This window comes from Pipra filicauda, unplaced genomic scaffold (genome assembly GCF_003945595.2).
Source record: "Pipra filicauda isolate LSUMZ 115617 unplaced genomic scaffold, ASM394559v2 scaffold388_size762695_pilon, whole genome shotgun sequence".
In the NCBI taxonomy this organism is placed as follows: domain Eukaryota; kingdom Metazoa; phylum Chordata; class Aves; order Passeriformes; family Pipridae; genus Pipra; species Pipra filicauda.
In genome coordinates, this window is record NW_024104518.1 from 574,818 (window position 1) to 717,032 (window position 142,215).

At 43.5% G+C, this 142,215-nt stretch overlaps 9 protein-coding genes, 2 long non-coding RNA genes and 1 pseudogene across 33 annotated transcripts; 8 read left to right on the forward strand and 4 right to left on the reverse strand.

Annotated features, from left to right (window-relative positions):
• The first annotated feature begins 20,985 nt into the window (after positions 1–20,985).
• On the forward strand, positions 20,986–22,491 carry LOC120323960. The gene has a single exon (XM_039384956.1). It carries the CDS (start codon positions 21,541–21,543, stop codon positions 22,489–22,491), a length of 951 nt encoding a protein of 316 aa, XP_039240890.1. The 5' UTR covers positions 20,986–21,540.
• A 10,265-nt stretch (positions 22,492–32,756) lies between these two features.
• On the forward strand, positions 32,757–33,707 carry LOC113995015 (olfactory receptor 6B1-like). Its single transcript, XM_027734673.1, has one exon. It carries the CDS (start codon positions 32,757–32,759, stop codon positions 33,705–33,707), a length of 951 nt encoding a protein of 316 aa, XP_027590474.1.
• A 3,917-nt stretch (positions 33,708–37,624) lies between these two features.
• LOC113995014 lies at positions 37,625–38,402 on the forward strand (annotated as a pseudogene).
• Positions 38,403–42,188: 3,786 nt separating this feature from the next.
• Positions 42,189–75,417, forward strand: SDR39U1 (short chain dehydrogenase/reductase family 39U member 1). Of its 6 annotated transcripts, XM_027724672.2 has the most exons (6): positions 69,725–69,755; positions 70,284–70,390; positions 70,725–70,807; positions 71,393–71,514; positions 72,586–72,729; positions 72,952–75,417. In XM_027724672.2, the coding sequence occupies exons 1-6, from the start codon at positions 69,725–69,727 to the stop codon at positions 73,365–73,367; spliced, it is 903 nt and encodes a 300-aa protein (XP_027580473.1). In that variant the 3' UTR covers positions 73,368–75,417. The 6 variants fall into 6 exon arrangements, with proteins under 6 accessions (XP_039240896.1, XP_027580475.1, XP_027580473.1 ...); XM_039384962.1 differs by lacking the exons at positions 69,725–69,755; positions 70,284–70,390; positions 71,393–71,514 and adding an exon at positions 42,189–42,214; XM_027724674.2 differs by lacking the exons at positions 70,284–70,390; positions 71,393–71,514 and having other exon boundaries at positions 69,716–69,755.
• On the forward strand, positions 55,576–56,511 carry LOC113989777 (olfactory receptor 6Y1-like). Its single transcript, XM_027724669.2, has one exon. The coding sequence runs from the start codon at positions 55,576–55,578 to the stop codon at positions 56,509–56,511; it is 936 nt and encodes a 311-aa protein (XP_027580470.2).
• On the forward strand, positions 62,116–63,063 carry LOC113989778 (olfactory receptor 1052-like). Its single transcript, XM_027724670.2, has one exon. The coding sequence runs from the start codon at positions 62,122–62,124 to the stop codon at positions 63,061–63,063; it is 942 nt and encodes a 313-aa protein (XP_027580471.1). The 5' UTR covers positions 62,116–62,121.
• LOC113989784 lies at positions 68,775–69,768 on the reverse strand. The gene is made up of 2 exons (XR_003541392.2): positions 69,511–69,768; positions 68,775–69,111 (listed from the first exon to the last, which is right to left on the reverse strand). It is a non-coding gene; the product is annotated as an uncharacterized LOC113989784 (long non-coding RNA).
• Positions 75,418–75,516: 99 nt separating the features above from the next.
• LOC113989783 (olfactory receptor 4D1-like) lies at positions 75,517–88,346 on the forward strand. Of its 2 annotated transcripts, none has more exons than XM_039384963.1 (3): positions 75,517–78,355; positions 81,195–81,411; positions 87,777–88,346. In XM_039384963.1, the coding sequence occupies exon 1, from the start codon at positions 75,930–75,932 to the stop codon at positions 76,677–76,679; it is 750 nt and encodes a 249-aa protein (XP_039240897.1). In that variant the 5' UTR covers positions 75,517–75,929; the 3' UTR covers positions 76,680–78,355; positions 81,195–81,411; positions 87,777–88,346. The 2 variants fall into 2 exon arrangements, with proteins under 2 accessions (XP_039240897.1, XP_027580476.1); XM_027724675.2 differs by lacking the exon at positions 87,777–88,346 and adding an exon at positions 82,759–87,770.
• LOC113989791 (olfactory receptor 4Q2-like) lies at positions 84,247–93,018 on the reverse strand. Its single transcript, XM_039384957.1, is given in 6 exon segments — positions 84,247–84,810; positions 84,812–85,031; positions 85,034–85,446; positions 90,455–90,544; positions 91,100–91,800; positions 92,983–93,018. Coding segments are annotated over 5 exon segments (1,335 nt in total). The 5' UTR covers positions 91,429–91,800; positions 92,983–93,018; the 3' UTR covers positions 84,247–84,527.
• A 1,579-nt stretch (positions 93,019–94,597) lies between these two features.
• Positions 94,598–95,664, forward strand: LOC113989790. Its single transcript, XR_003541395.2, has 2 exons — positions 94,598–94,778; positions 95,441–95,664. It is a non-coding gene; the product is annotated as an uncharacterized LOC113989790 (long non-coding RNA).
• Positions 95,665–97,349: 1,685 nt separating this feature from the next.
• Positions 97,350–107,126, reverse strand: LOC113989788 (von Willebrand factor A domain-containing protein 5A-like). Of its 17 annotated transcripts, XM_039384983.1 has the most exons (19): positions 106,963–107,019; positions 106,025–106,093; positions 105,315–105,373; positions 104,696–104,943; positions 104,368–104,590; positions 103,868–104,010; positions 103,597–103,711; positions 103,041–103,168; positions 102,693–102,781; positions 102,122–102,266; positions 101,753–101,832; positions 101,136–101,247; positions 100,652–100,816; positions 100,404–100,507; positions 99,878–100,059; positions 99,493–99,699; positions 98,773–98,996; positions 98,457–98,583; positions 97,350–98,270 (listed from the first exon to the last, which is right to left on the reverse strand). In XM_039384983.1, exons 3-19 carry the CDS (start codon positions 105,361–105,363, stop codon positions 98,191–98,193), a joined length of 2,421 nt encoding a protein of 806 aa, XP_039240917.1. In that variant the 5' UTR covers positions 105,364–105,373; positions 106,025–106,093; positions 106,963–107,019; the 3' UTR covers positions 97,350–98,190. The 17 variants fall into 17 exon arrangements, with proteins under 17 accessions (XP_039240917.1, XP_039240903.1, XP_039240902.1 ...); XM_039384969.1 differs by having other exon boundaries at positions 103,597–104,010; positions 104,368–104,943; positions 106,963–107,122; XM_039384968.1 differs by having other exon boundaries at positions 103,597–104,010; positions 104,368–104,943; positions 106,025–106,243; positions 106,963–107,122.
• A 32,063-nt stretch (positions 107,127–139,189) lies between these two features.
• Positions 139,190–140,140, reverse strand: LOC113989779 (olfactory receptor 1019-like). Its single transcript, XM_027724671.1, has one exon. It carries the CDS (start codon positions 140,138–140,140, stop codon positions 139,190–139,192), a length of 951 nt encoding a protein of 316 aa, XP_027580472.1.
• Positions 140,141–142,215: the final 2,075 nt, after the last annotated feature.

Consider the following 142,215-nt stretch of genomic DNA (forward strand, 5'->3'; position numbering starts at 1 on the left):
TGAGAGATATTAAAACCGCAATGATGCTAGAAAATACCAATATTTCCACTGACATGTTTGGTAGACTGACAATATTATTACGGTTGGTTGAGGGCTGTCTCCCATGGGAGGGACCCCACGCTGGAGCAGGGGAAGGACGACTCTCCCTGAGCAGTGGCAGGAACAACCCATGATGAACTGACTGTAACCCCCATTCCCTATCTCCCTGTGCCACTGTGGGAGAGGAGGTAGAGCCTGGGAAGGATGGGGTGTGGTGGGGGGAAAGTGTTTTTAAGATTTATTTTACTTCTCATTATCCTGTTCTGATTTTGTTATTAATATATTCAATTAATTTCCTCAAGTTGAGTCTGTTTTGCATGTGATGATATTTGGTGAGTGATCTCTCCCAGTCTTTATCTCAGCTCATGAACCTTTCATTATATTTTCTCTCCCATATCCAGTTGTGGAGGGGAGAGGTAGAGCAGCTTTGGTGGGTGCCAGCCAGGGTCAACCCACTATACCTAATATATATTTTATTTTAAAATAAACTTTCCTATGAGTTCAAATGACTAAGAAGTGTTTCAAAAGAAAGAAACAGAATATATAATCTGAAAGGTTGCCAGGTATGTTAAACAGAAACTAAAAGGTTAATATTATTCCTTTATTACCAAGAAAGATGAAGGTTATACAACTGAAAGCTAAAATATTTTTTGTCTCTCTATCAGCATTACTTTGCAAATCTATCTGAATTCAGAAATGTGCAGACCTTTGGCCTAAGTGACGTATCTCATACTTCTTTGAAATAATGGTGAGGTTATGATAAAAAAGTAAAACCTAGAAGGCAAAAAAACTAATTTATTGTCTGATCATTGCCTACTCCCTTTATACTTTGTCAAGAACAATCCTGTGTGTATATGATCCCCAAACAGAACTGTTTGCTTTCTTTGGACCTGCAATACTGTGCTTTGGTAGAGTAGTCTCTTTGGTGTCAGAAATGCATCTTTGAAAATCGTGCCTCCGCAGCATGTGCTTTCCCAGGCAGTTTGTCATTTCCCACAGTTAATCGATCTCTGGAAAAGGTGCAGCTATGAACACTCCCCGGGAACTTTATGTGTGTGATTCTCACATGTTGAACTTGTTTTTCATTGTCCCTCCTGCCCACTGTGCCTGCTGTGCTGAAGTTCTTTCAGTTGTGTCCCTGGGAGTCAACAGTTGATAGGAAGCAACAAAGTAAACTGAACAGTTCAAAAAATTTTGTTATTTCTTGAAGTTCCAGGATAGTAGTTTGAAAAAGTACCAAGAGAAAACAATGTTTGCATTTGACTTTACTGCAACTTCAACAATTGAAATCAATTCCTTATTTCCAGCCAATACTCTAATTTTTTATTTTTTTTTAACTTATAAAAAATGATTCTTGGCGTTTTACATAAAATAACTTCCTTATTATATTTGTTTTTCTAGTTATCTTGGAGGCATGTCCTTCCACATGGTAATTTGTAGTTTAAAAAATACCCTTTTATCAGGTTTGTTAGGGCCATTAATGTATAACGCCCCCTGCCTAGTTGTTTCCTTTGTTCTTTAGTGAAAATGAACTTAAAATGAACAGTTAACTATTGCACACAAAAATATCTCAGAGTTTAAGAAATTACTCTTTCTATCTCTCTTACTGCACCACTAGGTTTCACCTCATCCAGAATCAAAGCTGTCAGTTATTTCATGGGGTAAGAGTTAAAAACAAGTGTGCTAATAAAAATGGGAGCAAGACCTGCCAGAATCTTATTTCTGAGTGGCATGATCTTTCTTTTGAAGTTTGAATATCAGTTGACCCTGTGAAATATAAACTTTTTCCTTGGATATAGTAAGTTAAACTCATTATTTATGCTAATAAATTGAAGTAGTAAGGAGGAAAACCTTGTCTGATTGAAATCTCTATGCCATGGTCCATCTGGACCCAGGAGAAGCCTAACCAATTTCACTGCAATTTCATTGAAACAGATTTGAAACTGTTTGCATTTTATTTTAGACACATAAGGAAGCATAAAGTGAATTTAAATGTGGGTCCATTTAAAGAGAGAAAGCAAGGCATAGGGACATTAATGCAAAACGTAAAGATTTTTCAATTGTGTATAGCTGCCACTGCAAAAGACGGACCAATCTGTTCCCCAAAAATTAAGACATAATGTGACAAGATAGCTTATGGAGGTATTGCAGTCAATGATCCAGTAGAGTTTAGCTATGTTCATGGATCTGCAAGACACCCTTCCACGGGAGATATAATTGACAGATTCAGAAAATTGTTTGAAAAATAGATTAAAGCACACTCTCTTGCAAGTTCTGTTGAGGGGATAAATAAATTAATGTACTTGAATACAATAGAACAAAGTTCCAATAAACAGTATGAAAATTCATAAATTCACCTGCATTTCTCTTTCCACTTCAAAATGAACTCTCAGGTCTGCCACGAGAGCAAAAAATGTTTTACAACCTATTCAAATCAAGCAGTAATGTCTTGGTTTGAATTAAAATAACTCTTTGTCAAAAAGAGTTAGTAGTAGTGAAACTTGCTTCATATGTTAACTGGTATATCAAAAATGAGGAATATTGTTCAAAAGTAATTTGCTGTTGAGTGCAGGCAGCCCAAATGATCTTCAATATAAGCTTTGAAAATTAAACTTGAAGATTAACTGTGAACATTTCTTGCAGTATTTTTCACTCTGGCCTCATACAATAAATAGACATTTGATCACTTCCCTTTCTTTTAATAAATGTTATCTAAATAAATATTTCTAAGGGCTTTAAGTTCAACTTCAGATGCTTCTTGCAGGAGTATCCCTACTAATTCCATTATCCTTATTATCGTGTCATACCTAAACAAGAAGACTTTATAAAACAAGATTTTAATTTTTTTTTTTTTTTACATTGCTGCTTTTTTTTCAAGCTATTATTTTTCTCTGGACTTCAACACTCTTTTATTAGTTTATTAAAATTAGGATTTTAACTATGTGATTTCAGTTTCAAGGAGATAGGGCATATAGTAAATTCTTACATCAGCAGATGGAATACTTTTACTGTATTATAAGTATTTTATATTTTAATCTGTAGTAATCTCAGCCTCTGTTGTTTTTATGGGGTTTTGTCTTCTTTTTGGTTTTGTTTCCTTGCTTATTTCTGTGTGGATTTTTTTGTTTTTTATTTACTTTCTGTGTTTGATTCTAATGACACTTACATAAAAATTGTCAGATATATTAGTAAACATTATGGAAGGGGATTTGTCAATTTTGTCAAACCACTTTGTAATCCCATGACTAATTTGAAATCTCTGATAACTAACTCTACAAATCTCTACCTAACTAGTATGTTAAACAGAAATATATAAAATAGCGTATTTTTTCTGTTTATTTTCCTCAAGATCTTCCAGCATAGTTCTTTTTTCATATAATTTGCTGTTCTTGTCTGTAAGTATTTATCATTCTTTTATATTGTGGAGATATTTACAAAATACCTCACTTTAAAGTAGTATTTTAGTTTAGTTAATATTTAGTCTATTGTTCATCTCCATATTACTATTGAAAATATAAATATATCTAGCACTCGTCACTGCAACATTCATAGGGAAAATACATTCAAATCAATCCAATGATTGAAGAACTGTAAACGTTAATTTGTGAAATTTTTCAATTTGTAAAGCAAGTTAGTCTATTCTTACTATTATTGCAAATGCCTTAGTAATATATATCACAATGATTACTCAGGTCCTCTGGCCATGTTTCTTTCGTTCAGCTGCTAGTTTGTAATTGTATTTAAAATGTTCACTTGCCTCATCCTGTTCTCTTTGGGCCATAGTGATTATACCTCAAATATTGTTTTCTATGGACTTTTATACTTCATAAGGAAAATTTGAATACAAAAATACAACTATTATTCATTTTTATTAGAATTTTAATTTATTATTACTTTGTTTGCCAGATACTCAGGATTTTATAGAGGAACTTAGAAATAATTGTCACGTACAGTAAATGCAGCTGCTACATCCATTATCACTCAGGAATATGATGAGCCTGAGTGGTTTGAATTCAGATTATGAAAATATCCATATTCACTACATTTAAGAAGAGTGTCAGCAGGACTTACACAAGGCAGAGAGGAAGAGGCAATGCTTAGAAAAAGACAAATCATGTTAGATTCTTCCCAGATAACCAGACAACAGGTGAATATGCTAGTGAGACTTTGGGTAAAATGTGACATTTAACTGAGATATTTCATGTGACTTTTGTAAAGCCCATCTTATTAAAAGAGAGTGAATTCACTTGGTTACTGTCACATCTGCTATAAAAGTCAGTCATGCCTTTGGCTCTTACCATACTGGTAACTAAAGGAACTAAAAGGAAAAGATCATCAAAGAACAGCAGACCTCATTGTTCTGGTTTGGAAGTCTTTTTTGTTTGGGTTTTTGGTTTTGCTTCTTTTTTGTGTCTGTTTGTTTGTTTTTGTTTTCTGCAACTCAAGTCTTTCTTCAAAGGGGGATTCAGAAAGTGTATGTCTGCAAATTGTCCTAGAATATAATCTTTCTATGACCAAATTTATTTTGATCTGTTTGTTACATAGAGCAATCTGCTTCATGTATCTGCCACTGAGCTGCTTTCTGATGATCAGTGTAGTGTTTCAAGGTTTTGTTGGTTTTGGGTTGTTTTTGTGTGAAAAGCAAATGTTGATTTACTGGTATAAGGATCAGACATAGAAGTAATGGAGCCAATTTAGACTTTAATTCCTTGGGCTGAGTTACATAATCTTAATTAAGCTGAAAAAGCATAATAACTCTCAAACATAATGCAGAAGTAGCAGCATCTGGATCCAGACATGTTTGCTCCAACCAGTTCAGAATTGCTCGGTACATGAAGGGTATCTCCCTTTGGTAAGAAATAGCACATCTGTTTCCCTGTTTTTTCCTCTGAACTGTTTATAAGATGTGCTGAGTTACTTCTGTCAAGACTGGGTAAGAGGACTCAAGTGAGGCAACAATAGAATCCTATTATTTTGGTATAGTAACTCTTCTTTCCCTCTAGCAAATCTTATCAGTCTCTCCCAGTCACCAGTGTCAGTTAGTGTTAGCAACAAGGGAGTCACATTTTCCACATGGTATGCAGAGCTCTTCAGCAGACTCCTACAGCACATATCTGTGTTGCATGAGTTATTCTCTAAATCAATAGCCAGAAGAGATGAGAGCTTTAAATATTAAGGCAGTTATGTCAGCACACTCCATCTCAGCAGGAAAGAGGAAAGCCTGACAGGTTTGGTTCTCTGTGGTTTTCAGCTACTTTCTGACATATATACAAACTTTAGAGCATTGGGGGATTTTTGGAGTTTTTTTGCAAACTTTCTTCTTCCACAAGAACTTTGTTTTCTCTTTCCTGTAGCCTTCTTCATAGTAATTCATTATTAAATGATTAAATTATTAAATGTAATACTGGACCATTACATTTAATGGCCCAGTATTTCCCCTGGAGAAATATTTATGACTAGATAATCATAGATCATAAAGTGGTTTGGGTTGGAAGGGACCTTAAAGATCATCTAGTTCCAAACCCCTACCATGACAGGGACACTTCCACAAGACCAGGTTGTTCAGAGCTCCATCCAACCTGGCCTTAAACACTTAAGGGAGTGCCTCTAAGTTGATAAGAGCGATGGAGCATCTCTCCTATGTGCAAAGGCTAAAAGAATTGAGTTTGGTCAGCCTGGAAAAGAGAAGGCTTCAAGGTTACCTAATTGCAGCCTTCCAGTACCTGGGGGGAGCCTACAAGAAAGCTGGAGAGGGACTTTTTCCATGAGTATGTAGTGACAGGACAAAGGAGAAAGGTTTCAAACTGACAGAGAGTAGGTTTAGATTAGATATTAGGAAAAAAAATCTTTACTGTGAGGGTAGTGAGGCACTGGTAGACATTGCACAAAGAAGTTTTGGATAATGAGAGAATTGGAAACAAAACACAAAGAAAGTTCAAGGCTGTAGCCTGAGTACAGTTAATCATAGAATCATAGAATCATAGAATCGATTGGGTTGGAAAAGACCTCCGAGATCATCGAGTCCAACCCTTGGTCCAAATCCAGTCCATTTACTAGATCATGGCATTCAGTGCCACGTCCAATCTGCGTTTAAAAATCTCCAGGGATGGTGAATCCACCACCTCTCTGGGCAGCCCATTCCAATGCCTGATTACTCTCTCTGTAAAGAATTTTCTCCTGAAATCCAACTTAAATTTCCCCTGGCGGAGCTTAAGCCCGTGCCCCCTTGTCCTATTGCTGAGTGCCTGAGAGAAGAGACCAACCCCCACCTGGCTAGAACTTCCCTTCAGGTAGTTATAGACGGTGATGAGGTCCCCTCTGAGCCTCCTCTTCTCCAGGCTAAACAACCCCAGCTCCCTCAGCCTCTCCCCATAGGACTTATGCTCCAGTCCCTTCACCAGCCTTGTTGCTCTTCTCTGGACCCGCTCCAGCACCTCAATATCCTTTCTGGACTGAGGGGCCCAGAACTGAACACAATACTCAAGGTGTGGCCTCACCAACGCAGAGTACAGGGGAAGGATCACTTCCCTGCTCCTGCTGGCCACGCTCTTTTTGATACAGGACAAGATCCCATTGGCCTTCTTGGCCACCTGGGCACACTGTTGGCTCATGTTGAGCTTCCTGTCAATTAGTACCCCCAGGTCCCTTTCTGCTTGGCTGCTTTCCAGCCACTCTGTCCCCAGCCTGTAGCGCTGCAGGGGGTTGTTGTGGCCAAAGTGCAGGACCCGGCACTTGGCTTTATTGAACTTCATCCCATTGGAATCAGCCCATCTCTCCAGTCTATCCAGATCCCTCTGCAGAGCCCTCCTGCCTTCCAGCAGGTCGACACTCCCTCCCAGTTTGGTGTCATCAGCAAATTTGCTGATGATGGACTCAATCCCCTCATCTAAATCATCAATAAAGATATTAAACAGGACTGGACCCAACACAGACCCCTGGGGAACACCACTGGTGACCGGCCGCCAGCTGGATGCAGCTCCATTCACCAGCACTCTCTGGGTCCGACCCTCCAGCCAGCTCCTAATCCAGGAGAGGGTACACTTGTCCAAGCCATGGGCTACCAGCTTTTCCAGGAGTAATGTTGTCTTGTTCTCACATATTCTTTCATATTTCCAGGTACAGGTAGCTTTTAGGCATGAATCACACAGGCTTCTCTATTTGAGGCTCTTTTTCCTGTTGTGTGTGTGAAATCTATCACTTATTAAAAGAGTTTGCCTGTATTGTTTTTCTTCTGAATTGTAAATTATTTTGTACTAAGGTTTGCTTTTATGGACTAAATTATATGACATGTTCAATCAGTTCTAATTTGCAGGTAGGACAATAATTTATTCTAAAACATGGGTTACTTGCAACTAGAAAAAAATCTCCTCTTTACACTTTTCACTACTTCCAATCTTCAGCAGTAGGCTGACTGTTCCCAAACTCCTTCCTCAGGTACATAAGGGAGTAATCAAATAAAATTAAGCAGAAATACAAATATATTTTTTACTGTCTCTCAATTTTTTCTTTCACCATATTTTAAAAAGCTTAGATTTTCTGCTTTTGGGTAAGAGTTTAGTTGTTTGGTCTTTTTTTCTTGTTGTTTTGTTTTGTTTTCAAAACAAAGGAGATTTTATTGTCTTTCAGTTGCGTGTAAACGCCCCTTTTCTAGATTTTATTAAGATGAATAAATTTCAAAGATGCCCTTAATAACATTGATAACACAAGTAACAAAAATTTGGAAAATTTGTTTCCAAAAATGTTTCCATTAAAGGAAATATATAAGGACTCTGAGACATTAAGCAAGTAAAGTACCTAAGTTTTCACTATCGTAACAGTAAAAAAGAAATATAGAATATAAAACCTGAAGACTTTCCCAGGGTGTTTTTTAACTCTTCTTAAAATGGTCATTACTTACTCGCAGGTCTGCTTTAGTTGATACACAGTTGATTTCATTGTGAAATCCAGTTTTTCTTTCCTTTGCATTATGCTCTTTAATGCTTGGGTAAATTTTAGCTAATTGCTAAGTGCTTGTCATTTAATAGGTAGTTAATTGACACCGCTTTAAGTAGTTAAAAGCCATTAGTAATGCACACTAGAACTTAATAAAAGTATTTTGTTAAACTTCTAAATTTAAGTATGTGAAGGATTGAGTGTCCAGTTCCTTTAGGAAAAGAAAACATTAGATAGTCCTGATAATACAATTTTAAAGCAGGTGGCTATAAAAAACTATGTGAATTCCAATCCAGAAAGTTTTAATTTTGCTTTTGAATATACATTGCTAGGGACTGGTCTTGCTCAGAGCAATGCAAGGACTGTAGTGCATGGAATAAAACATGATTACATTACTCTGTTGACATTGGTTATGACAAGAAAGAACCAAACATCATTCCTTAATAGGTCCAAGAACTCATGGAAATGATACTTTCTTAAAAGAGACCAAGTGGACAGCATGGCTCTATTGTCTCTGTACTTCTGATAAACGAGCATGGGGTACTTCCACAATGCTACCTGCTTTTCCTTCACGATTTAGTGCTATATCTTTGCTAATTAGGTAATAATCAAAAAGTCTCTATATATTGCGCACTTAATTACTTCCAACTTTTTTTTTTCCAGTGACTTCTGGAAGATACCGACTCCCACTATCTGACTACAAAATATTGTTGACTGTTCAGTTGACTGAACATTTTATGATTAATCATAGTCATTCAGTTCAGTTATAAAAGATAGATTATGTCCTTCAGTCTGAAGAAAATTAGAATTTAACTGGCATTAAATACTCTGCTAATGAAGTAGTCACGTGTTTCATTTTAAGTTATGCCCTCCGATAAAACTAAATGTAAAATTTTTGTTCATTTTTTGCTTTTCTATAATCATAAATCACTTGTCCTATACAAACTGTTTAATCGTTGATCTCAAGGACCAAAAAGAGGAATTTTGAAACACCAAAGGACTTTTTTTTTTCATTGACAGTAAGAGGATTCCCATATTTGATGGACAATCATAAAGATGGTTTTAAGATTTAATTATATATTTTCCAGTAGATGGCAGCCTTTTACAGTAATTGGAAATTCTGAATGATACCTATGAAGGCTCCTGTACTTCACAAGTTGTTACACCTTTCCTCTGCAAACATTGCTAAAAGAAGTTTATAAATTTGCTTTTTTCAACTTAGGAATGGCCAAAACTTGTTGTGAATACTCTGTTTGGCTTTCCTAAATCCACAGGAAATGTCTATGTCTGTGTTTGTCTGTATTAAAAAAAGACTAAAAGTATTACCTAAACCCAGGAACTAAAAATAAAAAATGCTCCAGTTGATGAAACTTGATATTAACTGAATTCAAGATGATTTGAATTTTAAGGCTGGTAATATGATTTGGGGCAAGATATTGGAAAACTTTTGTGATATGTCTGAGACTGGGGTTGCACAATATTGGAATTTAAATTCATATTTTATTTCAGATACACCTACAAGAGAAAGTATGCTTTTTCACAGGTTTCCTCAAGATTTACATCCTTGTATTTATTGTAAAAATTCAGCTTATTAGGACCTGACCATTCTCCACTCTGATGTAATTCATTAGCTGTAGTAATTCACATATTTCATCTACTTGAACATAGTACTGCAGTTCGGAATTCTAAGTGTATCCCCAAACAGAAGACTTTAGTGCTTACATCACATATGCCAATGTGATCTCTTTTCTTAAGCTTTTACTGCATCCTTGCTGCTTCACTCTTTCTTGTTTTCAGTGTCACCTTGGAGACCTTATACTTTGAGAGCAACAAAATTATTTGCTTGTCTACTTCAGTGTCAGTGAGATAGGATTTGATGGAAAGAGGTACTATCTTTTAAGAGAGCTATGTCTAAGGAACCATATAGTTCAAACGTGACCTACCAAATGATGAACCAAAACAAAGTTCAGACAAATAATTTTAGCAGGATGTAATGTTTCCATTTTATGAATGCTTTAGTACAACAACTTATATCTTCTTGACATTTAAGATATTGCAGGGCATTTAGTTCTGTTCTAAAAAGAAAAGAGTATTTCAGTCTCATTTAAATAACCTTAAAAGAAAAAAAACAAAACAGAACAGGAAATGGAGCTAGACATATATCATGTTCCTTGTAAACATTTAAATTTGAGAGTGAATAATTCTACGTAGCATGCAAAGGTGGACTGTGAGGATTTATTTATTTATTTATTTTTAAGCAGCATGATCAAATTACCAAGCCTATTTCAAGGGTACTCTGCCCAGTGCTGGACTCTCCAGTACAGGAAAGAGTACAGTAAAAGGACAAGAATATGATTAAGAGATTGAAACATCTGTCATATGTGGAAAGGATGAGAATGTTGGGGTTGTTCAGCATGAAGAAAAAGCTCACTATGCTCTCATCCTTGTGTTTAAATACCCAAAAGGAGGGTACAAAGAAAGAGCCAGACTCTTTCCAGTGCTACCCAATGACAGGACAGGAGGCAATTGACACAAACAAGAAAAACATGATTTTCAACCTGAAGAAGAATACACTTTTCACTGAGAGGATGACCAAGCACTGGAAAAGGAGGCCCAGGGAGGTTGTGGAGTCTCCATCTGTAGAAATATTGAAAACCCAGCTGGACATGATACTGGGGAGCCTTCTTGAAATTACTGTTTTAGCTGTATGTATTGGACTAGGTGATCTCAAGAGAGCCCTTCCAACCTCAAATATCCTGTGATTATATGGATTATAGGCGGAAACTTTCAGGGGATTTGAAAACTCATCCAACATCACACAAGTATTTCAGATTTTTATTATTTCTCTGTTGTCAGAATAGTCACTGAAAATTACACAGGCTTACAAAACACTAATGGTATTTCAGAAGTTAGGTTTCAAGTAGGAAATAAATAGGTTTTTCGAAGTCCTTGTCAATGACTACTGAAAAAAACCCTATTGCATCTTGCTCACAAGTCTTATTAAGCTGACAAAATCTTGGAACTTCAGAAGTGCTCAAAACACTTCAAAAAGATTGGTGTACGGTGCCTTTTCACTGTACTTCCTTGGATATCCATGAGTTTGTCAAAACTTTAATTATTTTATTGCTCTCCAGAACTGAATAATATGTGGTAGAACACAAAATCGGCAAATCCTTTATTGTTGTAATTATATCCCATATTAAAAGACAATTCTGTGTTCCTTGTTTAGCTGACTAATGGCAAGCTTTTATATTTTTACTGATGAAACCAAGAGTTGGATTTAGGAGATCTAAGACCACTATGATGAGTTAAAATTGTAAAAAATTGGGCAGTCAAGGGTCCAATACTTGCCTTTGTCTATGTAAAACCATTACAACCTAGTGGCATGGAAAACAGGACTGTAAGATTTAAAACTAGATGAGAAAAAGATCAAAATTGTTGGGGCTCATCCGTGGAGTGATCTTCACTGCTCCACTATGGCATCAGTCACTTCTCTACTCTGTTTCCTGTAGAGTGGATCAATATTCTGTCCCGCTCCTTGTTAAAATGTGAACTCCAGTTGATCTTTACCTTATAGAAAACCAGACAATTTGAGGATTTGGTTCTGTTTTTCTTTTTTCTACCAGTGGCTTTTAACTAAATGATGACAGGAAAGTCAAAGTTCCTCAATTCTTGTATGAAAATCCCAAATAACAGAAAATAATGTCAGAGTAACAGATTTTTCATAGATCCCATCCTCTTAAAATCTATTTGAACATGTTGGATATTTTGTCTTGTTTTATCGAACAGATAGAAGAACATATTAAAATAACTCAAAAGAAGGTTTGATATATTTTGCTCAGTCCAAACTAATTAATTTCAATACATACCTACTAATGATGTTGTTCAGCAGGTTTGATATAAATGGTAATTAACCTAGGCCATAATTTGTGTTTTACACAATTCTAGTATTGTTTTCAAGGAAATGTGCAGTAGGCGATTATCAAGCTAAAGTATTAAGGAACAAACTCTGAGAAATATTCATGCTTTATATTCCTCTGAAATAAAGCAGTTCCATATGCACATCTTGAAAATATTTTACATTTATATTTGTCTAATAGGTGCAGTAAGTGGGTTGTATCCTGTTAAGCACCATAATAAAACTGTGCAGTTACCTTAAAATTTTAGATATTTGCTAAAATTCTGAATTTACCCTCTGTAAGTAAATAAGCACAGGACAACAGTCAAATTAACCATTTTCAGAGCCTACTGATGCTTCCATGACATTTCCAAAATTTCTGCATGTGAAAGCAAATTTTTTCTTTTGAAAGTTAGGATACATCTTGGATTTTTCTGACATTTGTATTTATTTCCTGATTTACTGAATAGTTGTCTTCAACCGGAGAATAGAAAAAATTAAAAGAATGTTCCTTTTTAATTTAAAACCTCAAACAAAACACTTCTTAGCCAATCTCTTGCTGCATTGCCAGCAGACAGTGGCTTGGCATATGAGGAATGACTGAGGGAGCTCAACTTCTTCATGATGGAGAAGAGATGAGTGCGAGGGGATCTTATCAATGCAAACAAATACCTTAAGGATGGGTACCAAGAGTTTGGGGCCAGTCTCTTTTCAGTGATGCTCAATGACAGGATATAAGGCAATGAGCAGAAGCTGAAACACAAGTTCCACCTGAATATGAGGAAAAACTTCTTTACTTTGAGGGTGACTGAGCACTGGAACAGTCTGCCCAGAGATATTGTGGTATCTCCTTTTCTGGAGATGCTCAAAACCCTCCTGGACACAATCACGTGCACCCTTCTCTGGGTGAACCCGATTTTAGCATAGATTACCTTTGATGATCTCCAGCGGTCCCTTCCAATTCCAAACATTCTGTGTGATTCTGTGATATTAAGTAAAGTGTGTGTGTCCATTCTGAAGCTGTTCAGGCCAACCTACCGATAACTAGTATTGCTCTTTCATACCCTCAGTCCCAATATCTATTTATCAATCTTTCTTCATCTGTTCTTCTTGTCATACTCCAAAACTGTCTACCATTTGTTACAGATTGCTTTTGTTCTAATAAGTGAAACACACCTAACATGATAATGCATCTGAATGTGGTTCCAGTAAAATGAGTAAAATTATAATACTGAATAGCTCTGGTCTTTATCACGTTGGAAAGCTCCATTGATTTCTTATGTAATGTAATTAAGAATTAATTAGATCCCAAGGCCTCCAAGGCAAACTTGTGGTATTAGTGTTTAAATTGCTGTATTAATTCTGTCCATTTTTTTATCCCTCATTCCTTTCCTCATGAAATACTAAAAATTAATGGAAACTCATTGAAAACCTTTTTTGAAGTTGGTTGTTTTGTTTGTTTTGTTTGTTTTAGGGCTTTTGCTTGATTGCTTTTTGGTGTGGTTTTTTTAATTTAATTTTTCCTTCCAAAGGAGTAATGTCAATGCTTAATGCAGCACACAAACTTTTATTTGTCCTAAATATATCTCCAGTGATGACCCTGTCTTGGTTTGAGCCGCCCTCTCCCAGAGGCTAGAAGTGGCTGGTCCTAGGAGAGTTTCTGCTGAGAGATCAATCGGAGCTGTTTTTTCGCTCCTGTGAAATTAGATATTACAGCAGCCGGAAGTTGTTGGCAGTTGTGTGTGTGAGTGTGAGACCACGAGGTGAGAGGAGGGAGGCCTCCGGCCCCTTGCGGGAGGCCAGGTCCTCTTCTCCCCCCAGCCAGGCTGTGGGGAGCCCGGAACAGTATGTTAACTGGATCGGGTACCTGTGGCCAAGGCTAGGGGGCTTTTTTTTTCTCCCCCACTGCCCAGGAGAGGCGGTGGCGTGGACTTGGAGGCCAGCCAGGGGGGTTGGAGCTAGCTAGCTCCCCTGGCAGGCAGGCTCGTCGTTGGAGCCGAGCCAGGAGACGGGCCCAGGGGTGGTCCGGGTCTGGAGAAGCAGCTGCGATATGCAGAGCTGGAAGAACTCCAGGCGGAAATTGGAGATGGGCCAAAGGGCTCAGAGGAGGCCCTACATGAGGTTTGGATGAGTGCAGCCAAAAACCGAAGGACAAGGAATGTGGGGGATGGACCACCCCTTGCTACGTGGCAAGTCGAGCTGAAGGACAGAGGACAGCCAAACCAGCAGGTTTTTTCTGGGTAAGGACTTTTGGTGAAAATTATTTGGGGTAAAAAAGACTTAGCAAGACCCAGAAAACCTTCAACCTGGAGAGTGACGGTGAACATCTTACTCTCCGTGAGGAAACCTTCACAAACCAGGGGGTTTTTTGAACTCACAAGTTGACTCCCTGGACTTTCATGATGAAGACCTGATGATGTAAGTGTTTCCCTTGCAGCTTAGGAGGAGACCTCAGCAGGAGCTGAGGGCTGATGGGGGTGCAAGAAGACCCCTTTCCCTGATACCCCAATGAGAGAGAGACTTTTAACTATTGCCCTGAAACCTTCTCCTGAACTGATGTGGGAGGATCCAGGGGTGGTAGGGATTATTATTAATACTGTGTATTTATTTGCTTTTTAGTTTCTATAGTATTTAGTGTGGTAGTAATAAATTGTAATATAATTCCCCCATGCTGAGGTGTGCCTGTCTGAAAACTTCTCTTCAGTGTTGAAGCAAATTGTGGGGGGAGCTTGGAGATTGGATTTTTGGGGTCAAACCCCCACAGATCCTAATGTCCAGTCTTCTTGTCTATATGGCAGTGCAGAAGTATTGCTAAGGCAGTCTGGCTGAGGACTATGCAAATGGTTTTCTTCAAGATATGGACAGTCCAGCACATTTCTGATGGGAAAAAAATAAAAATCACATTCTCTTTCCTTTATGCAAAGACATTTGAACTATCAGGATGGTGGTCTAGAAATAAATAGGTTACAGGTTTGTTGGTTTAGGTCTTTTTGTTGGCAGGTATTCCCTTAAATTGATAGAAATAGACCTAATGAGATTTGATAGTGAGATGCTGAAACTGGACAAGAGTAGGCTTTAACATGGAGGTAATAAATCATTGCATAACTGATCTAGGGCTATGAAGCATTCTCATCAGTTTATGCCTTTTAAGTCAAGGTTAGACATTGTTCTAAAAGGTATTCTACTGCAAAAACAAAAGTAATATTTCTTAGCTGAGGTTCTTTCATTTGCACTATGAAGAACATTAAAATTGGAGACCAAAATTGGTCTTCTGGTATTAAAAGCTATCTTATCTAAAAATATACATATGTGGATTAAGTTCTAGGCTATATACAGCTACCAAAATCTGCATGTCATGACACCTGCCTGTGGTCCAGACATTTCTTGAGTTTCTTCATCTCTTATCTGCCAGCTCTGTGAGGATGTTTTGGACGTCATCAGGCAGCATAAATAGTTTGTTGTCACAAATACATATGTTTAGGCAATGTCTCTTTATTGGATTCTGAATTATGATGGCAAGTTATTCAAGTTCATTGGCAGTTCTCATACTATTTCAACATCCCAGACTGCATAAAAGCAATAAGTATGTATAGGTGACATGATGTTGTTTAAGTATCAGCTCAATGCCAGAACAAAAGCAGGAACCCTACTGAAGTCATCTCTCTTTAACTATATTAGGGCACTCCTGCTTATTCAACTTCTAGCTTGATACATTGTTGTATTGCTTACAGCACAAGGACAAAATTTTTACAAAGGATTTGAGGATATTCCCTCCTTTCCCCTACAGAATCCTTCCTTCGTAGTATGCAGGACATTTTCGTGTGTATATGTAGACCCAAAACAACTAGGCTGGCACTCAGCAGGTACTGAGAAAAAGTTTTTGGTGGTCAGGGTAGGCGTTATCACAGCTATAATCTCAGGCAAATGGAAGATATTGTGGAGCACTTTGGTGTCCATGTTATAACTGTGGTGTTACTAAAAAATTCTGTGCACTGGAAAACAGGTGAAAGAAAGATTTCAATGGTTTGTTTTGATAGTTTGTTTGGGGGTTTATTACAAAATTGGTTTGCATGGAACTATTTCTGTGTTTTGTAAGACCTTAGAGATAACTGGGACATATTGTAAGCAGATTTAATAGAAGAGAAAACTTTGCAGTGGTTGCTGTGGTTTACCCACAGCCTGTTGGTTGCCATAGTACACTAGCACTTGGAATGACAGGAAATATTATATAAGACTGCTATAGGCTCAGACAAAAATTTGATTATAAGAACCACAGGGAAAATTGAATAGAAGAATGAGGTAAGGGTTTCTGGGGGTTTGAATGGCAGGCACCAAAACATTATCTATATCTCATGAAGGTGATAGAAATAGAGTAATAAAAATTTGAAGAGATAATGTTTAAAGGATATTGTAGAGAAAAGAAATAGCAGAGCTTGTCAAAGACTTAAAACTGAAAAGCCAGTCCTGTTAATAGGACCTGTTAAAATATCTAATTAAACAGTAAAAATTTCAGTGCATAATAAAAAACATATATAAACACTTAACAAGAGATGGAAGTGAGATTAAACAAGGGAACATATGCATGCTAAGCAGACAAACAATTAGAAAACCAAATACCAGGCTGCAGGTAAAGTAAAATGGGCCAAATTCATTATATTAAAAGACAAAGATGAACAAAGGCAATTAGCCAAAGCCTTGAAAATGCTCATGTTTAAAAAATGTGTGGATGTAAGTAAAAAATAAGTACTTTATGCCAGGGCGTTCAGGGAAAAAACAAAACAAACAAAAATAAAAACACCAATCAAACAAAAAAAAACCCAAACAAAAACGAAGGAGCAAACAAAAACAAAAAGCATGTGTTTAAATTCCAGAAAGGATTTTTTTCTATTAAGAATCAGAATCACTAAGATTGGAAAAGACCTCCAAGATCTTCAAGACCAACTTGCAACCAAATACCAAGAATGTACAGAATTAAGGGATGATAAAATTATAATCCATTCAAAATAAATATCATACCTGTCATATAAGTGAAATACAGTGGAGCAGAGGCAAACACATGAACTGTACATGGGATGTGCAAGTAACATATTCAAATAGAGGAATATTACAAATGTTAGCTGGAGGGGCAGGTCTGATATTTAGAGACTAATCTATATATAACTAAGCACTTAAAGATGTGTTAGAACAGGTCTGGTCTTTTTATCATAGACAAAAGAGAATTAGAATCACTTGGCAGTGTGTTAAATAGCATCATGGAAGGAGACACAGAGAAAGAGAGTAGTTTATATATGTGTGGGGGGTGTATATAATGCCAAGGCACTGTCTGTCTCAGAGCCAGGATGAACAGTATCAGGGCAGTAGAGTCAGCTGCTGGTAGTGAGAAGTCCCAAGGGTATGTCTACACATTTCTTTCCAACGAATAGATAGTTTAGACTGAATATTGATCTGAATTCAACATTTACCTGTCAGTGTACAGTCTGTACACACCAAATGCACTTTGTCTCCTGAGGTCTTCTGTGGAAGGGAGTGAATTGTCAACTCATTTAAGAATTGCAAAGAAATTTTAGGTGCTGGCAGCTCAGTCTGAGACTTCTGCTCCTTAAGGATTCAGCAGATATGAACAGTAGGTGATCTGAATCATCTCCTGAGCTTAGATACCCAAATTCTTACTCCATTGCAATTTGATCTCATTTTTCCCAAATAGTTTATTAACTGCAATAAAAATTCCTTTTTAATCAGTCACAGATATGGGTACTGGGGAAAAGAAACATATATAAGAAAATATCTATTTTGACAAAGTTAAGAAAATTTTACTGATGGGTCTTCTTGATAATCATGTTAAGTCATACTGAAGCCAGGTAACACCTGAGAAGTGAATTTAGTAAAGCAATGTAAGGATTAGAGAGAGTTAAGCACAAATGCAGGCTTTCAGCAAAGCACATAGAGCTCAGTATTAGGAAACAGTGGAGGCAATAAATCCACTAGGATACAGGACACTTTGACATGAGGGAACATGGGCATGAACGGAGAGAACTAGAAATGCTAGCACACACAAAAAAGGACATATGGAAGAAAACAAAGGGAGATAAGAAAAGGGACAAGCCAAGAAATCAGGAACTTCTGCCAGACACTGGAAGTCCCTGCCAAATGCACAAGGAAACTACCCAAATTAGGGAAGGTTCAAAAGTTTATGAGGAGGATGATGGTGAGGACAGCAGGTTCATGATGAAGGAAGAACGGAACTACCACCGAAGTGCTCCCCAAATTAAAGACCACACCTCTAACTCCGCCTCAACTCCGCCTGTTATGAATATTAAAAGTAGATGTTGCAATGTAATGAATATTCATAATATGTGATGTAATTGCTTGGCAAAAAGTGTATAAAAAGCTCAAATTGTAAGTTTCTCGTTGGAGTAGGCTGTCCAGGGCGACCTGGCTGCTCCCCGGCCGCTCCCCGGCCGTAAATAAATACCTCCTGCTTATAGACTGAAAATTCTGTCTCTGAGCAGTTCTTCCGCGCCTTTTTTGGGGGCACAAATTGGCATCATTCTTGGCGAGCCAGGCAGGAGAGGGGGGTCTTCCTGAGCCAGGACCCAAGGGGCCGGGACGCTCTCGGGGCCCCCCGACTGAATTATTGTCGGCAGAGTCTCCTAGACCCCTTGGATCTGCGCAACGGTGGACAAGAACCTCCTGCTCCAAATTAAGAGGTATTTGATCTTTTATATTTTAGGTAAAAGCGCTTTATTGGTGGGGATAGGACGCTATCGCCCAAAAGGGAGCCGGAGGGACGCCTCGGCATTAGCCCTAAAAACTGGGTTCGAGTCCCAGGTATTAAAAGCAGCAGGTTAGAGTCCTGCAAAGAGAGCAGGTTAGAGTCCTGCAAAGAGAGCAGGTTAGAGTCCTGCAAAGAGAGCAGGTTAGAGGCCTGCCAGAAAAGGGTTAAAGTCCCAACACAGCAGAGAAAAAAAAAAAAAAAAAAAAAAAAAAAAAAAAAAAAAAAAAAAAAAAAAAAAGAGAGGTTCTATTACTTGTGGCATTCTGATTGTTATTTGTATTGTTTTGTTTGCCTTTTGTGTATCATAGACTATTTTGTAAAATATTGTGAGTGTCATAGACTATTTTGCTCAACCAGAATAGCTAAATGTTTAGAGTTCTATATGAGAAGTGATGTACCTTTTGTGCTTTTGTGTATTGTCTGGCAATGTGTTTCTTAAAAGTGCTTTTGCTTTGTGTTTTCTCGTCCGCTTTCTGTTTTGTGTGGAATAATGTCCAGTAATGCATTTAAAGTTGCGTCTGACTTAAAGATTTGGGAGACTAATGGTCCTTAACATTCCCTTCTAAGCTGTCTCAAGATTTGAGAGTGTTTCCTTCTGATTTTCTTGAGACAAGGGGCTCTAGGACCCGGAGAAACCTCTAGTCCTACTGAAGAATTCCTGGAATGCGGTAGCTAGAGATAATGTACTGTGATTTCTTCGTAATGTTTCATTTTTATATGCTGCTTTTTACAAGCTGTTCTGGTCTGTGTTAAAATTGTAGTTTGTTTGATTCTGCTCTTAAGTGGCAATTCAATAGAAAACTTTAAAGAACTTAAAAGTGTGCAAATGTGTGTGTGAGTGTCTGAGATGCAGCATCACCGTGAAGCGATTGCAGAGCTAGAAACGGATAAAGCAGCTGGATGTTGTATGTATGAAGTGCTGAGACAAAGTAAAAGGTATTTTAAGACAGTGAAATAAATTAGGAAAAGTGTAAGCTTGCTGTGATAGTGTAAAAGAATTTATCAGGCAATCAATTTAGAGAAGAGACGAACTAGAGTACAACCTCTAGTGATTTAAAATATTTGCAACTGGAAACCAGTTCAGGAACACGACTCCTGGATCAGCTGGTATATTACTGATGCTCAAATAATTGAAAGGTCCAGGGAGAATCTGTCCTTGAAAGATTAACATTTGTCAGCAGCAACTAGTACATTATAGATAGATATTCTGTGTATGACTCGGTGGGACAGATTGAGAAATCCCAGCTAAGTGCATAATTGCCAGCAAAGTAAAGAAAGTAGCCTGCTAGAATCAGGAAGGGAGGAGAAAGAGAGCACCCTGCAAAAAGTCAGAAAGAGATAGGGAAGAAAGTAACCCTCAGAAACCAGGAAAGGATGAAAGAAAAGCAGACAGAAAGCATAAAGATAAAACAGATACCGAAAGCTTAGAGAACGATCAAGAGGAAGGGATTGGCTATTCATATTGTACCAGGACTGCTGAACAGAAAACCAAGGACAAGGAGGGAGAGAAAGCAAAAATAATTAACTGGGCAGCTCTTTATAATGTTAGACAAGGGCGAGATGAGACGCCTTCGGAATTCTTAGACAGACTTAGAGCTGCCATGAGAATATATACACCCTCAGATCCTGCGTCGAAAGCAGGTAAACAACAATTACTAGTATTATTGATGGGACAGAGTAACCCAGATATTAGAAAGAAGCTGCAAAAACTCCAGCATCTTGCAGATGAAAATTTAGAGACAGTAATGAATGAAGCTTGGAAAATTACAACCACAGAGAGAGAGAAAAAAAAAAAAAAAAAAAAAAAAAAAAGGATGAGAAAGTTGCTAAAGTTGTAGTGGTAGCAGTAGCAGCCCAAAGCTCAAGATTCCCGGAGATAAATACTAGAGGCAGAGTCGTGGTTACCCTGCAAAGGGAATAGGAGGTTTCCTTTCCCAACAAACCAGAATAAAGTCAAAACAGTGTTCCTATTGCTTGCAAATAAGTCACTGAAAACAAGACTGTACTAAATTAAATAGGAAGTTTAAGAGTGCTACTGTCCCCTATCAGAGCAGTGACTGAGGAGGACCGGTGAGTCGTTCCCTAGCAGACCCACTAGTTAAAATGGAGCTAGAGGAGGGTGAAAAAGAATTAGAGTTTTTAATCAACACAGGAGTTATATTTTAGTTTTGAATCAGGAACTAATGCCAAAAGTGACAAATTTGTGGGAGCGACAGGCCAACCAGAAAAAAACCTATTTTTTTAAAACCTCTTAAGCATAAAATTGAGAAACAAATAGAAGATTATAGATTTTATAACAATACCCACTGAAGCTAAAAGATAAGAAAGGGAATCGAACTGATAATAGAGAAATTTTTAGAATGAGAGTTACTCAATTAACCTGGACAGTTTTACCTCAAGGTCAAAGGCCACAGAGAGATGGTACTCTTCTAATGTAGATGATCTGCTAATAGCAACTGGGACAGAAGAAGAATGTGTTAAATGGACTATTTCTCTGTTGAATTTCCTGGGTTTAAGCAGATATCGAGTCTCTCAACAGAAAGCGCAGTTGGTGCAAGAAAAAGTAGTGTACCTGGGATATGAAATTTCCAGAGGACAACGATCCCTAGGAACAGCAAGAAAAGAAGCCATCTGCCAAATGCCTAAACCCGAAACGGTGAGAGATCTACGAGCCTTTCTAGGGATGACAGGTTGGTGCCGTTTATGGATTTATCAATATGGGATACTCGTTAAACCACTGTATGATTTGCTGAAAGAGTCTAAGAGTGTCCTAGTCTGGACTCCCGAAGCAGAGGGAGCTTTTAAGAGACTGAAACACGAACTCATAAAAGCTCCAACCTTGGGCCTGCCCGATGTAACAAAACCATTTTAGCTGTTCTCTCATGAATGGCAAGGAATGGCTTTAGGAGTCTTGGCACAACAGTTGGGACCACACAAAAGAGCCGTGGCTTATTTCTCCAAACAGTTGGATGAAGTAAGCAAAGGATGGTCCAGCTGTCTGAAAGCGGTGGCCGCAGTGATCATAAACATAGAAGAGGCCAGAAAACTTACGATGGGCCAGAAAATGACTGTGTTAGTGTCCCACACTGTGTCCGCTGTACTAGAACAAAAAGGTGGTCATTGGCTGTCGCCTTCCAGATTCCTAAAGTACCAAGCAATCCTAGCTGAGTCAGATGATATAACCATTCAAGTCACTAACATTGTGAATCCAGCCTCATTTCTAGAAGGAAGAATGTCAGCAGAATCAATCGAACACGACTGTCTAGAGACCATCGAAGCTGTCTACTCCAGCCACCCAGACCTCAAAGAAGAGCCGCTTGAAGATACAGACAACTTGTTCTCTGACGGCAGCAGCTTCGTGAAACAAAGAGTAAGGATGGCAGGCTATGCAGTGACCACAACGGAAGAGGTAATCGAATCAAATCCTTTACCGGCAGGGACTTCAGCCCAGAAGGCAGAACTGATAGCTCTTACCCGAGCTCTGGAATTGGCAGAAGGCATACGGATTAATATTTGGACAGATTCAAAATATGCCTTCTCCTTCATGCACGCTCATGGAGCAATTTGGAAAGAAAGAGGACTGCTAACTGCTCAAGGGAAAACAGTCAAACATGCAGAGGAAATTCTACAATTGTTAGAAGTAGTCCAACTCCCAACACAAGTGGCCATAATACATTGTAAGGGACACCTGAAAGGTAACACTGTTCCAGAAATAGGAAATAGGAAAACTGATGCAGAAGCTAAATTAGCTCCTGCAAGGACCGAAGAAGTGACTGTAACAGCTTTAGTACCAAGAGAACTAGATCCTAACTTCCAACCAGATTATCAGGAATCAGATCATAGGTAGATTCAAAAGAACAAAAGCAAATTGCTAGACAATGGATGGGGTCAATTGGAAACAGGACAGCTAATAATACCAGGGAAATTAATGTGGTAATTTGTAAAAACAGAACATGAGAAGGCACATTAGAGTTTAGATCCACTTTATCAGTATTTGCAAACTAGAATAGCAGGACCAAAATTATTCACTACCATAAAACAGGTTACATCCCAGTGCAAACGATGCCTGAAGAATAACCCAAACACAGGGACCAAGATACACCAAGGGGCAATAAATTGAGGTAAATTCCCAGGTGAAGTATGGCAAATTGATTTCTCTGAACTCCCAAGAAAAGGGGGGTATCGGTATTTATTGGTGCTAACTGATACGTTTTCTGGGTGGCCTGAAGCATTCCCCTGCAGAACAAAGAGAGAGAGGTAACTAAAGTCTTACTAAATGAAATTATACCACGGTTTGGAGTACCAAGAAGTATATCCTCAGACAGGGGTTCACATTTCTGTGCGAAGGTTGTGAAAGCAATAAGCAAAGCACTGCAAATTAAATGGCAATTGCATACGCCCTACAGGCCACAAGCCAGTGGGCAAGTAGAAAAGATGAATCATCTTATCAAACAACAAATTGCTAAAATATGCCAAGAAACTAACTTCCAATGGTATCAAGCTTTGCCTATTGCTCTGATTAGATTGAGAGTCAAACCTCGATCAAAAGAAAAGCTGAGCTCGTTTGAAATTCTGTATGGTAGACCTTATACTATGCAAATTGTGAATAGTGATGCTATAGACCAAATAGGTAATCAATATATATATGATTATGTAATTGCTGTAGGGAAACATTTTGATAAAAACACCATGGTGGTAATAGAACACCAGCCCAAACAACCTAACTGTAAACTGCATCCGTTTAACCCCGGTGATTGAGTGTATGTTAAGAATCTTTTAGGAAAACCCCTACAAGAGAAGTGGGAGGAACCTTTCCAAGTGCTGCTGACCACCTTCACCACAGTTAGGATCAAGGAGCGACCTACATGGATTCACTATTCTCGAGTCAAGAGAGCTCCAGGAGATAAGCAGGAAGACCCAACATCATGAATCCGACTCCCTTCCAAACCCTTTCAACACTGACCATTGGACTCTTGATAAGTATTGTTTTATCCCAAAACCCTACTCCAGAAGGGTTGTAGTCTAGTGCACGCACACTACCACGCTCTGAGGAAAACCCAGATTTTGAGATTTACGTTTTACATAATAATCAACCTTATACGATAGATTAATGGGATAGCAGAACCCATTTCATAGCGCAAAAGAGAGACCAAATTCAAGTAGGGTGCCGAGAGGTCGAGGCTTTAATGGGAAAAACAGATAAACTAGTATTGACAATTGAATTTTGGCAAGAAGCCTCTAGACAGAATTTAATCACTTATAGCCAAGTAAGAGATGAAGAGCCCATTGTTTAGATTCAATGGAAAGGACCAGTCTCATGTCAATGAGATGGTATTGAAGGAGGTAGAGTACAGTGTGAAATTATATTCAAACTAGATCAATCGATGTCGTTTTCATGTAGCAGGGAAGCCAAGATTCTTGAACCCATTGGTGAACAAGGCATTGTAACTGGTAGAACCTTTAAGCGAGTCATTAGACTAGCAACAGACTCAATTGTGAGCCCGTCTCGTGAAACCACTCCACCTTTAGAATGTAAAAAGATACATAATTTAACCTTTATAGGGCCTCAAGTAATAAGACAATTGAACGAACTAAAGCTGTTGTTAGATCCTACATATTCTCTGAACAAAGTACAGATAAACATTCAGACAGATATTACACATTTACAGAAAGATTGTCAACCGTTTATACAGCAAAGCCTCAAAGGCTGGAATGCCTGGTTAACAACTAGGTCATACCGCAAACAAACACAAAGAGATATAAGTGGATGGGTTGGCACGCGGTTTGGCATATTAAACACTATAGACCAAGAAGTATTAGTGAATAAGTTAAGTACCGTCACTTCTAATTTGGGAAAGCTTTAAGCTCATCTATGCTAACTTTAACAGAGACACAATCATTGGTAGTCAGATTGATGACCTTAGTAGCCAACCACACTGCTGAAGATTTTGTTAAAATTGCTGACTATACTGGAGATATTAGCAAAGAAATTGCACTTGCTATCCAGTGTGTTCAGACACAACAATGGATACAATCAGTAGCAGCAGGAATATTAAGAGAGGGAATGTCAGGCATACTGCCTCAAGAAATAAGAGAAACAATACTAAGAGATAGCTCCACTACATGATTTGAAAAAGACCACCAGGCTTAGTGGCAACTAGTTAACTTTACTTATGATCCACAACAGGAACACATTGAAACCTATGTCCTTACTATTAGTGCCGCAGAAGAAAGAGCTATATTTCCTCTTTTAACATTAGGAGCTATGCATCAGAATGTCATTGTCAAACCTGTGGACCATAACGTTTGGGCAAATTATGATAGTACTAAGAACAAGTGGCAATCAATTAGTACAGAAGCATGTATTCCTAAAGGACAATTAGGTTATATCTGCGAAAATGCCATTGTAGAAGCTGAGGACCTATGCTTAGATGCTGAAGACAGTGTATGCACTTTTGAAATGCTTCCGCACAATGGAGCGCGATCACAAGTATTCTATATAGGGAACGGATGCGCTTGCATTAGAACCGCTTGTAATGATGTTACCATAGATAATTGTCATGAAGTGACTAACGATACTAACTTTTGCATATGCAACTTCACAAAAGTCATAGGTTGTGACTTTAACTACACTGCTCCCATAACTACACAGCAGTTAATCGAAACTAAGTATACTTTATATCATGAGATACCCAAGCTAAAGATAGGTATAGATACTAAACTTCTCAAAGAAATGATCATACATCCTGAAGTGGAGAAGCTAGTTCAAAAAGTGAACCAAACAACTCAACGCATGTTGTGGCAGGTAGAGCATAATTCAAAAGTATAAAAAATATCCTGACAAAAGTCGCACAAGTAGGTCAACATCACTGGTGGGATATCTTCACAGGATACTCCCCAACAGCAACACAAGTCTTTCACTACCTGATACACCCAGTGCTAATTATAACCATGGCTATGTTCCTGTTAACCCTTATGAATATATGCCTGTGGTGTAAGTTAAGGTCCATGGTCAAAAGAACCCAAATAATCTGGGCAATGGTACAAGCATATCAACGCCCTCTAGGATTAGAACTTGACGAAAGAATTCGTAAGTTTTAGAAAAGGGGGGAATTAAGCCAGGTAACACCTGAGAAGTGAATTTAGTAAAGCAATGTAAGGATTAGAGAGAGTTAAGCACAAATGCAGGCTTTCAGCAAAGCACATAGAGCTCAGTATTAGGAAACAGTGGAGGCAATAAATCCACTAGGATACAGGACACTTTGACATGAGGGAACATGGGCATGAACGGAGAGAACTAGAAATGCTAGCACACACAAAAAAGGACATATGGAAGAAAACAAAGGGAGATAAGAAAAGGGACAAGCCAAGAAATCAGGAACTTCTGCCAGACACTGGAAATCCCTGCCAAATGCACAAGGAAACTACCCAAATTAGGGAAGGTTCAAAAGTTTAAGAGGAGGATGATGGTGAGGACAGCAGGTTCATGATGAAGGAAGAACGGAACGACCACCAAAGTTCTCCCCAAATTGAAGACCACGCCTCTAACTCCGCCTCCACTCCGCCTGTTATGAATATTAAAAGTAGATGTTGCAATGTAATGAATATTCATAATATGTGATGTAATTGCTTAGCAAAAAGTGTATAAAAAGCTCAAATTGTAAGTTTCTCGTTGGAGTAGGCTGTCCAGGGCGATCTGGCTGCTCCCCGGCCGCTCCCCGGCCGTAAATAAATACCTCCTGCTTATAGACTGAAAATTCTGTCTCTGAGCAGTTCTTCCGCGCCTTTTTTGGGGGCACAAATTGGCATCAGATGAATGAGAGGAGTGAATGAATAAAAAAGTTGTTTGACTGGTCAATCAATAAAACACAAAACACCTCACAAAATAACATTACCACCACCACCACAAGGTCAATTTATGAGAATTTAGTTTTTCTAAGATTACCCTGTTTCTTAAATAAAGTTAAATCTCCCAGTTATAAAAACCCTCAGATTAATAAAGTTATAAGTTTATACACAGTTAAGATAAGCCCCAAGTTAATAAAGTTATCTCTCCAAGTTACACTACCCTATAGGAATATAAGAAAGTTTTAAAAAGGTTTACAATAGAGTTAAGAAACTAAGCAAGCAATGTACTGAGTCATTGCGAAGCTTGGTAGTTTATAATGTTCTGATTGTTAAAATTGCTGTTTGCATTGTTGTTTGCACTGTTTTTGTGAGTTCTTTATATAATTAAAGGAGGGGATATGTGGGAGGCGTGTCTAAAGGCACAAAGGATGTGTCGAAGTAAGAGAACCCAAGAGAGCATGCCCCAACGTTAGTAAACTGGTTGGTTAAGAAAGTCACATGGTATGTAGGGACAAAAGGAGTGCGAATTTTGAAATAAAGCCTCTTTGTTCATACCACCTACGAGGAGCAGATTTATTCCTTGTTACACAAGGACCCCGCCGTTACACAATCTTCCTTTTTGCTAGCCTTCTGAAAAGACTCTTTGTATCATTCTATATTTGTTCATATTACCATCCTCTTCTCTCAGCTGCTCTTCAGCATCCCTTCCTCCTGTAATCCCCTTTGTCAGCCACTGTGCCCCAGGCCCAATCTGTTACCCCCCAGCCACAGTACTCACCTATGCTGCTTTCAGTCCGTCTACTTCAGCAGCTCCTGTTTTCTTTCTCTTCTGCTTCATCTCTGCTCACGTACCTGCTGAACCAGTATCAGCACAGCAAATCCTTTCTGTATATCAATGGTGTGTCAGCAGCTGGCTCAGGGCCAAAGGATGGGCCTCCACCCAGTTCTTTACCTTCTGTGGGAGTCCTGAGTAATAGGAAAACAAGAAACTTGCAACAAGCAGTTATTCCCTAACACTGAAACACTGAGATTTCCGATGAGCAAGAAGGTGATTGCCTAGACTTCAGATATGGAGGGGTTTTTTTTTCAGAATGTAATTTTTTAAGACTTATTTATCCTAGATGTAAATACTGTAGACATTTCTAACTGCACTGAAAGTACTTTTTTGTAGTCACAGGAGAGAAATAAACATTTTCAGGACATAATTACTTTAATCTTACAGGAGACCTGTGGAGTCAGTAGCCTAGATTCACCAGAACTAAAGGATGTTTAAGACAACTGGCCAACTGAGTGTTTCTCTTGACTTACTTGTGGAAAATACAGTTTTTTGCAAAGAATTATTCAAGTCCTACATAAGATGTTTCTGTTCTGTTGATGCCAGTCTGTTAGGTATATTTTACTATCTGTAGTGAGGTGAAGCTTACCCCTAATTTAAAAACAGAAAGTTTATGAGAAATAATGAAAGATGTAGACTAAAGAAAAGGTAGCAGAATGGTAACAAGAAAATAAGGCATAAAAATGGAGTGGTCACATATGCAAAATCTTTTGCAGAGTTATAGCACTATTACTGTTTAGATCCCTGAAGGAGCAATAATTTACCAGAATGCTGAGAAGCAAGAAGAGAGGATGAGAATTAAAAGGTCATAATTAGACTTAGAAATACCCAACTTTTCTTAGTTTCATCCTCCTACTTCATTCTCCAGGCATTCAAAAATACTGCGCCCAAAATTGATTATTTATGACTTTAATTATGCTTGGTACAATTCTAAATGTCTATCCATAGTTCCAACCATTGACATCTATGCCATCAGTGCACCAATAAATACAACAAACACGAAGTCTTTCTACAAGTAAGCTATTAATAACACCCAAGTCCGAGTGATCTGTGGTCCCCCTGTTCAAATTCATTTGGGATTAAACTGTATAAAGTTGATTACTATATACACGTTACAGCAAGTCTACACACATTTCACCCAGGTCTTCTCTGTGCTCTGTCTGGTGCTTTTGTGACTTTTTAAGATTTCTTTTTGAAGTAAGTACAAGTTATATTACATCCTAAAAAAGTGTGGTTTCAGTGTCATGAAACAGACTGTGTGAGTTCTGAGTTCTGTAACTCTGCATGAAGCATACAGGTATGTTTAATGGCAAGATTTCCTTGGATTATGTTAGAAATTGAATTTATTTGCTAAAATAGACATAAGCCTGCCAAAAAACTTAACTGTGGTCTCTTCTGGAGTGCTTCACTATTCCTTCTTTTATTTACCAATACTTTGAGATAAGGCCTGAACATTCTGACTGTCTGCCTGGGTTACATTTATTTGCACGCTACTTCTTATATGAATGAGATTTCTAGAGACAAAGACTTAACTTTTCAAACCAGTGGATTTTCCAGCAGCACAAAGTTGAAGTGACTACAGCCACACACAGATGTCTAGGATACATCTGCTTTATTTTATCCATTGAAGAAGGGAACAGATGGTTAGTGCTTTGGGTATCCAAGGCATCTACATAGGTCTGGAAGATAGAACTCCGAAAATACAGAGCTGAAGGTTATGAAGATCCCTCAACAGTGTTTGAAGAGACATACATTTAGGAAAAAGGAATCCCAAACAATTTGGCTTCTTTTTAGTGAGATGAAACACTGTCCAGACTCTGTTCTATTGACTCTCTCCCCATTGACTGCAACAGGGGTTTAGGCATGCTTCACATATGGAAACTTGTGGTATTGCCACTTGTATTTAGGTGCTTTAGTCTTCGGGCTGAATCTCACTCTGAGTTGTAGGCACACGAGGGAGCTGGATTTCCCCTCTGAATGGTGTCTTTCATACCTGCAATCTTATTAAAACAATGCTTGGGTACTACTTTCCCTGTGGAACCTCAAGCAATTTTCAAGACCAGTAAAATCACTGTTTTATGTATGGAGAAAGTAAGTCACTGATAAGTGAAGAGTTTTATTGGTCAAATCTACCCATCATGAGCCAACAGCAGAATAGAAATGCTCTGAATTCTAGTGTGATGTCTTATCATACAGACAGCATTGACTTTGGAGAAAGAAAAAAAATATCAGTAGTGCTACAGTAGCTGCCTAGCACATTAAAAAAAAAAAGGCAAACAAAAGATGTTCAATATCTTCAATGAGGTTTAGAAAAAGGAAGGAAATTTATTTCCTCTAATTTTGTTCTTAGTTCTCTTGGGCTTTGAAGGATAATATACTGGGTGATATTATATTATCCTGGGAAATCTTACACTCAACCAAAGCTACAAAAAGCTTGCAGGAACTGCATATGCTCACACCGTGCTTTTTACAAACCCGTCTACTTTCAACCGTTCGGAGAAAAACAGAGAAACAAAGGGGTAAGGTTTTAGCTAAAGAGAGAAAGAAGCATAGATGCTGATCTCATGTTCACACAAAGAGCATTCATTTAATTTCTTTTTCTCCAGATTTCTTAGAGGTCTTTCTTCTCATCTGCGCTCTGAGAATACCAACAGAAGTCGTGAATGTCTTTGAAATGGGCATTCCATGTTCTTGTTCTTGTCAGGAACTGTAGTGATAGGACAAGGGAGAAGGTCTTCAAAAAAGAATAGATTTAGATTTAGATTAAATATTGCAAAGATAGTCTTCCCTGTGAGGGTGCTGAGGTCCTGGCACAGGTTGCCTAGTGGAACTGTGGCTGCCCCATCCCTGGAATGTCCAAGGCTGGGTTGGACTGGGTTGGACTGGGTTGGACCTGGTCAAGGGAAGGTGTCCATGCCTGTGGCAGGAGGTGGGACAGAATGGGCCTTAAGGTTCCTTCTACTGCAAACCCTTCTACAATTCTATGATTCTGTGAGTAGTTTTCAGGTGAAACAAAGTGTGAGAGAGAAGAAAGGGGAGTTGCTTGGGAAGGAAAAGAGAGGTGGATATAAAAGATTAAAAGTCTAAAAATAAGGAAATTTTTTATTGTACTTTAAAAATCCTATGACCTCTTTTGAGAGTATGAGTTAAATATAATCTTTCCTTCACTCCCTTTCTGTATTATGTGCAAGATATTTATGTGGTAAAATCTGGCACTTGTATTCCACTTTCACTGGACTACAATGTAAAAAACAATCCCCATTATTTTTACCCTGAGAAGCTTCATTCTCAAAACAGGGAGAGTGATCCAGTATTTGAGGACAGGTGCCTGAAATACTCCAATTAATCACCCTTTTTTATTAAATTATTGCTAGTCAATATTCTAGGATACTATGAGGTACATCTGGAATTTTTAAAGCCTGTATTAGAATGTGGAATCATGATTATTATTTTCTCTTTTTGACATCCTTTTCATTCAGGCACTTTTCAATTATGGTTTGTATTCTATAGCATGCTAAGATCACTTAAGCTAGATTTTTCCCTTGTACTGCTTAGATCTCCATTGGCTACACCAGAAACCAAGTTACCTGCCTTACCTGTCAGCATTTACCACAGCTTAAATCTCACGGAAGGTACCTACACCAAGTTGTTAAAATACAGTTGTGGAGTCCTGCATACATTACAAGCTGGAAAATATGAAAGCCACCCCCTTAGAAATTAAATTGTATTGTATCTTCTGTCACTTCAATATTTGGCAGCAGAGATGTTCTTCTAATGAAATATGTAAGTTATGTAATTAGACTGATTCTATACAGATTATCCATAGGCAAGAGAAAAATCAAAAGTGAAATAAATATTTTGAAATTCAAAGACAAAAAATAATGAAATCACAAAAATATGTGGTTCTCTTTCTTTATGTTTTTTTTAATGTTTTATATGAAAAATATTTTATGAAACATAAAACCTGAACATCATTCTAGAAAATCAGTTGATTATTGGATAGGAATGTTCATGAATAGTTTAAAAAATATTGTTTGAAACCTTCCGTAAGTGGAAAAGAAGAAGAATAAACATCAAACTTCAGGTATTTTGGGATAAATCAAGATTAATTCCACCAATTAATGCAGAAGAAAAATTTATTAATGGGTACCGTAATTACTATAGTCTAAGATTATACGAAAGCTGCTATTTGGGATGAGAAATGACCTATTTTAGTCAATCCATCAATATATTGAAAATAAGAGAAATTTTCAGGTGCACAGGTCCTTTCCAATTTTGAAAGAAAAAATGCATACATCCCATAACCCTAGCAAACTTAATTAAAATACTATATTTGAGAGAAAAAAACCACCTTTTTTTCTTCTGCAAATACTCAAGAGAAAGGGAGAGAATAAAACAGCTCAAGACAAGTTTCCTTTACATGACTCCAGTCACTGAGAAAGACTGTGCTTTTATCTAGATCTCTTGTCATTAGCGGCCATCTGGGGGGTAGCTCGGAACTGAGATCAAAAGCACATTAGCACATTTATTAATGTTGCCTCTTCCCTTTGACTGTCTTTTAAGTGAAGTTAGGGGTAAGAAGGTCTGTGAGGAAATCAGTGAAGCCTAAGCATTTTCTTGAAGTGAGGATCTGAATCACTGTGGTGGTTTGGTCTGGGCCTTCCTTGGTGACCAGTTTGTAACCAAGGAAGGGCCCAGATTTACCCAGTATTCCCTACGATTTTTACGTAAGCCAGATTATAAGAAGAAAGGAGGAGAGGCCTTCGCTCTCTTTCCTTCCTGCGGCTTGGAGGTGCAGGTTCCCTGCTGTTGAGTCTGCCGGGCTGGGGAGTGAGGCCTGGTTGGGCCTTGCCGACCTTGGGAGACAGAGGTTGCCGGCGATCGTTCCGGAGCGACTCTCGGTTGTCCCAGGAGAGTAGTGAGCTGTTTTCTTTGCTAACTCTTTTAGTTGTTAGATATTGTGTCACTAATTGGGATACATATATATATATATATTATTTTAGTTTTGTTCTTTTTTTCCTTTCCCCCTTCCCTTTCCCTTTTGAAATTGTATATTTTAATTATATATAAGTGTAAATATATTTATATATCTCACTTTGGTTGTCTCTCTCTCGTTTCGGGTTTTCTTAGGTTTTTTTTCTCCCTCTTCTCCCTGAGGTTTGGGGGGGGGGACTTCTGGTGGTAAGGTTTGGAGACTTGGCAGGGAGCCAGCTTCAAACCATATCAATCACCAATTCTGCTATAGGCCTCAAACATTTTCAGAATTTGCTAAATAATAAAGAATGTCAATTAAACAACTGGTGTGGAATGTCTACTTAAACTGGGTATCTGTAACTCTAGTATGAAAAGGATGCTTGGGGGAGATAATACAAGATGTTTCTTATTGCTTTATTTTTCCTCCTTATACATTCCAGGTCTTCAAGGTCATCATGATACAAGAAAATGATACCCAAATCCATGAGTTCATCCTCTTGGGATTCCCTACCATCATAGAGCTACAGGCTCTATTGTTTGTAATTTTCCTCGTTGTATATTTGCTGACTGTCATTGAAAACATAGTTATCATCACTTTAGTCATAAGAAATCACCAGCTCCACAAGCCCATGTACTTTTTCTTAGGCCATCTAGCTTTTCTAGAGGCCTGGTACATCTCAGTCACCGTTCCTAAATTGTTGGTCAACTTTCTGGTGAAGAGTAAGAACATCTCCTTCACAGGATGTATGGCCCAACTCTACTTTTTCATTGCCCTGGTCTGTACTGAATGTGTCCTTCTGGCTGTCATGGCCTATGACCGCTGTGTGGCCATCTGCAAGCCGCTGCACTACACAGTCATCATGAACCACAGAGTCTGTGTGCACCTGGCCGTGGGCTCTTGGCTGGTTGGCTTTCTGATGTCTCTGCTAAAAGTCTTCTTCATTTCCCAGCTCTCCTTCTGTGGCCCTGGTGTCATCAACCACTTCTACTGTGACATCAGCCCTTTGCTCAACCTTTCTTGCACTAAGCGGTTAGTTGCAGAGATGGTGGACTTTGTCTTGGCCTTGCTTATTTTGTTGATTCCCCTCTCTGTCATTGTAATTTCTTACATGTGCATAATCAGCGCCATTTTGTTAATTCCCAAGGCCCAGAACAGGAAGAAAGCCTTCTCCACCTGTGTTTCTCACCTGGCTGTCGTTATCATCTTCTTCTCAGCCACCCTCTTCATGTATGCCCGACCCAGGAGTATACACTCCTTGGATCTCAACAAGCTGGTTTCTATAATTTATACTATAGTCACTCCAGTGCTAAATCCATTCATTTACTGTCTGAGGAACCAGGAAGTAAAAGACATTTTGTGGAAAGCCATGGCTGCTCTCTCCAGAGTTTCAGCATCTGATCACTAATATAATGCTTGGAAGATAGTCTTCTGACTGAATTTTTCTGTATCCTATGAAAGTCTAATAAGACTTTGACAGAAATGGGTATTATGCTTTTCTTTCAACATCAGTGGTTATGAATTTCTTCTCCTGAGTCAATCTGCATGTTCAGCTAACATCAATGAATGCTCATACTACACGAATGTAAAAGAAGGTATTTCTACTGAACTTATTACACATAATTCCCGAGGAGTAGAAAAGACAATAAACATCATCACCTTCCTTTAATTATATCTTTGGTATGCATCAAAGAACAATATTGCATTCTGACTCTGATCCAACTTAAAATGAACTTCAAAGAACTTGAGGCAGCAAATAAATAGTTATGTCAACCTTTTTTCACAGGGATTAGCATGGGAACTTCTGTAATTCAGATTATATCAGTCATTTTAGATAGCTGCCATAGGAGAACTTGAATCAACACTGAGAAGTTCCTTTGTTACTAACTTAGAATATAACTTTGGGAAGTAACTGTGATTCACAAAACAAACTTTTAAGTTTGTGGAAGAGGGTTAATTTGCATAGTTTGATTTCTATTTTAAATGCTAAGTGAGCCTCCTGATTTTCAAGTGCTATTTTCCTCTGGTTCTTCTGTATTGCATGAGGAGATATAAGCACTGAAGAAGAATTAGTTGTCTAAACACAGGCACCTAACAGCATTTCTGATGCCATATGGTATCTATACAGACACTGGACCTGTAGGAGTACTGATCTTTCCTGAGGTAACGTTCAAAGGAGAGGGTCAAGAAGAACTTGAAGCAATTCAAGAGAAAAGACAAAGAGGTCATGAAGTAACAAATGCAGCACAAAGACATTCATTTACATGGATAGAGATGCCTAGTTGTATTTCAAATGTCCTTCTCTCCAGAGAGGTTAAGCTCTTGCCAAAGGTCTTGAGTGAGATGTCAGACCTCTTGTTTATGAAATGGTCCCAATACATGAATGTATAGACAAATTAGTTCCACTTGCAGGGGTATATGCTTTGTGGAAACAGTTGAACGTATAGGCACAATAATAGATAACTACGCAGGTACAGATTCATATTACATAGTTCTGTGTAGTTCCTGAAGAATTTCTGTCAGTGACTTATTCATAGGGAGAATCACTAGCTGGTAAGTGAGGAATAAACACCTCCAGAAAACATTTCACAGCAGCTAAGTTAGGTTATTGTTTTGTTTCCTGAACAGCAAGTGCTGCAGAGAGAGCATCAGAAAGCCAGAATTAGTCTTCATGGTTTTCCTTCTCGGATCCCTTATTTATACACAAGCAAAGTAAACACTGCAATCCCGTGAGTAATTACTTACATCTCATGCAGTCTTATGCTGAACTGAGGAGACAATACAGTTTTTCTTCTTCAGGAATTTTTGAAGGGCAATCACGTACTTCCAAGGAGGAATTTATCCACTGGTATTTCAATGTGTACAGCACACACAGGAACTACAGTGAGCAACATATGTAAGCTTCTGAGCTGCTTGTTGATATGTGCTTATAGAGTCAAGGAAGAGAGGAATAGATGTGGCTATGGAATAATTCCTCTGACCTGTTTTCTTCTCAATGGGAGAAGTACTACCTGTATATTTATATTTCCTAGAAATAAAACAAGCTGACTCTATTGTGTATTGGATAATTAAACTGACAGCTATCTAAATTTCATTAGATGAATTCCAGCTTTTCAATGTAGTCTCGTTACATTAAGGTAGCTCAGGTGTTTACTCCAGTTCAAGTGACAGACAAATGTAAGCATTGTATTTGACTTAGGAGAGTCACTCTCTTGCAATTGCTTATTTAGAGATTTGACTGACGTGTAAAATGAACAATTTGAAATTTGAAACACCCAGATATCCCTGGTTTCATAAACAGAATTAATATTGGCCAGGTCAGGAAGTACTGAATATATGTGCCAGGGAGACAAACTGGTTAATAATGTAATTTAGGCTATGAAAAAAAGACAACATTTTTCAGCTTCTTTTTAGACTTGTGGAATTTCTCATGGTAATAAAAGCTAACAGTAATGTGGTTACAAAGCTATTTGAGTTTGCACATTGTAAGTCTTCAATTATGTTCTATATAACCACTTCTGCAGGTATAAAATACTTTAAATTAACAATACCTGGAGTGATGTTTCAGTGTCAGCAAGTCTTATGAGGATGAATGTTCTTTCATCACTGAAAATCTAGTTTATTATATGCTCTTCTCTACTAAATCTGGGAAAGGGAGAAGAGGTGGCTTGTTTCTTTGCTTTTAACAAGAAATAAAATATTACAGTAGTAGAACTTTAAAACAAGATATTTTAAATCTTATATTAGATTTCAAGATGGCAAGGTTAAAGGAGAGAAATGTTTCCAGCTTGAGGGGGTTTTTGTCTTTTCAATTTTGATTTGTAGAAAATAAGAATTGGATATGAAAATTAGCATTAAAAAAATAAATTAAAGGCGGACAAATAGAGAAATAGCAAAACAGGGTATGGGAGTGGAAGAGACACAGACATAGAAATGAAATGCATTCCTCCAAAACATAATTCATCTTCCCGGAGAGCTTTATTTAGTATAATCCATGATGCTCTCTGGAAATATCTGTTTCACTTAGTGAATATCTTGAGGCTTCCTATGCTGTGAAAATGTAGCAGGAACCAAGCTCTACTTCACAGGCAGTGCTGGAATGACTTAGACAATTGGGCTTAGTTCTGGAAATCTAAGTCATACAGATGCATCCTGGATATTCAGCATCCCCTGTAAGTTAAAGAGAATTGTGCATCCAGCTGGGCATTAAACACCCATGGATTTCACCAGGCCACTAATTATGAACCAGATACCAAAATATCATATTGAATTTGTCCTTCATATCTTCAAAATGGTGTATGATCTGAATGTAATAATGCTCTTCCTTTTCTCCCTCCCTTCACGTTTTTCCTTTTCTTACCATTATCATTCTTCTTCTCTTCTATCTTGCCATTTTTTCTTTTCTTTCTCTGCAGTTCTTCTCATTATTTCTTTGATTTTTAAAACATTCATCCATTTTCTTTTTCATTGCCTTTACTTTTTCTCTGAAGCTTGATGCTCTGCCCTTTGTCATGAAGGATTAAAAAAAATTTCCAGGAATTTATCGTCTTGGGATTTCCAATTACCATGGAATTTCAGATGTTGATCTTCGTAATATTCCTGGTGGTTGTGCTGGTTTAAAGGTAAACCAGCAGGGGAAATGAACTCAACTCAAAAGAGAGATTATAAATCAGAATAACAATTTAATAAAATAATACCATAAGTAGGATTATACAGACAAACAATTAATTGGTTTTAATCCACAAAACCCAAATGTATAACCCAGCACCCTGGGGCATGAACAGAGTGGTGTTCTTTGGGCCCCCTGAGTCCAAAGTAAAAGGAGAGAAGAAAACCTGTTGGTGAGAGTGCTGTTGCAGTCCGGTCAAGAGTGGTGGTTGCAGTCTGGCTGAAAAGTGGTGGTTGCAATCCAGTCAAGAGTGGTGGTCTGCAGCCTTCCTCTGGATCCCATGAGTGGTTAAAAAAGTTCCAAGACTCTACGATTATATATTCTCCAGTTCAGGCAGGAATACCCAGCACTTCCCTCAGGGCGGGGAGCTCCACAAAGGGTGTGAGGACAAGAGCATCCTCCTATCTCACGGGCCTCTTAACACCCAGTTTATAGCCTGAGGAGTCAGGCTCTATGGGCAGAGGGTGTAAATGGTTCATTGATAACAGTTTCTGGGAAATGGCATGGAAGGCTATAGAATACACAGTTTTGGGTTACACCCATAAAATGATGAACTGGTCCCAGCTGTTCTAACTAGGACAGTGGTCTACATGCTGACTTCTTGGAAAATATACTCAATTATCTTCATACAGATGAACTACCTGCCCCACTAGTCCATGTGTTTCTTTCTCAGCAACCTCTCCTTCCAGGAGGCTTGGTACATCCCAGCCACTGTTGGTGAACTTTCTTGTTGAAAGCAAGAATATATCTTTTGGAGGCAGTATGATGCAGCTTTACTTCTTCAGCTCCCTTATTTGTACTGAGTGTGTCTTCCTTGCAGTTATGACTTATGATTGTTACGTGGCCATTTGCAATCCCGTGAGCTATTCAGTCATCATGTTACTTGCCACATGCTCCTGGCTCATGGGCTTCTTTATCTCCATGCTGAAAGTAGTTTTCATCTCTCAGATGTCTTTTTGTGGCTCCAATATCATCAAGCACTTCTTGAGTGACATCAGGCCCTTGCTGAATATATCATGTATGGACATGATGGTGGCTGGAACAGTGAATTTCATCCTGGCCTTACTTATCTTGCTGGTTCCACACTCTGTCACAATTATTTCCTATATATGCATCAGCAACAGCATCTTGCATATCCCCACATCCCAGAGCAGGAAGAAAGCCTTCTTCACCTGCGTTTTTCACCTTGCTGTAGTCATTATCTTCTTTTCAGTCTCTCTGTTCATGTATGGGTGACCCAAAAGAATCCATTTTTTTGACTTCAACAAGCTGGTGTCTACTGTATATTCCATGCTAGACCCCTTCATTTACTGCCTAAGGAACCAGGAGGTTAAAGTGGCTTTGAAAAAATCTTCATTGTTAGGCAGATGTTCTCCAAGGTATTTCAAGCCATTGCTGTCCACCATTAAGATAGTTCCTATTGACAGAATGTAAGTGTGAGAGTTAGAAGGAAAGGTTTTAATATTTAGATTGTACTTAGATCTGCAATCATAATAATGCTGGATAACTCAAGAAACTGGGACATATATTTGACCCCTTATCTGTTTTGACTGACATGCACTTCAGGGAACAAAAAGACATGTCTGGGATATCATACATCAATGGCTTTGAGAAAACAATTTAAATGTTCTGTTAATAGCATATGATCCAAATTCAGGCAATATCTGACAGCTAAGGTGGGATGCATATGCCTAACTACAGGCACCTGCTTAATGTTTTAAAGACCTTGGGTATTCTGCTTTACAAATTTACAATTGTGATTTTAGAAGGGAAGAGTCTTTTCTGCAGTGCCTGTATCATATCTGCCAGTCCAAAAGGAGAGGTCTCAGGGCACTCCACACTGTTTCATATTCTGCAAGAAGCTTAGGAATTTGAATCAATCCTACTGGAAGATAGTAACAGTAGAAGGTAAGAAGGTGTTTACTGTGGAATGGAAGCTTGACTTCTTAAGAAAGGTTGAAATAAATAATCAAAATAAATTGAAGACTTTAAATCCTCTACACTGCAAATAAAATAACTTTTCCCCCCTTTTTATGTAGGCCATTTTCAATAATTTCTCTCATATAGTCTGCTGAAGTCACTGTGTCTTAGTTTGAATATGACTGAACATGCAGTTGTTTTGGAATTTTATGTATTTTAGATTAAGTGACTGCATATCTACTGCCTTTGTCAACATCTGTACTGATAAATTAATTTACTCTAAAGAGTGATCTGTGGCCATTTTGCTAAACATATCATAGTGTCAGATATACCCTGATAAGCTTTGTGGACAGGCCCCTTTTGATGAAGATGGCCATGGTAATGAGCAATTCCTTGATTGTGACCTACTGCAAAGCCTTTTGCATCTGTTCACTCAGGTCTTCTATCAGTCTGTTTTGTGCTATTCACTGCCATTTCTCTGTTCCACAATGTGAACTTCTCAATTTCCCCCATGTGTCTTCCCCCATGGATCCTAATATGCACTTCTTTTAAGGGATCCTTTTTTTCCACTTTATTTGTTTTTTTTACTTGTTTGTTTATTTATTTAGAATGATGCTGTGCTTAAAACAGTTCTGATGCAACTATGTAGCGGCATGAACGTCCTTATATAATAAGGAAAAACACGCTCCTCGTGAGTGGTGAAACAAAGAGATTTATTTCAAATTCAGCGCTGGTTTTATCCCTTAAAACCATGTGACTTCTTTGACCAATAAGGTTGTCTATGTCGGCGCATGCTCTTTTGGGCTTCTCTGCCCCAGCATGTCCCCCGTGCCTTGAACACGCCTCCTACATCACCCCCCTCTTAATTATCTAAGGAAGTCACAAAAACAGTGCAAAAACAACAGTGCAAACAATCAGAACAGTACATAGTAAACTACCAAAGCTTGCAATAACCCAGCATATCGCTCACTTTGGCCCCTTGTACTTCTATTGTAAACCCTTTAAAACTTTCTTATATTCCTATAGGGTAGTGCAACTTGGAGAAATAACTTTATTAACTTAGCCCAACCGTGTACAAACTTATAACCTTTATTAACCTGAGGGTTTTTAAATAACTGGGGAGTTCAACTTTATTTAAAAAACAGGCTAAGCTTAGCAAAACTAAATTCTCCTGAAGTGACCTTGTGGTGGAGGTAATATTATTTTGTGAGGTGTTTTGTGTTTTAATATTTGTCCAATCAAACAACTCTTTAATTCATTCACTCTTCTTGTCCAGCGACGGCCGTCATTCACTCACTCTCACACATGCACAGATATTTTACAGACTGCTTTATACCACATTGGTCTTTCCTTAATGTAAACCTGAAACATAAACATAACTCTTTTATAACTTCTGCGTTACTCTGGTTCCTGCTGCTGTGACTGTGTACCTAAATAGGGTTTTACACACCTGGAAGGAATCCACTTGTTCTTTTCCTGTAGCCATGCAGGCGTAACCTCTCCCCCAAGTCATAAGATCTAGGGGTCCTGTCCATTGTCCCGAAATCAAATCCTTTACCATGACTAGTGGTTTGGGAGAGGCAAACGCCTGAGATTTGTGCTGCTTTTCATACCTGCTTCTTTCAGCACTGTCACAATTTAAAAAATTGATAACATATGTGGCTTTCCACAGACGTTCTTGCGGACTATACAGATTCTCCCCTTTTTTTTGTCTAACTAACATTTCTTTCAGTGTGTGGTGTGCCCTTTCTACAATTGCTTGTCCGGTAGGTGAGTGTGGGATTCTTGTGACATGTGAAATTCCCCACTCTAATAGGAAATTTCTTACCTTTTCTGAGATGTATGCCGGTCTGTTATCGGTCTTTATTTGTTTTGGGGTACCAAGGGTAGCAAAACAACTGAGCCAGTGTCTCATTACATCCTTGGCTTTCTCACCTGTGTGTGCTGTGGCAGTTATGTATTATGAATGTGTGTCTACAGCTACACGTACATATTTTAATGTGCCAAATTCGGAGATGTGTGTGATATCTGTTTGCCAGATCTCATTTGCCATTAACCCTCTGGGGTTAATGCCTTCCTGAGATGGCATGGGTGTGATTTTCTGACAGTCTGGACATGAAAGGATAATGTTTCGAGCCTGATTAATCATTATTTTGAATTGTCTCTTTAGAGAGCACGCATTCTGATGAAAAAATGAATGGGACAATTTTGCTTGCTCTAGGACCCTGGGTATGGTTGTTAAACATTGCTGCTTTGTCAGCCTCCCGGTTCCCGTCAGCTATTGGCCCTGGCATGTCAGTGTGAGATCTGGTGTGCATTATGTAGAAATCAAACTTTCTGTGATTGATAAGAACCCAAATAGAACGCATTTCAAATAACAGATGAGGATTAGAGACATCTCGAAGAAACGAACATTCCAGACGTGAGACTAACCCTGCAGCATAACAAGAATCAGTAACAATATTAACAGGTTATTCAGAAAATTTCCCCAGGGCAATACGAATGGCAGCCAGTTCCAGAACCTGCACAGAGCCTTGGTTCATGGTCTGTACCTCTCATTCCCATTGTCCTGTATTAGGGTTTACCCAGGTCACTGCAGCCTTTTGTGTTTTCCCAAATGCATCTGTAAAGACTGTGAGGCCTTTTACTAGTTTATTTTTGCATCTGGTTGTGGCTTTTAAAGGTAAATTACCGATTTCTGCCCACAATCTGTGCTCAGGGAGGTGGACCAAAATGTCACCATCAAAGCTTGCCAAGGCAGCTTGGAATCCTGCGTCCTCAGCCAGCATCCAATCTAAATTGTCCTTTGTAGCTGGGATGTAGATGATGGCAGGATCCCTTCCGCCCAGCTCCTGCAGTCGTCCTCTGCCTTTAATGACAAGCTTAGCAAACATTTCGTTAATGGTCCACACAGTCTTAGGTGGTGTGTGGGGCAGAAAGAGCCACTCCAGAATTAGCAGCAGGTCTTTCTCAGTCTGATCCCACTGAAACAAGACTGCAAATGGCTGGTACCTGCTGGGAACTAAGGCTAGGCAGATTTGCAGTTCAGGATTTCTCCTCCTGCCCAGCCTATTCTCTATTACCTTGGCACAAATGTCTAACACCTGCTTTGCCTCTGCTGTCAGAGACCTGTTAGACATTAGGCTGGAGTCCCCCCTTAGCAGCACAAATAGAGGGTGTAGCTTCTCTGTGGTTATGCCTAAAATAGGCCTTAACCAGTTAATGGCTCCCAAGAGTTTTTGCAACTCATGTAAAGTTAAAGTGTCCTTTATCTCGAGCTGCAGTGGCTGTGGGGAAATTTCTTGCTGTGTGATCCTCCATCCAAGGTAAGTCCAGGGCTGCGATCGCTGAATTTTCTCTGGCGCAACCTGCAACCCTGCTTCTTTAAGTCTCAGTGCTGTAGACGTGCGCTGCTGGAAAGTCTTTGTCTATTTGCTGGCTTCTCCCGGTTCTCGGTCGACTGGGTCCTCGAGGCTAGGCTGCAGCATCCCAGTGTCGGCAGCGGGGGTCCTCAGCACGGGCTGCGAGCGGCAGGCGCAGGGCGGTGGCGGCTTTCGGCAGCGGCGGCGGCAGCTTCAGGCGCGGGCGCGTCTGTGGTGGCGGCTCCGGGCTGTGGCGGGCGGCAGCTGGTGAGCGTGGGCGCTGGCGCAGGCATCTCGGTGCGGGACGCAGGGTCTGGGGGCTCTCCGGTGGTTTGGGAGCGATGAAATTCAACGGCGATCGGCGGCGTGCGGGCCTAGCACCGGTCTGGCGGCGAAAAGCAGTGGAAAGTTCCTTTGGGGTCTCCACGGCTTCTGAGTGGTTCTTCCTCATCTTGGAGGGTCTACGTTGTCATCATGGACAGGCAGGAAGCGGCAGGCTGCGGCAGTGAGCTGCAGCACTTTCGCTCCGGTTTGCTCTCTCCAGCTGCCTCGATCTGTCGGTTCTTTGTTTTCTTCTTTCTTCTTTTCTTCTTGTTCCTGTGCACTTTTCCTAATATTTTTGGAGCTCACTAAACTAGGATTGCATTTCTCAGACGCTCTGAGACAATGACTTAAAGACATCTGTGGTTTTTGCGGTAAAAGATTCCCGCATCGGATTAATCGACACGATAATCGGAATCTATCGCTGAATTTCCTGATTCAGGGTAAGCTAAACTGACTTAAGTCCCAAGTTCGGGTGTGTAGTGGTTTGAACCTTGTTCTCCCCAGAGGCTAAGAGAAGTGGTAGACCCCAAGGGGTGGAAACCCCTGGAAGTTTTGAAGTTCTGCCCAATGGACGCTCCTGCAGAAATGTAAACATATCACAACCAGACCGGAAAAGAAGGGTTGTAGTTTGGTTGTTGTAGGAGAGGTGGCCATGTTGTAGAGCCACGAGGTAGGGGCTCTGAGCCCCTTGGGGCCTCTGGCCCCCTCCCAGCCCCTGGCTGGGGGCTGCAGGGACCTGGAACAGCATAAAGCTGGGCTAGGCACCTGTAGTATGCCGGGAGATGTTTTCTCCATGGGCACAGAGCAGCAGCCGACGCTGACCAGAGAAACGGTGGCAGAGAGCCAGAGATAAGACCTGAACTGAAGGAGCAGAGAAGCAACATGCAGCACCAGAGAAAAGACTCCTGGAAGGAGAGCCGAGGAAAGGAGAGCCAGCAACTGAGAGCTACAGAGTTCTTGGGGGTAAGACTGTACCACACTCCCCCAAAACTCCCTTGAGATCCCTCTTGGAGAAGAGGGACATGGACTCCTATTTTGGAGAGCAGTTTTAGACATGCAGCACCGGAGAGAGAGGAGCTGAGAAGCTCGGAGCGTCCCGCAGCTGGACCGGGACGGCCAGATGGAATGTGGGGGGGGCGACCTTGGCTTCCCCCCCTTGCACTGCTGCCATGGTGGCAGCCTGAGAGACAGGGCACAGAGGCCCTGCAAGGAGCTTGAATCTCCTGGAGATACCAGACCGTCACGAAGACCCCCCTGTGTCTTCGTGATATGACGTGGTGAAACGACCTTGTCTGGGGTTACGAAGTCCACGGAAGACCCCTCGGTTGTGAGGCGATGGGGCCGGGGGAGCTTGAATACCTCCCTCGTGGATGCTGGCAGAAAGCCAGCTATCAGCTGCTGCATGCATGAGAAGAAACCTGCTGCCTCAGAAGATGCTGCTGTTTAAGGACTGGATGGGATCTGTCCTTCTTTCCCTCCTGGACTTTTATTTGGAGGGGAGAAGAGATCTGATCCATTGTAAATACATATGTCATGGTAGAGATAGTTTGTGATCATGTGTATAATGTGATGTTATATTTATTTGTACAGTCATTGTAATATATTCCCTTTTCCCCACTTTGGAGTCTGGTGTGTTTTGTCTGGAAAAACCTCTCTCACATTGGGTTGAGATGTGGGAGGGGGAATGGAGCTAGGGAATTGGATGTTGGGGCTATCTCAAACCATGACAGGGTGCGCCATATGTAGCGGCATGCACAAGGAAAAACATGCTCCTCGTGAGTGGTGAAACAAAGAGATTTATTTCAAATTCGGTGCTGGTTTTATCCCTTAAAACCATGTGACTTCTTTGACCAATAAGGTTGTCTACGTCGGCGCATGCTCTTTTGGGCTTCTCTGCCCAGGCACGTCCCCGATGCCTTGGATACACCTCCTACACAACTACATTGGTGTCTTGTTCAACTACGGACAAGATTCCTGCATTTCCAAAGACAAGGTCCTGCAATGTTATTGCTTTCCTGTGACCCTTCACTAGGCTGAAAATCATGGCTAGGCTTCGCGAACGAAGATTTGGGAAGGCTCTATCCACATTTGCTGCAGGCACGCTGGTGGCTTATGAGGCCAATACGTGACAGACAAATCCGATTGCAAAAGGCACAGCAGAAAGACTCCTTAGATGGTGTATTCTGCAATACACGGTTCTTTCTGCGTTGCCTTTTTTCCTCGAGGGTGATCCTGCGTGTGTTCTCAAAGGAGACAGCTGCGTTATAGATGGTGTGTCTCCAGGCCTCCCGATTTGAGGCCAGAGTAGACCAGTTATGGTGATCAATATGGCCAAGGCTGAGATGTTGTTTCAGGGAGTCCTTGTATCTTTTCTTCGGGGCTCCTCTCATGCGGCAGCCAGTGGCAAGTTCACCGTAAAGCAAGATCTTAGGGAGGCGGTGGTCCTTCATCCTGGAGACATGACCTGCCCAACGCAGCTGTGTTCTCATCAGCATGGCCTCGATACTTGTGATAGCTGCTTGCTCTAGAACAGATGTATTGGTCACATAGTCTGACCAGTGGATGTTTAGGATTGTACGGAGGCAGCGTTGATGGAAGCGTTCTAAGAGACGCAGGTGGTGGCGGTAGATGACCCATGATTCAGATCCATATAAGAGAGTAGACAACACTATGGCTTTGTAAACACTGATCTTGGTGCTTTTCTTCAAGTGTTTATTACGCCATACTCTTTTATGGAGTTTTCCAAAAGCACTATATGCCTTTGCTAATCTGTTGTCTATCTCTCCGTCAATCTTACCATCTGAGGAGATGAGGCTACCGAGGTAATTAAACTGTTGGACTGATTTGAGCTCTGATTGACCAATGGTGATGTGGGGATGATGGGGGACATCCTGAGGTGCAGGCTGAAGGCTGAAAATACTGTAATAGTTAATCTGAAAGTTCACATTTTTTATAAACCAGTAAGAATTACTTTACAGCCTGTGATTTTTATGCTTCTACATGGTACTGAGTTTCTATTCTGCACATACAGGATGGAGAACAGACAAAATGAAGCAAGTAATGATCACAGAATCACAGAATATGCTGAGTTGGAAGGGACCCACAAAGATCATTGAGTCCAACTCCTGGCCCAGCAGAGGACCATCCCCAAGAGTCACACCATGTGCTTCAGAGCATTGTCCAAATACTTCTTGAGCTCTGTCAGCCTTGGTGCTGTGACTACTGCCCCCGAAAGCCTGTCCAGTACCTGACCACCCTCTGGGGGAAGAATCTTTTTCTAATATCCAATCTGAACCCCTTCCCTGACACAACTTTAGGCCATTCCCTGGGGTCCTTTTACTGGTCCCCACTGTTGCCGTGGGAGTTAGGTGCTGAAAAAATCTCCAGAGCAGTTAATTAGGGGTGAGATAAGAAAGGGTTTATTTTGCCAAGGCTAAGATGTTACAAGATGCGCGCAGGGCTGTGCCTGAGATGTTACATTTTATAACACCATCCATCCAATCCCAGATGTGTCCACCCTGTGGCCTTTACTCTGGTCCGCCCCGGGTCCACCCCCTGAGAATTGAGACGGGGGGCTTTCAGGACGCCCTGTTTATCCCATCTTCATCTCCCTCAGAGCACAAAGGGTACATAGTTACCTAGTTCTTGACTGTATTCTGTGGTTTAGGCCCTGATATGCTGTTCTGCCAACAATCTAGGCCTTGCCTTGACGAAAGACTAAACATTTCTGCTGTATTCAGGGGTATGAGTGATATAGGGAACATAGAATGGGGTAAGAGGGTTAAGGAATGTGTAAACAAGGGTGCTAGACAGAAAGGGAAAGGGACAAGGGACAAAGGAGGGAGGTTTGCTGCTTTTAAAATCTACTTATAAAATTTATAATGCTTACCAATAAAAGAAAAATAAAAAACATTAGGGGCTTAAGGCATCACCACAGAGCAGAGATCAGTGTCTGCCCCTCCTCTGCCCCTGCCCAGGAAGCTGTAACTGCAGTGAGGTCTCCCCTCAGTTTCCTCTTCTCCAGCTGAACACACCAAATGCCCTCAGTGCCTCACACGCCTTCCCCTCAAGGCCCTTCACCATCTTTGTTGCCCTCCTTTGGACACTCTCTAATGGCTTCATATCTTTCTTATATTGTGGTGCCCAAAACTGCCCCAATATTGCAGGTGAGGCTGCCCCAGGGCAGAACAGAGTGGAACAATCCCCTCTGGCCCGGCCGGCCATGCTGGGCCTGATGTCCCCCAGGACACAGTTGGCCCTCCTGGCTGCCAGGGCACTGCTGGCAGTGACTGACTAGGAACCCCAGGTCTCAGTCCCATATGTCTGTACATCCAGGGCTGCCCCATCCTAGGTGCAGAATCTGGTACTTTCCCTTGTTGAACTTCCTAAGGTTGGTGATTGCCCAGCCCTCTGATTTGTCGAGGCCTCTCTGCAGGGCCTCCCTGCCTTTGAGGGAGTCAACAGCTCCTCCCAATTTTGTGTCTTCAGTAAACTTGCTCAGTGTCCCTTCCAGTCCTGTGTCCAAGTCATTGATGAAGATGCTGAAGAGCACAGGGCCCAAGATGGAGCCCTGTGGAGCCCCACTAGTGCCAGGTGCCCGTCTGATGTCACCCCAGTCACTTCCACCCTCTGTGCTCGCCCCATGAGCCAATTGCTCACTCAGCACAGGATGTGTTTATCTGGCTGTGGTCTGGACACTTTGTCCAGAAGGATCCTGGGAGAAACAGTATTGAAAGCTTTACTGAAATCCAAAAATATTACATTACCCTTGATGAACTAGGTGGGTTATCATGTCATAGAAGGAAATTAGGTTTGATAAGCAGGATTTTCCTCTCCTGAAGCTGTGCTGGCTGTGACCATGTCAAGACAGCAACAGTGTCAGAGTATTGGGCCATGTGGAAAGAGCAAGAGAGAGGAGATCTTTGCATCCAAGTCAAATGGGTGCTAAATAAAGTACCACTGCTGTTTTGTTTGAAGACAGAACCAGTGTTCCATTGCAGAAGAGTCCTATATTCACTAAATACTCAATATAGACTTTAGACAGAGACAGTCAGAAAAATAGCACTTTATAGTGAAACAGAGAGAGATCTACAATAACAATATATGCTCTTAAGACACGAGTCCCAGAGCCACAAGTTCAACTGGGAGTATTCCTTTAAAAATACACAAGGCTCCAAAACTTCACCTAACCAATGTTTTGAGAGCCTTTGGTTCTTTAGTACCTTGAGCTAGTGTAAAGAGAAGAAGCTACACACTACAGCATAAGCTCTCCATGGGCTGCACCTTCCTTCAGGGTATCTCCACCTCCTTCAGCCCGGGGCCCTCTGTGACCTGCAGTGTAGTTGTCTGCTACACTGTGGTCCTCCATGGGTTGCAGAGGAATCTCCTGCACATGGGGCATCTGCCCCCTTCACTGACCTTGGTGTCTACGGGGCTGCTTTTCTCACAGTTTTCTCATTCTTCTCTCTCAAATCTGCCACACAGTTTTGGGCAGCAGTGAGTCTTGTTTCAGAGCTGACTGAAACCGGCTGTCTGACGGGGGGGTAGCCGCTGGTCTCTTTTCACGGAGGCCCCTCTGCTACCAAAACCTTGACATGTAGAGCAAATATAACTGCAAGGCTTGACCAGCTCTACCAGCCTCAGCAATGTTAAGATGCTATGATTCTGCATTTTCAAATATGATCCTCTCTTTAAGCGAAGTCAACATTTATTTTAAAATTCTTTTAATAAGACATTCATCTTTATTTTTACAGTGGTTGGCAATGTTTGGCAATTAAATATTGTATACAGCAATTCAGTTCCCCTGGCTAGGTGGCCCAGAATGCCTAGATTTCATTTTGTCAACCATCCCTTTTAGAATGATCAGGCTCTGCCTGAATTGCATTACAGAAGTTACACACAGAGGATCAATTAATCCACAAGCTTTTAACTACCCAGAAGACAGCTGCATGTCATGCACATTATTTTTCTGTTCCATACCTGTAATTTGATCATGTTAGTGCTCACTGTGAATATACAGGTGTTGACTTTCAATTCATCTTTTCAAATGCCACATAAACCTTCAAGGTTTACTCCAGCCACACAGGATGAAGCTGTTTTGCCTTATCTATACAGGCAGTCACAGAGGTTCCTACACTTAAAATTCTCATCTTCTCCCTATCGTGGGACTAGGGAAGATCACAGAACACAGTAGGTATGAAGGCTTGCGGTTCTAATTCCAGCCTCATGTGGTCCATCTCTACCAGAGGCAGTCTGATAAAAAGTTTAGTTTGCCCTCTGGGAAGGAGTTTCTTCCTTCTTCCCTGACCAGCACTAGAGAAATCACTCCAGATCTCTGACAGTGAAATAAAGTCAGACACACCCTATGATCAGAATAACACATTTGTTGTCCTACACCAGGCTGTACTAAGTACAGGGTTGCTCAACATAGATCCCAGAATAGCCCTAATGATATTGTTTGCTATATTCCTTTTTTCTCCTTTTCCTTCCTCCAAATAAACAAGTAAGTCTTACGGTTTTTTCAACATTTGCTTTGGTTTTGCTAATTTTGCAATCTTATATGATAACTACATCCTTAGTATGTGACACCTTGTAAGACAGCAGCCCTTTCTCAGTATCTTTTAATATCTTTCACCCTACGGAAGTTCCCAATACTCCCCTTTCAATGTCATAGAATCAGGTCTCTTCTCCCAACATTGTTTTGTTACCTGGACTTACTAATTACTCACAAAAACCAACAGGCTTTTTAAACTTAAATGACAGACCGTGTTGTAAAATATATAATGTTTATGAACTTTTCTTAATACAAAAAATCTCAAAATTATCTGCATTAAATAGGAGAGAGGTACAATGTGTTTATAAACAGGTCCTTTCACTGTAGGAGGCAGTAGCTTTGCAGCTTTTCTGGTGTTGGTTTCAGGCCACTGCCCTGTCTATCTTCATAGGAAGTCATTCTTTTCCCTACATTAAAGGCTTCTTTCCCTTCAACTCTTTTATCTGTTGTAGATGTAGATCTAGACCCCTTTGGGATAACAGAACCAGAACCTTCAAGCATAGAGATTCAATCATTTTCTGGATATGATCTTGCCAAACACAACATTTCCCTTCACATAAAAAAAGTTTCTCCTGATGTACCCTGATAAATTGCAGTTTGTGGCTTTTGCCCTATGTTAGTGTTTCTGCCGGCCCGGCTCGGCCCCGGGCCGCGTGCACTTGGCATGGCGTGGCCTGGACCCGGGCGCTCGGGCCCGGCCCCGGGTACGGAAAGGAGCAAGAGAGGGGGAGCTTTGCCGGTGCGGACTGTGCCATCGTGGGAGATGAGAGGGGGAGGCCAGAACACACTAAAGAGAAGGACAACTCCAAACCCAGGCAGATGGAGCTCTCTTAGCCCTGTAAGGCCATCCATCTAAGAGAAGGTCACTCTAATTAAACCAACGTCCTGAGGACCTCGCTGCCACCATCCAAGCTCGCTCGGCCCTGGCAGATGAGCCTTAGGGTTAAAGGGTGGGCTCAGTTCAGTGCATACTGTGGCTCACCTAAAAAATCCATTGCGCAGGCTTGAAGGCTTTACCCACTTTTGCAAAGCCCTGTATCGACATCTTCTACAAATGCAGTCACACAAAGATCAAAAGACAAAGGCATATACACCTGCCTCCAAAGGTGTACCCAAATTAACTCTAGCATGCTGGAACATCAGAACCATGCTTGATTCTGCAGATAGTGGACGTCCTGAGCGCCGGTCTGCCCTGATTGCTGATGAACTGTCACATCTCAACATCGACATTGTTGCTCTCAGTGAAGTTCGCCTTCACGAAGAAGGCAGCCTCAGAGAACATGGTGCTGGTTACACCCTCTTTTGGTCTGGTAAGCCCAGAACCAAAAAGCATATCTCAGGAGTCGGTTTCATGATCAAAAACTCTATTGTTCCAAAACTCGAAAATCTGCCAACAGGTCACTCTGACCGCATTATCTCCCTATGCCTTCCACTACACAACAACCAACACGTTGTCCTCTTTAGTATATACGCCCCAACTCTCCAGGCTGATCCTGCTGAAAAAGATAAATTTTACACCGACCTGCGCCGCCTTACCCAAAAGGTGCCTGCAGATGATAAGATCATTATCCTTGGTGATTTCAACGCCAGAGTAGGAAAGAATTTTGAAGCCTCGAAAGTAATATTAGGCAAGCATGGTGTTGGAAGCTGCAACGATAATGGTCGCCTTCTACTAGAATTCTGTGCGGAGCAACAGCTCACCATTACTAACACTATCTTTCAGGAGAAAAATAGTCTGAAGACAACATGGATGCATCCCAGATCCAAACATTGGCACCTCATTGATTATGTCTTGGTGCGATGGAGAGATGTCCGCAATGTCCTCCATACCCGCGTGATGCCCAGTGCAGAATGCCAAACAGACCATCGGCTGGTGTGCTGCAAACTTAACCTCAATCTTAAATTCAAATCTAAAAGGGGCAGCATCCCAAGGAGGAGACTCCAAGTCAACGATCTCCAATCACAGTGAGAAACAAATTCCAGGCTAATCTTCAAACTAGGTTTGATAACCATTCCACAGATACTACAAATAGCTCTCCTGTAACACTCTGGCACCATATTAAAAACAGCATCCAGCAGTCCTCTGAAGAATCCTTAGGGTTCTCCCTCAAGAAGAACAAAGACTGGTTCAATGAAAACATTCAAGAGATCCAGGAACTGTTGAGGATGAAGAGAACCACCCACCAAGTACACCTTGCACTGCCATCCGGTCACATAAGAAAAACAGCTTTTCACATCACATGCAACAAGCTCCAACAGAAACTCCATGACATCCAGAACAAGTGGTGGATCAGTCTAGTTAAAAAAACACAATTATGTGCAGACACAGACGATCACAGAGGGTTCTGTGAAGCCCTGAAAACAGCATATGGGCCTACATACCAAGCTCAAAGTCCTCTACTCAGCACTGATGGTCAAACACTTCTAACAGATAAAACCTCCATTCTGAATCGATGGTCTGAACACTTTCAGACCCTTTTCAGTACCAACCGTGTAGTCCAAGACACAGTCATTCAGTCCATCACACAACAACCAGTGAAGTATGAATTGGATACTGCTCCCACTTTAGGAGAGACCCTCAAGGCCATACAGCAGGTGAAAATTGGCAAGGCAGTTGGGGTTGATGGAATTCCACCTGAAGTCTGGAAACATGGGGGCCATGCACTCCATGCTAAATTTCACGAGTTCTTACTATGCTGTTGGGAACTAGGCGAACTACCATCAGACCTTCGAGATGCAGTCATCATCATTTTGTATAAGAAGAAAGGAGTTAAATCAGACTGCTCAAATTACCGTGGTATTACTCTGCTCTCCATTGCTGGCAAAATCCTGGCAAGAATACTCTTGAACAGACTAATACCCGCTATAGCAGAAGGAATTCTACCTGAAAGTCAATGTGGTTTCAGAGCCAACAGGAGTACCACAGACATAGTGTTTGTTCTCAGACAACTGCAAGAGAAGTGTAGGGAACAGAACAAAGGTCTCTATGTAACCTTTGTTGACCTCACCAAGGCTTTCGATACTGTGAGCAGGAAAGGTCTATGGCACATTTTGGAACACTTAGGTTGTCCCCCCAAGTTCCTCAAAATTATCATCTCACTCCATGAGGATCAGCACGGTCAAGTCAGATATGGCAATGCACTTTCTGAGCCCTTTCTAATAAAGAACGGTGTGAAACAAGGCTACGTTCTTGCACCAACCCTATTCACAGTCTTTTTCAGCATGATGCTCCAAAGGGCCATGGCAGACCTCGAGGATCAGGACGGTATCCACATTCAATACCGTTCTGATGGAAGCCTTTTCAACCTAAGGCAACTGAAGGCCCACACTAAGACCTTAAACCATCTTGTCCAGGAGCTGCTTTATGCTGATGACGCCACCCTTGTTGCCCACACAGGAGCAGCTCTGCAGTGTTTAACATCCTGCTTTGCAGACGCTGCTGAGCTCTTTGGGCTGGAAGTCAGTTTAAAGAAAACAGAAGTTCTCTATCAACCGGCACTTCAGGAAGTTTTCCATCATCCCCATATCACCATTGGCAAATCAGAGCTCAAATCAGTCCAGCAGTTTAATTACCTGGGCAGCCTCATCTCCTTGGATGGTAAGATTGACGGAGAGATAGACAACAGGTTAGCAAAGGCATACAGTGCCTTCGGAAAGCTTCATAAAAGAGTTTGGCAAAATAAACACTTGAAGAAAAGTACCAAGGTCAGTGTTTACAGAGCCATAGTGCTGTCTACTCTCTTATATGGATCCGAATCATGGGTCATCTACCGCCACCACTTGCGACTCCTGGAACGCTTCCATCAACGCTGTCTCCATACGATCCTAAACATCCACTGGTCAGATGATGTGACCAACACATCTGTTCTAGAACAAGCAGCAGTCACAAGTATTGAGGCCATGTTGCTGAGAACACAGCTGCGTTGGGCAGGGCACGTCTCCAGGATGAAGGACCAACCACCACCTCCCTAAGATCTTGCTTTATGGTGAACTTGCCACCAGCTGCTGCATGAGAGGAGCCCCGAAGAAAAGATACAAGGACCCTCTGAAACAACATCTCAGCCTTGGCCATATTGATCAACATAACTGGTCTACTCTGGCCTCCAACCAGGAGGTCTGGAGACAGACCATCTATAATGCTGCTGATGCCTTTGAGAATGCACGCAGGATCACCCTTGAGGAGAAAAGGCAACGCAGAAAGAATCGTGCCTTGCAGAATTTACCATCTAAGGAGTCTTTCTGCTGTGCCTTTTGCAATCGGACATGCCTGCCTCGTATTGGCCTTTTTAGCCATCAGCGTGCTTGTGACAAACCTGGGTAGAGCCCTTTCCTGATTCTTCGTTCGCAAAGCCCAGCCATGATGAGTGTTTCTGCCACAACTGAGATGTTCATCTTGTCATCCTTGTAGCTCACCTTGGACTTGCTGAAGTCTGCTATTAGGTCACCTCTCAGCGTTCTCTTCATCAGACAAAAAAAGACTAGCCATATTCTTACCATCTGTACTGTATATAGCTGTTGGCTATAGTGGTAGATCAGAGAGAGTCCATCATCTCCATTATTCTCATTATCTTCCTCTGATTTGATTGGTAATAAATTCAGTTAATTTCCCCAAGTTGAGTCTGATTTTCCCATGATGACAATTGGTGAGGTATCTCTCCCTTTTCTTATCACAACCCATGAGCCTTTGATTATATTTTCTCTCTCCTGACAAGTCAAAGATGGGGAGTGATAGAGAAGTCTTGGTGGGAACCTGGTGTTCAGTTAAGGTAAACCCACCACACTACCAAAACTGCTTCCTGGATTCGTGTGGCTACCCTCTTTTTGAGTCCCTTTAACTGGAAACAAGTAAGAATTGAGAACATCCCAAATGACACTGAACTGCTGTGCTTAGGCAGCTGAACTCAGTCTTAAATGTTTGCATATCAGGTGTTTAAATTGGTACAAATGAATCCTATATCTAACATATAATTAAATATAAATATATGTATAAAATTCCATTTTGACACTGGGGTTTTAGTTGATAATTATTGTACGTAACTGTGAGTACTTAAACAGGTACTCAGGCACTAAACTGAGTTTCCATATGTCAGTGTCATCAAGGGAGACAGATATACAGGATCAGGCAACTTAAGAAACTGAGTCTGTCTATTCTAACAGAGGTATTTCACACTACTGGAGGAATCATTTCACCATAATATTTGTACTGTATTGTACTATTCAGAAAATGCATAGCTTGGTTATTTATAGATCTGAAAGTTGTACAAGTAACTCCAGTGTAGGTGAAAACACTAAGTTAAAGCTCTAGATTGAGATTAGGATACTAAAATATTTTTCTACATTAGCTTTTGGTAGGTGACTGCCATGTCCTCTGCCTCAGGGTATGTTTTTATTTTCCTCTGCCCCACAAAAATCAATAGACACTACCTGGTATTATTTAGTTCTTCAGTGTCTCAGAAAAAAATGTTAGACATTTTCAGAGTTTCTTACTTCTACTCCGCATGGAATCACAGAGGAAACAATCCCTCCTCTTTCTGTGATTGCTTCCACTGGGAGGCTATCTATAATTTCTTAATAAAATCTCATGAGACGCCAAAGGTAAATAAAGTGGTCGTTTTATCTGTGTTAGTATAAATCATGCAACTGACACAACAGTCTACACTTCCTCTGTACCCTACTGATCATATTCTCTAGGATCAACTAAGGCAGTGGATTCTACTTGAATTCCCACTACAGAAGGTTGAGAACAGTTTTGTTTTTAATAGTACAGGTGGGGCTGTTTTTATTTCTGAAGGATTAATCTGAGTTAGTTGCAAACAAACCAGACTCAGAATTATAATTCGCTTGCACTTATGCTGTATCTCAGATACTATGTGGACCTTTTATCTCAATAAGCTTTATGTATACATAAGTCACCTCAGAGCTAGACATAGAAACCTCTAATGGGCTCCTTCAGATATGTTTGGAGGGTTTTTTAAATATCAAATTGAATATATCCCTGTGGGACTTCACAATTCCATCACAGTTCATGGGATATACATGATATAACTTCAGAAATGTTTAGATGTAGAAAATAAAACATTGGCAATGTGAATGTCTATCTATAAGCTCATAACCTATAATTTCTTTATACTGGATGGACAATATCATAGCATCATTCATCTAGCTTATTTTAGATCCGCATCTTAGATGAGACAGGACTTGGAATGCTTATTTATCTCCGTGAAATATAAAGTTAAAAAAGCATACCTTAATTTTTAAAATTAAAAATTCTGAATTGAGCAGATAGATTGGAAAAAATTGGTTTCTAGAAACACAGCAACAAAGTGTCTGAACTTTTACAATGTCTTTAAATTGTGGTGTAACATATTGCTATGAATTTAAGCCTGTGTAGTTAGGTTTCATTGTATTAATTTATTGCAGGTGGATAAGCTCATCTTTCTTCTACAGAATGGGTGGGAGGAATGAAACCAAAGTCATGTATTTCATTCTCCTGGGTTTTCCCACCACTGCTGAACTGCAGCTGCTTCTCTTCTCTGCTTTACTTCTTGCTTATTTATCAACTGTGTTGGAAAACTTCCTTATCATTCTCATAATCCAAAATAATCACAGTCTGCAAAAACCCATGTATTTCTTCCTAGGGAATCTGTCTTTCTTAGAGATCTGGTATGTTTCTGTCATTGAGCCAAAGATGCTTATAGACATCCTCTCTCATGACAAATATATCTCATTCCAGGGGTGCATAACACAGTTGTATTTCTTTGTGACTTTCGTTTGTACTGAGTATATTCTGTTAGCTGTTATGGCCTATGACCGTTTCTTGGCCATATGCAAACCTCTCAGATATTCACTCATCATGAATCATCAGTTTTGTGTTCAGTTGATAGTTGGGTGTTGGATGTGTGGTTTGACCACTTCTTCTATCAAGCTGAGCTTTATAGCCCAGCTCTCGTTCTGTGATGTAGGTGAAATCAATCATTATTTCTGTGATATTTCACCCTTACTGAATATCTCCTGCAGTGATTCCTCTTTGGCTGAGCTAGTGGACTTCATCTTGGCTCTGATGGTCATCATGGTACCTCTTTGCACTGTGGTGACCTCCTATACTTGCATCATGTTCACTGTGTTGAAGATCCCTTCTTCTCAGGGGAGGCAAAAGGCCTTTTCCACCTGCAGCTCCCATTTGACTGTAGTGTTATTGTTCTACTCCACCACTCTTTTCACTTATGCCCATCCTAAGCTCATGTATACCTACAGTGCTAACAAGTTGGTATCAGTCCTGTACACAGTAGTTGTGCCACTCCTGAATCCTCTTATATATTGTTTTAGAAACAAGGAAGTCTGGTTTGCTCTGGGAAAGACCTTTACTTGCACAAGACACATCTGAGAAATCAAATACAGACTCCTGGAGAAGGGACTTTGTGGAGATCAACTGGCAGTGCTGATGAGCTAAAGTCAGGAGGTCCAGACCTTAATCCATGCCAAAATGAAACTCTCCTATTCATGCATGCAGTGCCCATATTTCCTGAACTAGAGCTTAATAAATCTGTTAGATCTATGTATATACTATGGCTTTGATTTGAGATGACTGGGGTTTTTTTGTTTGTTTTCCCCCAAAGAATCTATGTTGTCACCCATTCTTAAGTCTGCACCTGAATGACTGCTCCAGTTTTCAAGAGAAGTTTTGGAAATGCTAGAAACTGAACCCCAGATTTGTTTTCCCTAGATAGTTTACTAGGTCCAGTAAACATTGCGAAATGCATGTAAAAATCAGATACCTACATCCGATTTATTTACTCTGAGGTTCCATTATTGTCCCTTGAAATGAATAGGCAATGGAAAAGGATGAGTAATTTTAATGTTCTTAGATAGCTGGTGTAGGATAAAATGAACCCAGCCTCTGAAGAAGACAACTTTTCTTTAACAGCGGTAGAGAAAGTATAATGTGAGTAGTCCAAGCCGCTCGCATGGTACAGCTGCAACTGTCACTTGGCCTCTGTCAACAGAACCCTAGTCCCCTGAATATCCTTTTTGCACACCAAATAATTTGCTCCATGAAGAAATTCAAATACAACTGAAAGGACAGATCACTTCAATGTTTTCTTCAGACTGCATGAGCCTTGGATCCAGCAGTATTCCAGCAGGAGTCATGATCTTATGCACAAGTCTGGAAAGACTGAGTTAAACACTGATCATCTGGTGAAATGGTGCCTCTAAGAAAACTACTTCATGTTCAGAATATCACAGTGTTTCAAAACATTTAATATTCTCTAACAAACAAACAAATAAATCTGTCAGTCAAGTGCATCCCTATATGGCCATATTAAATATGGGTTTGAGTTTATGACTGAGACTGTAGTTTCTGATATTCTGTGCTCTTTATTAGCATATGGCCTTTTCAGATTTTGCAGTTCATGAAACATCCAGCTTTCCAGGGAAGAAACCGCAAGACACTTGCTGGAAGAACTTGTCTATGCATATTGTTGTCATGTATCGCCAGAGATAAAATTGTTTCAAATCAGACCTTTGTGAAGACTTGAGCACAAGGTTAAGGAGAGGTGTCAAGAACAGCCTGAAGTTAACCATAATGGGGAGCTATCACCAGAAATGTAGGATGCTGTCTGTATAACAGGTATTAGCAGAAAATCTGTGATGAGAAAATAGGTAACTGACACAATATGAATATACATTACAATATGAACCATTGGAAAGGAGTCAAAAAATCCAGTAATTCTTTAGATCTGCATTAAAGATCAATAGCTACAGATACAGGTAGATATAGATTCCTCTAAAAATACCTAAAAATTAGACATTGAAGTCTAATGTCTATTTAGACATCTAGGTAAACTACCCTAGGCTCCTTTACAATTCATGCATATGGATTATCACCCTAAAGGATATTTATTCTATTTATCTATAACATATGCCTTTATGTTCAGCCATCTCTAGGAAAACAGGAATCATGAATAACAGTTACTTAGAAAGACAAATGCAATCACTCCAAACATCCCTTCATTCTCTTTCTTTCCCCCAGTTTTTATTGCTGAGCATGATGCTATATGGTTGAGAATATCCCTTTGGTCAGTTGGAGTCAGCTGTCCCAGTTGTGTTCCCTCACAACTTCTTGCCCACCTCCAGCGTCCTTGCTGGCAGAGTTGTACAAGAAGCAGAAAAGGCCTTGACACTGTGCCAGTGTTGTTCAGCAATAACTAAAACATTCCTGTGTCCTCAACACTGTTTTCATCACAAATCCAGAATTTAGCCCCATACGAGCTACTATGAAGTAATTTAACTCTATCCAAGCCAAAATCAGTACAGTGTCAGGTCACTTTGTTCTTATTACAGTATATTAAATTATTTATACACCAATAATCACCTAATCTATTTCTTCTCTTATTTCAGTTTTTCGTTTATAAAGTGCAAATGATAGCATTTCAGTACTCCATAGTGAGTTTTCCATTGAAGTATTAAATTTTGCAAGGTGTTAAGTTCCTTTAATACAGTGATTTGGCTACACACATTGACACTGGGTTTAAGGCACTGATCTGAAGGTGATTGTTTTGAAATTAATGTCAAGAAAAACTTTCAAACACACTGTGAAGAGGATTATCATCCAATTATTATGGGGTTTAGGTACACTAATTACGGTGTCATTAGAAAACAGAGGTTTCTAAGTGTTCTTAGGAAAAGAGAAAACACAGAAAAGTCTTATAAAAATACAGTCTTTTTGAGAATACAAGTTATCTCTTGCATCTAAAAGTTTATGTCTGACAGCTTTCCTAATAAACACTTCTGTAAATTCAATGTTAGGTGTAAATAAGTCACCTCCCACAAGTAATGTAGGTAAGACTGGAAGTTCAATTTTAGATTTTGAGACCCTTACTATCTCTCTTAATCTTGCTTTCTGTCTCTGGGAGCTGATGGGAATGTATGCAAATGTAAAATAGTCTGGTTTTAGAAGAAATTGATCTATCATGAGTCACAAAATTTGAGACGCTTTTATATCAAGAAGAGAAACATCTATTTCATGTAGATTTATTTAAAACTACAGACCAAAACAACAAAATATAGTCTGCTTTAAATAAATGTGATTCTCCTGTGTTGAGAAGAATGCAAGTTTGCTTGTTGAAAAACAGCAGCATGTCCTAGGGTGTCTGAGATACCCACACAGGAGTTGTGAGATGCTTCTTTTCTTCCTGGAGTGGTTTCTGGATTCCAGATCAGTTTTCCATTAGAGGCTGAACACTAATGTGAATCACGTTTCTAAGCTTTAGGTGGTGAGTACACTTTCCCTCCCTGTCAGAGAAGAGAGCACATTTAGAGGAAAGTTGGTTTTGGTTAGCGAAGAGAAACATATTGGATGGGGAGAAGGCAAGGGTGTCGGTTCTATTTCCAAAATCTGGAAGGAAACAGATTGTAATGGCTAACAGGGTTTTGATTAGGTCCACGATGTTTTGCTTAGCAAAAAGAGACCTACAAGGAGCAGGAAGAGTTCTATACAAGAAACAGTGAAAAAGCAAGGGTAAAAAAGCCACAGAAGCAGCATTAGACTTTATTGTTTGTGTTTTGGTTTTTCTTCTTCTGCAGGCAAAGACAAATGGCACAAGGGAAAAATATCTCATTTGAGGTTCAGATGTCTGCTGTGAAGATCCAAGACTCTAGAAATTAAATCCCTAGTGGTTTTATGCACACCTATTAAAGTATATATAAGCAACATGCTAAGGAGAATACCCTTAGAATCAGTGAGATGAAAGGCCAGTGATGTATTGATTACCAAGAGACTACTGAAAAATTAGTGGAGTAGAAAATATGTTCAATTATTTTGACAATGTGTTCAAGAAATCTGAATTCCAAAAAACAAACCTGGCTTTAATCACAGTATTACAAGGTATGTGTATTGTGGTTTGTGAAGTCTGAGCTTTGCTTTGCTAAATGTAGTGATAGAATTGGACTAAAAATAGTTGTTTCCTCTTTTTTTGACTACATAGCATATAGTAATAAGGGCTTATGAATACAGTCAGCTCTTCTAGAAAGTAAGTCTGCTAACAGGAAGCCCGTATTTAATGTGTCTACATTCCAGACTTTCTGCTTTTCATCAACCGAGAGACAGTTCCAGAGATTCTTCAGATCTCAGAGGAATTAAAAATCTTCCCCTCTCACTGGCTATAAAAGTAGCTCCAGCATCTTCACTCTTAGCTTAGGCTTTTGTTAGTCTCTTTTAAAAAGACATTTACTTAGAGCAGTAGTAATTGTTATTTCAACTAAACAATTTTTGATAGCATGCAGCATCCCTTTCAGTTGACAATATGTTTGATTATTATGAAGTTTACATCTGTTACATTTAAATCATTGATGGATACACATAAAAAAAATAATAATTTAAATATAAGGTCAGTTAGGTCAGACAAGATCACACATCCATCACATGGCTGACCACAGTGACATGTAATTTTGAAATTTTCCTTTCCATTATTGTGGACAAAAGTATCTCTTTTTTTCTTATTATTTTCTTGCTAGTTTGATTCCTTTAACAAAGACAGATACCTCTAAGGGACTGTTTTTCTCCTTTTTTGAACAAGTATGGTGGGGGTAGAAGAATCAAACTGTGGATGCATCTGTTTCTCTCTTTTGACAATAGGGGAAGCTTTAGCATTAGTGGAAGCTATAGACAACAGGCTTGAATAAGCTTTGACCAGGTGATCGACCTTTACTGTCTAAACTTGAGTTCTCTGTACACAAAAATCCCAAGAGAAACTAGTCAAAATATTTGAAGAGCAAGCTTACACAAAGAGAAGTTCCTTCTCCAAATTTATTTCCCTTTTCTAAGGCACGGGTAAATAAGAACAAAGAAGTAAATAGAGCTTCCAAGGGCACCCAGAGACAAGGGTACATTTCAAGGACAATAAAGAAATGGCTGAAGTGTTGTGTTAAAAATTAATTCAGTGTTTTAAAAAGTTTAGATACATGTGGGTTACGAAAAATTATCTAATGGAAATAACAGCAAACCAAACAAAATACTGGATGGGGATACCTATCACTCAGCTTTATACATCTATGTACATCTTTATACTTACAGAATATTTAGCTATGCCTGAGCTGGACTTCCCTTTAGGTCAGTGGAGAAAACCAGAAAATCTTAAAACATTACTCATACCTTCTATGTAAATATTCTAAAGTGAGAGTGCTTATTTCTGAATTTAAAGGTAATCTAAACTATGAGTTCTAATGTAGGCATCAACCCACTGAAAGTATTCAAGCCTAGTTCAGATGACACCCAGCTTACGAAAATAAAACTACTAAATAGAACTGAAAAGGAATTACTTGGAACATTCTGTCAATTAGTGTGAGAATTAACATTTGAATAGAGAAAATTTATTTCAGAAATCTCAACATTTGAGGGGTTTGTTTCAAGTACTATTAAAAAAAGAAAAAAACTCGGTTTCTCATATAAAGAAGTGTTACCTTTTTTAATAATAGGTTTTTTCTTTTAAAAAAATCCACATTCTTTAAATGCATTTCTTGGTTTATATATATTTTTAATTGTTTTGCATCATCTGAAGGAGCATATTCTTTTTTTTTTGTTTGTTTAGGGGAGAACAGTCTTTTGTGGGCTAGTTGTAGTCTCAGGATAAGACTTTTTCCTACCCAGTTAAACCTGAAATAGGTCTTTAACTGTAGAATGAAATGTCTGTTTCTAGTTGATTAAATTAAAATAGTTTTAGATAAGCTGCATGCAGAGGGTTTCATTATACTGAAGATAATATCACAGGGTAATTAGTTTACAAATTTTTAAAAATTAATTTACAAATAGTTTACAAAAATATACAGATATGATAGATTAATCAATTTTCTAATCTTTTCCATCTGTCTATTTTTTATATTTCTTATCTTTGATATATCTCACTGTTTGTCTTATTCTTCTAATTGCTTCTCCAGGCAAACTACTTGAAATCCACTGCATCCTAATTTCCTTTCGGAACACCATCTGAAAAAAAAAATGGAAAACCACACCAAGATAACTGAGTTCATTTTGGTTGGGTTCAAATCTCATCCAGGATCACAACTCTTCCTCTCTGTTCTCTTTTCAATAATGTATGCTGTCACTGTTGTAGGAAATGTCTGCATGATACTCATCATTAGAATGAACTCCAAACTGCACACTCCAATGTACTTTTTCCTAGAGAACTTGTCAACTTTGGACATCTGCTATTCCTCTGTCATCACTCCCAGAGCAACACTGATATTCTCACTGGACAGAAGAAACATTTCCTACAATGGCTGTGCTTCACAAATGTTCTTCTTCTCTCTCTTTGGTACAACAGAAGCCTTCTTTCTTGCTGTGATGGCTTATGATCGCTTCACTGCCATCTGCAATCCACTGCTGTACCAAGTGATTATGAATAAAAGACTCTGCGTTTTCATGGTGATGGCCTCTTATCTGTCAGGTTGCATCAATTGTACCATCCAGACAGGCTTTACATTCAGTTTGTCCTTTTGTGGGCCCAAAGAAATAAACCACTTCTTCTGTGATGTTGTTGCAGTGATGCATGCTTCCTGTTCAGACACACTCGTCAATGAACTAGTAATGCTGGCTGTGTGCGGATCCATTATTGCGGGCACTGCCTTGGTGGTTTTTATCTCCTATGCTTACATAATCATCACAATTGTCCAAATGCCTTCAGCTGAAAGCAGGCACAAGGCCTTCTCCACCTGCTCTTCTCACATGATGACCATCTGCTTGTTCTTCGGGACAGTTTTCTTCATGTATGCTCAGCCTGGAGCCACATCTTCACCTGACAAAAGTAACACCATCTCAATCTTCTATACTATCGTTATTCCCATGCTAAACCCTTTCATCTACACCCTTCGAAACAAGGAGGTAAAAGGGTCTCTGAAAAAACAATTAAAAAGGAAAGGCTTTTTTAAGCACCTTTACTAAGGTTGAGAATCATCACAGTGACCAATTTGGTACAGACAGGTGCTTAGAATGTAAAAAAAGGGACATCAGGGCTTGCTTTCAAGAGTTTTTTGTGTTTCTAGATGGGCAGTGTCATGGATGAAAGTAGGAGATACAAAAAAACCTAAGAGAATCTAGATCAGATGAAGATGTGGATTCGTTTAACCGTATTTAGGCATTTACAATCCATTTGAGCTGTAATTTAGAGCCCTCTTATAGCCATTCAAAAGATAAAAGCATTTTAAAGGCATAATCAATCCAATTGGATTGGACAATCTAAAGTGTATCTAAGTGCATTGGATATCTAAAATAGGACATAAAACTCAGACTCTGGCAGTACCTTATTCGTGTGCCTCAGAACAGAGGCAGTTCAGGTGGAGGCATTCTTATTGCAAACATCCAGAGTCAAATTAGATCAAACAAGAGTTAACTGAAAGACTTATTTCTCTGTGAATCCTTGTCTTTTTAATTATTTTTTTTCCTTTTTTGCTTTTAATCACTTCTCTTTCAGTGGAACCACTGAAATTAAGATTAAAACCATTAAGCATTAATGGGCAATTGAAATATTGTGCTTGAAATGGTCTTTGACAAAAACCAAACAAAAAACCAAACAGATTCTCTTTCCGTGTGTTTGTGTGCATGTTCACGCGAGTGTTTGTAACAGGATGGGAGCTATTTCTTTGTGATAGGCAAACCTGTAACAACAATCATCTGACATAACATGAAGGTAAGGTTTGAGTTCAACTTTACAGCCCTTGCAGTAGTTTGAAATTCTGGTTTTAAAAAAATGCACATTTCAGGAAATACCAACTTGAAACTTCAGCATCAAATGTCTGAAGCATGGACTCTTGAGTTACCATATAAGCATTGTCCTACCAGAAGACTGTTCAATTCTCATTGTATTGCAACATAAGATAGAGCTGGCTAGAAATCAGAAGTCACCTTTCAGAGAAAGTAAATATTTAAATTATTTGTTTACTTTCTACTTAAAAGAAAGAATATCACTGTGAAATAAATCACTACCCATAGTTACCTCTTTCTCTCTCTCAGGTATCTGTGCTACAAGCTCAAATACACGTCTATCTTCCCCTGCATATGGAACCATCCTATATGGTAGGGAAAAATACCAGAGGAATATCCGTTTGTGTAGATCATGAACCATTGGAATTTCTATGAGCATCTTCCAAAGAACTAAATTAGTAGAAAACATCTATATGGAATGTAGCTTCACTCTCCCATATCTATGTTCAGGTACAAAAGAGATCTCTGCACCTGAAGGTTAGTATTTTCTAGCAAGCCTCAGCAAAGGGTCCCTTCTGGTTACCACTACATCTGGTAGTTAAAAAACATGAAGTGGTACTCATACAGAAAGGTTTTACTTCATTAGCATATGCAGGGCATGAGAAGAAATATGTATTTTCAAATTGTATATGTACTTTTTGAAGTGAAAAAAAATGTATTTTCAAGTTAATGAAACACAGTTCAGCTTTGGTCACTGTTTGGGCCATTCCTGAGACTCAGCTCCTGTCAGCTGCATCGTTTGAAACAGAGTACACCCACAACGCCCCCTGCACTGCTCTTTTTCAGCCTCTCTCAGGGCAGCATGCCAAGCTCCCTGAGGGCTCCTGCTTCTAGGGTTGCAGACAGCTTGTTTCTGCTGAACAATTGCCAACACAGACACTTCTTGCTGAGCTTTGTCTTTTAGTGTTTCTCCACAACCTTGTTCACAAGGCTGCATTTCTTTAGTGAACATCAATTGAACAATGGTGGTTTCATGGCCTGCACTGCGGGTATCTGCTTCACCATGGACCTCCATGGGCTGCACTGGGGGGGGGAAACTAAACCGTGGTCCTCTCCATGGGCTGCAGGGGAGTCTCTGCTCTTTGATCCCTGCAGCACCTCCTCTTCCTTCTTTTTCACTGACCTTGGTGTCCAAAGGGCTATTTCTCTCATACATTTCTCGACCCTCTCTCACACAGCTGCTGTGCAGTGTTTTTAACCTTTCTTAAATATATTATTGACAGAGGTGCAACCAGCGTCAGCGATGGGCTCAGTTTTGGGCAGTGATGTGTCTGTTTTGGAGCCAGTTGAAACTGTCTCTGTCTGAGATGGGGAGAGCCTCTGGTCTGTTTTCACAAAGGCCACTCTGCAGTCCTTGTGTCACCAAAACCTTGTCACATAAACCAAATACACTCCATTTCATTTTTATTTCTGGGAGATAGAGAATTCAGTCTACACAGAATAATAACTAATTATTATTATGTCCTTGTTACAGAAACATATTCACATTCTTATAAGCATCACTGCATTGCCCAAAACAAAGCCTATGACAAAAATAAGCCCGGTAATAATTCCAAGTCATTCTTCAAGCAGAGCAAGACAGGAAGTCCTGAGGTCTGCAGAGCTAACACAAAGTCTAGGACTCGCCAATTGCAATGCCAAGACCATATTTCTTTATCTGTAGCACTGTGTCAACTTCCTCCTGTCAGGGCTTGCAGTATAATTGTGGTTTTCTCAAAATTAGCTTGGTTGCAGGCAGGACCAATTAACTCTATACTAGACACGTTTATTATGGATATTGAAGAACTGACATTTGCTTTCACACCGTAGCAAATCCAGAGGCTTCCTTGACAAGAAGCGAGCAGGAATGGATCATCTTTATTCTCTTGTGCAAATCCAGACTCATTCTTGGATCATAATGGGTATGGAAATGCATTGGTTTCCAGCCTCAAGGGTGTGCCCAACACAGCTGTCCTAGGGCAACTGGAGATAAGGTAGGCACAAGCACTGAACATCATCCCTCCGTGTCATACATTTTAGGTCCTGTGTACCAAGCAGGATGGCTAGAGCAGGTGGACACTAATTTTTTTCATACAAACACAGGTCTGTGCACTACTCCTGACTTCTAGTCCAAGGTTGCTTTGTGACTGTTCTGTTTTTCTCTAGGATAGAGTTAATTTTCCTCAAAATAGCTCATAGGGTGCTATGTTCTGGATTTGTGCTGAAAACACTGTTGATCATACAGGGATGTTTCAGTTATTGCTTACACAGAGACAAGGTCTTTTCTGCTTCTCACATCACCCCACCACCGAGGAGACTGGGGGTGCACAAGAAATTAGGAGGAAACACAACTGGTTCCACTGACCCCCAACTGACCAAAGGGATATTCCATACCACATGATAGCATGTTCAGCAATAAAACTAGGAGGAAGGTTGGCTGCTGCTTGGAGAATGGCCAGGCATCAGTAATTTGGTGTTGAGCATTTGTTTTCATTTGCATTAACACCATTGTGTTTCTGGTATTTTATTTCTCTCTTTTTGTTATTTTCATTATGATTTAGCATTATTATTTCATTTCAATTATTAAACTGTTTTTATCTCAACCCACAAGTTTTCTCACTTTTACTGTTCCCATTCTCCCCCTCCCATTCCCGTGGGGAGGAGTGGCAAGTTCCGGGTTCCTTAGTTGCCAGGTGGAGTTAAACCATAACAGTCCTCTTCTGTGCTCCAAGTGTAGCTTGAACACACAACCCCAACATTATGAGTCTCACGTTCCACTGACTGAGCTAGCTGGGGAATGGGATACTTGCTGCAGCTGTTGGAGGTGTCCAGATCTGACTGGCAACTGGCTCTTCCACATAGCAGTTCTGCTGTGAGGACAGTCGTGGGCACAGTGCTGGATGTAGGCAGATGTATTCCCCAGAAGGTTATTGTTTTCACTATTTAACACTTTCTAACGGAGACATGCAACAAAAGCTGTCAATGACTTCAGCTCAGGTCAACTGAGGAGAGTTTTGTCAAATCCAAAGCCATCATTACCCTGGTTATTACCACAGTCTGGTCTCCCCCTTTAAGTATGCCAAAGAGGTGGGAAATTGTGAAGAGTTCATTTGTGCTTTCTTGTTTCTTTTCTGCTCACTGAGACCACTGCAGCATGTCGGGGGCAGTCCAGAGCTTTCAGGTAACCCCGTCCTGTAGCATGGATCTGTGCTTGTTTTGTCCCTCCAGCATTAAAGAGAATCATCTGGTGAGGGGGGGCTGGGCACATGAAGTTCAGCAATGCCAAGCGCAAAGTCCTCCACTTGTCTTGGGGCAATCTCCAATATCAATACAGGGGATGAATGGATTGAGAGCAGCCTTGCAGAGAAAGACTTGGGATAGTGGAGGATGAAAAACTGAGCTGGTAATGTGTACTTAGAGCCTAGAAAGTCAGTCATATCCTGGGTTGCGTCAAAAGAAGTGCAGCCAGCAAGTCAAGGGAGGTGATGCTCCCCCTCTACTATGCTCTTGAGACCCCCCATGGTGTACTGCATCAGGCTCTGGGGCCTCCAGAACGAGAAAGACACAGATCTGTTGGAGCAAGTCCAGAGGAGCCCACAAAGGTGCTCAGAGGGCTGGAGCACCTCTGCTATGGGGACAGCCTGATAGAGCTGGGCTTGTTCAGTCTGGAAAAGAGAAAGTTCTGGGGAGACCTTATTGCAGCCTTTCAATAAGGAGGATTTGCGAGTAAGACAGAAAGACCTTTTAAGAGAGCTTGTGGTGACTGTACAGTTTTGAATTGAAAGAAGGCAGATTTAAATAATATGTAAGGAAGAAATTTTTTATGAAGAGCGTGGTAAGACACTAGCACAGGTTGCCCAGAGAAGTTGTAGATGCCCCATCACTGGAAAGGTTTAAGGCTAGGTTGGATGGGGCTTTGAGCGACCTGGTCTAGTGAATGATGTCCCTGCCCATGGTAAGGGATTTGAACAAGGTCACTCTCTGGAACTTCAGGGCTCTGAAGGTCACTTCCAATCCAAACCCAAACCATTCTCTGATACTATGATTCTCACATGTCTGAGCAGCAGTTTTGGGCAGGCTTTGTCCCTTGACAGAAGCAGAAGTGTGGGGCTTCATCAGGTGCTGGTGCTGGGGCTCTGTTACAGGTTGGGACTGACTCGTGGCAGGTTTCTTGTTAGATGGATATAGTGCAGTTGTGAGGAGGAAGTGAGAAATGGCATGCTGGATTTTGTCTTTCTAGGAAGTTCTATCCAGTGAAACACCATGAGAGAAAAGTATGTGGAGGGAAAATACAAGTTTGAGACATATCCAAAGTTCCCTTAAAACTGTCTTTTTTTGACAGTTTACATTGTAGGACCTACTAGGCTGCACTCAGGTACAGCCATCTGTACTTTACAGGGGAGTTAGAAAGAGAATGTGCATACAGCCTGCAAGCACCTCCAGCTAACATCACCATTGTGACAGAGGCTGGGCAGACCACATTGTGTATGGAGAGTAGCTCCTGCTCACCCACCCACCTGCCAGTACATGCCACACAAGAAGCCAGGTGTTCCATCTTTCATCCTGTGAACCACAGGGATGCCTTTTCCTGTCCAAATAACTCCTAGTCTCAGATTTCCAGCTGGTTCCTCCTAGAAACCCAGTTTCTTCTTTGCTTACCACAGGACCTGCGACTTTTATACAGCTGGTGGTGAGAGGGATAAGGACAGCTGAGGGCTGCCCAGGGAAGTGGTGGAGTCACCATCCCTGGAAGTGTTCAAAGAAAAGAGTGACGTGACACTTAGTGCAACGATTTAGCTGACATGGTGGTATTTGGTCAAACTTGATGATCTTGGAGGTCTTTTCCAATCTTAATGATTCTGTGACTATGACAGAGTGGGCTATGGGGGAAGGAAGACAGATGGACAGAGAGGTAGAGCAATGACTATGGCTGTGTTCACAGGCAGGGACAGATGATTAGGTGGACTGAGCTGCAGATAGGTAGGTAGAAATATCTCCAGCACTTCTTACTATTTCAGAACAGCCACCAATGCATCTTGCTTACAGGCTGGTGTCACCCTCTGCTCTTCACAGGACATGGATAACAGCAGATGACAAAACAGGCTTCTGTGTGTCCGAAAGCAAAGGCTGCCCCAGCTGCCTGCAGGTGGGAAGTCGAGTCTCCAACGTGTGTTTTATCACATCTCAGAAGAGACATTTCAAGTGCAGTGGCAGAATTACATCCTTGAAGGAATTTCTTTTCCCATGACCCTGAAGAGACATGCAGGAAGGAAGGTGTCAGAGGTGAGGGAGACTCAGCATCAATGAGAACAGCCCCTGCCTCATTCCCAACTGCACAATTCTTCATTTTTGATTAGCAATATTAATAATCAGTTAACAGGATGACAGAATCATAGAATCCCAGATGGGTTTAGGTTGAAAGGGACCTTTAAAGGTCATCCTGCCCAACTCCCCTACTATGGGTAGCAACACTTTCCACTAGACCATGTTGCTCCAAGCCCCGTCCAACCTGGCCTTGGACACTTCCAGGGATGGGGCAGCCACAGCTTCTCTAGGCATTTATTTCAGCTCTTTTAACGAACTAATTCATTGCCCTGACGAACTCCTCGGGTTACCGTCTGCCCGCTCCTGCCCAGGTCAGCGTTGTACCTGCTGCCGGGGTGCTCCCGCTTGGCTGCGCAGCCCCTCGGCTTTTTTCCGTTCCCTCGTGTCTCCCGCTCCGCTCCACGCGGGTTTTCCAGCTCGTTCCAGGGAGCGGCCCCGCCCCCTGCGGCGCTGGCCCTTTTAGTGCCCCTCCCTTCCGCCGGGGGGCGCCGTCTGCGGGGGGAGGAAGGGCGCGTGCGCCGTTGGCGCTGCCAGGCGCATGCGCGGCTCAGCCATGCGGGTGGTGGTGGGTGAGTGGGGGGGCCTTGCTGAGGGGGGACAGTGAGGGAAGGGGGACAGTGAGAGCGTGCGGGGGACAGTGAGAGCGTGCGGGGACACCGTGAGCGTGCGGGGTCAGTGAGCGTGCGGGGGACACCGTGAGCGTGCGGGGAGACCTTGAGCGTGCGGGGTCAGTGAGCGTGCGGGGTCAGTGAGAGCGTGCGGGGTCAGTGAGCGTGCGGGGTCAGTGAGCGTGCGGGGTCAGTGAGAGCGTGCGGGGACACCGTGAGTGTGCGGAGAGACCTTGAGCGTGCGGGGAGACCTTGAGCGTGCGGGGAGACCGTGAGCGTGCGGGGACACTGTGAGTGTGCAGGGGGACCGTGAGCGTGCGGGGTCAGTGAGCGTGGGCAGCCCTGTGATCGCGGCGCAGTTTTGAAGGGGAACCAACCCCCTCTCCCGCCCATGGTGCGGGGCCCGGCGGGGGGGCGCCCTGGGCCCGCAGTGATGCCCCCGCATCCGGGGTCCAGATCCTGGGTGACGGCCTATCTGTCTCTCCCCAGGTGGAGGGACTGGCTTCGTGGGCAGAGCCCTGACCCAGCTGCTGCGGAGCCGCGGGCACCAAGTGACCCACGTGTCTCGACAGGGGGGCAAGGATCGGATCAGCTGGGTGCGAGATGAGAGCGGTCACAGGAGGGGGCCGTGGCAGGGCCGAGGAACAAGCCCGCTGGCCCTGGCCTGCCATGGCATAGAGGGAATCTGCCGCAGGGAATCTGACTCCTATGGATGTACTTTTGGGCTCCTGGGTGCTCCATGGGTCACAGTCATTGGAATGGGTACTGCTGTAGTTCCAAGGAGCAAAACCTTCTCCATTCATGCTTGTGCTCCAGGCAGTGTCAGGAAGGAACTGGCTGGAGTTCATAGGAGCCTGCCCTGCTTGGTTGTTGGGAAGGCTTGAGCAGAGGGGAGGCTTGATATGTGATGTTTCTGTTACTCCTGCCTAGGAAGAGTTGTCCCGCACTGGACTGCCCCTGTGTGATGCCGTGGTCAACTTGGCTGGCGAAAATGTGCTCAACCCTTTCCGCAGGTAACTTGATCTCCCATAGTGCTGTTGGGACAAGGTGAAGGCAAGACAGTTCGGTGCTTGTCAGGGAATGTGGAAAGGGAGGAAACAACATGTCCAGGAAGCTCTTGGGTTAACTAACTGTTGACATCTGTATCCTCAGGTATCCAAAACATTTCTGTGGGCCTGTTAGGTCCTGAGAGACCTTTGGAAGAAAGGTTCCTTTCTGAATCTACAGCTGGAAGTCAAAAAAATTAGTTCTACTTTTCCAAAAGGACATTGGATGCCTCCATTTGATAATGCAAAATCAGAACCAAAGTTTGACTTCTATGAGGAACACCATCTCTGTTGTCCAGCTGCTCTGCTGCCTTTGTCCTAAGGCAGTCCAAAACTCACAGTGTTTTGAGGGAAGTGAAGAGCAACCATCTCCCAAAGTTCCCCTGCATTTAGGTTATAAGGTCACATGTCCTCCCGCTGCTCTGGGGTGGGGGGGAGTTCCCATGACTCCTCCTGTGCTTGTGAGCAGGTGTCTGCCGGGTTCCCGCTTGGTGCTGTTGTTTCCTAGGTTATCCTTGTGAGGAATATAATCTGTGGCTCTCCCTTTCCCAGATGGGGTGATGCCTTCTGCAGGGAAGTCATCAGCAGCCGGGTTGAGACCACAAAGACCTTGGCCAAAGCCATTGTTGATGCTGAACAGCCACCCCGTGCTTGGGTCCTCGTCACTGGCGTAGGTATTGGTTGGGCCCGGCCAAGATATGACTCATGCTGACCTGGAGAGGTTTTACCTCCAGACAGAAACACGCTTCCAGGGGAACACATCTTGCCCTGAAATGTCAGCTTTATTGCCATCAACGTCAGTGTGTTTAGGCAAACCTTGATCAGCTTTTTGGTACTGCTGAAGAGGAATCTGAGTCCATATGCTTTCTCTTGGTGTCATTAGGACAGCACCTTTTCTGTGTTTTCCTGGGAAAGCCTCTAGGCATCCTGTAGAACCGATTTGTTTAGACAAATTGTAGCACCTCAACTGAATGCCTCTGCATATCTCCAGCTTTGCATTTTTGCTTGCTACAGTCTTGAAAGCTGATGTAGTTTATCTTCTGTAATGCCCAATTTTAGTGCAGGTGCCGTTCTGTGCAGCCAGTTCAGTGTGTTGCCTGCAGGCCTACTTGGTTTTTGGGGCTGCCAGCTCAATCTCAGTATTAGTGTATCCCACTGAACTCGTAGAGCACATCGGTAGTTGAAAAACTCATCAGCATTGCCCTGTGCTGTTCATATGGGGATGTCCCTGGTGGAGTGATGAAGTTCACGGAATCGTAGAATCCCAGAATGGTTTGGACTGGAAGGGACCTTAAAGACCATCCAGTTCCACCCCTCTGCCATAGGCAGAGACACTTTCCATCAGACCTGGTTGCTCCAAGCCCCGTCCAACCTGGTCTTGAATGCTTCCAGGGATGGGGCAGCAACAGTTTCTCTGGGCAACCTGCGCTAGTGCCTTCCCACTCTCACGGAAGAATTTCTTCCTAGTATCCAATCTAAACCTACTCTGTTTGAAGCCATTTGTCCTTTTGTCAGTCATTGTCAGTAGTCTCTCTTCAACTTTCTTGTCGGCTCCCTTCAGGCACTGGAAGGCCACAAGTAGGTCACCTCGAAGCCGTTTCTTTTCCAAGCTGAGCAATCCCAATTGTTTCAGCTTTTTCTCATAGAAGTTCTGGGCTCCTGAAGGCAGGGAAGATGGTCCATTGGGGAAGGGGGGGTTGGTCTCATCATTCAACCCTGACCCCATTTCTGCTGTTACCCTTCAGGCTATTACTGCCCCAGTCCCACAGCTGAGTATACTGAAGACAGTCCTGGAGGGAATTTTGACTTCTTCTCACGCCTGGTGAGCTCCTGGGAGGCTGCAGCTCTCATCCCTGGGAGCCCAGCTCGTGGAGTTGTGGTGAGATCAGGTGAGATCAGGTCCCTGAGGGGCCTGTTAAGGGTGACTGCATTGGTTCTGGTGCAGAAGTGTGAAGAGGTGGGAAAAGGCCATCAGTTCTTCTGTCTCTTCTTGCTGGGGTCCTGTTCCAATCCAGCCCTCTAAGGAGTGTCTCCTGCTTGTAGGTCTGGGCATGAAGGAGGCTTTTGCCGTTTTGGGCAGGGGACCTGGTCTCACTCTCTTCTTCCCACAGGTGTAGTGCTGGGTCGAGGTGGTGGTGCAATCTCTCAAATGCTTTGGCCTTTCCGTCTGGGACTTGGAGGCCCCTTGGGCTCTGGGCTCCAGCCCTTCCCATGGATCCATATTCGGGACCTGGCTGGGATTGTGTGTCACGCCCTGGAGAGTGAGTGCCTGCAAGGTGTCCTCAACGGTGTTGCCCCGTCCTCCTCTGCCACCTCCAACGGCACCTTTGCTCGGGAGTTTGCTGCAGCCCTGGGGCGCCCAGCCCTGCTACCAGTGCCTGCCTGGGCTGTGCGGGCTGTCTTTGGGGCAGAGCGGGCTGTCATGCTGCTGGAGGGACAGAGGGTGCTGCCGAAACGCACCCTGGAGAGTGGCTACTGCTTCATCTTCCCTGACCTGGCTGGAGCTCTGAAGGAGATTGTGGCTTGAGGCTTCCTTGGCTGGGCTGGGCCGGGCCCTGTTTTTGTGAGCTCACATGCACTCACCTGGGTGAAAGAGGGGAGCCCTGCCCCTTGACACTTCCCCATCCCCATCCAGAAAGAGTGAGCGATCTTTTCCCCATCTGTCTCCCTGTGTGCACCCCCAGTTTGAGTCATCCCTCTTACTGCCATCTGCAATCTCTGCGTTAGCTGCATTGCATTTGGGGAAGGGCACAAGCCCCTCAAAGGATTGTGACTGTGGAATTGCACATCTTTCTTTTTCCACAATGTGCATGTGAACTGCTGGCAAAGTAGCTGGGGGTGGGATGTCTTCTTCCCTGAGAGGTGGGTGGCAGCAGGAAACTGGTTGTAGTTATTAGCTGTTGTAATTCTTCCGTGGTACTGGAAGTTTTTCCCCATCTTTCCTTCATGATGACATAGAAACCTACTTACGCTCTTCTGCTTTGCCTTTCTCAATCTCAGTGGTTGTGCTGGTTTAAAGGTAAACCGTCAGGGGAAATGAACCCAACTCAAAAGAGATTGTAAGTCAGAATAACAATTTAATAAAAATAATACAATAAATACAATTATACAGACGACCAATTGGTTTTAGCCCACAAAAACCCAGATGTATAACCCAGCACCCTGGGGCACGAACAGAATGTTGTTTGTTGGCTCCCATGCTGAGCTCCACGTGATCCCCTGAGTCCAAAAGTAAAAGGAGAGGAGAAAAACGTGTTGGTGCGAGTGACGGTCGCAGTCTGGTTGAGAGTGGTGGTCACAGTCTGGTCGAGGTTCTGGTCCTTCTCTGGATCCCGTGGGTGGTACCAGAAGTCCCAAGACACAAGAGTGAGTTCCTACTGGCTCCCAGAGCTGCTACCACAGGCTGTGGTGCCTGCTCCCTCTCTCCCCCATCTGACTTCAGTATTGGTCCCAAATCCATGCATGCTGGCTCCCCAGTAGCTGACACTTAGCCCTTGCAGTGCTCACATGGGACAGTGAGGTTGCTCAGAGAGTTATGGAAGGATAGAATAAGCCAGGATGCGTTGTGGTCATGTGTAGAGCTCAGTCAGACCAGCACTGACTGGCCCTGTTTTACACCCACCCAGCCTCTTATAACCCTTTTCTGTCTAACCCCCTTTTGGCTGCTCACTACCCTTGCCTGTTCCCTCACCAACTAACACATCCAACATCCTGGCTACTCAAGTTTGTATCCTTAGTTGCAAAGTCCTGGCTGCCTATAGCTTCTTGAGAGCTCATCAGTTGGTGTGAATGGTGGCATTTTTTTCTGGTTATTGGCTTTGTTAATGTTAATAGGTCAGGTTTTCTAACTCTCTTTTGTTTCCCTCCCTTTCCTTCCCTACTGTAAAAATAAATGTTCTCAGCCTTACCCCTTCAGGTGACTGATCAGGTTTGTTTTTATCACGTCTGGCTCCCCATCATGTGTCTGGTTTATCTCTGTGTTGTTTATGGCTCCTTTGACCAGATATCCCTAAATGAGCAGACATGCTCCTTCCACATCCCCTGATACTGCCCCACTGCCAGGAATTTTGGCAGAAGCTGCACTCCTCCTTGATCTGCTGGAGCCCAATGGGCTCCCTATGGGCTGTGCTCATGGGGGCAATGACCCCTCTGGGCATTGAAAGGGTTGGTTGTGTGTGTGCAGGGGCTGTGATCGCTGGCCTCATCAGAGGCAATAGGCAGGAAGATGCTGAGGCATTTAAAATCAGTAGCACCTCTGTAAGTGTATCAGTTTGTACAGGCAAGTCCAGTGTATGATAGGTGCATCTCTCCAGGCACCGGGATGTGGGATGTCTGTGGCTGAATGGATCCTGGGGTTTTGGTCTCATTCCAGCCAAGCTGAGTGATCTGCACTGGTGCCTTGCTTTGCAGTTAGCTTTGGGCTGACTGCTGAGTTGCATCACAGTATCAAAGACAGCTTAATTCGGAGTTTTTGGAACCACTGATAGTTCTGCACCATTTGCGTTGTTAGTCCACCTTACACATTCTTTCACAAATTGTGAGACATTGCTGTTTTCCTAATAAAAGTTGTCATTTCCCTTCCTTGTACCTCTTTATTTCCACTGAACCATGGTTGAGACTTGACTGGGACAATTTTCTGAGATTGTAGGAACATGTTGTGATTACCCGTCCTATAGATTTCCCAGTCTAACCCAAACATCCCGTCACAGCTTAAAAAATTGCAAATCTGAAGCTGAAATCCAAAGCAAGCCTGTAGCTCCCAAATTCATAATGTAGACTCCAACCACATACTTGCACTCTTCTCCTACCTACCTGTAGGGAGCATGTATTGGTTCGAAACACACACGCGCACACGCACACACACAGTCTCAGAAACATGGACAAAGACATGCACATTCCTCACAATTGAAATCGGTAGTACTTGGGCAGGAGGGAGGGAAAGCAAATCTGTTGGCTAGGATAACTATCATTCAATGCAGTTATTTCCTTTTTAAGGTCAAGGATTTCTTGTATGAAAAATCAAAAGGATCAAACAAGGCCTATCATTAGTTATGATATTTCAGGATAGTGTTTTTTCATACTTGGTAGTATGCTAATCTGCCTTCATTGTTCATGGGTATATTGTCCTAGCAACCCATATTGTACTGGATCATTTGGATCCCAGTTAGGGTTTTGTTTCATTGCAGGTGCAATGGCTTTTTTCCTTGTGGGGATGACAATTGATCAGTATGTGGCCATCTATGTGCCACTGTGCTACTTGTCTATCATGAACTGGAATATGTGCACAGGATTGGTGGCAACTGCATGGTTCAGTGGATTTCTTCATTCTATTGTACAGATTGATTTTTTTCTCCAGCTACTATTTTGTGGTCCAAATGTACTGGACAATTTCTACTGTGATGTCCCTCAAGTCATCAAACTGGCCTGCACTGATACTCTCATGGCTGAACTACAGATAGTGTTTAATAGTAGAGTGATTATTATTACTCTTTTTGTAATTTCTTACACTGACATCTTGCTTAAGATAAGGACATGCACCACAGAAGGGAAATGGAAAGCCCTGTGTACCTGTGGAACCCAGATAACTGTTGTGAACTTAATATTCATCCCCTGCATCTTCATCTATGCCCAACCTTATAAGAAATTCCCTAGGGACAAGGTGGCCTCCCTTGTTTATACTGTGGTCTCTCCAATGGTAAATCCAATGACTCACACATTGAAAAACACTGAGATGAAAAAGGCCATGAGGAGAACACTGGGAAAAATATTTCTCTCCGGAGGAATACAGAAACCAGACCAGACAGCAGATCCAAAGACATCAGGTCTGGTGCTTCCATGAGAAAACTGTATTCATCTCTCCTTCAGTAAGTGAGCAACTTTCTAGGTGTGAGATGAAGGCAACATTCACCTCCCATCAGCTTAGGAAGGTCAGTCACATGTTTTCTTGTCCTCCATGGAATGTGCAGTATGGTGTGATTTCTAGAGCCTAATAAGAGTTTTCTGCAATAAATGACCTGCAAAGACGTCACCATGGCACACCCGGGATACTGACCATGTGAGGGGCCCTAACCTCGCCCTTGTTCTCTCTGGTGGAAATCACAGCTGGGCATTCCACTCCAGCATGTCTCACTTCTCTTCAGCAATCTAGTGTAGTTTCATCTCTAGGTTAGCATACCAGAAAACTAGCTTGGTAAACTTGATTTTTATATCTGCTTGTCACATAGTTACAAAGGGTCTTTATAGTAGAGTCAGATATAGGTTCATTGTACTCCTTTTCCTTCTCTTATCCTCACTTTGGATGGACTGTGTAGATTTTAGGATCAGTCCTGGAAGGAAGCGTCCTGGTCCCACATTAGACAACATGGAGCTGGTTGAGGGATAAGATTGTCTCAGGGCTCGCTCAAGGGTGCTTCAGGGATGGAGGTTCTGCCCCCACACCATTCCCCTCTTCTTTGCTCTGCCCCATCCTCCAGTTTCATTTCAGCAATCCTCACATGATCATGGTCTCCTACAAATCCAGAGTCTTCTACACGGAACAGGCATTCTGAACATAATGCTAAAGAAGGACAAATGTGACAAGTGAGGAGGCAGACCTCCCATGGTGTTTCTGAATCACTAAGAAATTAAAATTTATTTGTAGATCCTGATAGAAGATCTAAAATTTTCTTTTGAGGAAATATCAGGCCCAAAACTGGGCCACCTGGAACCAGGAAGAGACCTGGGGGAGTAGGATGGATGTAGAGAAGAGAAAATTCTGTCTGCAGGAATATCTGACATCACTTCATGGAGGATGTTGTATGGAGGAGAAAACTTAGAAGTTTCTCAGATCTGCCACAGAAAGTGCTGCTGAACACCAAGCCACCCAACCTACAAATGACCTCAGACTCAGAATTAGCATAGTCCTTTGGGTCTCAGATACAGCTAAGTGTCCTTATGCCTCATATGGTAGGCTAACAAGGCCACGAAGGGCCTGTGTAGTAGGTGCCAGAGATAATGAAGGTCTGTGCACTGCAGGTGCCACCAAATCCCCTTCAAAGGAGCCGGATGTCAATACTTCTGGTCTGTTGTCTGAGGAGCTCTTAGGTGACACAGACTGGTTGTCTTTCACTTCTGAAGGAGTGCTGAAGGACTGCTTTCAGGGTCAGTTGTGTGACAGGAGTGCAAAGGGACAGAAACTCTGCACCAGAAAGCATGAGGCTGCTCAGAATGGTGGTAACTGTGCTCCTTAAGGATCATGCTTCTCAAGGACCATGGAGCCAACCCTGGGTGAAGAAATTTCCCCAGTACATCAAATCTGATCATGGACACCATCCCAGATTGGGGATGCTTCTGTCCAGGTGTAGGTGCCTCTTGCTGGGTTTAGAGGGACGGTGGCACCATGTGTGGGAAACAAGCTGTGGTCAAGGCACTGAGTTGACAGGTGGAAGGATTGCAAGAAGAGACAGAGCAGAGATGATAGCAAAGTCCTTTACAGCGTTGATGGACATGCAGCTGGAAGGCACGCTTTACTGAGTGGTGAGTAAGACTCAGGGTGGGAGAGGCTGGATGCTTGTGGCCTCTGACAGGAGATGCTCTCTTTGTAAGGCACTTCTTTTCTTTTGCCAGAGGACAGGTAGGAGAGTTAAGAAAGGGGATAAGCAAATAATAATAATAATAATAATAATAATAATAATAATAATAAAACCTACTTCATATGCAGCTATATTTGGATTCTTATAGCACACAACAGAAAAGGTTTCATGAGGACTGAGTCCATAATATGATGGGTGAACAGCTGACTGACAGGTCAGGCTCAAAGAGGCTGCATGGAGGTCAAGGCCATAATCATGAGCAGAAAAGCTTCAGCTGCTCCTAGGAAGTGGAGGAAGAAAAGCTGGGCCATGCAGGCCCATAGGAGATGGTCTTATGGTGTGAGAAAAAGGCAGCCAACATTTTGGGCAGGGTCACAAAACAGTAGCAGATACCCAAGAATGCCAAATTGACCAGGAAAAAAAACATGAATGATTTCAGCTGGGAATTCTCTCAAATTGCAAAAATGGTAATGGCATTGCCTGGCAGAATGATCGTATAGAAAAGCAGGAAGGAGTAGAAGAGAATAATCTGAACTTCACAGGTTTGGGACAATCCCAAAATAACAAACTCTGTAACTACTGTGTAGTTTTCATATTCCATTTTCACTCTGCAGAACCCTGAAAAAAAAGACAGTAATCATGAAAATAAAAAAAAAACATTTACAGTCCAGTGCAAATCTACAGAAATGTTTGAACAACTTAGGGCATATTTGGATTGCCTAAAATGCGTGCCCTTTTCCCATTTCCTGGTGTTAGGGAATTCCTAATGGTGAAATACTTGAAAACCTGTAATTTAGATTCCTGTTAACTTGGGCATTTTATTGAAAATCTCTGGGTCCATTGAGTTCAACCTATGACTAGACACCACCACGTGAACTAGACCGTAGCACTAAGTGCCACATCCAGTCTTATCTTAAACACATCTGGAGATGGTGACTCCACCACCTCCCTGGGCAACCCATTCCAATGTCAGGGAGTTGGAGAGGTCACGCCTGAGCCTCCTTTTCTCCAAACTAAACACACCCAGGTCCCTCAGCTGCTGCTCCTCCTTCCTTTTCTTCTTTCTTTTTCCTATTTTTCTTTTTGATTATGTTTTTATTTTTATTTTTCTCTTTCTTTCTTTCTACCTTTCTTCCTTTCTTCCTCTCTCTTTTTCTTTTCTCTCTCTCTTCCTTCCTTCCTCCCTTCCTCCCTTCCTCCCTCCCTCCCTCCCTCCCTTCCTTCCTCCCTCCCTTCCTCCCTTCCCTCCTTCCTTCCTTCTCTCTTTCTCTCTCTTTTCCCATGATTTTTCTTTTAATTTGTGCTGACATTATATCAAAGGATCTGATGTATCAGAACTGAGAGGTGTTTGTTTCTTTTCACTGCATACAAAGAATGGGTAGGTCACACCTAAAGATATACAGTCCGTGTGTCTAAAGTTAAGTGAAATTAATTCCACAGTGCCATATTTATGGAATGAGGTGGCTGGATTGTAGTCAAATTACCTGCAAAGGGAAAGGTGTGCATGAAACTCCTTGTACCCACATCCTCGTACCTTTGTTCCTTGATAAAAGAGTCTTGGAAAAGCCACCTGCTATTCATGTGTGAATTGCATGATCCAAGCTCACGTGGGTCATGCTCACTGGTTCACTTTGCCCACTTGTGGGTTGCCTGAGGGAGTTTGTAACTCAGCCATGGCTCAAGGCTTGCCCTCCCTTAGAGCCTCCTTGAGGAGATCAAGTGCTCCCATGGCAGGAGGTGATCTTGACAGAACCATAAGCTGTGGCAGCATGTCAAGAGCTCATTTTTGTCAAAAAAAGTTAATTAATTAGTTATTAAATACTATTTCACACAGACTTCTGAAAATAATAGAAAGGAATGAAAATGTTGAAATGTATTATTTTTGTTAAAATGCATTCTTCCATAAAAATGCATTCAGAGTAAGTGAAACATATTTTAGACATGGTAATATCTAAAGATATGGTAATGTCCTTCATAACATAAGGAAACTAACTTTCTTACCTTTTACTTATCTTTCTTTTTTCTTTTACTAGATCTCCCTTTAAACCAAAACTCATACTGTTTTCATTAGAAGCATTACCTAAGGTATCACAAATATGGTACACTTATTTCATTTGTTTACTCTGGATAGCATGCTGGGTGTAGTTTGTTGTGTGCACACATACCAGATGAACATACATAGTTGCATACATATGCATTAATATTTAAAGGCTGGGGAAGAGCCAACAAAATGCCTTTGCAACTTCTGTTTCTTCTTTATTTTTGTCCAAAACATGAGTTTGGCTCTATTACAGCTTATTGTGAACTCTGAATGAAATTAATTGTTTAAATTAATTTCTGATAGGCACCTAAGGAACCAGATATGGGCACTATCTTGGTTCATGAGAAGCCTAATACTGTGGGACAGCAGCACCTGACAAAAAATTCCCACCTTTCCAAGATCTGTGCCGTGGTGGTTCTGAGGAGGACAATGCCTGTACTGGGTTCTGTGACATATTTACCAAAATCTCTCTGTCTTCCTCATGTAATCTCAATACTGTATGCTAGGGTTTGGATCAACCTTATGGGAATGTCCCCTACAGAGTCCCATGCCTGTCTCTTTGAGGCATAGAAAAACTATATAAAATTAATACTAGCTTGAAATCAGATTAGGCATGTTAAATCAATATTTCAAATATTGGGGTTGGGGAAATGCACCCAGCCACAAACTTCTGCCTTAGTCTGTTTGTGCAGTTCTGATCCACTAAAAGGCATAATTTAACCAGAACTTCCCTTCTTTATAGAGGAGAGAGGACGGTGTGAGTGAGCTCAGCTCTAGCAAAATCAAGGGCTCCTTCCAAAATACCAAAAATCGGTGCTCCTTCCTCGGTGTGAAATTCTGATTTCCAGAAACCAAAGACCTGTCTCACTGTTTACCAAGCCAGTTTCTATTTGGAGTATCTTTCATGCAGACATGACATATGGAGATAGGGAGCAGAAGAGATGAGTTCAGGAAACACGGTAAGTTGCTGACAGTTTTTGATGGGAGGGCCCTGCAGCAGTTATAAAAAAGGTTTATGCTAAACTGATGAATGATTTTGGATGTCTCTTTCTTCTTGGACTGCAGTCTGAAACATCTTTAAAAGAGGCATGAATTTAAAAGCTTGAATCATTTGAAATACGATGTCCCTTAAAGTGATTCAGGCTAATTACACTACTGTTATTTTATTAGAGCAATTAAGCTTGCTTTTTTTTTTTTTTTTTAAGAAAGGCTTCTTTCAGTATTGTCTTTTCAAGGAATAAAACAAACAAACAAAAATATCTCTTTTGGCAGAAGTACAAATACATTAACTCCCAGAAGGAAAGTCTGTAGAAGTGTAAATGAAGTTTCATTAACTCTGTTTCTCCAGAAAAAAGGGTCAGTTAACTAAGTCAGATGACACCTCTAAACCTTCCTGGCAGAGACAGACTTTAAAGATCAGTATAACCACATTGGCAGTGAAGATTTCTTTTGCTTAACCTCAATTTGGAAACTACAGTTTGAATGTTGCAAGCTCAGGTTCAGGCTATTAACCAAGCCAAATTGCCTATTCCATTCAGAACAAACTTCAAAACCATCCCTACATTTGAAGGTTTAGAGGAAATTTAATTCACTGTGTGGAAATAGGACTGATATATGGCAAGGTGCATGTACGTGACCTTGGAATATATGCAATTAATGCAACACTCTATAAGGTGAAATCTTCTCGAAAGGGAGGGTGATATTAGTTCTAAACGCCTGATTTCATTCATTCATAGTCATTCTCACAAAGGTTTCACTTGTTTCTGCTTCTACACTTCCATAACTAGTAAGACGCTTGTGTCCAAACAATCTGGTTGTTATCACTGTTGTGAAAGCCAGAGGTGTGCAAACCCCTGCTATTTCACTGCCCTTCTGCTTCTTGTGTAGGTATTTTATGGGTCCAGTCTGGTTCTTCATCTTGGTTTTATCTTTTCTGCTTCAGTTTCTTTTTTTTTTGCATGATGCTCTGTGGCTGTTTAAATCAAATCACATGCAATGTAACAAAGCAATTAAAACACAATATTTTTTTAAGTCTTTTTTCTACAGTTTCTCCTGAGGCTTTCAAACACATATCTCCATTCATACTTCGTTCATTTCCAATGTAATATTTAAGATTACAAAATTCCATAGGGCAAATTTCTCATTCCTTTGTCTCTTTGCATTGGTACCAAAAAGAAGAAACACCACCTTGGATCATTTGGCATTCAGCAACACTGAGATATGGAATTCGCTTTGTGTTTTTTATAATGGATGTCTGTTAGCTACCTTACAGTGAAGCTCCTTAGTAGTTGCTCTTTTCTTCACAGTTGCTGCATTACTACATTCTCGTTGGACTGAACTTGATACTGGTTTGACCTGGGGACATGGAGCTGCATCAGACTCACCTCACTTGGACTACCAGATTCAGCATATTTACCTCTAAGAGAAAGATCTTTCCTAAGGAGTTTGTTTCTTTTTTTTTCCCCCTCTAAACAAATGTGACCGGGCAGCTGACACTCACTTCTCTGTAATCACATTAAGTTAAGCTTGATCTTCCTCTTATAGCATCTTAAAGGACAAGAGTTATTGTCATATGCTCAAATTTGGTGGTTTTTTTGTTTGGGGATTGTTTTTGGCTCCAAGTACATGAACCATAACGCAGATATGATGTTGAATTCAAATGTGCCATTGTCCAAGACATATGGCAAAGTCATGCAGAAGTGTTTGAGAGTGCAGCAAAAGCTGTGATAACTTTGCAAGATTGGTTTTGGGGAGAAGTGTCAACTTTACTGTGTACAAAACTGAAAAGTGAATGAAATTTCCTCAGAACTGAGAGAGAAGTCATCCTGGTCAAAATCAGTCATTGCTCCAATGCTTGATCCCATAATCTACTCACTGAGGAACACAGAGGTGAAGAATCAATGGATTATAAAACATCACAACTTTCAAAATGAGAAATTCACCTTTCTTGGTGTGGTTGTTTTCTTTTACAGAGAAATGTGAAAAAAACCCAGAGAAGCAGATACTGTCAAATTAATAATTGACTTTTGCTTTTGAAAAAGAAGGAAATTTAAATAACAATAATTAGCAAGTGACTAAAATGACAATACTGTCTCTCAAGGTACTAACTGCTTGGGAAAAGTGTTTTCTGACTAATAAAACAGTGAACATGCATTATAAAAGAATCAACAGCAATAGCAAAAACATTCTGTTTCTCTTGCTGCCCTACCCCCAAGTAGGCTTGGGGTGGGCAAGAAGTTTGGAAGAGACACAGCCAGGATAGATGACCCAAATTGTTCAAAGAGGTATCTTATGTCATATGATATCATGCTCGCCAAGGAAACTGGAGGGAGTTTTTTAAAAGTAACCATTGCTCTGAGAATAGCTCAGAGCATTGGCCTGCTGCTGGGGAGAGACTGCTTTGCAACACTTCTTTTTTTTTCTCAGCTTATTAAACAGTTCCAAACCAAAGATTTTTCACTCATTTTTTACTAATTTTTCATCCAGGGAGTTGAAATCCCTCATCAGGATGAGAGCCTGCAAATGCAGACCTGTATCCTGAAGCAAGAGCCCTTGCCAGCTTGCTCCCCCTGATCAGGCAGGCTGTAGTAGACCCTAAGAGTTGTGTCAATAAGAATTAAGTGATCTGAAGAAGAATAATTTTGTAGAACAGATTTATTTTTTTCTCACAAGAATGTAAGGTGACTGATATTAAAAAAGAGAAGTCACTCATCATTAGACATAGTAGCAGAAAAAGAAATCATGCCGCTGAAAAGCCAGCAGGATCCCTTTACTTCTGAAAAAAAGACCAAAAAAACCAAACCTCCCAAAAAACAGCGAAAACCCGTCTTTCAGCAGAATATCCCGCTCACCTTATTTAGTGTTAGGGGAACCTGCCCTTGACTCCACAGGCTGTATTGGTGGGAACTGCACTTAAAGTAAAGGAAGCTTAGTTGAGTTTTCTCTGACTTAGTTCTCTAAAAGGGTTTCTCTTATGCAAATGTCTTTGCTGGAATTTCGGGTATTTCAGTCATGGTAAGTTGCAATAGTTACAAAGAATAAGGGCGACCATTCATCAGGGAGTAAAGCTATTCCCTTACAGAACCCTAGAAACAAGTCTCCTGATGGCCTTTTTCATTTCAGTATTTCTCAGGGTGTAGACCAGGGGATTCAGCACTGGAACAAGCACAGTGAAGAAGATGGAGGCCACTTTGTCCAGTTCAAATGTCTTGAAGGGCCGAGCATAGATGAATATTCCTGGAATGAATGTTATGCTTATTGCCATTATCTGGGCAACACAAATAGACAAAGCTTTGTGCTTTCCTTCTGCGACTTATCTCCTTATCTTTACTAAAATGGCAGTGTATGAAAGGAGCAGAAAGAAAAATTACTGTGAGGATCAGTCCACCATTTGAGACCATCAGCAGCTCTGTCAGGTAGGTGTCAATGCAGACCACTTTCAGCACTTGTGGGACATCACAGTGGAAATTGTCCAAAGTGTTAGGACCACAGTAAGGTAAGGGAAGAAGCAGAGCAATCTGTGTTGCAGAGTGAATGAATCCACCTGCCCATGACCCTGCCACTAGATCTAAACACACCTCATTATTGTCAAGTACTGCAAGGGCTTGTGTATGGCCACGTACCGGTCAGCTGCCATCACTGCAAGAAGGAAGACTTCAGCACCACCAACAAAGTGCAAGAAAAACATGTGAAGAATGCACTCCTTGAATGGAACAGTTCTGTGCTAGGAGACAAGACCTGACAATAGAATGGCAGTACTTACTGATGATTTGGTTATATCTGTGAATGCTAAGTTAGCCAGGAAGAAGTACATGGGTGTGTTCAAGTGGAAGTCAGTGATAACAGTGATGAGGATAGTGATGTTTCCCAAGCAGGTCATCAGGTAGACGATGAAGAAGACTGTGAAGAGGAATTGCTGAATCTTAAGACTGTGGTTGAAACCCAGGAGGACAAATTCCATTACAGGATTGGTTACATTCTGTGACTCCATCCATTACTGTCTGCGCATGCCTGTGAGAGGAAAAACGGAGAAAGGAGACTGATGAATTTAAGATTTTCAACACCAAGAGAGACGATCTTTCTGCTCTCTCGGCTCAGAAACTCCCATTCTAGCAAACTCCTTATATCCCTGCACTACACGGTGAATATTTTGTTCAGTGGAGGTAATCTGAGTTTTTGGAACTGTTTCTTCTGATCTCCAGTTTTTTACTCTGCATCTCTACCCTTAAAATCCAGTGTGACTTTACAATTAGTTGCTATCTTCATAAATAGGCTTCTGTTTGCCGAGTACTCCAGGCTTTAGCCCCTCCTTGGTGCAACAGTTCTTCCCTCTAACATTACCTTTTACCATTCTCACATCTAAAGCACTTATTCCACATAGGACTGCTTTGTCTGCAGTCTCAGAGCTGTCTGATTCCTCTTCTCCACAGAGGATTACAAAGAGAAAACAAGAAAAAAACCCCAACAAACCACTCACACATTCATTCTGTCTAAGCATCACGGTAGGAACAAAGTTGCTGTGAAATCTGTAACTTTCTTGGGTGTGAACAAAGGTGGGTTTACTGTAGCCACTCAGGGATTCCTGCTCCAGCAGTCATTGAGAAAATAAATACTTCAGAGTGTTTTATGGTGTAATAGTGTTTCCTGTAGTATTCGTATGTTAGCCAAATGGAAACAGTGCATTGTGCATTCTTTACTTTGCAGACAGCTCTGTTTCAGGGCAGATGTGATCATATCCTGCAGGGGTGTGCCCTGACCGTACATTCAGAGAGGACCTTGGATATGCTGACTGCAGTTAATTTCATTTGTACAGGCATAAGCATCTCATTCTACTTATCTCAGATTCTTGAATTAATATTCAATCATCCTCCGAGTGTGTCTAGTTGTTCTTTGTTCTAAGCAGATCTTGATGTTTAGCTCTATCACAAAAGGGGGACTATCTTTCTAAAAGGAAAGGTTCAAAGTAATTTTGGATGTCTTAAAATACCCGAGACATTTACACTGGCTTGGAAACTGAACTGGTTCTTGGGTAGCAGTTTGGCACAAACATGTGATGACTTCTCTTCAGGTGCCCTGTATCTGCACAGAGTAGCAATGTTCCCTTCTGACATTTACTACAGCAGATTAGTGCAGGCTACTAATCAGAAAGCCCACAATTACAACCTTCCAGCACTTTCAGGTGTTGTTCTATTGCCTGTTATTGATCCGAGGTCCTTCGTGTCCTGTTTGCATTGTCCCGTTTGCCATAGTTAACTGCATCCAGCTCCTGTTTGCACTGCAGCTCACTCTGGGACAAAACAAGGCCATGATACTCCCATGTCATTTAGACAAGTCCATAGCAGTGGAACAGGTTGAAATCTAGACCAGGAAATTAAGTAGTCAAGATGAAGTAAAAGCCAGCAAGATATAAGGCCAGGCACAACATACATGCAGCACAGGCAAGACAAGAAAAAAGAAGAGAGATCAAGCTTAAACACTTCAGTCCTGAACCAATTTCCAGATGAGGTTTCCCACAACTTTCTTACAATTTAGCTGTTTCACATCAAATTAATACAAGGTTAAACAACCATATTGTATCAGTCCTGACCTTGAACAGAGACAGCTAAACTGCTGGGGAGAGGAGAGAGGAGACAGCAGAGAGGGAGTACAAAGAAGGCCCTTACCTGCAGGTCAGAGCATTTTAAACCTGTTTCTGCACCTGTTGTCCCATCAAATCTAAAAAAGTCATCATGAGTAAACTAGGAGCATTGGTTAGAGAGTCACTGACACCTGGAAAGGCCAAGCAGGCAGGTAGAAAGTACATGGGGTTGTAAAACCATGGATCACTGATGACTGTGACAAGGATTATGAAGTTCCTTGGAGAAAAACATGGAGAGAAAATACTGAATAAAGAGTTATCTGTCCTATGAATCTTCCTATTACTGTGTTTTCTGAGGACTGCACTGTGCCAGTGATTAATCTCAGACCCTCTCTCTGAAACACCTGTGAGATTTACTCAGAGGATCAAAAAAAAAAGAAGACCAGAACAGTATTCTTTTGGAGATATAGGGATTGGGTCATAAGGGAATGAATTAGAAAGTTCATGGTTTATTTTACTCTGTAGATAATAATCCCACAAGCACAAGAGCAAATGTCCTTCTGTGCTAAGCTCCATAAGCCTGAATACTTGTATGTGACTTCCAGCAGTATTGTGAATTACATGCCAGGATCATCTCAGTAGTCAACAGGTAAAACCTGGCTAATCAATAAATTCTTTGCTCATTTTTTTTTTGTTCGTTAATGGTATGTGAATTTTAGTGAGAATAACCCAATTTTGATCTCACAGCTACAGGATCAGCAAATTACAGAATCATATAGGATGAAGGGATCTCCGCAAGTTTCCAGTCCAGCCTCCTGTTTAAAAGAAAATTGTTCATGGACATATCCAGTTGAGTTTGGAGTATCTCTTAGTACCTCTGTGGCAATGTCATGCTCTGTCTTGGCTCCTATTCCGATGCCTGTCCACTCTTGGTAAAAGAAAGGTGTTTTTTAAACTGAGTTAAGCTGCCATGGTACAACTTATGTCTTATGCTCCTCACCCTGGCACTGTACACCTTCAAGAAAATTCTGAATCGGTTTTCTCTAAACCCTTCTATTGGGTAGAGGAGGACAGCAATAAGTTCTCCCTCACAGCCTTTTCCTCTATCTCTTAATTTGTCCTCCATTGGATTTATTACAATAATTCCATGTCTGGTAAGATGATACAGTGAGTGCAAAATACTTGTGGGAACAGGACACCCAAACCTGTCTGTTCTGAGAACTCCTATGTGGTATATTGTCACATTGTAGCAGCAGCTTGTTCCTGAATGTAGTGGTTTGGACTTTGTTTTCCCCCAGAGGCTAAAAAAAAGTGGTAGACCCCAAGGGGTGGAAACCCCTGGAAGTTTTGAAATTCTGCCCAATGGGCACTCCTGCAGAAATGTAAACATACCACAACCAGACCGGAGGAGATGAGTTGTAGTTTTGGTTGTAGGAGAGGTGGCCATGTTGTAGAGCCACGAGGAAGGGGCTCTGAGCCCCTTGGGGCCTCTGGCCCCCTCCCAACCCTGGCTGGGGGGATTGCAGAGGCTTGGAACAGTCTTAGGCTGGACTAAGCGTCTGTATTATGCCGGGAGATGTTTTCTCCATGGGCACAGAGCAGCAGCCGACGCTGACCAGAGAAACGGTGGCAGAGAGCCAGAGATAAGGACCTGAACTGGAGGAGCAGCAGAAGCAACATGCAGCACCAGAGAAAGGACTCCTGGAAGGAGAGCCGAGGAAAGGAGAGCCAAGAGACAGAGTTCTGGGGGTAAGACTGTACCACACTCCCCCAAAACTCCCTTGAGACCCCTCTTGGAAAAGAGGGACATGGACTCCTATTTTGGAGAGCAGTTTTGGACATGCAGCACCAGAGAGAGAGAGGAGCTGAGAAGCTCAGAGCGTCCCGGAGCTGGACCGGGACAGCCAGATGGAATGCGGGGGGGGAGTTGACCTTGGCTCCCTCCCCCCTCGCACTGCTGCCACGGTGGCAGCCTGAGAGACAGGGCACAGAGGCCCTGCAAGAGATACCAGACCGTCACGAAGACCCCCCTGTGTCTTCGTGATATGACGTGGTGAAACGACCTTGTCTGGGGTTACGAAGTCCACGGAAGACCCCTCGGTTGTGAGGCGATGGGGCCGAGAGAGAGGCTTGGATACCTCCCTCGTGGATGCTGGCAGAAAGCCAGCCACAGCTGCTGCATGCATGAGATGAGGAGAAACCTGCTGCATTAGAAGATGCTGCTGCTTAAGGACTGGAAGGGATCTGTCCTTCTTTCCCTCCTGGACTTTTATTTGGAGGGGAGAGGAGATCTGATCCATTGTAAATACATATGTCATGGTAGAGATAGTTGTGATCGTGTGTATAATGTGATATGGTATTTATTTGTACAGTCATTGTAATATATTCCCTTTCCCCCACTTTGAGTCTGGTGTGTTTTGTGTGGAAAAACCCATCTCACATTAGGTTGAGATGTGGGAGGGGGATGGAGCTAGGGAACTGGATTTTGGGGCTATCTCAAACCATGACACTGAACTAACTCAACAAACTTTAGGCTGCTATTTCACAAATGAAAGGCTCTGTCCCACTTAGCTCCCACCTCAGCTCTCCTGAAGGAACTCCTTGGACAAGGAAGGAGCATATCCACTTGCTCTGAACGGGAGGGCGTGGGTGATGGCCTCTGGATGTTCTGAGATTTGTTTGACACTTAAGTTGAAAGCTTCCACTGGGAGTTAAAACATTATATTCCTTAAGTGCCAAGAGAAAGTGAAAGCTATTTTCACTGTGGAGAAGTGTAGGTTGCTGCGTGATTATGAATAGACAGCACAGCTGAGGACAGACAGGATAGGCCAGGAGTATATTTTGTACACATAACTGCACAAATATGCAGAAATAAAGACAGATATCTACATATACACATATGCAAAGGAGGGGAGCATTAATAATCTGATAAAGACTTTGGGTGCTTATTAAGCAAACTGTGGGAACAAGCTGAGTCACTCTGCACCTGCATTTAGTTAATTGGAATCAAAAGGGAGGATCGACTTTGGCTAAGTGCTTTGACAGAGAGGATGTTATGTCTCAGAGTGGAAAACAACTTCAAACAGTCTGCATGATAATGTGTGTTTTTCTCTCGTGGCTGAACACAGCCATCACATGATGTGAGTGTGAATGTGTGGGATCAAGGCACTGATTTGGGATGATCCTGGGAATTCCAGTTGACTAAAATAAAAACACCAGGTGCTGTTTAGGAGAGAATAAAAGGGGAGCACCGAAAAGGATGAGTAGACAAGTCCCAAAATTGAAGTCTGTGTGTGTGTAGCCTTGTTTTCTCCTGAGTGCCCATAGCAAGCTAACCTTGTTCACAACAAACAGCAACAGCTCATTTTGATTCAGCATAGAACCAGGGATTTTTTTACAACAGGATGATCCTGGTTCAAACTGACTTAAGAGCTTTCATGCAGAAGCTTTCCTCATTTTGGTTTTGCTTTATCTCAGCTACATCAGCTTCCGTTTGAAGTTTCAAATATTTCCACCTGCAAAAACAGAACACCAAAGGGTTTTGGTCTCTGAAAGTTTCTCCTTCCCAAACTTCAAAGGGTTTCACAAACTATTAATCAGGTTTTTCCATGCTATTTGTCTTGCCACCCTTAGACCACATGCTTGACATCTTTTTTTTTTTTTACTATCCCAAACACCCAGGGATTTAAAGCCAGACACCTTCAGAGACATACCTGGTACATCATATATTCCCTCCACATCAACCCTACAGTCTGGAGGAGAAATAGGAGTTCTGTAGCCATGGTGACAGATAGTGTGCACTCTCAGTGCAGGCAACAGCTTCCCTGATAGCTTTTCCAGGCTTACTTGACCATTCTGTTCCTCAGGCTTACAGTGGGTTAATCAGGGCTGTGAGGATGGTGTAGAAAAAGGAGATTTTGTTCAGTTTTCTCAGTGAAGATGTCCCAGGCAGCAAATAGACAATATCTCTGTCTATTTGAAGGCCACAGAAATGTCCCTTACAAAATGCTGACCACAATGGTGTATGAAAAGGCTTTGACTTCTCACACACAGCGGAGATACCCTTCTACCTCCCAGTGCTCAATGGGATGCTCCGAATGGCATCTGTAATGCAGACGGAGGACATCAGGGTGAACAAAACTGTAAAGACTATGTCTGGGATGATCATTACAGCACCTGGTGTCACTGGAGGAAAGCTGTATAAAGAGATCAAATCACAGAAGTAGTCAGTTGGGCTGGAGCCACAAATCTTCAATTGGCTTGAGAGGTATGTGATGATTGTGGAACTAGTCATTCCTGCAAGCCAAGAACCAACCACCAGCTGGAAACACACCTTCCAGTTCATCCCTCTTGTACACAGCATGGGGTGACATATGGCCAGGTACTGACTGTAGGACATGGTGGCCAACAGGTAACACTGCAAGAAGTTCAAAGAAATAGAGCAGAGCCATACAGTCCTGAGCAGAGATGGTCCCGTCCCCAGTCAACAGCCTGGGCACATTAGATGGAAGTTTGGTAGATCTCCAAGTTGCACATTTTCACTGAAAAGAAATACACTGGGCTGTGGGATGCTGCTGTGTCATGACCAGCACAATGATGAAGATGTTCCTGAGCACAGACAGTGAGAGAGAAGAGGAGGAGAAGGACCTGGAATCAGGTGTGTTCCTGAATCCCAGCAGGAGAAACTCTCTCAGTGACATCTGGTTTTCCCATTCCCTTTTTCAAGGCAGTGTTTTCAGTCTTTCTTTTCTCCTCTTGTCAGAAAGGGCACCTACGAGCAAGGGAATATTTGTGAAAGACAATATTATTAGAGAGAAAGCAGTGTTCTGCACACATGAAGCTGTATTCACATTCCCTTTAGGGGCTCCATGTGTAGTGCACGAAAAGGACAGGGGTCTTGGAGAGATCTCATCCTAGGAACACTCTTTTCCACTAGACAGATGAGTTGCCCGATGGAGGTACCTATTACTCTCTATGGAATAAAAAAGGAATGGGCATTTGCTCAGGCTTCAACAGCCCAACTGCTATGCCTGAAGTTACTGCCAGTAAATTTTTCCCAGGTGTAAAGGACAGAATTCCTTTTGCTATCAGCAGGAGAAAGGCAACTTAATGTGCAAGAGAAGATTTAAATCTCAGATTCACAGTAAGTGAAAAAGGGCCCAGTGCAAATAAACTTGGCATTTTGCTGGTGAGACAGAAGGTAACATTGATTGCTGAACTGCTCTGTGAGTGTATCCAGCTAATTATCATGTTGTAGGATGGATCCTACAATAACATCAACGATAGAACAAATGCAGGACAAGGGCTGATTCTTCAGGAAAGGCAGAACTAGCTTAACAGGGACAATAAATAACAAGCTGTCTGGAGAAACTGGAAGTACAGAAACTTGCAGGAAATTAGAAGGATGTAGTGGGTTGATCCTGGCCAGATGCCAGGTACCCACTAAAGCCAGTCTCTCACTGTCCCTCTGCAACTGGACAGAGGAGAGAAAAAAAAAACAGCTAAGGATTCATGAGTTAAGTGCTGGGAGAGTTCACTTACCGATTACCTTCACGGGTAGAACAGACTCAAAGTGGGGATATTAATTAAATTTATTACTAACAGCATAAGAGCCAAAGAGTGAGAAATGCAATAGTCTTAAAAACACCTTCCTCCCACCCCTCCTTCCATGTTCTCCCTCCTCCCCCCAAGTGGTGCGGGGGGACGGGGAATGGGGGTCACGGTCAGTTGTTGTTTCTGCTGCTGCTCAGGGAGAGGAGTTGGAGTCCTTCCCCTGCTCCTGTGGGGTCCCTCCCTCGGGAGACAGTCCTTGATGGACCTCTCCGACGTGAGTCCACCCCTCGGGCAGCAGCTCTTCCCAACCTGCTGTCCCGTGGGTCACTCCTCCACGGGGTCAGTCCTTCACGGATGAGCTGTACCAGCGTGGGTCCCCCACATAGGCCACAGGTCCTACCTGGGAAAACCTGCTCCAGCGTGGACTTCCCTCTCCATGGGCTGCAGGTCTCCAGCAGGACCCTGCTCCATCTTGGGCCTCCCATGGGGTCACAGCCTCCTTCCTCCATCCACCTGCTCCAGCATGGGCTTCTCAAGGCCAGCTCAAATGAAAGTAGCAAGGAAATCATCAGTGAAACCCCCACCATATAATAAACTGTTTACTGTTTACAGGGTCTGAGTGCTTTTCTTACTGGGATCACAGCAAAATAGCATCTTCGAGTGCAGCACAGGAGGAAAAGATCTTCTCCAGACACCTCAACCTGTCAGGTAGGATGATTTGAAAACCCTGTGCCATGACAAAAACTGAGGAAAACACACAGCTGATATCATATCACGTCAGATGCCCTTTCTTCTACCAGTAGAAGAACTGGCACTACGGTACCAAGTTCCTCTGAGCTTTTAACTATGGCTTTGGGACTCTGTGATCCATGTTGCAAGGAAGAAGCTGAGTAAACAGGGAATGAAGTGGGAAAGAAGCATCACGTAGCACCTGTGCATGAGGAACAGAACCCTCTGGCCAGACTTTATCCAAGAGTTTTCCTAATGTTGTTATCTCAGTTTAACGAGAGAAATGTTTGCTAAGGAGGGTGGGATATGAGAAAAACCAAACTCCTCCCTCTGAGTAGTTATAACTTCTAAATTAAAAGGCTCCAGTTGAAAAGCTGTGGAAAAGGAAAATAACAGCTCTTTACTAAAGAGTTTTGAGGCCACGTTGCTGAGAACATAGCTGCATTGGGCAGGCCACGTCTCCAGGATGGAGGACTACTGCCTCCCTAAGATCATGCTCTGTGGTGAACTTGCCACTGGTTGCCACAAGAGAGGAGCCCCAAAGAAGAGATACAAGGACTCCCTGAAACAACGTCTCAGTCTTGGCCATATTGATCAACAAAACTGGTCTACTCTGGCCTCCAGTTGGGAGGTCTGGAGACACACTGTACATAACGCTGCTGCTTCTTTTGAGCACACACGCAGAATCATTCCTGAGGAGAAAAGACAAAGCAGAAAGAACCATGTCTTGCCAATACCGCCTAAGGAGACTTTCTGCTGTGCCTTTTGCAACTGGACTTGTCTATCTCCATTGGCCTTTTTAGTCATCAGCGTCCTTGTAGCAAGTGTGGATAGAAGCCTAGCCATGTTGATGACAATAATGACTAAAGAATATATATGTATATATATATATTCAGGTAACACAACAGAAAGAAGCAATAATCCTGTAACCAAACTCCTACCGAAAACAATTAAATCCTTTTTGCCTTTTGGTGCAGTTATAACCACGACCAGCAGGGGGCGCTGTTGGACCCGGAGGGGTGCAGTTATAACCACGGCCAGCAGGGGGCGCTGTTGGACCCGGAGGGGTGCAGTTATAACCACGGCCAGCAGGGGGCGCTGTTGGACCCGGAGGGGTGCAGTTATAACCACGGCCAGCAGGGGGCGCTGTTGGACCCGGAGGGGTGCAGTGTCTCCACGGCCAGCAGGGGGCGCTGTTGGACCCGGAGGGGTGCAGTGTCTCCACGGCCAGCAGGGGGCGCTGTTGGACCCGGAGGGGTGCAGTGTCTCCACGACCAGTAGGGGGCGCTCCGGAAGGCCCCACGAGGGCAATGGCGGATCCCAGTCATGGCGGCTGCTCCGAACCCCAGGGCGGGCCCCAGCCCTCGGCCACGGGGGCGGTGGTCGGCAAGGGACAGGGGTGCCAGTCCGTCCAGCTACGAGCAGGGAGACACCTCCCCCCTCGAAAAAAGGGAACCCCCCCACAAGGTACTGGCAGTCTTTGTGACAGCAGAGGTCGCGTGTGACGCCCCACCGCAAGCACCGCAGGGCTCTCCCCCGGGAACAAAGGCGGCTCCGTGGGTGTGGGCAGAGCAGGTCATGAGGGGTCGGAGGGGAAACTGGGACCTTCCTCAGGGCTTGAAGAAACCACTGATCTGACCAAAAAGATGAACTCGGAGCGCCCTTCCCCACATCGCTCCTGAGTCCGGCCAAAAGCAAAATCCCAGCCGCCGAGGGAAAGAGAAGAAAAAAAAGAAAAAAAAAATAACCAAAACAAACCTGAGCCCTCCCTTCCCCCAGCTGTAGTTACAAGGAGATGGGGTTTCCCTTACGCAATTTACCTAGTGTGTCGAGGTTATTTAGCGTTTCAATGAAGCAGTCGTTAGCCCCGGCCTCACCTAACAATAGCGTCTTACCTTGCTAGCAAGAAGATGTTGGTATGGGAAAATGCACTAGGAAAAAGCAAAAAGGTGTAGAACTATAAAAGTTGTGGATAAGCACAAAAGCTAATTTTCTCCCTATGACTTTTGAGCTTTTACAGGGAGATGGAGATGCTAAAGGAAAGCATCCAGGTGGTCCATAAAAGTCTAGGGTTGAATAATTTGCTCAAAAAGGTGATGGTCCCAAAGTTTAATACACCTTTCTCCCAGGCCAGGATGAACTTAGTCTGGAGACACTGATGACAAGTGCAATTAGGAGAGATTCCCTCATTCAACACTGTGAATGAAGAGTGTGAGGACCTTTCCTGTGGTAGTGCCTGGAAATGAAGACTCAGGCCTTGCTGTCACCTGTTCTGCCCCATGTCACTTCCCTCCCTATTCAGTCTGAAAACCCTTCTCTCACAGGAAGGCCAATAAAAAGTTTAGCTCTTTCACTTTTCCTTCCACAGATTGAGCTCCGGGCCTGAAGCACCTGGGTGCCATTTCCTAGTGTTATGGATGTAATCAGTGTCATGGAGTGTCTTTCCCTTAGGATTTCAGGGAGGGAGCACTGCACAAGTGTATCTCTGTGGAGGGTGGAAGTTATGAGCTGACGCAAACTGTTTCTACATCTTGGGCAATGGTTGTCCTTCCCCAAACCTCCAAAGCATTTCAGTCTGCTCTAAGAAAGAGAAACTGAGGTGGGGCAGTGTGAGAAATATCTCTAATTAAAATTTAGAAGATGGCCAAATACAGTGAAACAAAGAGCTTTGTAAACAGCGCGCTGGGTGCACGAACTGGTGACCACCCTTTCGTACCCTTTTGGTTACATTAGCTGTTAAGTATTCAGTAGGTGTAAGGTATTTTACCTTAAAAGGTAATTTTTTGAACTCAGGAGGGGGTGTTATCCTCCCTCCTGATTGATTGATGACGTACTCCTATGTACAGAGGGGTCTCTCTGCACTCAAAGGCCAGCCACGTGGCCAGGGTATATTTTCCATTTTTATATATTTTTTCCCTACCCCGGCCATGACATTTCCTTGGTGTCAGACCCAGATGGGGCCTTTCACCTTACAGTCTCCACAAGGTGCCTAAAACTCCTGGAATTAAATGAAAGAGAGGAAATAAATCTCACCACCCCCTGCTTTTTACTAAAATCAATTTGCTTATAATAAAACCAGATTATTTATTTCTCATAGGCAGCAAGCACTGGCTTTTCTAAGCTGCTGCAGCAGAACCTGGTGAGGATCTGAGAAGAGCACTCAGCTCCAATCTTGCAGAAGACTATAATGGGGTTAATAATTTCAGAATTAGGCAGCTGTGGGTCACTGGGGCTGCCCTTTCAGCCTTTCCAATGGTCAACAGGGAGAAAGCAGAGCCTGGTATTTCTCCAGGCCATGTAGACTAATTAAGTTCCATCAGATGAATCACCCTTGGGAGCCTGTTGGAGGGAAGAACCCAAAACCTCTTTCTGGATAAACAATACATTTGTTGGTGGCTGAAGTAAGCTGAGCTATGGGTATTTCATCACAGTCATGATTCACCTCTCCAAAATGTGAGGTCCTCAGTGCCCTTCTTTCCTCCTTCTACACCCCAAGGAGTGTAAGAGGGCACATTCCCTATGTCATTTGTCTCTCTGAGAAAGGTGATTCCTATGTCTCCCCATGGACTTCCAAGGGAAGAGGTGGGTTTGAGTGCAGAGACATTTTTGCTGTGCCTGCTCCAGACAGCAGAGGTGAATATTCAAGGGAGAAGAGCATTTAGTTTCAGAGATGTAAACTCTAATGGAATTAAAAAGTTAAAGCTAAAACCAAGTTTGACATTAATCACCTGAAAACATTTCTGCTACAGCTAGAATAAATTAGGCATCAGTCATGTATCTGGTGGGCAAAGTGTTGCTATTGCCACTAGCTGAAATAAATTCAAGATAAAAGATGTCTAGAAAAAGTCTGACAAGCCCTCAGCTGCTGTCCTGCTAACCTAGAACTCTGTGCTCTTCCAAGACCAATGGCAGCACCTTATTTTGTGTATTAAAATATACAGCTATGGGGACGTCCTTTCCTGTCCCTCCTGGTGGATCATAGATGGTCCCTGGAAGGAAGGATCATAGGCCCAAGAGAAATAAAGGCTATGTCACACCTTTTGGCTTACAGAAGATTCACTGTTTATTGGGAAGTGAAGCAGAGACTTTGCTAACATGGAGTGACACCCACGAATTCAGGACCCAGAGGCAGAGGGAGTAAATTGCATGACTGGTTTGTTAATCAAAAGCTCCTGAAGTTCCACCTCCAAGATACTGATAGTTTTCAAATCAGTCTCATGTCACTTGAGCTCTTTTAAGCCTTATGATGGGCTGAGTCTGATGAAGATGAGAGTTTTACTTCCAAAATGATTGGTTTACATGGCAAAGGAAAGATATGGGAGTTTCTGACACAACCTGGACTTTTGGGGGAAAGCAAAGAGGTCAGCAACTGACATGCAGCAGGAGTCCTTCATTGTGAGCCTCTGCAATGGTACATGCTGTTGATACCACTAAACACTGATTCTTTGCTAGTGTGCAAAGCACTCTCTTGTCAAACAGAAACTATAATCATAAAATAATTTAGTTTGGAAAAGATCATTGAGTCCAACTGTTAAACCAGCACTTCTAAGTCCACAACTAGGTCCAACCATGTCCCTAAGCACCACCTTTGTGGGACCCAGTAGCTATTTTGCCAAAGTCTAATTCAGGAAGGACAGGGCTTCCTTCCCACTGCCACCTCCACTGAGACTAAACACTTGGAGGGGCTGAATTGGAGTTTTTCTCTTGAGGAGCTCAGCATGGTACACGTTCAGCCCAAATAGTATAATATATAAGCAGCGAGAATTAATCTACAATGTAAGACCCCAGCTGGTAGCAAAAGTGGTATCCCAGCACAGTGTGTGAATTTGGGTTATACTTTCTGCAGGTGCTGTTGGTCAGTATCAAGGCATATGTGAACTCAGAGCCTGAAGATATTTGGCTTTACACTGCTCCCAAGGAGGTTGTTGGCTGCCTCCAGACACTTGTCCAGCTGAGACACTGCAATCAGGGAGAGACAGAGGCTTTAGATGTCTCAGGCAGGGGGGAAGAGTCCACAGATAGAAGGAGCAAGGGGACACAGGACTTCTTCACGTGCCTGCAGGAAATCACGGCCCTGCGAAGGAATGAGGCAGATCCCACCGGACAGAGAGGGGAATCAGCAGGAAAAGGATGATCAAGACTCACCAGCTTGGCTGCACAGCCAGGTCACGGCCTTGGCCTCCAGAAGTTCACAGTAGTCTTGGTAACATTTGTCGGGTCTGTGCAGCCAGGTCACAGCCAGCACTGTGGCCCAAATGCTTGGTTCCATGACCTGTAGGAAAACAATGGACTGCCATGCACTGCCAATATCTCGCCTGTCCCCTCACTGCTTCCCCTCATCCATTGTAGCTTATGGTTTCTGATCCCTTCATTCATCCCTTGGGATGCCAGTGTTGCCACCAGCCAAGGTTTTTCCACTGCCCCACTGTCCCACTGTCACCATAAGAAGTTCCCCCATTACCTCACCAGGCATCTTTCTCTTGATTTCAGCTTCATCGACCTCCAGCACAGAGGCCAATCCTGAGCTGAGGGCCCAGGAGCCATCTTCACTCTGCAGTGCTGCCAGCTTCTGGCACTCAGCAAAGGCTTCAGTGGACCATGGCCCAAAAATTGGAGAGCGCAACACATATGCTGTAGGATCCACATATTTGAGAGAAGAAATAGATGGTGGTAGTGGTTTATGTTCTGTGGGAGAAGATGTGAACAGGAGTATTGGGAAAATCACAGGAAGCTGGCCCCACTCTACTCCCCTGTGCAGTGCCCCGGGGCATTATCTCTGCTCCCCTTTGGGCGGCTTCCTGCTGCCCAAAGTCCCCCCTACATGTCTCCAAAGCAGTCCAATCCATAGCCCCTTCTGGACACCCTTAAGTCATCCCCAACCTTGACCACTGCCTCTTCTTGCATTCCTGCCCAGCTATGTCCCAATACCTACCTCTCTTGATACACCCCAACACATTTTGTTCAAACGTGTGTGTGGTTCAGCACCATCCCTTCCCCCTCCCTGGGTGTTCCTGAGCTGGGCCTTGTATTTACTGAAGGACATTCAGATACGAGGGTAACTAAGGGAAGATTAAAGGCAAAACTCATCGGTTTCCACACCATGAACAAGGCATGGCACCATAACCCTCCTGTAAGACAGTGGATTATCCCTACATCTCCCATCTGGGTCAAGGCCCCATACCTTTTGAGCAAGCCCCCCGGTTGGGCAGGGCAGCAATGCCACAGGTGAGCCGACGGAGGACACGCCATGACTCACGCACTGCTGTCAGCCAGCCAGGTGGGACCCAGATGGTCACCGGATAGCAGGAAGAGTCCTTACACGAGCCAGGAAGCTCAACAAGCTGGCAGGGGATGTGTGACTGGCAGGGTGCCAACAGTGCCAGAGGCCCTTGGGGGTAAAGAGGAAAAGGGACTGAATTAATCACATGGGAAAGAAGCACCTGGTGGTGATGGGCCCTGCCCCAGGAACCTGGGAATGCCCTGTGGCTGAGGTTCCAGCTCCAGTGGAATGAGGACATCCCATGGAGCTGCCCCACCAGCTCTTTTCTGCTGGTGACTTTCCTTACCTCGGTACCAGGTTACCCTCTGTGATGTACGAATGCCCACATAGCTGGTAAAGGGGCAGATGATCCCTGAAGCGAGGCTGATCTCCACCGCACGATGCCTGGGTTCATCCCCTGACCCACTCGCAGCCTCAAGAAACAATCTCTGCAGTAAGGACCTCACAGCCAGACGATGCCCAGCCAGCCTGGGAACAGAGTGGGGTGAAGCCTGAGCACCTGAATCATCTCTGTACTGAGGAAAGAGAGAGAGCTTGGACACTTGGGTTCCCTCTCCTCAGGGCTGAGGATGGACAGAGGGAAAACCTGGATGCCTGGGTCCTTGTCTGTCTGGAGGGAAGTGGTGCCCAGGTGCCTGGGTCCTATCCCTGTGGGGTCAAAGGGAAGGAGGGCATGCTTGGACACCTGGGTTCTCTGAAGGTTTGGGATGGTGTGTGGAAGGTGGAAATGCACAAGTTATCTGTGCCCCCTCTCAGTTGGAGTCCATATTAGAAATGAGGGGAATGCATCTTCCCTGAGGATAGGTTCTCACCGTCCATCTCCCTGTGAGCACAGTGGGAATTCAATCGTGTGAGTGACATCCTCGCCCTCCAGGCTGCACTGCAAAGTCATGACTCCCTTGGCCACCGTTGTATCCTGGAAACACATGGGAAGCTACTGGAGGTTACTGGGGACACAAGATGGTTACTAGGGGATATTGGGAAATTACTTAAAGATTACTGGTGGTTACTGGGAGGTTACTGGGAGATAGCTGAGGGTGACTGTTGTCCCAACTCTCACCTGTGCCTGTCCATGGATCTGGGCATAGAGAAGACTGTGTTGACCCTGAAAGATAGATTGAGGAGTACCCCCCAGCACTTCAACCTCCAGGCCACGTGGCAGGGTCCAGCTCAGAGAGACTACTTCAGCTGCTGGCTTGAGGGCTCTCTTCAGGCACTGCAACACCTGGGGACAGAGGGCAGAACACCATAGTTTGCAGCAACTTGGATCCCAGTGTAAGGGTTCCGTGGGGGACAGTAGAATGTGTGGAGTAGCCTGCACCACTTGGATTTGCTGGACACAGCCAGATCTGTTGGTTATAGTGGTGCAGAAGCCCAGACCCCCAGGTTGTCCATGGGCTACAGTCAGGGGCAGTCTGTGTGCCCAGGTTCCCAGGGCAGCTGGGTCTCAATTGTTGTGTGTGGGTAGTTCACGTGCTGGGGTGATTGGAAGTCAGCATGTCTGTGGAATAGAGGGGAACCTGCTAGGGCTCTTGGGTTCCTACCACAGCTGTCATACTGTTGTTGGAGGAGACATAGGTAACTTCACCCCCTGTCTCCCTGGCCAGGGCTACAGCCAGGGCAGCGCTGTCCTCAGAGAAGCAGAAGGAGAAACACCTATGGGGAAAGTAGGGAAAGATGTCAGAAGTGAGAGCCAGAGGTGGGTGCAAGTATGCTGGGATACACAGGCTGGAGTTAAAGCTGGGGGAAGAAAGCTGGGGTGCAGAACAAAGGAGCAGGAAGAAGAGCAGGGAGTGAGGGAGTGGGTTGGAGCTGAGGTTAGACAGGGAGCTGGCAGAGGAGAGCTGAGGTTTGGCGTAGAACTGGGATCAATCTCATGGGGCTGGAGCAGAGCTTGGGGGCACATTGGGGTAGACAAGCCCTGTGCCTCAGTCTCCCTGCTCACTCTGGGAAGAATGCCTTGGTTGTGAGAGTAGTAAGAAAAGACTCCCTCATGGGGTCTTGGCACTGGAGAGCTGAGTTGACTGAGAAGGGTCTTTGGGACACTGAAGGAGCCCAAGGATTGGAACAGACACTGATGCACAGGGACCCTCACTGGGGATGGAAATGACTGGACAACCAAAGGGGAACTGGAGGACTCAGGACAGAGAATCCCCATTACCGGTGGCTGTTGCGATGATGACAGACCTCAGCTGCGATGGCTTCTTTGTCAGAGGGTAGCCCAGTCATGAAGATGAAGAGCTGAGAGACAGGGAACATGAGTAGTGGGGTCCTCCACAGGGACCCCAAAATGGAGAAAGCAAGCCCTTAAACTGGAGAGAGAGGGGCCAAGGAGAGAGATGCCCTGTACAAAAACTACCCCAGGGAGAGCTATTCACTGAGGGACAGAAATACTCAAAATTATAGACCCACTTCTCCATTCCCTGACATACACCAGTATATTTCTGGTGGGTCCTTTCACCCACACTACGGTGTCCTCTCTCTCCCCAGGACACCTGCCCCGCCTCCCCTCCATGTTCCTGACCCAGACCTGGCGTGCATGCCCACGGGGGCGGGGGGTACTGTAGACTGAGCGGAGGGTTTCAAGCAGGTTGGTGTCACCCAGACTGGAGCCGGTGGAAGGAATGCGCCACAGGGCATTGGTCAGGTTGTCCTGAGTATATTCAACACTTTGCCTGCAGGAAGCACAGCGTGTTTGGAGCTCCATGCCCTCCCTAGTTCTCCCTGAGACTCTGTCCTGTAGCACTTCCCACAGCTATGCCCCAGGTTCCTCTGCAAGTCCCTACCCCACACTAGTTCTTAAAGAAACCTTGTTTCATAATTCCTACAGGACTGCTCAGCAGAACCGCAAGAGGTTCTATTCCATAAAGCCAAGATCCCATCCCAGAATCCAGCCTTGCCCTACAAGTAGTCAGTCATGCCATCCAGCCCATACCCACTAGCCAATTTCAGAGCATGTACACCTGCTCTCCAGCATCTAACTCTGCCCGATAGTGCCCATTTCAGTGCCACAGCACCCAACCATGCCCCACAGTATCCAGCCATACCCACAAGGACCCTTTCCAGCCCCACAGCACCCGGTCTGCCCCATGTTTGCTCACGGGTAGATGCCCACAGACGCTGCTTCATAGCAGTAGATGTTGAAGTAGCAGCCCAGAGGCAGGCTTTTGAGGAGGAAGAGCAGGGAGTCCTGTGGAAAGACACAGTAGGCAGGTCTTGGGACGCACTTGTGGGGGGTATGGATACCTTTGACCGTAGACTCATCCTCCTAAAGTCTCTGGATTCCCCTGGAGGACCCAAGACAGTGTCCTGAACTCCCCTGGGCACCCAAGAAACTTCAGGACCATTTCAGGTCCCACCAGCCCCTACTCACATCTCTGTCCCTCTCTAAATGCCTGCTCTGGCTGTCAACCTGCTCCTCCACCCTGGTCCCTGCTCTGCAAGGGTACCTGGGCATGCTCAAGAAAAGTGGTGTCCAGGAGGAAGATGAACTCTCCAGACTGGCGTTGCCCAGGCACTGGCTCAGGAATGCTGGGTGCCAGTGTCACCAACACCATGGGATCACCAAGCAGGGAGCCTGGAGGAGATGGGAATGAGATAAAAGCCATATGGGAACCCTCCTCTTCATCCTGGTTCTGACGCTCATTGTGTTTTCAGCTTCCCCCATCCCAGAGGCTGTGATGCCCCATACTGGTACCTCAATACACTGCTGCACTGTCCACAAATTGCACAGCCCATATGTTTCAACCCAGTGACTCCAACAGAGCTGACCAGTGAGCTCTAACATAAAACTTCCTGCACACATCCTGCTGTATCTGATACCTCACCACAGTTTCTCCAGCATTCCACACTGACAACCCAGGACCTGAATGATTCCATGTGAATTGCCTTCCATTCCCAAACCAGTGTCCAATGATTTCTTATCCCCAGAATCCCCAGTGTCTCACTGTGTCACTATGCCTTCTGCCAGAGCTGCCCTTATATTCCCTCTCCACCTGCACTCACCTGGAGGGGCCTCAGGGTTTCCCTTCTCCACCACAGCACTGACTGCACTGGGATTTCCAAAATACACCAGCAGCTCCAAATCATGTTGTCCTGGGGGGCTGCCAGCCAGTGAGACCTGAAGAACATGTGTGGTCAAACACAGGAGGGACCAGACCCAACTTTGGACCAGGAGCACAGGCACTGATCCCAGTTTCTCATCACATCCCTTGTTTCTCAGTGTTGACGTACATCCCCAGCTACTCCTGGGATCCTTATACTCAGGAGAGCAAACCTGTGCAGTGCTGTGGTCCTGGGCAGTGTAGATCAAAGGGGTGAGGGAGCAGTTGGCCTGGACATTGGCTACTCCACGGGGTGACTGCAGGCTAGCGGTGAGCAGCAGGCTGTAGGGGAGGTGGTTACTGTGACAGTTCCAGGCTGCAAGGAGAAACATGGTACTAGGTAGGGCCCAGGCTGTCCCTGCAGGAGTGAGCAGGTGGACAGCATTTGGCATCCATATATATGTCATATGGAGAGAATTGGGGGTTATCAATGAGGTACTTAGAGGGGTCCATGAGTCTGTTTATGGGAAATGTGTGTGGGAGGTATGGATCCCCTCCTGGGGTACAAGGAAAGTTATGTGGATCTGTCTGGAGGCTGCACGGGGGGAAAATGTGGGTCCTCTACAGATGTAAAGTGAAGTTGCATCAAGTCTGTTCATAAATACATGGGGACCCTGTGGCCCTTTCATGTGGTGTGTGGCTGAGGTGGCAGGTTCCTTGTAGGATCGCTCACCGTAGAGTTGTGTGTAGGGGTGCAGTGTGTGTGGCAGCACAAACCGGGCTGCTCCGTCTGGCTCCCGTGACAGCTCCTGGACATAGCGTAGTGTCACGACCAGCTCCCTGCCAGGGGACAGTGTGCCCAGGAAGCAGGCAAACACCTTGCCTGGATACCTAGACTGATCCTGAAGGTATTCCAGATTCTCCCAGCTCCCTGTAGCCTCATGAAGCTGCTGGGCCTGGGTGGGAAGGGGAAGGACAGAAAGCTGATCACCAGGCAGACCATGGGTTGCTCCTCCCACACCCCTGTGGTGGTTTGCCCATTCATCCCTGGATGCTGGTACCTCATCCTGCAGCATGGCCTGGACCTTGGCATCCTCACTGCAGGCCTGGAAGGAGTACATGGACATTTGTGGGCCCAGGGGGAAGACAAAGAGGACTTCTGTGGAGATGGGACTCTTGTTCTGGTACGTGAGTTCTGAGGCCACATCAGCCACATAATCCTGGATAGCAACATCTACCACAGCACTACACAGAGGTACTGAGCAGAGGGGCATGTAGAGCCACTTCCCCAGCAAAAAGGATCCTGTTGCTGTAGAGAGACATGCAAACTTTCCATCAGGCACACATGAAGGACACAAAGAGGTGCTTGGGACTGTTTCAAATATTTGACTGCTCCCACCCTGGAGACCAAGACCAGGTGACCAATGTTAGCAAGGGTATAGTGTGAGCCTGGCACAGAACAGTGTTTGCCTCCCATCCTCTCAGGTTCCCTTTTCCTCCAGGTCTCTGTTTCCCATCCATTTCCTGTGGAAATGCTCTTGATTGTTCCCATCCTAGTTTCACTCTGGGAAGATCCAGTCCAGCTATTTCCCTCTAAGGCTGCCCAACCTCCTCCTTTCTTTGTTCCACTTTGGGAGCACCCCACATCCCCCAGACATCCCTGTCTGATCCCCAGCTCACTGTCATGGGTGTAGGATTTTCCTAGAAGTCCAAAGCTTTGATGCCACATTTCCGGGGACCTGCAGAGAAGGAAGGTCTTATGTAAGAGGAGAGATCCACACCAGGCAGCCCCTATTTGGTGATCCCTTGTCATTTGCCCATTCCTACACACATAGGGAGAAGCCTCAACCCACTGTGCACAGCCAGAGAAAACCCAGAGATTCAGATATGCCTGTTCATTAGCACTGGGATGTCACCAGGAGTGTCTCTGCAATGCAGAGTTCAGCAGCACATCCCCACCATGGGAGAATCTTGAAGAATCACAGAATTATCAATGGTTTAAGATTGTTCAAGCCCCCTGCCATGGGCAGAGAAACCTTCCACCAGACCAGGTTGCTCCAAGCCCCCTCCAACCTAGCCTTGAACATTTCCAGGGATGGGGCATCCACAGCTTCTCTGGGCAACCTGTGCCGGGGCCTCACCACCCTCTGGGTAAAGAATTTCCTCCTAGTATCTAACATAATCTCCCCTCTTCTACATGAAAATCATTCTCCCTTGTCCTACCAGTATCTGCCCATGTAAAAGTTGCACATCATTGTTTTTCTAAGCTCCCTTTAAATACTGAAAGGCCACAACAAGGTCTTCCAAGTGCCTTCTCCAGGCTAAAAGTCCCCAGCTCTCTGTCTGTCTCCAGAGCAGAGGTACTCCAGCACTCTGAGTATCTTCATTACCTCCTCTGGACCCTCTTCAAGAGGTGTGCTGGACCCTCTTCAAGACTTCTTGTGCTGAGGACCCCAGACCTGTACACAGTGCTCCAGGTGGGGTCTCATGAGGGGAGAGCAGAAGGGGACAGTCCCCTCCCTTGACCTGATGGCCACATCTCTTTTGATGTAGCCCAGGATGCAGTTGGCTTTCTGAACTGCCAGCACACATTGCTAGCTCATGTCCAGCTTTTCATTCACCAGAGAAATGAGAGATAGCAAGGGGAGAAGGTGTGAAAGAAAGACTGGATAGGTGGATGGACGGGGGGATGGATGGAAGGGACTGGCAGTTAAGGCTAATTTTAGGACAGATGGATGTATGGGCGGACAATCAGAGAGACATAAGAATTTTTGTTGAAATGGATGGATGGGCAGGTACCCATCACAAACAGTTTTGTGTGAATGCAGCTGCACTAGGAATAGCTATTTTGAGGATATGTTCATGGAGTAGTTTGTGAGAGCAGGTTGAAAGTCCAGATAATAATGGGAATATGATGGAGAGAGAAATGAGGCCAGGTTCAGGTATTCCATGATTGCAGAGCAATTCCCTGAAAGGCAGTGGAGGGAAGGTGTGATGTCTGGCTGTCTTCAGGCCAATGCCAGAAGGTGAAAGGGAATGCCCTCCATCCCAAACCCTTCCAAATGTCTCTGGTTCAGACACATTTGCCTCAATTTCCCCAGTTTCTGCTCTCGGATGTCAGGTGGAAGCACCAGAAATATCCCTACCCTGCCATCATGCTGACAGGGTGGACAGCCAGAGCAAATATGGTATAAGTCCTGGGGGGAACAGGGGTGAGGGATGGTCAGGGGGATGGACTGATGAGGCACCAGCTCCCCAGTAAACAGGGACAATGCACAGAGAACAGGATCAGAATAATGAAGTGAAGCACAATCAAGCAGACACTCACCAGAACCAAGGCCAGAGCCAGCAGGGAGCGACTGACGGAGGGAGAGATGGAAGAGGAAGGGAGAGAGAGATGGAAAGACAGAGCGAGAGGTGTCCGGGCAGACAGGGAGATGCAGTGCTACGTCAGCTGAGGGGCGACTGTGATGGAGAGAGGCGGGGGCAGCCAGACGGACGGACGGGCCGGCGGGGAGGCAGGGCCGGGGGCGGAGACAGAGCGCTGCAAACCTTCTCCGAGCAGCTGGCGCTGAGTTCCGTGCGGGCTGTGGGGATCCTGGATATCCGGGAGCCTGGGAGGTTGTGGGATGGGGAAGGGTGAGGGGCCATGCCCGGTGGAGGGGATCTGACCGGGTCCCTGGATCCTCCTCCCCGCTGTGCTGCGGGTCGCGGCATCGCACGGGCTGAGTGTCCTCCCGCCTCAGATTGATCCGGGCACGGCCACGGACTGGACCGCAGAGCCCTCGGCAGGACCGAGTCTTCCAAATCTCCCCTGCCAGGCCTTTCCACTCTGTCCTCACATCTGACACAATGGGCAGCGGCTGCCAAGGGCCCCTGCAATCAGACTAGTCTCTTCTGTGTCATCCAGGGAGGTGGCACTCGACCCCCAGGAACCTGTCTCCTGCCAGGACTGCAGCGCTGGCTACGGATTTGGAGGTCCATTCACTGATTAGTGCCAGGCTGTTAATCAGGCAGTGGATTGCAAAGAAGCAAAACTGGCCTGCTGGCCAGCTGAGGAGTGGGAAGAGTTGGCAGACAAGCTCAATATATACCAAATACACTACATTTGACCTGGGTGCTTCTTCTCACCTACTGAGTTGGGATGGTGCATCTCCTCCTTCCTCCCAGCCAGCCCACACTTGTCCCTCCCTGGCACCAGCCCCTGGCTGAGACAACCCACCTCACTGCTGGTGTCTAGACACTCAAGGGGCCAAGTTGCATTTGACTTCAGATATGTTGCTCCCAGAGCACATCCTGACTGCCCTTCACTCCCACACTGGGAGTGTGCAGAGCACTGAGCTCTTGCTTCTCCAGCAGACCTGGGCAGCTTCCCTCAATCTGCCTCTCAGGACTGGTGTGATTCTCAGATCAGACCACTCCAAGGGCTATGCTGACAGTGTGACAGCTGTGACCAGCACAGGCAGTTCAAGATGCCTTTGTCCAGGTTCTGCCTTTGTTCAAGTTCTATCACAGTGTGTCTGATATCAGTACAACCATGGACAGAAAGTTCTCTGAGGAAGAGAGTGAACCAACATTCGTGTGCTGCTGGTAGATGAGACCCATGACTTGACCTTCAGGAATTGGTGGAACACTCTGTTTTGTCTCCAATAGTTCTGATGCTTATGGGTAGGCAAAGGAGTCCCATGTGTAGATGTTACATGCTGCATCTGAGCAGCCAGGGAACATCTTCTTGCCTCTTGGATCGTCCTTTCCTCAGCACAGGGGATGAGTAAGTGGCACACTTGGTCAAAAAGGGCCACAAACACTGAGCTGCTGACCTCTTAACCCAGCTTCACCTTCCCAAAACTTCTGTCCAGCTGGATGCACAGTTGAAGATTCTCACAGACTCATGACTTTGTGCCAGTGAGTGGTTTTCAGGTACTGAACCTCCAGTATCTCTCCTCTGAGCAGGTACTGAACCTCCAGTATCTCTCCTCTGAGCATCTCTGGAGGATGTCAACCCCCTTGAGTCTGGACCTCTTTTAAAGTGCAAGCTCAGAAAGGAGAGGAACTGAGGTGTGCAGAGACTGTGGTTCTAGGTACAAATCCATGGAGCTATTTGGGGCACTATGTTTCCACTGGTTTCTTAAGGCTGGACAGGCCCAGAAGATTTGAGTGTGGAGGCCCTTTCAGGGAACAGCAAAGACCAGCTGCTGCTCCAGGGAAGGGGAGTTGGGAGCCAAATGCACCAGCTGGGTGGGTGGGAGCAGTGACTTCAAGAACACAGAACCAAGATGCTGGAGGGTAATTCAGGGTCAGAACTGGTTCCAGAAAGAGGGACCAGGATCAGGCAGAGTCAGTGGTCACCCAGCAAGTTGGGTAACAGTGGGGACAGGCCCTTGTTTCTTGCTTTCTTCTCAACAGCTCATATTGGCAAAGGAACTGGCCTTGTACTCAACCGTCTAAACTGCTTGACTGAGCCAGCTGAACTCCAGGAGGGACACATGCTCCAGATCTTGAGTGACTACACCCCAAAGACTGACGTACAGTACAAGTTCTGTATTCTTAAGCTACTTTTGTTCAAACTTGTACCATCCACCCAGACCTATTGTGGTGTGAATAAGCTTCCAGATGTGCTTCTCTCCCTCAGCTGGCAACAAAAGTTATCTGATGTAGGCTCATTTTCTTTAAGAAGTCCCACTAGCAAGTTTTCAGAAACTTTGGGACTTTAAGATAGTTTCCATTCAAATGGACAGAGGAAGGGAAGGAGTCAAATGGAGGAGAACTGATTCCTGCTTCTCCGTACCTTCCAGAAAAAATGACTCTGGTAGAAGTGATTTTCACACAGTTGGGAGCAAGCCTTCCAGCCTTTCTACATGTTACAGAAATCCTATAGTGAAGCAAATCCCATTGGTACTTACCAATTTGAAAGAGCTTAATACTCACCATAGTGCATCACTGCATTGTATCTTGGACTGGACCCTCTTCACTGCTCCCTCATACTCCCCATGCCTTATTCAAGGACTCCAGCTTGCAGACATACAGGTTTTACAATCACAGCATTTCTATTAGGGAAGACAACTTCTCTCACATGTCATCAGTGTGAAGTCATGGTCATCCATGCCCAGAGAACTGTTCTTGGAAGGCAGGGTTAACTTCTGGGTGTAGACCAAAGGACCATATGGAGTCTTGTGGGTCTTGTTCAGCTTGTAAATAAGGGTTGTAAACTTTTTTAAGGGCATATCGAGTCTGAAACATGATTTGCTAGTAATCACAGGCCAAAGCAAAGTCTCAGACTCTTTCTGAAGATAGCAAGCAGGCTTTGAAACTTTAAGTAGACTCTCTGTAGAGTTCCTGAGCTAGATTAGACTACAGACAAGGCAAGGACTACCCAAATCAGGATAGAGCACCAAGGCTAAGGGGATGTCTGAACAGTGCAACAAAAATGAAGCCTGGACACAGATATGTTACCTGCATAGGTAGACATCAAATACTGCAAGGTAAGGGATGAACTTCAGTTTGTGATAAAGGTTGAGAAGTTCAGTTGTATCACCCTAAGTACCTTTTACCACCTGGGATGCTCCAGCCATGCAGATAAGTTTGGCAGATAGCAAAGCCCTCTGAATAACAGCTGAAAGTTGTGGGAAATAACTTCCAGAGCCACATACCATGTTAGAAACCCATATTAGATGACTAAATCCCTTCCTAAGTCAGCTGAGGCATTCAAACTCCAGAGCTGGGAATGGAAAGAAAGAAAAAAGTAGGATCAGTAGGGTAATGGGTAAGAAAAGCATCTCCTCAGTTCAGAAACCATATAATGGCACAGTGTGCAATTTCTTCTAACAATTCGGCACGAGCACCAGACCAGGACAAAGAAAACTACAGTATAAAGGGAGTGTGATTCATCATCCCAACATCTGGAATTCTGGAGTACGTCCAGAAATGTCTCTGGCAACAAATTGTTCAACAGCTCTATCTCAAGAGATGACTTCGCCCTTTGGTCCGTAACTCACTTGAACCCAAGGAGCTCCCTATGCTCCTTGTCCTCCTCCCAGGGCCCTCTGACAGTTTGTCACAGACCCAAATGGTCTTTTGATATTAAATCAATCACAAGAACTACAAAATCCTCAGGGGTACTTGAACAGTAAAGGTTATTTATTTCTTCAGCAAAGTTTGAGAAACTCGTTGTACTTTCAAAATTTGTTCTGCTTTTTCGATGTGTAAATATTTTCTTTCTAAAACATTCTTGTTATACTGTTATTCCACCCATGACCATTCTTATTCTTTCTGCTTTCAATAATAATTCACACAAATGTTCATAACATAAGGGTATATATGGATTTTCAGTAATAGAGTTTAAACATGACTGATGTGGGTTTGAAGGCTCTGGCCTGATCCAGTCTATTTTAAGATGTAAAATTCAGTTGCCAAAGTGCAAAATACATGTATATGCACAGCTAAAACACAGACATTGAAAGAACACAGTTTAGGAAAAATAAATCATTTTAATGTGACAAATATAAGCAGCTTCTTGGGTTTTTTGACTAATAATGGGAAACAAAGTAGTACAGAAATTAAATTATAAGATGAATAGGAAAATTACTTGTAAAGATCTTGTTTCAGACTGAATATTCTATTTCCACATTATTCCAGCTTCCTTTTCATAGTCTGAAAGAGATGCCTTCATACCAGGGTAAGTGTCCAAGAGCAGAAAGGAACAGGGTTGCAGAAGAGGCAGCTTTTCAGTTTCCTCCAACTAAACGTCTTGTTCACTTGTGGTTTGGCTGGGGTTTTGTAGTACGGGTGAAGTCAAAAGTTTATGGCAAGGTCTGTCTTGAGAAAAAGATATTATCTACATTACTTCTGGCCACTGAAGTAAAATTTAGATGAGAAGATACTGAGGAAGTAACAGGTTCAATTTCCTTTAGTGTTTGCTTGTTCATCAGCACCCTTTAATCTGTGCAGTAAAAGATAGTGTTTCAATCAGCAAATGAAAAGGAGATGAAATCCCACATGAGTACCTTGTGTCTCTTTAGAATGGGCAATCTGACTTGGCTTGTGGAGAGTATTTTCCTTTCCAAATGCTCTTTCTGTCCTGACAGTTGAAATCCAGTGTAAGGTTCCAGGCATTTTAGCTGCTATTTAATTAAATACATCCACAGAGATGAATGAGGCCTAAATAGGAAGATGGACAGCTCTAGTTCAAGGCTGAACTCAACTAATGGGGTATAAAAAGGAAAAGGAGGAATTAATGGAAATAACCAGTTTGTAATATAGCTAAATAACTTGTCCATTATTGTGCCAGGCTCACCAATCAAGAAGTCTCTAATTTTTAATCCCTGACAAGTTCAAACTTTCCAGGTGACATGAAGTGAGAAGTGTTTACTTTGTGTAATAGAGATGATGGTATAAAAAATATGGGTGGAACAAAGTAATAAAGCCCATTAATTTTTTGCAATACCTACTGTGGACTCTGTAATAGAGGAGGGTACAAATAGGAAGAATACTCGAGTGGAAAAAGAGGAATTCTGATAAAAACTTTCAAAAGGGTTAGTATATGGTTTTTCTCATTTTTTTTCTGGTGGTTTCTCACATTGTCCTTCCCACCTAGAAAATGGGGACAGTGTTGCAAACTACACAGGCTTCTTAAAACCTATATTCACTTTAAATGATAAGAGAATATAAGAGTTTTCATGATGATTCCTTTGACTATGAATGAAACACAAACCTTTCATTTCAATGCAATGAAATTTATCTTCTTTCAGAGAGGAAGGTGAGAAATCTGACCTTTGCTTGTTCTGAGATGCCTGCAAAGTTCATTGTTTTCCAGGCCTCTTTGACAACCTTATTGCTTTATTCTGCCCATCCACTTCTGGGAGTGTCACCTCTCAAGTGTGGTGGGAAAGGCGCCCACCCATTGTTAGACTTTGAGTCCTTCATGGTTCAACTGAGCAGCTCTGGAGGGATGCTGACCTGAGGTGATTCAGGGCTCTTGATCTGGCCCCTGGAGCTCAGAACACCATGGAATTTCTCCAAGAGCACTGCAGAGTTGGGCTGTGCCTCTAAGGAGACCATGAGGAACATTTCCCCAGAGCCAGAGTGTGACTGGCTCACAGTGAGAGGTGACTGCCTCTCCCAGCCACTGTCTGTAATTAACACCTTCAGAGCTGCACTGAGGTGACCTCAGCTCTGTGTATGACTGGAAAAGGGAAGGATATTATTGTTAAATGCAAAGCTCAACCTGGTACCCATCCTCTCTGATGTGCACTGTAGAAACATGAACATCTGAAGAGAATTCTTTCCTTTCTCTAACATTTCTGTCAGAGGAATGGTGGCATTATGTCACTGCAATGTGGTTGGCTCAGCCTGCCTTGCTGTCCTGGCTCAAATGAGATTTTAAAGGCTCTATGTTGACATTGGTAGGAATAAAAATAAAGACAATACTGCATCATGACCACAACATATTGAATCCAATGTAAAATCAAATACAGAGAGACAGATGTGTTTCCAAATACAAAATAACCCCAAACGACCAAACCTCAAAACAAGCCAAAAACCACAAGAGGGAAAAAAGGAGAAAATACTTCATCATAAAAGGAAAGTCACAACAGTACTTGGATAGAATGATACATATTACAGTTGTAATAATAACATATAAATAACAAAAATTCATCTATGGATGCAGTTCTTCAAAGGATTAACGGGACTCTTTGGCTTTCTTTTTTCCCCTTTTTTCCTCAGAGCAGTTTTAAAGCAATCACATTGCATAGTGGGTTTCCCTGTCTGTAGTATGGACGTGGCCTTCTGCACATGAATCCCAGAACAGAGATGCTGAGACCTAATTTCTGCCTCTTTTGGAGGGCCCTTTGGATACAAAATGAATCTGCACTGGCAAAGCTATTGACAAAGGTGACATTATTTGAAGGGTGACATGCCTGAGCATTTGTGACGATTGTCCTCCAGGAATATGGCTGATCAGATAGAGATCAGAAACTGCCTGCAAGAGGATTTACTCAACATTTTGAGACTGGAGCTATGTCTGGGCTTACCTTTTACCAACCTTGACTGCTGCTACCTGAGACTGGAGAGTTTAGTTCAGCACTGTAGTCATGACCTGCAATAAGTGTGAACTCCTTTGCTGCTCAGGGAGAAGTTTCTCCTTGTTTTCCCTCCTTGACAACAACACTGACATCAGTAAAGCTGATTTCTGCTCAGAACTTCTGCTGGAGATTCTTGGGCTTGAAACCTGACAGTGTCCTGAGCTGCACCATGAGAAGCAAAGCCTATGGAGGGAAGTGTTTGTTCCCTTTCAGGCAGCACTGATGAGATGGGCTCTGCAATAGTCCCTCCAGTTTGGGGTCCTCCAGTATGAGAAAGGTGTTCATAAGCTTGGATGAGTCTATGGAGGTGACCAAGATAGCCGAGGTGCTGGAAGAGCACAGTGTATTTGGTGAGACATAGGGAATGGGGGAGTTTCTTGGAGACCAGAAGGCTTAGTGTACCTTATGACACACTCCAGTACCAATGGAGAGGCTACTGAGAAGGCAAACACAGGCCCTTCAGAGAGGTACCTACAGGAGGATGAGGCAATGATCACAGATTGAGAAAGCAGAGGTTCTAAGTGATTTTCAGGAAAAGCAAAAATGGCTCTGACCCGAACTGTGCATTGACAGTGGTCTGTGGAAGTTCATATTTCAGGGCTTGCAAGATGTGCCAGGGCTAAGGCCTGAGCAACCCAGTCTGCACTGAGGGTTGATCCTGACTTGAGCATGAGGTTGTAACAGTTGGCTGCTAAGGCCCCTCCATGCCTGAATGAGTCTGGAATCCCAAGGTTTCCCGACCTTTTGCAGACAGGTGGTTTAAAGGCCGATGTCACATGTACCAGGCACCATGGGGAAGGAGATCCCTGTGCCCACTGCAGACTCTGTGCCAGGGGAATCTCTGGGGCCATTAGGGCTCCTTTCCAAAGTGCTGACGGGGACAGGGTGTTGACACATTGTCACCCATCTCCCAGTGTATCCCATGGAAGAGCACTTTGGATTTTCCTTATTTCTTGTATCTTTACCAGACAGGCAGCTCTGTGATTACTCCCTTGCTAATCCTCTCCCCAACATTTTCACTGACACTGTACCAGCCCTTGTTGGTTGTGGTGACTCTCAGTTCCAGAGCCTGTGGGGCCTGTGCTCATCTGCCCCACGGTCACTGGTGCTGCTGACTGCTCCTTTCCTGCTCACGTGGCACACGTTGACTGCATGAGAGAGAAGAAAGTGCTGGACCTAGGGAGGGGTATTCTGGAGTGGCATTTGGGTGGAAAGGGATGTTATGGGAGAGAGAGAGCAAAGCCAATGTGGTTCAGGACTGGATGGAAAGCCTTGAGAGCATGATGTGTCAGATTGTGGTGTGTCTTGGTCCCTTTTGGCCAAATCACCATCCTCTTGACACCCAACTTTAAAATATTTATATACATTTATGAGCTCCCCTTTCAGTCTTCTCTTCTCTAGACTGAGCAGGCTTGGCTCCTGGAGTCTTCTCTTGTCAGAGAGATGCTCCAGTCTCTTAATCATCTTTGTGGCCTCCACTGGATCCTCTCCAGTAGTTCCTTGTCTTTCTTGTACTGAGAAGCCCAGGACTGGATGCAGCAATCCAGACGTGGCCTCACCAGGACCGAGTAGAGGGGAAGGATCACCTCCCTGACCTGCAGCCACACTGTTCCTGATGCACCCCAGGATCCCATTGGCCCTCCTGGCCTCCAGGGCATGTGTCTGGCTCATGGTCAACTTGTCATCTACCAAGACTCCCAAGTCCTTCTCCACAGAGCTGCTCTCTAGTAGGTTCTTGGGGTTATCCCTCCCCAGGTGCAGGACCTCACTCTTACCCTTGTTGCACTTCTTTAGATTTCCTTCCACCCAACCCTCCAGCTTATCAAGGTCACACTGAATACAAAGCAGCCTTCAGGTCTATCAGTCACTCCCCCCAGTTTTGTATCATCAGCAAACTTACTGAAGGTATGTTCTATCCCTTCGTCCAGATCACTGATAAATGATCATAAAAAAAAAAGTCATAGAAGAAATGCATCTCTCCCTGGCATGACTGACCAGGCTTGTCTCTCTGCAATACTTGCTTTTGCCATATTTGACATTCTCTATCCCATCACCACACCATGAGGGCACTTCTTGGCCCACCCAGGTCTGATCAGCTGATTCCATAGGAGAAAATCTCCACATTTCAGCCCTCAGGCATTTACGGGTGCAGAGAAAATGCTTCATCTGAGGTTCAAGGGGATGGAAAGGAAACACAGGGTTTTAAACAGGCCTCCTGATGTTGAGTCTGTCTGAGGATCCTGAGATGGTTTCAAGCTGGTAATAGAAACCCACATGATCCCATTGGTTGCAGAGATGCTTCTTGTAGGAGGCGTGTCCAAGGCACGGGGGACGTGCCGGGGCAGAGAAGCCCAAAGGAGCATGCGTCTTGCTCGCCAAACGGACGGGAAACTAACCCGTCTCTTCCGACCCCAGCGCCCCATAGGCACGAGAGGGGAGGTAGCCCCGCCCCCTCACCGCCTCCACCACCCACCACCCCCCCCCACAGGGAACTGGGATTACTGGGGCTACAGGGGGGGGAGGCAAAGAGGGATGGCGACAAGGGACCAAGGATGGTTCCAGTGGGAGGGAGCGAAGAGGCAAAAAGGGGAAGGTCAGTTAACAAGTGGGAACAATGTCAGGATGAAGCATTTTGAGTGGGAAACTTGAAAGATATTCAAGCATGCTCAATCGATACTAGCCAATGTCAGCCCCCTCAATTCCAACCTCTGCCATATAGAGTTACAGAGAAATTGAGGCAGTCGATAAGAGATGCTGACATGTCCTTAAACAATACTTTCAAGTATTTGGAGACATTGAGTTCCATCTATTTTTTCACCCCACATGACTGGAAGAATCTAATGAAATTAGTTCTTAATAACACCCAGTATACAGTCTGGTTAGCTGACTTTCAAAAGAATTGCTCTGAGTATGCTAATGATCCACGAGCAGGCGTCACAGCACACCAGTTAACTGGGGATGGAAACTGTAGTTCAATAGATACACAATCTAAGTACCATAGAGAGATATATGGTGTAATAGCCAAACAGGCCCTAAGAGCTATGAAAAACCTTCCCACTACAAACCAAGATAGCAATCTGTCCCCCACAAAAGTGTTACAAGGTTGTACTGAACCAAATTCAAGATGCTTAAATTGGCTGCAATCTGCTTTAAACAAGCAAGTAGAGTACAATAAAGCCAGAGAGATGCTGTATAAGCAATTGGCTTTTGAAAAGGCGAACACAGGCTGTAAAAGAACTTTGCAGACCCCTCCTGAAAGGGAAGGCTACAGCATTGGTGAGATGGTTCAACCCTACCAAAGAGTTGGCTCTGTGAAGCACCAGTCTGTCCCTTTAACTGCAGCCCTAAGAGCCCAGTTAGGAATGCAAGAGGTCAGACACAGAGCTAGTTGTGTTAGATGTGGTGACACTGACCACTCTCAGAGAGATTGTCCTTGGAGACCCTTAGCAGCAACATCCCACAAGTACCTAAGCAGCAGGGAATGGGCTGAGTTATACCAAGGGTGCTGTGGGCGAGGCAAAAGCCATGCCATGAGCATCACATTGCTTGTTGCTGTACTGCTTGCCATCCTCCTCTTTGCCACCTGCTTTCACGAGCAAGAGAGGAAGCAGCTTGAGGCAAGCCACAATGTGCCAACAACCAGCCCCCAAAATACCCCTGTATTCTGCACCCCCAAGAAAGGTAAGGGGTGTAGGATGCTGCAAATGTTAAAAGCAGTAAAAAATGCAGTCATAGAGCCTATGGAAGCATCGCAGCTTCAACTACCCTCACCTACAATGCTTCCAGCAATTTGGCCACTAGTGGTAATTGATTTAGAGGACTGTTTCTTTACCATCTTCCTGCACCCTGAGGACAATCCAAGGTTTACCTTTTCCATCATGGCCTTGAACAATGCACAGCCTGTGCAAAGCTATTGCTGGGTTGTCCTTCCTCAGGGGATTCAAAACAACCCGATGAGAAATCAAACAGTTATCATACACCATCACATAGATGACATATTAATAACCACAGCTACAAGAAATGAACTGCTATTTACCTTTACTGCTCTAACCAAAACTGTTCAAGATGCAGGATTTCAGGTTGTTTCAGAGAGGATCCAACCATCACAACCCTGGACTTACCTTGGATGGGAAATCATGCTTTTATCTCAAGAAAAGGTAAGAAATTTCCTGTCAGAATAGAGAATTTCACATCACAGGTATCTCACACACTTACCAACTGAACAAGCAATTATTGAAAGGGCACATCGCACACTGAAACGCATGTTAGCTAAACAGAAAAAAAGGGGGGAAATCTGTGTAGCCCGCAGGAGCGTCTGTGAAAAACCATGTATGTTATCAGTTTTTTTAAATTGTGACAGTGCTGAAAGAAGCATATACGAAAAGCAGTACAAGCCTCAGGCTCTTGCCTCTCCCAAACCACCAATCATGGTAAGAAATTTGATTTCAGGGCAGTGGACGGTACCGCTAGACCCCGTGACTTGGGGGAGAGGCTATGCCTGTGTGGCTGCAGGAAAAGAGCTTAAGTTGATTCCTTCGAGGTGTGTAAGACCCTATTTAGGTACACAACCACAGCAGCAGGAACCAGAGTAACGCAGAAGTTGTAAAAGAGTTATGTTTATGTTTCAGGTTTACATTTAGGGACGACCAATGTGGCAAAAAGCAGTCTGTAAAAATCTGTGAATGTGTGTGTGAAATGAATGAATGGCGGCCGCCGATGAATAAGCGAATGAATGAACAAGAGAGTTGTTTGACTGGACAAGTATATTGAACACAAAAACACCTCACAAGATAACACTACCTTGTGGTATGTTTACATTTCTGCAGGAGCGCCCATTGGGCAGAACTTCAAAACTTCCAGGGGTTTCCACCCCTTGGGGTCTACCACTTCTCTTAGCCTCTGGGGAGAACAAGGTTCAAACCACTACAACACTCCACCCCTCGCTCCTGCGAAATGTCAACATATCACAACAACTGAAAAAAAACTCTAATCAACATTCAATCTTCAATAAACTAAAATATAATCAAAATCTCTCTACTACACATCAATATAGCATCATCACAAACTTAACTCTACTCTTAATACTTAACTTACATTACTATAGTCTTACTTACTCTACAATGGTACAGTCTGTGTTTTGTCTGGAAAACTCTTTCTGTTACCACAAGCATCATGGCTCTTATCTCTCTCCCTCGATGGTTCACAACCATCCTCTGCTACCATTTATGTCATGGTTTGAGATAGCCCCAAAAATCCAATTCCCTAGCTCCATCCCCCCTCCCACATCTCAACCTAATGTGAGAGGTTTTTCCAGACAAAACACACCAGACTCCAAAGTGGGGGAAAGGGAAATATATTACAATGACTGTACAAATAAATACCATATCACATTATACACATGATCATAACTATCTCTACCATGACATATAGTATTTACAATGGATCAGATCTCTTCTCCCCTCCAAATAAAAGTCCAGGAGGGAAAGAAGGACAGATCCCTTCCAGTCCTTAAGCAGCAGCATCTTCTGAGGCAGCAGGTTTCTTCTCATCTCATGCATGCAGCAGCTGATAGCTGGCTTTCTGCCAGCATCCACGAGGGAGGTATCCAAGCCTCTCTCTCGGCCCCATCGCCTCACAACCGAGGGGTCTTCCGTGGGCTTCGTAACCCCAGACAAGGTCGTTTCACCACGTCATATCACGAAGACACAGGGGGGTCTTCGTGACGGTCTGGTATCTCTTGCAGGGCCTCTGTGCCCTGTCTCTCAGGCTGCCACCGTGGCAGCAGTGCGAGGGGGGAGCCAAGGTCAACTCCCCCTGCATTCCTCTCGGAGCTCTCTAGCTCCTTTCTACAGTGCATGTCGCACTTCAAGGCTCTTTCAAGTAAGAGTCCATCATCTTCCTCCTTCCAGGAGGTCTCAAAGGAGTTTTGGGGATCTGGTATCAGTCTTACCCCCAAGAACTCTGTAGCTCTCAGCTGCTGGCTCTCCTTTCCTCGACTCTCCTTCCAGGAGTCTCCTCTGCAGTGCTGCATGTTGCTTCTGCTGCTTCTTCAGTTCAGGTTCTTATCTCTGGCTCTCTGCCACTGTTTCTCTGGTCAGCGTCGGCTGCTGCTCTGTGCCCATGGAGAAAACATCTCCCGGCATACTACAGGCACCTAGCCCAGCTTTATGCTGTTCCAGGTCCCTGCAGCCCCAGCCAGGGGCTGGGAGGGGGCCAGAGGCCCCAAGGGGCTCAGAGCCCCTTCCTCGTGGCTCTACAACATGGCCACCTCTCCTACAACCAACTACAACTCTTCTTTTCCGGTCTGGTTGTGGTATGTTTACATTTCTGCAGGAGCGCCCATTGGGCAGAACTTCAAAACTTCCAGGGGTTTCCACCCCTTGGGGTCTACCACTTCTCTTAGCCTCTGGGGAGAACAAGGTTCAAACCACTACACCGCCACAAGGTCACTTTAAGAGAATTTAGTTTTGCTAAGCTTAACCTGTTTCTTAAATAAAGTTGTTCTCCTCAGTTATTCAAAACCCTCAGATTAATAAAGATTATAAATCTATGCACAGTTGGGCTAAGGCCTTTAGGTTAATAAAGTTATTTCTCCAAGTTGCACTACCCTTTAGGAATATAAGAAAGTTTTATAAGGTTTACCACAGAGGTATAAGAGGCCAAGCAAGCGATGTGCTGGGTCATTGCAAGCTTTGGTAGTTTACAATGTACTGTTCTGATTGTTTGCACTGTTGTTATTACACTGTTTTTGTGACCTTCTTATATAATTGAGAGGGGGGTGACGTAGGAGGCCTGTCCAAGGCATAGGGGACGTGCTGGGGCAGAGAAGCTCAAAGGAGCATGCGTCTAAATGGATAACCCTGTTGGTTAGAAGGTCACATGATATCAGGGCATAAAAGGAAGTGCAGGATTTGAAATAAACCTCTTTGTTCTCCATCTCAGAAGAGCGTGCATCCTTCTTTATTATATAAAGGCTTAGTGACACGTGGTTCCTACAGCTTCTGTTTCTGAAAGACTGCATAAATGGTTTGGTAAGGCTGTTGTCTCTACCTGCTGGTTTGAGTGCAAGAGATTGAGGGAGACAAGGGAGAGCATTTGCAGCAGTTCAGGGACAAAGATCTGTATTGTGTGACCCACCTACAGTCCCACTCAGGTTCTCCCAAGGAGTGTCATCTCCTCCTTCTCATGCTCAGGCTTTGCATCCCATCCCCAAGAAGGCAGCACACACAAGCAAGTTTGAAGGAGTTTTTATTGATGGACAGAAAGCAGAGCAGGAGGTGGCACTGTTGGGCAGTAGTGGGAGGAAGGGAACAATGGGAAACTGGATGTGCTTGGGACCTGCTTTCTCATCTTGCCAGGGGACATTCCTTAGTGCAGAAGCCATTGCCTGGCAAGGCATCTCTGACCCCATTTCATCGCCCATAAAAGCCTCTGAGCATCAACTAATGTTTAATGCATTAATGAGAAGAATTACGGAGAAGAAGCACTCAGCATTTTAGTCACAGGAGGGAGTGCCAGGTAGCTCTTGGATTGCAAACTTTCTCAGCTGTTCATTGATGCAGGCCTCAAAATAAGAGATGTTGGTAAATACGTTAGGGAAGTGTCTGAATTCATATCCAAGAGAAGCAATGCCATGGGCCTTCTGATTGCAGAATAGTGGGCCACCAGAATCACCCTGTGGAGTGAAAGAAATGGAAGGGGTCAGCCCTGTCACAGCACAGCTCTCCCTGCCCTAAGGAACAAACTGTTCCACTTCCCTCTCTCCACATGAAGAACCTCCTCTTCTGATCCCCTCCCTCCTTCCAGACCCAGCTCTGCAGGGTTTGTAGCTGCCTCACTACTCCTCTAAGACCTTCTGGGAAGCAGTTCAAACCTGGAGGCTATTTGAGATTCAAAAGCTGCCTTCACATCCTGAAAGGAACAATCAAATCCTAGTTTAGACATGGGGGAAATAGCCAAGCCATCCCAGTGAGGATATGACAAAGGATTTACACAAGCTCTGCAGCCTACTGGGGCACTGGCTGGGATAGGTAGAACATCCCCAAGTGAGTAAAGAGGCAAATTGATGCTGAGAGCTGAGCAAGTGCACCCCAGCTCAGGGAGCACATCAGCTTCAGAGCTGCTATGAGGAGCCTCAGCACATCCTCCTGAAGAATCTGGTTCATTGTACTGCCCTTTTGACCCTCACCTGAGAACCAACCTGATTGTCTAGTCCCAACCTCATCCTAAGCTTACAGACAAAACCAACACTATGAAAATTGATTTTCTGCCATGCATAGCACCTGCACAGATCATAGCTGGAGGACTGTATGGATTAAAAGTCTGCTTATACACTTCCTCACGCTGCACCTCCTGGTCTGCCTATATCATCACAGCCCAGACCAGGACTGGGGCTCTTCAGGACTGTGTGAGACTTGAAAATATCCCACACAGAAGAAACAGAGGGTCTTACCCTTTTCCATGCACACAGTGAGCTGCTGAGAGCACTGCATCTGGTTGAATCAGGAACCCTCCAGAGTCAGAAATATTTGTCTCTGTAGCAGGGAAGGATGCTGAAACTGAAACCAGTACACCGTTGAAAGCTCAACAAGAACAATATTTATCATCAAGGGGTGGGCAACAAAACGAAAACCCGAGAGAGAGGAAGGAGGAGGAAAATAAGTCCTCAGTACAACTCCCCCACTAACTCAGGTGTTGCTTATGAAGGAGATCCCAGAATGCCAAGAATTCCCCATAGCAGAAGCTGCATTCTCGGAGTGTCGGCAGGCTCACAAGATAGCGGGTGTCCCCGCAAAAGGCAACAAAGGTGTGAAGCTTGAGTTCCACTCCCAGCACAAGCTCTCTACCTTTTATACAATTAATTGATGACATTCTACCTGGGCAGGTGTGACCAGCACCGCCCAACTAGAGGCCTTCAGTCTCTCCCTCCATTATACAAGTGGCATCTCTTCTGCACATGTGTGGGTACTCTGGAATGTCCCTGCACCTGCGTTCTGCACCTCAGGGGGGCTTTCCTAAATGAGTCTGGGGGCTTACATCATCACCTTTCTCATCACTTTCTTCTTCAAATGCCCTTGGAAGGCCGTCAACCAATAGTGACGTACCAATTAATTACAGTTTATACAAGATGCTTCTTCAAGGACAAAGTTCGCATTTATCAGTGCTTGTTTTCTTATAGCTTGGCAGGAGAAGAATAGATTCTTACAGGTGGCTGGGCCAACCACAGACCAAAATAGCAGCATCTAATTAAGCACGAATACAGCCTCATTTTCAATTTGTAAGTAAGCCATGTAGGGCCTAGAGTGGGGATCAACTTCCATTCTTCCAATGATCCTTCCTGGGAGAGAGATGAGAAGTGTTAATATCACATATGCCAATATTTCCTGTATTGTTTCGAGCTGCATGAGGAGAGAGGGTTCTTGGGCTGTCCAAAACATTGCTGGTGCACAGTGGAGAGACAGACAAGCAGCACTGCCTGGGGAGGACTGACCACACCTGGCTCTGGGTGACTGAAATGTTATCAAAGGGCACAACTCTAATCCCTGTAATGTATCACTGGTTTCAGGCACAGTCTGAGCTGAGAAATAAGAGGAGAGTAGGAGTGCAGCGATAGGAGAGAAGACAAGGCCTCTTCAAAGCAGCCTCCAGGAGAAGGGCGGCAGTCCTGCCTGAAGTCTCTCAAGGTCCTCCCTGGCAGCACTGGCTCCAGGGTTTCAAGCTGGAAGGGACTCAGCCCCCAGTTTTTCTGACTCTACTTTTGCCATGAGCCCAGCCAGTCAAACCTCCAGGAAGGAGAATGCACTTAAGGCACTGACACTGAGGAAGAAGACTGGACATCCTGTCTGGGCATCTCATTCCAATGCTTCATACTTCTTACCATGAAAACACTTCTGTTTTTTAGTTACATATAGCCTGAATGCTTTTACTTACCCTCCTCTTCTGTCTAAATTTGTTATAACCTCCACATAGAGTATGGCCTATGAACCACCACCACTCCCTGAGCATGAGCATCCACTTTTTACCCATCCAGTTGTTCAATCAGATCATAACATTTTGACCCACACAGAAGAATATGCTTGCTTATGACATGTCCAAAGCCTTGTTGAAGTCAAGGTAAAGGACACTCACTGCTCTCCCTCCTTCGTAATGCCATAATTAGAGAAGCCAATTACGGTGGTCAAGTCTGGTTTACACTTGGTATGTGCTTGCTGCTTTAACAGGACTTTCTGCAGTACTGATGGAGAACTTGTAGAAGGGAACCAAATGATCCCAACTTGTTTCCATTGCCTGTGGTTCTTGTTCTTGAAGCAAACAAGCTAGAGAGTCCCACCAAAACACAGAGGGAATTTGTGGATTTGTTGAAGCCCAGGAGTGAATGGATTTTGCTTCATTATGGACAGTCAGGACTTGGAATTCAGGAAGAGATTTAAACCTCAGGTGCACCCCAATTGCACCCCGTCCATCTTGAGGGACTCTGGAATGTGACAAGTGAAGATCAGCCACAGTGCAGCTAAAAAACAACAATGCTGCAAACCTGGAATGTGGCAGTGAAAAGGGCCTGTTGAGTATAGTGGCAATGTCTTGATGACATCTGGAAGGAGCTGTCTTCTAGAGGTGTTCCACTCCCTCCAGGGCTATAGCTATGACTGCTTCAGCCTTGTGTATCATCTTTGCTGTACTATATATTGGTGAACTTGCCACTGGCTGCCGCAAGAGAGAAGCCCCGAAGATACAAGGACTCCCTGAAACAACATCTCAGCCTTGGCCATATTAACCACCATAACTGGTCTACTCTGGCCTCAAATCGGGAGGTCTGGAGACACACCATCTGTAACGCTGCTGATGCCTTTGAGAACGCACGCAGGATCACCCTTGAGGAGAAAAGGCAACGCAGAAAGAATCGTGCCTTGCAGAATTTACCATCTAAGGAGTCTTTCTGTTGTGCCTTTTGCAACCGGACATGCCTATCTCGCATTGGCCTTTTCAGCCACCAACGCACTTGCAACAAACGTGGGTAGAGCCCTTCCCAAATCTTTGTTTGCGAAGCCCAGCCATGATTGATGATGATATATTGATAAGATAATTCTTGGCCAGTTCTAGCGGTCTGGTTGTGACTATTAAAACAGCCAGGATGGAATGAACTCTGTTTAGCTTCTAGAATTCATAAAAATCATTATACTCATCTCTGAGTTGCCTAATGCAGCTGTACAGAGCTCACTTCACCTGTCCAAGTATGTGAGGCACCCTGGGGTACCTGGACATTCTCAGCAGGCCCCTAAATATGATGGAGAAAATACAAGAAAACCACACTTTTGTGAAGAGGTGGTTGGATGCCAGGTGAGGCACTCCAGGACATCTCAAACTACTTGCTAGCCCCAATTCTGATTTTGTGATAAGGTAGACTTGAGGTTTCACTCCAAAGGAGTGAACAGATGCTGATTTGGTGACGGTGAGAGGGGATCATGTGCGAGTGTCCTCTGTGAGTGGCGGGGAGCAGAACTTGGGAAGCAGAGGGACAGTGCCAAGGGGTCCTCTGTCCAGTATGGTTTATCTCCATCATAACAAGGAGAAAATGAACATTGTTGGAATTTCTTCTCACATCACTCGTGAGGTCAACTATTGTAGTTCCTCTCATGGAGCATTTGCTGAGCCCTGGCAAGAGGTAGTGGGATACATGGACATCAAGAGAAGCCATCGATCCCATGGTTTTATCTCACAGAGAAGAGAAGGAGGTGTTCAGGGTCTGATGGAACAGAGGATGGGGCCTGAAGTGCAACATTTAATGCTATATGTTTGAATCCAGAGCTGAACCAGACTGGGAAGGAAGGAGGGAGCTGTGAATTAGGATGGCTGGTGGTTCCTGAGCATGTCAGCAGTGTGTGTTACAGTCACAGAGTGCATTACAGTCACAGTGTGTGTTGCAGTCACAGTGTTACAGTCACAGGGTGTATAACTGAAGCCTGGGGAGCAGGGCCTGTGCATCTGCCAGCGTTTTGGAAGAGCAGGTTTGGAGAGGTGGGTCCATGGCATTTCCTTTCCACCTGCTGTGTCTACGAGATGCTGACAGAAAGCACCACCTTTGTCCTACCTGGGCACTGCTGTTTGACTTCTGTAAGGGAAGGTTGATACAGGAGAAGTCTGAGGCTTTCTGAGCTGTCTGTAATCAAAAGCTGTGAGTTTCTGCTGTAATGAGCCCCGGTGAGAACACTTTGTCCAAGCCCATCTCACACTGGACTCCATTAAAGTTGCTCCAAGCAACTTTGTTTCTGCTTCTGCCTGTCATTTCCCCAAGGCACCTTGCCAGATTTTGCCACTGCTATAACTAACAGGGAGATGGTACCATGGTCCTCAGGGGCTCATTAAAATGTTGACAGCCATAATGTGCTTTGTGTTGTTCTTCTGCCCTCCCTGCAGAGCTGTGAGCATTGTGTAGTTAATTAGGGAGCTCCCAGATGTGTTTCAATGAATACCTACAGCACCATTTCCGTTTATCTTTTGTTTTAATTAGGTATGACAGGAAGAATGGAAATGGAGCCATTTTGAAAGGAAATTAGTCCAGCTTATGCCCTGGAAGGAACCAGGCAGAGAGAGGAAAAGTATCTTTGTGATCAAGCAGAGTGTGACCTGAGGAGAGTCAGACTTGGATTCATGTACTGGCAGTAAGACAATTCTTATTCCAGTCCCTCCTCCTGTTACTGCAACCCATAGTAATGCCAAAGGCTTTATTTGCAAAGCCTTTCTCTGCTCTAATTAGCACTACCCTTACCTACTGTACTAATTCTACACAGAAACAGGAGGAATAATTATTACCATTGCAAAAGGTTTTCAAGGCCTTTCCTAATGATTGAAACAAAAAAACCTTAATTAACAAAAAAGTCATACCTTTTACTCTGATCCCCCTGAACTCCAGTTTCCTCAGGACATGAACCCTGAAAAGAGCTGGCTTAGGGGAGAGATGGACAGGTGACAGAAATTTTCAGGGACAATTAGACCAAGAAATATTTAAACAACAGAATGAACAGAAGTAAATTAAGAAAAACTGAATGCACATGTGGAAGGAAATGGCATTGGCTTGCAGATAATTTAGCAGATGAACAGGGCAGCTGGGTATCCACTTGCCTGGTTCAGGAATTACAGAGTGAATGAGATAGAGCTACAGAGAGGAGCATTCACTTGGGATGGCTTATTTTCTTTAAAGTAAACACCATTTTGCCACATTTCTCCAACATTTTCATGATGGGGATGTGGGAAGTTATAACACAGAAAGTTCAAATGTGAGCAACTTGAATACAGGGATGATTTTTTTTTAAGAATTGTCAGAAAAATTTTTGGAACTGTTGATTTAAAATTCATATTGTTCCTCAGGGACAAGAGAGTGGAGCAGAGATGACAGATCTTTAAGGAAATATTCCACAGAGCACAAGTGCCTGTGATCCCCAGGAGCAAGAAATTGGGTAAGGAAAGCAAGGGGCCAGCATGGCTGAGTAGGGACCTGCTGGTCAAAAAAGGGAAGGATGCAAAGGCACAGGAATGAAAAGAAGAACAGATGACCCGGGAAGAGTCTAGAGATGAAGTTCAGTTGTGTAGGGATGGGGTATGATAGTTTTCACCCTAGGTCTTCCTGGAGACCAGCTTGTAACCAGGAAGGAACTAGGAAAGTGACAAAGGAAGTATTCCATGCTATTCCTTTACGAAACCTGGGGCATAAATAAGGCGTAGATAAGAGAGTTCGCTCTCTTCTCTTCCGGCGAGGTTCGAGAACAGTGGGTCCCTGTCTTGGTCTTGCTTATCTGGAGATGAGGCCTACAGTGACTGCTGTTGTCTGCCACGCGTGAAGGGAGAGCGCTGGGCCACGTCCAGCCGTCCTGCTTTCTCTCAAGGGAAGTGGTGAGATTTTGCCAGTTCTTTGTTTTGCTGGCTACCGGATTTTTGGATTGGGCATATTCCTTTTGTTTCTGTACCTTTTCATCCTATTTTGTCCTTTTTCCCTTATCCCTTCCCCTCTTCCCTTTAGGAAGCTATTTAGGGTTTCTGGGGTTATAGGTATATAGTAATTCTCACTGTATATATCTGTTTCATATGTAAAATATATATTTTTGCTATAGCTTTGGCTGTTTGGGTTTTTTCTCCCCTCTCTGGGAAGCAAGGCTCTGTTGTTGAGTGTTGGAGATTTGGTGGGAAGCCAGCTCCAAACTTGCACAACATTTTTGGTGGCAGCAGTGGGATATTTTGGTTAAGTTTGGCCTGTTTTGAAAACATTGTCCGGGAAGACAGCCAAGCTCGGTGCTATTTTGCAGACAAAATCTATTGTTTTGGGAACACGTCCAGGAACACTGCCAGAGTCTGGGAAAGCAGCCAAGAAAACTTTGTTTATATAAACAAAGGGTTGTTTTAAGAACAAGAAGAAAGAATAACAACAACAATGGCCATTTCATTACTTTTTCTTGTAATTCTGGCCATCTTTATACCTGTTTTAGGCTACCCTATAGGGAGACGTCCAGACCTAGAGGATGGACGGAATGAATTGCTTCCATTCTTTAATTTCAACATCAAAGGCCTGGTAAAGGAGATCCCCATGGTTACAATTGACTCCAATTATTATCTAAATTGTGTTGCAAAAATACTGTTATTGATGAAGGTAATGGAAGTGCTACTTAAAATTGGAAGAATGGTGTTGTATTGCTTTCCCTGTTGTAGGAAAGATCGTACCTCAAAGGGACTCGCTGGAACTTTGGTAAGGGCTGCGGACAGGCCAGTCCTCGGGTGGCATGGAGCTTGGGTAGATTTCGGTAAATTAGTAGGGTGTGTGTCACCTCCCATTAATTGGGAGTTCACGCCAGAACAGATAGATGTTTGATTCTGGTGAGATGGCCCGCTGTTTAACAGAAGAGTGCTTTTCCTACAAGGATCCGAATATGCGATTCTCCGCTTTGTGCTGGGGCCTGGCTAATGCTTATCGATCCACCATAGACCACTTTCAAAAGGCTAGGGTCGACACAGAAACCCAAACCGTGCCACCTGAAACCAGTGATGTCCCTATAAGTCCACAGAAGCCAGGGTCCAAACACAACTTAAAGTCAATGCCATTTCTACTAAGTCCACTAGAACTGGGACTCAAGCAAAAAACTGGAAAGTCATTGTTGCCCCTATTAAGAAGAAGACGTGGGTAAGGGAGATCGTAGAACTTACAGACCCATCTCCGCAACCGGAACGCACAGAAGAAGAGGAGAAGAAGAAGAAGGAGCAGAAGAACATATCCAATCCATGCAGGAAGTAGCAGACGAAGGAGCAGCAGCAATGGAAGAAGGAGTGGCAGCAACGGATGAAGGAGCGGCTACGAGCAAGGAAGGAGCGACAGCAATGGACGAAGAAGTGACTGTGAGAGAGGAAGAAGTGGCTGTGACTAAGGAAGGAGCGATTGCAGGAGAAGAAGCAGCTGCCAGAGAGGAAGAAACGGTTGCAAGAGAAGGAGCACGCCCAAAAGAACTAGGGGCGCGTCCAAAGGAAAGTAGAGCAGTATCAAGAGAAAAGAAGGCAGCAGTACAAACGGCCCGTGGTATATTGTCACTTGATGATTTATATCCTGACTACACATTCAGTGTTACGAAAGATGCAAAGAAGGGGCCAAAGCATTCCCCTCAACCTGAGGGAGAATTATTCCTACCCCTCCAGACCCAACCTTCTCTTGGAGGCCTAGATGATTGGATGAGGCCCTTATCTCGGCACCCAAAAGACTACTCGCTACCTCCACCCGCTGGGTATCGCGAACAACAAAGGAGTCCATCTCCCATGGCGTCAACTACGTAGAAGTTCATCTCTGCGGCGTGAACGACATAGGAGTCCATCTCCGACGCATGAACAGCGTACAAGTCCATCTCCACGGCGTGAGCGACGACAAAGACCATCTCCACACCATGAACGACATAGAAGCTTATCCCCACAGCACGCCCAGTCCCCACCTCCACGTGAGAGATACAGAGAGGAGGCGGGAGTGGTTCCACATAAGAACAGAAGAGTAAAGAGGGAGGTGGAAAAGATTCTACATGGGAGAGATGGACAAGAAATAATGCGAGAAAGCGAAATTACACAATCACTGACCACAAGAGAGCTTTGAGATTTACGGAGAGATTATATGCGCTTGCCTGGTGAACGAGCCCTCACCTGGCTGGTACGATGCTGGGACAAGGGGGCTGATAGTCACGGGATTGAAGGTGATGAAGCATGACAATTGGGATCCATTGCCTGAGACCCTGTGATAGAACAAGAAATGGGAAGGGAGAAAATGGCATCCAATCTTTGGCTCCGAATCCTCCACGCTGTGAGGGCGAGATACCCATTTAAGGAGTCCCTGACGAGCTCTTCAAGAAGGTGGAGGACTGTGAAAGAAGGCATCCAGTACCTATGGGAATTGACCATGCTGGAGATCGTCTACTCTGATTCAGACTATTATGACATCCAAGTTCCCGAGAATGTTCCCTGCACGCAACCGATGTGGAAAAAGGTAATTCAAGGTGCCCCTAAACCATATACCTACTGCTTGATAACCGCATATCATCCAAAGATGGATGAACCAAGCGTGGACACCATGTGTGCTTGGATAAGGAGTATAGAGGAAAATATGGAAGACTCCTTCAATCCCCTATACCGACACACCTATGATAGGGAAAGAATGGAGAGAGATTACGAATACTCCAGATATGAGGACGACCTTAGAGACGGAGATGGCAGAAGGTATAGAGATTACAGAGAAAGGCCAATGGGAAGATCACGGTGAGATCAACGAAGACGACCTCGACCTAGACCTTGATCCTGGTCTCGATCTCGCTCATGATCTCCATCATTCACACATCAAAGGAAAGAAAACCCTAAGCATCAGTCATGGAACCAACTATGGGCATACGTTCGTAGCAAAGGAGAAAACATGAAGAAGTGGGATGGTGAACCCACTTCCAAGCTCAAAGCTAGAGGGAGAGAGCTGAAGCAAAAGGACACTGACAAGAAAGTTGTCTATGTAGTAGATGCAGACTTCTTAGAAAAGAAACTACGATCACCAAAACATAAGAAGATGGAGGTCCACTTTGACGATGACAAAAAGGCCTCCAAGAAGTTGAAGTAAAAGTCTGACGATGCATGCTCTGATCAAGACCAGTAGAGGGGCCCTGCCTTCTGCCAGGAGAAGGAAAGGGACCAAGAAGATAACCAGGTTTACTGGACTGTGTGGGTTCGATGGCCTGGCACATCGGATCCTCGGAGATACCGGGCCTCGATAGACACTGGAGCCCAGTGTACTTTAGTGCCTTTGGAGCATAAGAGTACCGAGACTGTTTTTATTTCTGGAGTGACAAGAGGGTCACAAGAGTTGTCAGTAGTAGAGGTCGACATGAGTTTACCAGAGACCAATGGGAAAAACATCCCATTGTGACGGGGCCAGAAGCCCCTTGCATTCTCGGCATGGACTACCTAAGAAGAGGATACTTCAAGGACCCAAAAGGGTACCGGCGGGCTTTTGGTGTAGCCATGGTGATTGAAGAGGAGTCCAAGCAATTGTCTCCCCTTCCTGGCCTCTCAGAAGACCCTTCCATTGTAGGACTACTGCGAGTCAAAGATCAAGAAGTGCCAAAAGCTACGAGAACTGTACACAGACGACAGTATCGGACGAACCGAGATGCTGTGATCCCTATTCACAAAATGATCCGAAAGTTGGAGAGCCAAGGTGTGGTCACCAGAGCCCATTCATCCTTCAACAGCCCCATCTGGCCCGTACGTAAGTCCGATGGCGAATGGAGACTGACCGTGGACTATTGTGGCTTGAATGAAGTCACGCCACCATTGAGTGCTGCTGTACCAGACATGTTGGAGCTGCTGTACCAGACATGTTGGAGCTCCAGTACGAGCTGGAGTCCAAGACAGCAAAGTAGTAGGTCACCATCGACATTGCCAACGCGTTTTTCTCCATTCCCTCAGCGGCAGAGTGCAGGCCACAGTTTGCTTTCACCTGGAGGGGCATTCAATACACCTGGAATCGACTGCTCCAGGGGTGGAAGCACAGTCCAACCATCTGCCATGGACTGATTCAGGCCACACTAGAGAAGGGTAAGGCTCCCGAACACATCCAGTACATCGATGACATCATTGTATGGGGGGACACAGCAGAAGAAGTTTTCAAGAAAGGACAGAAGATCATCCAGATTCTCCTTGAGGCCAGTTTCACCATCAAGAAGAGCAAGGTCAAGGGACCTGCCTGAGAGATCCAATTCCTAGGGGTGAAATGGCAAATGGATGACACCAGATACCAATAGACGTCATCAACAAGATTGTAGCAATGGCTCCACCGACAAACAAGAAAGAAACCCAAGCTTTTCTGGGAGCCATAGGCTTCTGGAGGCTGCACATCCCAGAGTACAGTCAGATTGTGAGCCCTCTTTACTTTCTGACCCATAAAAAGAACAATTTCCAATGGGGTCCTGAGCAACAGCAAGCTTTCAGGCAGATCAAACAAGAGATTGCACATGCCGTGGCTCTTGGACCAGTCAGATTGGCGCCAGATGTAAAGAATGTACTCTACATTGCACCTGGAGATAAAGGTCCCTCCTGGAGCCTCTGGCAAAAGGTGCCTGGCGAGACACGAGGGCGACCACTGGGTTTCTGGAGCCGAAACTACAGAGGTTCTGAGGCAAATTACACCCCTGTGGAGAAGGAAATCTTAGCAGCCTATGAAGGTATACGAGCAGCTTCAGAGGTAATTGGTACTGAAGCACAGCTCTTCCTGGCACCCCGATTACCAGTGTTGAGCTGGATGTTCAAAGGGAAGGTGCCCCCTACGCATCATGCCACCGATGCCACATGGAGCAAGTGGACAGCTTTGAGTTCCGCAAACTGACTCGATTCGCCTTTACCTTCAGTGGCTTCCGCCACTCGTCGGGTGGGACTCCAAACAGCTGCTTTCCACTTCCGCTCCTCCCTACAATACGGCAGGAACCATCGGTGAAAAGGGCATAGTGTGTTTCTTCATCTTCTTATCATATGGCGGAGCTTCTTCAGCTCGACTCACTGGCTCTTCTTCTTCTTCTGCCAGACTGAAGTTCCCACCTTCAGGCCAATTGGTTATGATTTCCAAAATGCCAGGGTGATTCAAGTTCCCAATTCGGACATGTTGCATAATCAAAGCAATCCACTTGCTCCACGTGGCATCGGTGGAAGATCGGAGGAAGGCCAAGGAGTAGCTGGAACTGAACCTGGCAATAGACACAAAGAAAAACAGGAATGGCTTCTATGAGTATGTCAGCCAGAAAAGGAAGGTCAGAGAAGGTGTTACACATCTCCCCTCCCCCCAAAAAAAACGCTGGAAAACTGGTAACAACAGATGAGGAGAAGGGTCAGGTGCTCAACAACTTTTTTGCCCCAGTCTTCAATAGCAACTTCTCTTCCCACACCTCTTGAGTGGATGGACAGCAGGATGGGACTGGGGGAGCAAAGTCCTTCCTACTTGTCTAAATTTAACAAGATTACAACTTAGAAATTAAGAAACTTCAGGTGGAAGTGCGGAAAAGGAAGAGAAACAGCTTTTTATTAACAAAATCTGAATAAACAACAAATGGTGCAATTAAAAACTTTCAGAAGAAACAAAACAAAGTCCCAATTCCCCAAGTGGGGTGGGGGGAAGAAACCCTCAGCAACCTGGGGAGTAGGGGGGAAGGCAGGATTGTTCCAGCAGTTCAAAAGCTGCTCGCAGCTATGGTGTGCTCACAGCCAGCAATGAAAAAAGTCCTTTTTCCCACAGGCAGTCTTGAAAGCAGAATACCTTGCTCTGAGATGGGTCGGTCTCTCTCTCTCGGTTGTTCTCTGCGAGGTGTCCCGTGGGGGAAAAGAAAAAGAGGTGGCCGAAACGCGGCTCCTGCTCTGTCCGATCTGCGGACAAAACCCCCAAAAGTCCCCGAACAAACAAGTCCCAGCCATCCCTGTGGCAACCTCCGTTTCCCGAGAGCTCTCCCCCTCCCCTGCTCCTGCGCTGCCCAGCGTGTGCGGCTTCGCTCCGTCCCTCCCCCCATCCCGGAAGAAACAGAGCAGGGGGGAGGGAGGGGGCCATTTGGGAAAAAATTCCAACATCTCTTTTCAAACCTATAACACTACTGTAAGTAAAGACCAGGTTCATGACGACCCAAAACATCCTATGATTCTATGATATATTATTTATTGCCGAAAGAATGGTAAGAACTCTTGTTAGCAATACAAAACAAAAACATAATCATAAGTAAAACAACAGACAGAAGTGAAAGAATTAAATAGCAACATTTCTTACAGTTAAAATCTATGGATTGCAAAAAAAAATTGTTTTGAGGGACCGAAGTACTATTCCCTTCTGAAGCTTAATGATTCTTTCTTGTTTTTATTATTACTATGTTCATAACATTTACTTTTTTGTATCAATATTTATTTCAGAGATAAGTAAAGTAGCTTTCTTCTTTGAGCCTTGCATGTTCTGACCTGTCTAGAAAAATGCACAAGACTCCAGTTCATGTTCTCAGCACTGACTTTTGAGAGAGCCTACATAGGCAGCTTGGACCTGAGGGTGGATTTTGAGTGAACTTAGTGGGTTTAGCTGAAATCCACCAAAAACCTTTCTTACTGTGTCTGCATAATACAAGAGCCTGTTATAATTTCATTTTAGCTCAACATTTGCAAAGCTCTGCACCTGGGACAAAATCAACCCCCTTCAGGGGACAGGCTGGAGGCCTGGGGAATGAGTTACTGAACCTGCCTCAGCACTGTGCAAGTCAGGTGATGAAGGCAGACTGAATATTGCACGCAGTAATTAGGAACTGTTTGCTTTGTGTTGAAATGCCTCCTGTCGATTGTTGAAGGCTTTTGTAAGGCTTCTGACATGGTCACCCACAACTTCCTTCTCTCTAAATTGGAAAGATATGAAGTTGATTGGTCAACTGTTTAGTAGAGGAGGGATTGGCTGGATGGTCACATTCAGAGTGTCGGGATCCATTGCTCAATATCCACATGGACATCAGTGGCAAGTGGTGTCCCTCAGATGTCTATACTGGAACATGTTGTGATACTACAAGTGGTAATAGTTTTAAAATAGAAGAGGGTAGATTAACCTCTCAGTTATTAGATTAGATACAAGGAACAAGATTAGCCTCTTAATTATGAGATTAGATGTCAGGAAGAAATTTTCTATGATGAGGGAGTTGAAACAATTAAATGGGTTGCTCAGAGATATATTAGATGCACTATCCCTGGAAACACTCAAGGTCAGGTTGGATGGGATCTGAGCAACCTGATCTACCAGAAGGCATCTCTGACCATTGCAGGGGGCTTGGACTAGATGAACTTTTAAGGTCCTTTACAACCCAAATTATTCTAGAATTCTATGAGTATTTCCAGCAAGTTGAGGGAGGTGATCCTACCCCTCTACTGGTGAGGTGACACCTGGAGTACTGTGGCAGTTCTGAGCTCTCCACTAAAAGAGAGACACAGATAGCCTGGGGAGAGTCCAACAAAGCAGCACGGAGATGGTGAAGGGACTGGAACATCTCTCCTATGAGGAATGGCTGAGAGAGCTGGGATTTTTTACCCTTGAAAGAGCAGACTCTGGTGGGAACTTACCCGTGTACAGGAATATCTGAAGGTAGGAGAGAGACAGGTTCTTTTCATGGAGGTGTGCAGTGACAGGACAAGAGCTAATGGGCACAAAGCGAAACATGAGAGGCCCTATCTGAACATCAGGAAACACATTTTTCTGTGAGGGTGATCGAGCACTGGTGTAGGTTGGCCAGCCATGCTGTGGTGTCTCTGTGCTTGGAGATATTAAAAAACCATCTGGAATCGGTCCTGAGCAACTGGTGTTTTGGGTGGCTATGCTTGAGCAGAGGTGTTGGATCAGATGACAGCTGAAGATTCGTTCTGACCTTGACTATCTTGTGTTTCTATAACTACACTCTGGTAGTGTCAGTGTGCTACACATAGTAGAAAACAGCTCTAATTCATGCTCTAGTGACCATCTGCATGCAAGGTTTCCTGCCCATGACTCATAGTTCAGAGGTTTGAAGATAGTGACCCAACAGTCATAGGTCTTCATGGTGGGAAAGACTAAGCTGGTTGCAGCACAGAAAAACAACAAAGTTGTTTCGTGCTACAATCAGAGCAGGAAAGGAAAGTGGTGTTGAACAGTGATGTGATGTTGAGCAGGGTGACCTCCCTGAGAAGAGACCAGGGACTGCCTTCATGCTGACCTAATAGCAGACACAGAGAGTTCCAAAGGGCTTGGCAGTGGAACCATCTAAGGCCAGGGTTAAGCCAATCAATGAAACTGGTGGTGCCTTTCAAAACAAACATTTGCAAATGGTCAAAATGTTGCATGGCAGGGAGGAGTGAGGGCTAAAAAAATGGGTGAGAAACAATCCTGTGAACAGCAAAGTCATAGAAGGAGAGTGGAGTGCTCTGGGTGCCAGATGAGATATTCCCCTACTGTCTGTGGGAGAGACCACAGAATCACAGCCATAGAATCAACCAGGTTGGAAAAGACCTTCGAGATCATTAAGTCCAACTCTTGATCCAACACTGCCATGGTTACTAGACCATGGCACTAAGTGCCACATCCAGCCTCATCTTAAAAACCTCTAGGGATGGTGAATCCACCACCTCCCTGGGCAGCGTATTCGATGGAGCAGAGATGTCCCTGAAGCCTGTAACCACATTGGGAAAGATTTCCACATTGCAGGCAGTGGATGAGACCATGGTAGTGCAGGTGGATTTGCCTTGAAGGAACTGTGACCTGTGGAGAGCCCATGCTGAAGCAGGTTTACCTTGCAGCTCACGAGAGCAACTCAATCCTAAAGAAAAATGTGAGAAGGAAGCAGTGTCAGAAACAAAATGTTATGAACTGACCACAACCCCCATTCCTCATCCCTCTCCATGGGGTCACAGCTTCCATCAGGGGTCATCCCCTTGCTCCTGAGTGAGGTGCTTCACTTGGCTGCAGGGTGCAAATGTGCTCCACCATAGACCTCAGTGGCTGCAGGGGACAACCTACTTCACCATGGTCTTCACCACAGCTCACAAGGGAATCTCAGCTCCAGCATCTGGAACATCTCCTCCTCTTCCAAGACAGTCACAAGGGTTCTTTGGCAACTTCATTTCTGGGGAAACCCTACAGGAAAACCTGACAGCTCCGAGGTGGAGACCGGTGAAAGGTTGGGTAAAGATTAAAGTCTTGTCTTAGTGCCAGCAACCAGAGCAGGGACCATGGTTCCCGGAGCCTCCTGTGGCTGCTGTGCCAGGAACTGGGCAGGCCAACCTGTCTGCCTGAGGAGGGCAAGGGACTTGTAAACCATAACTTTGTTTGGAAACCAGATGTACTCTGCAGGGTTGAACAGCAGGATCAAGACAAACAGGGCAGAGCCCCTGAGCTCTGGACATCACCTGTGACACCTGTTACTGTGAGTGTGTGACTGTGTGTGTGAGGCAAGTGGAGATGGGAATATCCAAGGGCTGGATACTGCCCAGGCTGAGTGTCTAAGGCTGGGACAAAATCCAGTTAAAAAAGATTTGGGTAGTGAAAAACAAAGATAAAAATTAGAACAACACATTCCTTCTCCTTCTTCCAGGCTCAACTTCACTGCCTTATTCCTGACTCCTCCACCGTACTCTGACCACTGCCCCAAGCATCACAGTGGGTGTGGAGGATGGGGGTGTTATGTTCAGTACATAACAGCTCTGCTGCTCCTTCCTTTTCAGCTTTTCCCCTCTTCCAGTGGGGTCCCCCCATGTTCAGGAAACATCATGCTCCTCTGGCATGTGGTCCTCCATGGGATGCAGGGAAATATCTGCTCCCATTCCTCCATTTCCTTTAACTGTTGTGTTTGCAGGGTTGGTTTTCATTCTCTTTTTATGCCTTGTCTTCTGCCTGCCTGAGGTTTTCTGCTCTTAAATTTGTTTTCCCAGGGGCACCACCAGCTTGGCTGATGTGCTCAGCTGTGCTCTGCTATGGTTCTGTTTTGGAGCTGTCTGTGTCCTGCATGAGAGCCGCACCTGACTCCTTCTCACAGAGGCCACTCTTGCAGCCTCACCTACCACTTCCACCCCAACCTTGCCACATAAACCTAACACAGTTATCAACACTCTTCTAGCCATGAATACAAAGCACAACACTGTATGGGTTCTTTACGCCATCCCACACAGATCCAGGACACCCTCCATTGACTATTTTGCACAGATAGTCACAAAATGTTTGTTAAAATGTAATAATAATTTATGGGGATCTTTGCAAAGGGTAATGCTCAGATGGCGAATTAAAATCTCCAGAAAGGATCCTTGCTCCCAGTTCAGATGGTAATAAGACTCTTGCAAGAGTCTTTGCAGCAGCCGTCTTCAGGTGGATAGGATGAGACTCCAAAAAATGTTTTTCTCCATGTTCTTCCATGGACCTGCTCTATCGTCCACTGTGACCATTCCAGCACTGCTAATTTTCATCTTAACTGTGCATAAAAAATTTTCTCTCCTGTGTTCAAGTGTCTGTGTTTTGGGACCATTCCTCCCTCTGTGATTTCCAGGTGTCTTATCTATGCACAAACCCATCTATCCTTTGATAGAAGCTGCCAGGGGAAGTCAGTGGAATAGACAGATTTTCAATCCGGGCTATGAAGTAACACATTGAAATATATAAATGAAACCTATCAATTATTCCAGGTTTAGCATCATGTCCCAGGTCAGGCCATTGTCTCATCTATGCTGCATCTAAGCTACACCATAACTATAACTAAAAGATAGACTTAAATTTCATCCTACCACACAACTACATTACCTTAGCTCTTGTCACAAATGATACAAAACCCTGAGAACAAGTGCACATAAACGACACTGGTGTGTGTTTTGAAATCAAACCATTTACTGACTGACAGGCATGTAGTGCTGCTGGTTCAAAAGACACAAGTCTTGTGTTGTTGTACGTAACGGATCCGTAGATATTACTCTTATACCTTCTGTATTTGTAAGCTTGGCCCATATTATTGGTTGTGGCAGAGCTAAATGTATTCGTAACCCTCCTCTCACTTTTAATCACTTTTCCTCTTCTTAGGCCAGACAATGAGCCAACTTGAAAGCACTTCTGAGAATCAGAAAGCTTGGATGTAGATATAATTACAAAGACCTGGCAAGCATGGAAATGTTGGAGACACCAATGCTATTTCTCTCCTCTTTTAAGGATGTCATTTTGTGGTTTGTTTGATTTTTTTTCTCTTTCTATAGAAATGCTTACACATTCATTAGTGCAAGGGAAAAAATTGCCTTACCAACCCAGCAGCTAGGGTGCTCACTCACATGACCCTCTTAGAATGCTGGAAACTTTGTCTCCTTTCCAGGGGAAAAGAAAACTTTAGGTCTAGATGAGAAGTTTTTATAGGGCTGATATTTCAGTTGCACTTAAATGACATGAGCATGCACATGCACATGACATGGGCTTGTTCATGCCTTAGCAAAACCACGATATTTGTTAACAACTGCTCTCAAAGCCTTCTTTATGTTGCTATTTCTTAAACTATATATGAGGGGGTTGACCAGTGGAGTCAGAACTGTGTAGCACACAGAGAACACTTTGTGGAGGTTTCCAAATGTGGTTGGTTTTGGTACCACATACACAAAAATCAGGGTCCCATAGAAAACTGTCACCACAGTGAAGTGGGAAGAAGAGGTAGAAAAAGCCTTATGCCTTCCCACGGAGGATGAGATCCTGAGGACAGTGTTGCTAATGTACACATAAGATATGAGTGTCAAGAGAAATGGTGGTAGTGTCAAAAGGGAGGCCAAGGCGAATGTTACAAGCTCAATCCAGTGGGTATCACTGCAGGAGAGCTTAACCACGGGTGCAAAGTCACAGAAGAAATGATCGATTTCATTTGGGCCACAGAAAGTCAGCTGTGACATCAGAGAGGTGACCACGGCACCAGCCAAGAGCCCAGTGAGCCAGGATCCAGCTGCCAGCTGGAGGCAGCCCCTGCTGTTCATGATGGCCGTGTAATGCAGCGGTTTGCATGTCGCAGTGTACCGGTCATAGGATGTGACAGTCAGCAGGCAACACTCTGCGCCTGCCAGCCCAGTGAAGAAGTACTGCAGGAAACAACCATGGAGTGAAATAACATATTTGTCCGTTAGAAAAGTGCCCAGAATCCTGGGCAAAATGGTGGAAGTGTAACAAGTGTCCAGGAATGACAGATTCCCCAAGAAAAAGAACATGGGGTTATGGAAGTTATCGTCAGTCACAACCAGCACCACAACCAGGAGATTCCGTAACAAGGTTATAATATAAATCACTAGAAATATCAAGAAGAGCATAAACTGTACGTCTGGAATACTTTGGAAACCAAGGATGAAGAATTCCACCACAGCTGTTTTATTCTCCTGCTCTGTCCTTCTCATGACAGTTATAAGAAAAGTCCATGAAAATATTTTGAGATGTTGAGAGGAGTTTACCAATTTTTAGTGCAGGTATGTCAGTTAACACAGGAAGTAGAATCTTCTATATGCAATTCCTTGGAAAGATTGCAAATGAAAATCCTTTTTTCTTAAGAAGGTATTTATGCCAACTAATTACAGTCTGTGAGGCTGATCTTCATCACCTTCCCTGTCAGAGTCAAGATGCATCCATCCCCCTTCCAGAAGTCATCAAGATCACTCAAAATATATGCCTAAAATCAGAAGAACCATATAGCATTCCATACTTCAAAAATAAAGACTTTGTCTGCTTTTAAACTAGTATTTGCATGTCCAAAAAAAAAAAAAGAAAAATCTGTGCTTGGTACTACACACTCTCAGTGAACAGTGGGGACATGACTTTGCTTTGGAGAAGCCAAGTTGCAATGGCTGTGCAAAGATCAGAAATTTCTTCAGTCACAGGTATTTGTTTTGAAGTTCAATCAAAGATTTCATCATGTACAAAGGAAATAAATAATTTTTGTGTGCTTTTCCATTCCATGTCTTGAAATATAATTTCTCTATAAGAGTCACATATTGATTTACTCCAGATTATCGTAACTTTCTGAGCATCGAGCATCTATGTTAGGTGGCTAAGTAGTTACTAACAAAGGTGGCAAACTTATTTCTCCCATTATCAACATGGAAAGATAAGGATATTTAATGTTCATATTTTATTTTGTCTTCAAGTATATGAAGTTGTTTTTAAAGTTGTTCAATGAGCAGTCTTAAGTCCTGCTAATGGTCTACTTATACTTTAATCAAAATACTTTTTCTGTTCAGAGATCCTCAGAGAGACTGCCTGTGTTTAGGAAAAGGAAAAAAAAATTATTACATAACTTACAGTGCTTATTATTTTCAACTTAAGTCTGGAATTAGCTGAAAAAATAAAAGGTTTATAAAATAGAAGCTTGATCTTGCTTGGGTGTCATGTTTCGGTTTTTGTATCTGGGCAAAACTAGTGACAGAACCATAAAATTAGGTCAATTAACTGTCTTCTTGAAGCCTTTTCCATACTCACAGTGAATATGTCACTGACGTCAGGATTAATTTTATCAGACTTTACACATTGGTAGTTAAAATTAGTATTAAAAAAATCCTTTAGTGGTGGAAATAGCAGGATTGGTTTGACTTAATTTACAGGTCCATTTCATGATACAGTGTCTCTTGCTATAAAAATCCAGTAACTCTGTTTGTTCAGTCTCCACTAATTCTAAGAGAGCAAGTAATTACTAGCTCAGAGGTTGACGATTACAGAGGTCAGTGGTTAGTCTTCATTCGATCTGCCGAACAAACTTAAATTTTATATTACTAGCTAAGGTCCAAAGGAATCAGGCGACTTAACTATGAATAGAAAACATTCAAATCTGAGCATGAATTTGGAATTGCAGTCCCTTGTTTTCTTCTAAGCACAAAAATCACCTGTGATTTAAACTTCAGGTCAGAGAGACTGGCCTCAGACTGCCATAATCAATGGGCAGAAGCAGGAAAGAGAACTCTCCTTCTGGGTTAGCTGGGAAGGCAGATGCATTTCTTCAGATGACCTGAATTAAGTCAGTGTCATGCAAACAATTAAGCACCACTGAGCCACTCACTCACTTCCAGCGATGGGAGGCGGAAGAGACTCGAAATGGTAAAATGAAAAAGATTATGGGTTGAGACAAAGACAGTTTGGTACATCAAAACCCGCGCAGGAGCAAAGCAAAATAAGGAATTCATTCCCTACTTTCTATGGGCAGGCAGGTATTCAGCCATCTGCAGGAGAGCAGGGCCCCATCATGTGCAGCAGTGGCTTGGGAAGACAAACATCATCGCTCTGAACATCCTCCTTTTCCGTCTTCTTCTCCCTGCTTTTATATGCTGTGTTATTGAATATCTCTTTGGTTAGCTGGGGTCAGCTGTCCTGGCTCTGTCCCCTCAAAACTCCTGTGCACCCCCAGCCTCCCTGCTGGCAGGGCCATGTGAGCAACTGCTTGGCAATTGTTCAGCAATAACTAAAACATCCCTATGTAATCAACACT

Excerpts from the sequence above, each read along its gene's own strand:
- LOC113989779 (XM_027724671.1), bottom strand. The coding sequence starts at position 140,140 with ATGAGAAGGACAGAGCAGGAGAATAAAACAGCTGTGGTGGAATTCTTC.
- LOC113989788 (XM_039384970.1), bottom strand. The coding sequence starts at position 105,363 with ATGTGGCATCAAAGCTTTGGACTTCTAGGAAAATCCTACACCCATGAC. Across the intron at positions 104,011-104,367 it reads CCCCTACACACAACTCTACG|CCTGGAACTGTCACAGTAAC; the intron begins GTGAGCGATCCT and ends TTCTCCTTGCAG. Across the intron at positions 98,271-98,456 it reads CTGGCTGTGCAGCCAAGCTG|TGTCTCAGCTGGACAAGTGT; the intron begins GTGAGTCTTGAT and ends CCCTGATTGCAG.
- LOC120323960 (XM_039384956.1), top strand. The coding sequence starts at position 21,541 with ATGGCTTTAGGAGTCTTGGCACAACAGTTGGGACCACACAAAAGAGCC.
- LOC113989777 (XM_027724669.2), top strand. The coding sequence starts at position 55,576 with ATGGGTGGGAGGAATGAAACCAAAGTCATGTATTTCATTCTCCTGGGT.
- LOC113989778 (XM_027724670.2), top strand. The coding sequence starts at position 62,122 with ATGGAAAACCACACCAAGATAACTGAGTTCATTTTGGTTGGGTTCAAA.
- LOC113995015 (XM_027734673.1), top strand. The coding sequence starts at position 32,757 with ATGATACAAGAAAATGATACCCAAATCCATGAGTTCATCCTCTTGGGA.
- SDR39U1 (XM_027724672.2), top strand. The coding sequence starts at position 69,725 with ATGCGCGGCTCAGCCATGCGGGTGGTGGTGG. Across the intron at positions 71,515-72,585 it reads GGTCCTCGTCACTGGCGTAG|GCTATTACTGCCCCAGTCCC; the intron begins GTATTGGTTGGG and ends GTTACCCTTCAG. Across the intron at positions 72,730-72,951 it reads TGGAGTTGTGGTGAGATCAG|GTGTAGTGCTGGGTCGAGGT; the intron begins GTGAGATCAGGT and ends TTCTTCCCACAG.
- LOC113989783 (XM_039384963.1), top strand. The coding sequence starts at position 75,930 with ATGCTAATCTGCCTTCATTGTTCATGGGTATATTGTCCTAGCAACCCA.